Below are 120277 nucleotides of genomic sequence, written 5' to 3'. Positions count from 1 at the left end.
AAAAAAAAAAAAAAAAAAAAAAAAAATTACTGTTGTCGCATTATTGCATTTACATAAAATCAAGTACTTCTTCACAAGATGCTTCTCCGTAACTGCGGAGAGCTTTGCTTTATTTAGCTGTTAATATTCGATTGACGTTTAGTATATATTTTTGGGTTATGAATCATGATCCTTCAGTAAGCATGCGTCGAGTAGAAGTAGAGAATATTGTAGCCAGCAGCGCCATGGGAACCAGTGGCTAGTAGCTAAGTCAATCTATAATTGCAGAACTCTTCCAGGACATGTAGATTTAATAGAATTCTACAGATAATAAAAACCTGGAATTAAAAGAACGACTCATAAATGTATTACGCGGGAATGAGAGACAGTCGGTGACAGGAAGAGAATGTCGGTTGGATAATTTAACATTTTCTGTGTTACATTGAATCAATGTAAATTTTTGAACAAGTGCGAATCTATTTGGTATTAAGTGTTTTCGGATTATAGTTATTAAACAATGGAGAGTTGTCGATTGTGTTTTGTCAAAGATAAACTGTTGGATGTTTTTGATTCTCGTTTTCAAAATGGCGGAGAAGTTGTTCGAACTTACATACAATTATTTTCTGGAGTTGAGGTTAGTTGGTTGTTTTTATATTTATTGTCAACAGATTTATTTATATTTACTAAATTTTTCTGATATTTCCAAAAATTTTAAGCTAATTGACACAAATTGATTTAAGTACTGCTAAATCAACATGTTTGCCTGGGCAGAAAGACCTATGGTGAATAGGCCTTTGTATCAGTTGACTTTTTTTTTTGAAATTATTTATATTTATTTTGTTCTTTTTATTTCTGTATATGTTTTTTTTGTACAACTAATGCAATAAACATAATTATTGTTATTATCAACATGTTTATTTACACAGTAGTTATTTTTTTCATTTTATTGCAATAACAAAATTAAAACATAATATGAAATATAATATATTCATTACATACTTGAAATATAAACAGATATTAAGTCGGATGTGAATTTCAAATTTAATATTGTAATTAAATTATTGAAGTAAACTAATTTATAAATTTAATTTTATATTAATGTATATATATATATATTTCTTTTACAGATATTGGCATCAGATATTGTCACTAAAAAGATATGCCAACAATGTTTGGACCAAATCTTATATATGTTCAACTTCCGAACCAGAGCTGGATTAAATGACAGGAAACATAAAGTATAATAAACAAACTAAATTCAAATATTAATGTATATATGCTAATTTAGTTTCCTTTTTGTTTATAGAAAGATGCTGGGTTGGAAGTGGAGAAGATGAAACCCATTCCAGTAATAATAAAAAATAATTTTGATATGATTAAAAAAATTTCAAATACAATTATAAAAATGGAAGGAGTACCAGATATTATTATTGTTGATGATGAAGATTCTGAAATACATTCTGCTCCAGTACCAATTGAAGATTTACATCCAATTCAAGTAAATTATAATATTACAAATGATCAAGCACAAGAATTACCTGCTATAGTAGCATCTACCTCTACAACTAATGATAAGGAAATGATCACAAATGCATCAGATAAAATACAATCAATAATAGAACCAAGAGATGAAACAATATCAAATGGGGAATTAGGTGTAGTAAGTACAAGTTCACAAAATAATGGACTATCTGATACAGGAACAGAAGAAAATAGTAATAATGATCTGAGTAAAGATAATGCATTAACTTTACAGTCTAATAATATTTGTTATGATGAAATTGGTGAATCTCAGGTAAATGATTCTTCAGTACCTGAAAGCATTGGTCAACTGAATGATGAAGTAAGTCAGCTACAGTTGGGTACTTCAATTTGTGATGAAAGCAGTCCACAGAAAATAGATTCTATCTGTGATGATAATAAGACAAAAAATGTAGTTTGCAAATCGAAGAAAATTAATAATACCAAGAGGAAGAGTAGTAAATCCAGTGATGCAAGTAATCCCAAGCAACTGAATATTTCTGTCAGTGATAGCAATAAGACTAACAATACTGATAAAAGCTCCAAAATGATGAATAGTTCAATTGCTGATGGACAAGAGACGAAAAATGTTGGTGCCAGTCATGCAAATAATTCTAAAAATGATGACGCAATTACTCCTAATAAAAGGAAAGTTGTAATTTCTGATGGTAAAAAGCCCAATTGTACTGACAAAAATGGCTCCAAGCAAATGGATATTTCACTTAGTGGTGGTAAGAAGACCAAATCTGTTTCCAAAGATGCAAAAGGCAACAAGCAGCAAGATACTTCAGTAAAATCCACTAAATGTGATTCTGATCAGAATAAAACAATTGATAGCTGTGACAAAAGAATAGAATATTCTAAGAATAAAAAACGTGAAGCGTTAAGGGAATGGGTACCAAGCGAATCTGTTAACAATATATTAAAAAAGTATCCAAAGTTAATTATTTCTGAGGATATGTTGGACTTAAATATTAATCCTACAATACGTTTAAGAAGATGCGACGAAAAGTCAACTAAACGTAATGCTCGAAAACGTGTTAATAATAGTCCAGTAGCATTAACTAGAGCTCGAAAAAGATTAAGAGGTTCATTGCCAGCAGAATTGCCATTTAAAAGATTAGAGGCAAATTCTCATATTAATAATATGGATGAAAAGAAAGAAATGTTTGTATCATCTCTTGAATTGGTGAGCAAGGATAAAATTAATGACGGCGCAGAAGATATTGTTGAATCTAAATTGTATACATGCATCAAATGCTCAGAAAATTTTAAATCTAGCAACAGTTTAAAAATTCATAGACGCCATCAATATTGCAAATGGTGCAAAAAATGTATACAGTGTAGCACAGTGAAGCATAAACATGAAAGTCTTGAATGTAAATTTAAAAAAAAATTGGTTGTTCAAATTGAAAAAATGTGCGACGACGACCAAACAAGAATTCCTTCAAAACCAACTGAACCCCAAAAAGGTATTGATATTGATGTTGAAATTGCATTGAAAGAATATATTTTAAACAAGATGACAATAACCAAGGAGAAAATAATACAAACGGAAACTTTGAACACTGCACCGGAGCAACCGATTGTAGAAGGTACTAAAATTCGATATAAAGATTTGTATCGGGATATTGGTTCTAGTTACATGCCAGTTCATTTATGTTTGTCGACTAAAAATAAATCTAAAATCATAAGAACTAATCTGGAGCCATATGTTTCTGTTAAACAGCCAGTAACAGAGGTGAAAAAATCTAAGTACGAAAAGAAAACACTGCAACAGATTAATGATATACTTTTCCATAATTCTAAATCACCACGCAGTAAGCAGCAGAGTAGTAATAGTAGCTCTAATAAAAGTGCGGTTAGTGTTGCTGAACAACCGCTTCCATATGTAGTCAACAATCAACAGCAGATGAACACAGTTGTTAATAATCAATTAGTTAATAGATCTGCTGGAAATCAACAAAATACTATATTCATTAATAATCAAAAAATAAATGTTACAGTTAATAAACCTGCAGAAAATAAACAATTAACTGCAGTCATCAATAAGCCAAACGTAAATCTACCAGTTTATAAACTGATACAAAATCAACAATTAACTGCACTTATTAATAATCAACCAAAACATAATCTACCTGTGAGGCCTGTGGTAAATCAACAAATAACTATACCCATAAATAGTAATCAAATAAATTTACCTAGTATTAGACCTGCGGTAAATCAACAAATAACTATACCATTAAATAATCAACAAATAAATTTTAGACCTGCTGTTAGTCAGCATATTGCCATACCAGTAAATAATATTGTTGTAAGTCAGAATTTAACAATTCCTGTTAGTAATTCTGCTTTAAGTTTAGCATATACTAATCCTGGTCTAAATGCTCTATTATCTATGCCATATAATGCCACTGTAGCAAGTCGTCAGAATTTAACTTCAGGGCTACAAGGTGTTAATGCATCTAACACGGTTGTTAGTTTAAATAATATGCAGACTGCAAACGCGGGTTTCCGCGAAATATATACGAAAAGTGGTCCAAATATATTAAATACGAAAATTGCACAAACTAATAATATGCTGCAGACTCAGCACTTGAGTATTAAAGTTACGAAGAATGAAACTGCAAGCACATCTTCTAGGAAAACTGCAAGCACCGTCTCAGCAGCATCACACAAAACGGATGTCGTGAATTCAAGAACAGCGGGAACTATTAAAACGTCTTATATTGTTACCAATACCGTTCAGTCACCATCCAAGAAAATCTACAGGCAGACTGAGAAAAAAACACCTATTGAACATACGCAAACTAAAGACACAAATAGAGAGAATAGTAATGATAATCCTGTGATATTAAATGGCTCGAGATCAGTAACAAATAAAATATGGGTTAAAAATCCTATGGAAATTAATAAGTCGGCAAATATATAATATTTATAATATATTTTTGTTAAATGCTTATATTATTTTATGTAAATAACATTCTATTGTTAATAAACATACCTGCTAAAGAACAATTATGTTATTCCTTTATTTAAATTTATTTTTCCTGTCCCATTTAATAGTGTAGATTTTTTATATAAAACTCTCCACTCACATAGTGGTGGTAAGGAACTTAGCTCGCACCTTGTGCTATACAGCCAGTCAAGCGAAATATATCCATGGTTGCTATATAAAATAATATCAAACAAATATAGCACAAACATCATACAATAGAATAAATAAACAGAGAAGTTAAATATTTGTTCAAAGTGACTAACTAAAATGACTGATTAATAAATAGAATAACTCTTCACGAGCCGGGACCTAGCGACTCTTAACACATATGAAGAAGGTCTCGGTGGGGTGATTAAAATTTCGTAACAGTTAGACAAAGGTATACAGATAAAAACAAATTAAAAACAGATTGTTACCTTCTCACAAAATTTAAAATAGATCTATAAATCTCTTTAGTATGCCTATAAACATTGGAAATTCCACGTTTTGCGCTCTCGAGACCATCGGTGGTGGCTTGGATATTGTGGGGGCATTCGAAGAATATATGGTTAGTTGTTCCTTCCATACCACAAGTACAATCTGGAGACCTATATGTTCCTCTCTCTGAGCCGCTCTAAGATCATTTTAATTTTTAAAATGAGGATGTTTATTTTGTGAGCGTTTAATATAGCGGTAATTGCATCCGATGTGCTCTTAGAGTCTGAGAATACTACTACTCTGTGCCAATAGTACCCCTCTGTCAGACACAATCCTTATGCCACAGACCTTGGAGCTCGTCGGGCTGACCCATCCATATAGATTTTAATGTGGTGTTCTCACCGATTTAGTTTAAAAACTAGGAAATTCTGGGATATTTCCTGCAGAGGTATATGATTATACTTTTTATCGATGTAATCTGTTCCTTCGGGTCTCCTCCAACGGGCTTGCAATAGTCTCTTCCAGGATAGCTTGTCGTCTATTCTCACTCCTAAATATTTTATTTTTTCACCCTTTCTATATACTTTCCAAGTAAGGACACAGCTAACATTTCGCCTAGAAAAAGTCATTGTTTTGATTTATCTTATATTCTTAGGTAGTTTTATTGTAGATCTTAGTTAACATTATAGATATTACAATTTTTTGGCACTCTTGAGCAGCGTTTCTTAACTTATGGGTCTATAAATAACATCTGTTATCTTGTGACAAAGCAAGAAACTGGTGAAATGTTCTGAGCTTAAATATAAAGTTTCAACCTTTAGGCTATACTGTTGGATGAAATTAATGTTTTTACAATCGTTTCAAATATGGCAACCCTACTTAATCTGAAGAAGTAAACATATTATGAATATTCCTCCAGCCGGTGATTGGTCCGAGAGCATAAATGTACGTTCGTACGAATATTTGTATGTTAGTTTGGCAAGGGTATACCCTAAAGGTGCTAGAAAAAGGGCCAAGTGATTATTATATCAATAATTATTGATATAAATCTCTTAAAAAAACTTTTTGAGTTTACCTCAATGTATAGGAACGAGGAATTATCATTTAATTTGGTTGGTATGTCAAAGGATGAGTTCTCTGATTCAGTTGTCTAGACATTTTTTAAGTCTAGAAATTTACGAGCCCATGTGTGGTCCTAGTGGGACCTGCTATTCCGAATATTTCTCTGCTCTGCAAATGGGTAGAAAAGTACAAAGTTACTCATGTTACCAAAATAGAAGGAAGAGGTAAAAATAGAGTAGCAGTGATCTTTAAATCTAACATAACAGCGAATAGTTTCCTAAATTTTGCATTCTGGATGGTCGAAGGGCTTACATCCCATCTCATTTGATATCGTCGAAGGATATTGACAAGGAAATTACGGAAGAGGAAATTGTAGAAATATAGAAACGGATTATATTCGTCAAATTTTATCAGACTTAGTTGACAAAATCTTTCTGCGACTAACAAAATTGCAATCAGATTGATCCTGCGTGCATATTGATTATTGTCCTCTTGTCTGGATTCTTTGATGTTGTATCACTCCAGGAGAAAATCAGAAAAGGAATGCCCTTAGATGTCCAGATTAGATTGTGATCAAATTTTGCTGATGCTTCAGAATCCGTGTTCGAGTGCCTGACGGTGGACTCGCTTTGCATTTGATCATGTAACACTTTGTTAGCTCGGATCTTCTGATATTCAGAGGGATTATTCCAAGTTTGCGGAGCACTGACCTATCCAATACATATACAAGAGAAGCATATGAGTGTTTTTTTTTATTAACTTATGGAATATTTTTACAAACGGTTTAATCATGAAAAAAATCATATAACTATTTTATTAACACTATTAAGAGATAAATATTTCAAAACCAGCAACTAAAATAAATTGGTGTTTTGTAACAAAGCTGTTTTTTGGAGGTTTTGAGTAACTTATATGATACTTGCAATTAAAATATATGGTTTATACACGTCCTAATTATTTGATCAAATAATTCTTTATTTAGAATTATATAACTCTCATGTTGACACCAGCGATATTTAATATACAATAAAATAAAACAATTGGCAGATTTTTCCATTCACAGTGCAAACTGGATATCAGTATCGTATATTTTTTTTTCTAAAGAGGAGCGCATTATTCTTGTAGTCCACAAGCGCCACCTTCATGTGTATTTTCTTCTTAAGACAGTCCATAACTATTCAATTGGTACATTGTATATAAGTATTTGACTTGTGCAATTACTATCAAATGCGTAAACATCTTAAGGAAACAATATCTTGACATAATTTGATAGTAGTATAAAAATGCAAAATAGTAACATGCGATTGGCTGCATACCAATATTTAGTAAGAATAATATTTGGAAGATGATCAATAGGAGAGAGGATAGTGTTAAAGCTATTAACTTTTTGTATATTTTCTGATAATTTTATAAAAGGTAGCGAATGTAAATAAGTAGTATTTATATTATATTTTTTTTATGTCGTGTCATTTTATTTACAATCAGTTCATCAATGTGCAATTTTGAAGCCTTTGCAGCCTTTGACAACCAAAAAGACGATAGATTTGCTTTGGTTTCAAATTGAATACGTGCTTTAGTATTGGATCGAAGTTCAAGAATTGCGTCTGCCAAACTTGGAGGTTCTTCTGGTATGTTAGTAATTTCACATTTAAAAGGATCTACAACCCAATTCACAGTTTGTAAATCAAGATCTGGAAAGTAGTCAGAGAACCGCTCTCTGAGTTTGGTAAGATGAAATTACAAAAATTTCGATATTACCCACAAAAAAAACCATTTTTATCCCATTTGGGATAATTTACCCCGGTTCCCCGACCGCTGATATAGGTAATTTTTCCCGGTGGATAGTTACCATTGTGATGATTTGATTTTAATTTGTTGGTTGGCTGTAGTCTTGTAGGTTAACTGCTCTGCGATTCCCCTATTTCCCTTTGACTGTGAATCTTCTGCTATCCTTAAAAGTGTCAATGTCCATCGACTTGGTTGAAGGTCTACATGCTAAACGTTATTTATTTCACTGTCCATCTGTGTTTAATGATGGCCCTATTGCTGCAAGCATCGAGAGGGCTCACAAAGTGTCTAGCTTGACCAGGATTTGAACCTGTGACCACTGGCACATGGGTAGGGCAATTCAATTAAAAAGTTACATTATTTACAAACATAATTATTGACCATTTTACAATTTGCAAGGGTACAAGCATATATTTTATTATAAATCTTTCAACATAGTTGTTTTGGGTTTGCATCGGTTTATATTTCTTACACTTTTAACAATGTAATAAAGATAATTGCTGAAGCAATTATTTACATTTGAAGTGTTTAGGATACTTAAGATTAAAAAATTTAAACTATGGTTTTATATACAACTATTTCTATATTAGAGAAAAACCCTTTATTTTATCTAAAATGCTTTAAAAAATATATTAGACCTCTAGGGCCTTATCAATTGTTTATGTGGAAGAGGAGTGATGGTTTTGGATGTGAGAGAGTATTTACATGTGAAAGAGAGAGAGAGGTTTTGGTATGGGAGTTTATGTACAGAATCCGCATTATATTGACAGATGACGAGGTTTTAAGGCGCCATTAGACCCATAAGTGCTATAGCTCTGTAATTTATGAGACATAAGTCTCTTCGTTCTTCTATGGTTTCGGCTGCAGCGAGTTTGTCACGGAGTTTCCGCACTTTTTTGAGGGCCTCCTTGAACCCATCCATTTCGCGTATCTCCTGCCAGAAGTCACTTAATTCACTTTTGTATCGTTCCTTTGAATACGGCACTTGTCTCATTGTCGGGGTCGGTTGGGCCTCAGCTCGAGATTTATTCCTTAGATCCCATATGTTGAATTTTGGGGGTGGTACTTCCACAAAACTCTGTTTTCTTTGTATGCCAGCCTTTTGTGGCCTGTTCCGGTCGCCGACGTTTTTCCACGAATCGTCTGCAGAGGGGTTTTTATTTTGGCGATGTACTTTGGACATTCTATATTGTTGGCCGGGTTTGGTGCACGTGTACGTCTTGTGCGCTATAGTACATTTGAGACATTTGAACGGTAGTCTGCAATTTGATATTGCATGACCCCATTCCTGGCACCTATGACACTGAGTTATTTTTCTTTTTGATTGGTAGCGGCTCCATTTTACTGTTGCGAAGTTTATGTGCCGGACTTTCTTTTGCAGATACTTGAGGGTGATAGTGTTTTCCAAGAGCACGAAGAATGCTGGTGTGGTCCTCATCTTCGAGACCTTTTTGTGAAGAGTTTTGTGATCTTTCATACTTTGGGATCGGATAATTGTCTTTTTGAGGAGTCGGTTATATGTAACCAACACATCATTTTTTAATATTTGTTTTCAGGTCTTAATGAACTGCTGATGAGATCCGTCGCGATGCTCTCCAACGATGGGGACTTTTACTTGTTTTTTATTCTTTGTAGATTCTGTATCCATTTTTTCCATGGGTATTTCATCTTCTCTCATATCGAATAGTGGATCGTATCTATTTGATAAGGGGATTGACTGGTTTTCAGCCTGAACTTCGCTCGCTAATCTCTTCTGCATCTTACTTGGTGGTGGAGCCATTTCACAGAGATATTTTCCCAGGTGGTAATCCACCTGGGAAGGGATTTAATTGTTTGTCACTTAGAAAACTATTTCACTTCCATGAGTACGCGATTAAGTATGTTTAGCTCAGAGGTGAGAGAAACACGTCCGCTCTGCTCCACTGCACAGGGTGAACTTCCATGGGTAGGGCGACTTAACTTTTGCTATTAGTCGCCCTATATTATAATATAAGAATAAATAATTTGAAATTAAAAGTGATATCTAATCCTTATGCTTAATTGTGTAATATCTCAGATTGTTTTGTTATTATATTATTGGTAGTTATGTTACCTTTAATATCACAATTATTATCACAATTGTGTTAAAATAAAAAAAATCATAATTTACTAGTACAAATTCTACAGCATTGTTTTTCAATTTATTTTTTTTAAATATTTTGAGGCACATCCATGATATTTGTTACGTTTCAAATAAGTTATCAATATTTTTTTTATTTGTTAAATTACAAGGACTACAATTTATTAAAAATCATTTTCATCTCGACGAACCATCGACCGAAGGTATTGCACAGTAATCGCACAATTTTAAACTTTTGAATATAACCTATTACTTCCATTCGTTTTAAAGAAATTTGCTGACTTAAGGTATAATCCATTTGACAGTTGAAATTATGGTCACAATTATGAACAATATTCTTTAAGCAGTATTGGACCATCACTTTTTCATTTGGTATTGGAAACAGTATACTGAAACCTCTGCAGAACGCATCCAGCATACTATGATACTCCCACATGTTTTTACTTATATAACCAGCGCAATGCAAGGCGATTTCTCTCGATATAGAAGACACGACATCAACAGATTCTGTGGTACATGGGTTGAATCTAATAGATTTATAATTATTTAAAATATAAAATAAAATGATTTCGATGTTACTTACGAATCATCGGTACCCATAACATAAGACAGATTTCGCCACATGTGCAAGAATGCCTCCAAATCTTCTGTTTTTGCAGATGCCATGCCAAAAATTTCGAGATTCACAAGAATTGGACAAAGGAATCCCATGGTAGCCAATCCCAGATCTCTCTGATTGATCATCTTCGTTGATTTGTTGGCTTTAGCATGTTTGGATTGGACAACTTTTAACGATTTCCACACCGTCGAACTTTCAAAATCCTCCTCCATCCATATTAAAAGGTGCTTAACGACTAAGTAATATCTTTTGTAGGCGGTTTTTGGTTTACTCGAATTATTCGTATGTCTTAAAATGAAATTTAATTTAGGGTCGGACAATCCCATTGCTAAACCGACAATGTAATTTAAGCATATAGATGTAAAGTATTCTCTAAAGAAGGATTGTCCTCTGAAACATAATTATTAAATATATTTTAATTTAATATAATATATATATATACCTTTTGTATTTAATTCGATCATAGAATGGAGGAAGTTGCCTATGTTCATTAAAACTTATATTTTCACCCTCGGTGATCAGCCTGTTATAGTATAACTTAGCACTTTGTGAAGTCATGACTGAATAATACTGGCAGCCTGATCATTCAATATATATATTGAATAATATTATGACGATGATATAATAAATTCCATATTATGTATAAATGTGTAATTATGAGTTAATGGCTACATAAACTTTATTTCTCTGGTCAATAGTCCGTTTCAATTATTCATTATTTTCTTACTCAATTCATAATAATTTATAGTTCTCTCAATAATTAATGGATTTCACTATTATCTAATATATATATATCAGAATTGTGTTAAAATAAAAAAAATCATAATTTACTGGAACATATTCTTCAGCATTGTTTTTCAAACATTTTTTTTTAATATTTCGCGGCACATCCATGATATTCTCACGACTTTGTTACATTTTAAATAAGTCATCAGTATTTTTTTATTTGTTAAATTACAAGGACTACAGTTTATTAAAAATCATTTTCATCTCGACGAACCATCGACCGAAGGTATTGCACAGTAATCGCACAATTTTAAACTTTTGAATATAACCTATTACTTCCATTGGTTTTAAAGAAATTTCCGGACTTAAGGTATAGTCCATTTGACAGTTGAAATTATGGTCACAATTATGAACAATATTCTTTAAGCAGTATTGGACCATCACTTTTTTATTTGGTACTGGAAACAGTATACTGAAACCTCTGCAGAACGCATCCAGAATAGTATGGTACTCCCATATGTTTTTACTTATATAACCAGCACAATGCAAAGTGATTTCTCTCGATATAGAAGATACAACATCAACAGATTCTGTGGTACATGGGTTGAATCTAATAGATTTATAATTATTTAAAATATAAAATAAAATTATTTCGATGTTACTTACGAATCATCGGTACCCATAACATAAGACAGATTTCGCCACATATGCAGGAATGCCTCCAAATCTTCTGTTTTTGCAGATGTCATGTTAAAGATTTGGAGATTCACAAGAATTGGACAAATGAATCCCATGGTAGCCAATCCCAGATCTCTGCTTGATCATCTTCGTTGATTTGTTGACTTTAGCATGTTTGGATTGTACAACTTTTAACGATTTCCACACCGTCGAACTTTCAAAATCCTCCACCATCCATATTAAAAGGTGCTTAACGACTAAGTAATATCTTTTGTAGGCGGTTTTTGGTTTACTAGCTAAAGAGGGATTCTCCTCTAAAACATAATTATTAAATATATTTTAATTTAATATAATATATATACACCTTTTGTATTTAATTGGATAATCAACAAACATGATATAATTAAGCAGGTTATTTGAAATATATCTGAATTTATGATGTTTTTATATAGAATGATTTTATTTTAATACTTATATAATTTATTGAAAATTTATCTTATATTTTTCAGTTTATCTTAAAGTAATTATTAAATTGGTAACAGGTGAGTTTATTTAAATGTATAAAAAGTATGTTTTATTATGGAATCGCGGTAGGCAATGGTTTGTCATTTGAGAAAATGTCTAAGAAATGTCAATAGCTCAACCGTCTGAGTGAACAAAATTACCGTGCAATATGACCGACATTGAAAACAAATTGGACGAGGATTTCCTGTTTTATTTGGGCTTCACCAGTTCATTTTCAACGAAAGTTCGGGAGCCCGGCGATCAAAACTTAGTCCAAGTGCTCGTTCATCTGAACGAATTCGTTGTAAATACACTAACATGATGTAATTTGCAGCAATGGCTACAGAAACTATGCGGTCAGCCATGTCAAACTATGGAACAGAAACGGAACAGAAATATATTCCTGTCAAATCTTCTTCTCAATATGCAGGATGGAGCTTTGTCAGAGCCATTCACAGTCTCTCCAAATGAAATCGACTACTCCGACGCAACGAAATACTTTCAGAAAATAAAAGCGGAAATCGAGGTTTTAAATATACTTTTGCTTATTTATTATGATATGTTTATAAATTTTTTAGACACCTGCGTGGTTGGGAGATCTAGCTAATATGCCTGAAGAGGATGATGACACATCTAAGGCTGCGAGAGATGATGGAAGAACCTATGTTGCAACCAGAGCTATGCCCAATGGTGAGGGAGCCTTTGCATACGTAGCTATAAGCTTAGCAGAAGAAGAACCTGCTTGGTTGGGAGGTGGAGAAGGGTACTTTATACCACCTCTGCACTCCTCCATATAAAAGAAGTATGTAACTTGTGTTCCAGTCTCTTTGATCAAGTCATGGATAGGAAATACAAGGAGATGGTACCGGAACCGAACGAAATGGAAATCATTTTGGCTAGAAGAAAAGACACCAAGGAACGCCAGAGGGTACTCACGTTTTACGATGTTATGTTACAAAATATCGCAGATGAATTGGATGGTTAGAGTATACTTAATAGCATTATGATTTGGTATTAATTGAATCTTTAGGAAAGATAACGGCGGAAGAAAATCATGCAATTTCTGTTGTATTGGAACAACTGATTGCTGATTTACAGAGCAAAGATCAATACGAAGAATTTGACGAAATGAACGATGATGAGCGTAGAGTGGAATTACTATTAATGCTTTTTGATAGAACTAAATCTAGGCGTGATAAGGTAAAACTAATAGCATTTATAAATACTGTTACATAATAATTAATTCAGGTGGCAACAAGGGAAGAAATGTTGGATGATATTGAAGCAACATTGAAAGCTTCATTCTTTGATGCTTCTGAAGTGGAAGACGAGGATAAATATGAATTACCAGCTGCCATGTGGGAGTACGTTATAAATCGACCACCAAATAAGAAGAACATGGAAGCTATGCAAGTTATGTACCCGGTGTTTTTGGTAGAAAAGTAAGTCGATGATCTTATCAAAATTTGTTATTTAAACAATACTTTTTAGATTCATGGCGTTGCTATCTGATCAGAAAGAAAATATTGCCTTGAGGATGCAGGCAAGACATGAGAATATAGTAACGCAAATGAAAAAAGATCTTAGAAAAGAAGGAGAAAAATTGCGGAAATGGCTACAAGTATTATTACACTATCGCAATTATAAATTAGTAGAGTATGTTACAAGTGTTGTTTTAGGGTAGCAAACTTGCTTGCGATCAAGCTGTTGATGTTCTGAATGCCGTCAAGGCTGCTGCCGAGAAACAGAAGATAAGTTACGAGAAGAAGAATGCTAGGAAGAAGGGCGGAGAAACCGAGATGACGAAGTAAATCATTAGCGAGTTTTATATTTATATATCTATATTAATGCACGATTGTTTTCAGGATGTATAATGAAATGAAGAATGCACTGTTCGATACACAGAATGACGTCGAGGATGAAGCTGAGAGAGGCAGGATTTTGACTGAACAGATTAACGCTCTGAATGTGCAGTCCGAGGTTTACAGCCAGATTACGGAGTGCAGCATTATCAAGACGGAGGAGGCCAACATGGAGATAATGAAAAATATCAAGAGAATGAAGGCGGCTGTGACTCAGTACGAAAACAGGATCGCGCAGATGCGACTTATGAATGTCGGCAACAAAAAATCCGAACAGATGTTCATCTTCTAGAAGTCCAGAAGAACATGTTTATCTATGTTTTCCTTTTTATTTTTACTTTCATGATGAACATAATATATTTTTTAACGTCTTTTCTATTTCATTCACTAAATTAAATTATTTTGAAAATTCTTTAATCCACTTAAAATAAATGAAGATAAAGATATATGTCAGATAGAGAAGTTAAAATGATAATAGCAAATAGTCATTTTTATATTATAGAGTCAAGAGATGATCGGTTATATGTATCGGAGAGGGATATTCGAGGAGTATAAGGACATCACAGATAGTAAATAACATAGAGAGCAACATATTAAAAGTAGAGATCTTATAGTATATCGAGTACGAGACTCATGAGATAAGACAAGAAATACAGAGAACCTTACTGGATATTGAGACAAGAGAGAAAGAGTAAAAAGAGCAGGATTATAGATACGTTACACTTTATATACCCCAAAGAGGTAGTACCCTTATCGTACCGTACCGGGCTAGAAAGTGACGTCATATAAGCGAGCTAGAGTAGAACCACACTACGCCCGTTTTTTTTATTCCCTTCTCTTTTTGCTCTTGTTATCCTCGCATAATATCTGTTCAAGTCACAATTCCTAATAATTCAAGAATGTACATATTCTTATGCAAATAATATAAATAGATGTTTATGTTTACATATTTGTATTTCCTTCGACGCAGATGAAATTGTTATTAGATCAGAAAAAGTATTGCTTGTTAAATGGAATAAATATTAGTTACTATATAATATTTTACCAGGTTGTTCAAGGAATGACAATCTTTAATCACCGTAGAATATTTAGTTTCGTTGATGTCTCCACTAGTAAGTTTTATGGCAAAGGCAAATAGATATTTATGTTCTATTATATTCTATAGGTTGTTATGCAAAAGTTAAACTTGGACTATGACTTATTGAGTCTCAATATAAATATATAATGAAATAGATGCCTAGAACTATTTTATTTTAAGATAAGATATTGCATCAGATAAGAGTAAAAAAGTCAATACTCATAAAAATTCCACATACGGTTCCGTAATCATTTGTAACCCTGAGATAAAACAATAACCTTTTATTTTAAGATTATAAAGAATTTAAAACAATTATGTAACTATGAAATATTGTGCCACAGAATTTTTTTTAAAAGTATTTTTATATTATCTTATATCATTATTGTTAATTAATTCCTCGTTTTTCGATCTTTTATATAATTATGATAAATCTCATAAATGTTTGAAGTTCATTATTAAATAATAATGAATAGGATAAATTTATAGCCTAATAAATTGATTATGAATGAAGTAAATTCGAAAGATCGTCATTAAACATTATATATACATGGGGACAGGATATGTCACTACATTATTTTTTTTGGGGATGATTTTGCGCAGCAGACCCCTGTGGAAACGGCGGCTAAACTTCAGTATTTGCTCAACCCTCTCGTCGGAGCGCGACTTCCCTGTGTCGTGGCTTCGAACGCTCCGCGAGTTTTCCTTTTCAGTTGTCGGAAACGAAGAACTATTTACAGTATATACCCATATTTCACTGCGATTTCATTATTTCACTTATCTGTGTACTCGGTGCTTTGTGAATTCGTGTGAAATAAGTTCAAACTCAAACTATGCACAATTTAAAAATTAGTTATAAAAGTTCTTTAAATTCTTCACCTTGCATCAACGGTATGTTTGTTTTTAAAAAAAATTTAATAATTTTGGAAAGATTTCTTTTTACAACAGATTTATTTTATTAATTTAAAGTGCATTAAACATTGAAATTATAGAAACTAAAAGATTGTAAATGAAATATAACGTAATTTCCTGACTCGAAAATGCATCATTATTTTATACTAACTACATAGTAATGTACAATATTTAATTAAAAAAATATATAAAAAGTCATAGTTTTCACCAACATTATCTTTTTAACATGAAACTTCTCAGATTTTGATCATTTTCTGATACTAGCAATAAATTGAAAATATTATTAAAGTCAGTAAGAACTTTTTTCATGTTTTAAAAGTTTTCTTTTTATAACTAAAAATATTAAATACAAATCACTTATTTATCTCTATAGTTCTTAACGATTAATGTTTGTAAGAACAAAATTACGAAATAATTAGTAATAATTATTATTAAACACGAATGCATTTTAATGAGACAACTTTTGAAGTGTTTTTTTTTGACAAAATTGGTATTTTCAAATAGAAAGTAATAAAAGTATATGAGAACAGTAAACAAAGAAATTATTTTATTATCTTTCAATCTTAATTAATAAAAAACCGAGCTGTTACCAAATTTTTGATAAGAAGAAAACAACGAAATGTCTTTACATGACAGAAAATCGATAAGCTTTTATGTAGAAAATTTATTGTGTTAACTCAATAATGAGATTTATGTGGTGAGTACCACTATAATTTTGTTTGTTTCAATTAAATTAAAGTAAATAAAATATTAGAAAGAAAAATCAACAACTGTTATGATAAAAAATCGTAATTTTTAAACGATTTATTTTTATTAATTTTTGTATTGCTGGTGTTTCGAGCTGCATTACTTCGGTAGGATGTATGGTGTGCTTTTTCTGACTCTACTAATCACTGTCAGCTTTTGATTGAGTGGTCCATACGAGATCCCCTGTTGAATACGTAACTATTTTTTTGATATAGAAGCTTCCTACATATATTATCACAATTTATTTTGCCATTGTCATTTTATTTATTCTTTTTATTTATTGTTGTAATAATGTTTAAAAAAATATGGAAAATATAAAACTTAAGTTTGATAATGTTTTATTGAATAATAACATTTTTAACAATAAAATTAAGTTGCATTACATTTTCAAAACATCTAAAATCAATTCTATTTAAAGCAGATATAAACAAATCAATTATAGCAAAATTCCTAACAATTTTGTTTGCATATTATTAAATAAAGAAGATATTAATTCCTAAAAGGAATTTTATTATAGAACTAAATAATTGACAACAAACGAATTTCCGTAGGGAAAAGCAAATTATTATAGATTTTAACATTATTTTCGCATAATTGCACAAAAATTCATATCAACATTATATTTATACATGTTAAAACTAAAAGTGTTTTATAATTAATAACATTTAAAAACGTGTATTTTTTTCTTATTTTTCTTAAACTTATTATAAAATTAGAATTGTTTGAAAGTATAGAAAGTCATAACTTGAATGCAACTAAATTAGAAATATATTACATTCGTACAATTTTAATAAAATTAACGTATTTATTATACAATAAATTTTCTTATTTTTTCTTTTGCAACGTTTTGTTAAAATAAATTACGTAAATGAACGAAGTTGGTTTAGTTTAAAGCTCGGAAAATCTGCACTTTTGGTTGATATTAGAATGTCTTTGCGAGTTTAATAGTATGACAAGCGCAAGAATTAATTAATATCTATTCAACTGTGAAATCTTCTCGATTTAATTTATTTAAATACATTTCATTGTGTTAACTAAAAGGAAAATTTGTAATTTATTTTCCAAAAAGATAAGTATTAAATAAAAAACATACATCTATTGTTTCTCTTCTTCGAAGTTCGAAAATATATTAAAGAAGAATTTATACACAATTTTGTAATCTGTTCTCGTAGTTCAGATTCTTGATTTTTTAATTAAATATTAAAAAGGACGAATATCAAACAAATTTTTACTATAAGAATTAACACACACACCCTGCTCGAGGCTGAGCCGGTCAACAGACATTAGTTGATTCGCCGGCTACTTCAGTGGTCAAATGTTGACTTTTATGGCAAATATTCAACAAAAATTTCAACAAAAGTGCAGGATTAATATTAATAAGACATGGACAAATATTAGAGTCCCATTATCTATACAATTGTATGTAAAATATAATGAGAATTCATAACATCTTAAACAATATAACAACAGTAACACAATGTATTGCAATAACCATAAAATTATATAAAACTGTTTTTGTTTGTTTATTTAATTATAAAAATACGTTTTCTAATAGCCGCAATACATCGGTGCAAATATTTAACTACATTTTATCTGTACGTACGAAGAGTTGATGACGTAAGTAGAAGGAGGAAAAGGAGTTGTTCTGAATGTACTTGGTTTTTAGTTTGGGAATTGAATTTATGTTCGAGAAATGAAATTTTGTTCGGAAACCGAGGTACTTTTTTTTATTTTAAATTGGTATATGTTATATATTTACAAAAAAATAGTACAGAATATTATTATTTTTTATATTACATAAAAGATAGTTTTTCTTCTTTATTCACTTTTGTGTTCTTTATTCGTATGTGGTTTGAATTGGTCTCTTCAAACTGTCCGGGATATTGGCAAAACCGATTACCCGCACTTTGCGTATGTTTTGTATATTAAAACACTATAATTACATTATTCTAGACATAAAATTATCAAACGTAAGCTAACCAAATTAATTTCTACTAAAATAATTAATTTGTATAATTACGTTGAACTGCGTCTAATTAGTTCATAAACTAGCTTCAAACTTCCACCATACAATTATATTAAAATAATAAAAGTAGAAACATGTTTCGTTTTTAAGATTTATCAATATTTAATCATTTCTTTGTTTGATCAACTGATTTGATTTAAGTGCGAAGTAATTTAAATATGATTTTCCATCATTTCCATATTAGTAATTATTGACAAGTAACTTGTAAATGTCTTGAAATTGAAATAAAATTACTTTCAATTTATCTGTTCAACTGTTTCTATAGATTGTCTAATAAAATTAAACATGTCAAAACAGAACATAATAAAAAAATAGTGAAATCCAATTAATATTACATTAATTTATCAAATATTTCAAAATTAGTTTCACCAGTATCCCGGACTGTTAGAAACCGGACTATTTGAGGACTTACATTGAGACTGTAATATACATATAGAATGGAGTATTTTAGTATTTTAAGTTTAATTTGATTAATAAGAAGCAGTATTAATGAAATTCTGCGTGTTCGAATAAATGCAAGTTAATTTAGTAAATAAGTCAATCTGCGATTTATTTGTTTCACCTTGATTCATTTATTTACTTAATACATTTGAATAACTATTGAACACAAAATAATGTTTTAAAGCAATTACTTAGATACGGTTTCATAATGTAATTTACTTAGGTGAAAAATGTCAATAAACTAAAAGAAATGAAAGATGGATTATTTAATTACAGTTTACTTATGTATGCGAAGTAAACAGATTTATTAATATTTTCTAAAACGGGAACAACGGGGATGAAAAATAACATTAAAAACAACGTAGTTTTGTTTGTAGATGGATAATAAATCTTGATGAAATTCTCTTCGAGATTCCACGGATTAACTTTTTTTTATTACTGGAAAGCGCGGAATCAAGAATATTCTCTAAAAATATCTTCGAGTCAATAATGCTCATGTTTTGTGGATTTCGCAGGGTGCGTTTCGAAGCTTGTTTAATTAAAGTATTTATTGGGGTGTATGATTTAAATTCGATGGTGTGAGGATTCACTTGAAATTTGTGATTTATGCACATCCAGTCGAATCTTTACAATCTATTTTTATTTAAATTCTTTTGGTTATACGAGAAAAAAAACCATATGAATAAAATAATTTACGAGTAGTAAGTGTGATTTTAGAATTTGGATCACTTGATCTGTACAGGTTAATGAACATAATCTTTTTAAAATAACATAGACCGGGGCGAGCGGGGCCCTGCGATCTCTGATTAAGTGTGTTAATATTAAAATAAGGACTTTTGTGGCAGATTGTCAAATTAGTATTTCTGTTGGAGAGTCATTGTACACGTCATCTATATCATACATGAAGATATATAGTCTATTTCCTGATATCGGACATTGATGTCAACATGAGATTTTTTGATGAAACATCTCTTCAACGCTATCAACATTACGAGGATCGTTAAATCTGTTGATGTAGATATTAGCAATTGTATCGTGCAGCGTAACAGGTTTATTAAGCCGACCTTTTATTGAGTAACTGAATTTTGGTGTTGGGAATACCAGGAGTCAATTTAGTTGGTCTGCTCAGACACTTCATGCACCATTCAGTATGAAGCTCCGATCCTCAAGAATTACATCTTTCAGGAAGAACATTTTGAAGTATGATGTACAGTTGTGGGAATATGTTCAAAAGAGTGTTTTTTTTTATATAAATACTGCTAAAGGTGTGAGATGGGCACTCTCAAATACGGGTTAATGCAGATGTTTGTTCTTGTTATTACTCAAACTTTTAAATAGGTTTGGTGGTGGCTCTGGCAATAATACGTTTACAGTATATGTGCATAATTTCAACTTTATTGAGCAGTTCTGAATCCACCATAGATGGTGGTGTGATTTATACTTCTTCTAGATTATTAAGTACATAGATATTTTGTCACAAAGTCGCAAGATTTCAATAAACTGTACTGAATATTAACAAAAAGAAATCGCGATAAGACAGCTGCTCTAAGAAACATGTACACTATTTGGCGTGTGAAACTAGTCTAGTTTAATATTTTTAATATAAATTGGAGGATTATTTCAGAAGGAAATTATAATAACAAAGAGTTTCTAAAAATCCATATCAGGATAAGCTTAAGTGAAAATAATCATTTATTCTTTGTGTCTTTTCATGAAAGAACAAGACCAAACACTAAAAGATTACAGTGCATGAAATGTCACGCTTAATTCTGCATACTGCGCTGTTGTAAGTCAAAAGATCAACAAAATTCTTTTACATAAATTATACTTACGAAAAGTAAAATTAAGCCATCATATAAAATCTATTGCCTTGATTGGACTTATTGACGCATATTTTATATTCATTTTTTTTATATATCCTCAATTATATTTTGAAGGTATAAATTCTGTTTTCCACTTCATTTTACTTAAAATATTTCTTAGTTTTTTTTTCTAAATTAAAAGAATGTCCAAATTCCCATATTTATATAGTAATAATCCCGACAATCGAGGACTTTAAGACGTCAATAAAATGAACTAAACATAAAGAAACTTGACTGCATAAAGTAAAGAAAACCTATCATATTTGTGGGTACGCTACAAAATAATTTATTAATAAATAATGGAACATAACATAAATTTGATATATAGAAAAAAAATGCACAATACATATTGTTTAATCTTAATTATATCAATTATTGCAACAGTTACAAAATGTAATAATATATATAATAAAATAATAATCCTAATGAAAATATAAACTGACAAAGAGCTACTAACAATTTAAAATTATTTGTAGCAATTATTTGGTGAAATTAAAAAATATACTAGGTATTTTTCTATTCTCTAAAAATAAGAATAAAAACAATCGTATGAAAATCGTAAGCTGATTCAGATCTTTAATATACATTTAGTTGAAATTTGAAATTCAGGTCAGATTTCAGGACAAACCAGGTGCGAGATTATTGAATAACTTCGGAGTTTGTAACTCGATTTTAGCTCTTGTGGTAATGTTCGATATTAGATTTTTTCTTATTCTGGATATATCATTATAATTTCTATTTTAGAAGGGAATTGAACTTAATTAGCAATTTGCGGCAATTATTCAAACCATTGATTCTAAAAAAACACATTCAAGTCAACCGCATTAAGTAACATTATGCAATTTAGTAAATCTGTTACATTAACACCAAATAAAAAAAAGAATGTGAAATAGATGATTGAGGAATTGGGGAACTTTTGCAGCTTTCACAACTCGCGCTTTGGGATTTTCATGAATTTATGGTAGTTGTAAAGAGAAATCTTTATTAAAGTTCTAAGACTTTGGAAATTAGTTTTTTTTTTAAATTACATTGTCAATATTTATTGTTTTAAAATTTATATTTTATTTTTAAACAATGAATATTGATTATGTAATTTTTCCATCCATTATCAATATTCCATTCCATTATCATTATTCATTCACATGTAAATATATAAAACACGTGGGTGCTTCATGTACGAAAAAAAGAATATACAAAATCTTCTACGCCGACTGGGCGTGAGTCCCTGACGTGGGAAGGTTTAGGGCGCCACTTCCTTTTTCTGAGGGGAAGAACTCTTATAACTGCTTTCTCAGATTATCACACGTGACATGGGAAGGTCACGGACTCACGCCCAGTCGACAGAAGATTTTGTATATTCTTTTCCCGTACATGAAGCACCCACGTGTTACAATATTCGTCACTTTCCTCTTATTTATTATAACGCATATTTCACATATCCATAATACACAAATGGATACTTGTACTTGTTTATTTAGAATAGCATGTGGAATATTTGGAAGAACGGTTACACATTAAATCGTATATTTGTGACTATTTTATCAAGAACCGAAATAATACTCCCACGCAAATAGATACATTTTTGTATTATATAATTTAGTCTTAGTTGGAGAGTTGAAGGGAGAACATAGTCTTGGGGTTGTCCGGAAAGTTCGTGCCAATTTTCGCTAATGGCGATGCCTAAATATATCAGAATTGTGAAAAACAATGAAATAAAATTGGTTTGGATCATATGAAACTGACACATTTAGTAGTCTCGTACAGATGAAAGAAAAGAAGGTGCATTTTAGACTTTCATTTTTTTTCTATTACTGCTTCCGAAGAAGTAAAGCAACTTTAAATGAACTTTAAGTACATAATTCTCTAAATTTTGAGCTGATGATTTCAGCCTTAAAATTCTGCTACCAATAATGATGAAATCAAGACATTGATTGAGAATAACATTTTTTACGAAAAACCTACTAAATTCTGGGAGGATTTAATGTTTAAGTTGCGTAAAAGATAAAGAAAGATTTATAGATAAAAAATGGTGCATAAATAATTAAAACCATGCCAACCCAGTAGAATCAGAATATAATTAAAACAAAAATTGTAAATATATTCTGATTAGTTTGCGGACTAGTAAAGATTCTCTCGCGGACCACCGGTTGGCGACTGCTGGTTTATATGATGGTACATTTAATGATAGTTTTAAAAAATGGTCCCTTGAGAATTTGAGTATATTTTACGACGAGATCACGTCCAGAGTTCTTAATGCACGTGCGGACACTTATATAAAAAAAACTGTAGTCGCTGCGACGCGAAGGCCTCCAGCTACCGAACTTCGAGCCCTCGCAATCCCATAAATATATGAATAAGATATTTGTTTTATCCAGCAAACAACAAAGAAAACATATTAAATCTACTTTTAAACCAAATAAAATATGCTTACATTTATAAGAAATATTAAATAAACATCTATAAAATAACATATTTATTCGTATATAATGAATTTTACATGAATATTTTCATTTTAATTGCTGTAAGTATTGTTTGAATATACATTAATATTATTTATAGGGGATAAGTGAGTACGGTCAGTAACAACTGGATTCACTAAACACAAAACTGTAAAAAAGCCATCAAAGGAAAAAACCTCAAAACTTTTTACTCACCCAATATTATATAATAATAAAAAATAATTGAAGGAAAGTTAAATTTGATCTATATTTTATGTACTTATTATATTTATTTTATGTGATTTTTGATTGTTATTATTATAATATTGTTATGAAATCTAGGTCATGATCACGTCTACGTCACGACTTGTTAACGCGGGCACCTCTTTGGGAAACGAAAGAAGAAATATTTTTTCCTGATTTGGGAATAGAGTCTGATGGAGCTAAATCTGGTGAATGTTCAAGCAATTTATACTTCAATTCATTGCTTTTTATATGCTCAATATACTCTTGTGAGATGGTCTTTTTGCACCAACATTCTTTGATTACCTTTCCTGCTGTTTTAACAGTTTAAATGCTAAAATCCATCTATAGTCAGTTGGATATGTAGATGCAGATTGCCCATAAACATTCCAAATTAAAGCATTTTAACAGAGCGATACAAGTGTTTTTCCATTTTAGAAAACTGCACACACGTCTACTGTCAATTAGATAAAAAAACGGAGAAAATTTCGTTATGAGTGAGCATATTTTTTATAAAAATTTTTAATTATTGTTTGTTATTAAAATTAATTTTGTTAATTACAACTAGAATTATAATATTTACATTTTTATATATAATAATTATTATAATTGTATTTTTTTTACAAAGAATTATTAATGACGTAATATTAGTTATTTATAAACTTAATTTCCTAACCATTGATTAATGATCAATAATAATTCAATAAAAGGAAACAGGTGGTTTGCAATAATAAAAAAATAATTGAAGGAAATTTAAATTTCATCTATAATTTCATGTACTTATTATATTTTTTTATGTGATTTTTTATTGTTATTATTATAATAATGTTATGAAATCTACGTCACGATCACGTTTACGTCACGACCTGTTGCTGCTAATAAATTGTTAACGTTAAATCTTTCTACAATGCCACTTTCTGAGCAAAATTAAGATTAGTAAGTAAGACATTTTAATTAGTCATTATTATAGTCAATATATTTATTTGTATATGTACAATTTATCAATTGCCAAATGATAATTTAATAAAAAAATAATTAATTTTAATTTATAAAATACCCATTACCCAATAAAATAACACCTCACTCAATATGTTCGTAGGATGACATATTCTTGGAGCCTCTATCGACAAATCCATATGTTATTAAATATACCGGAAAACTGCGATCATGAATTTGTACAAGAATAGTGTGAAAAGTTTTGAAGACAAAAGAGAAAATACGAATTTTGTGGTTAAAAATGATTATAGCTTAATACATTTAGTCCAATGTTTTTCTAACAATTCTATACCATGTTTCTAAGCTTGCAAAATAACTGTCTATAGCATTAGTTCCCAATCTTTTTTGTGCCATGTCCCACCAACGTTTTTCTAAAATTATTATGTCCCTTATGTGAATATGTATATCATACGTCATACAGTTAAATTCAATTTTCGATTTGCCCCCCCTGTGGGGCGCGGGCTCCTCTTTGGTCTACAGCATCAATTGCTTCTTGATTGATCGAAAGAAGAAATATTTTTTTCTGATTTGGGAATAGAGTCTGATGGAGCTAAATCTGGTGAATGTTCAATCAATTCATAATTCAATTCATTGCTTTTTATATGCTCAATATACTCTTGTGAGATGGTCTTTTTTCACCAAAATTCCTTGGTTACCTTTCCTGCTGTTTTAACAGTTTAAATTCTAAAGTCCATCTGTAGTCAGTTGGAAATGTAGGAGCAGATTCCAATTCAAAGTATTTTATAACAGAGCGATACACGTGTTTTTTCATTCTAGAAAAATGCACACACGTCTCCTGTCAATTAGATAAAAAAACGGAGAAAATTTCGTTTTATTACGCTTTTAAAACTTTTCAAATTACCCACTTATGAGTGAGCATATTTTTTATAAATAGTGTTAATTATAGTTTGTTATTAAAATTAATTTTGTTAATTATAACTAGAATAATGATATTTACATTTCTATGACGAATATTAGTTATTTATAAACTAAATTTACTAACCATTGATTAATAATCAATAATAATTCAATAAAAGGAAACAGGTCGTTTGCATGCTATTGCTCACTCACTTAATTGATGCAGTATAAAGCATTGAGCCAATTTACAAATTAAATATTTATCGTGAACACTTTGAAAGTAATATGAATAAAAGCGATATTTAATTGTACAATGAGTTAGCTATAAATATTAAATATATACTTCTGTCCGAAGATGCAGGCAATAGTATTTATGGACTGTTAAAAACAATTGTTAATCCAAAAGAGAGTCTAATTATTTATCTTAAAAAAAAATGCGAATTTCAAAGGAAGTACGTTGTAATTTCGATTATGCCGAAGATTAATTTTCGAAATCCATTAGTGACGTAATTAAAAAAATAAGTTTTCTAATTAATACGGACTGAATAACGACAAATAATGAAGAAATAAATACAAAAAATGAACAACCGGTAAACGTAATATGAGTGAGGCATATGTTAATAGAAATTTATATTCGTAGGGACGTTGAAGCCGAGGAAGTGGAAATGGAATGAACTGAACAAAAGTAAAAAAAAACTGTCGCCATTGATATGCGCAGGTAAAAATTTGCCAGTTTTCAACGGACCCGCATTAATTGCAAATACATTCGAGTCTGATTCTGACGCATTCACTGCAAGAAGACAAAAAGCAAATGCAATTCTCTGTTCCATGTCTAATTGGAACTCTATTATGAGACGGGCGTAATTGAATCTCATGAAATATTCAATTGCATTTCGGGAAATCCAGAGAATGTCATGACATTGAAAAAGATTTATGTTTGTATCTTTTGATGAGTTACGACTGTTGCTCGGTTTATACCAGTTGTTCTGAACTGTGTTGTAGTAAATCTACAACACAGTTTTACAAAAAAATAAGAAATAGCATTGTTATAATATATTCATCCACTTCAAAAAGTTTAAAGGATATGAATTATGTCTTAAGAATGTGCGAATTGGAGTATATATACCTTCGGTTTATCTTGGTGATACAATTACTAATAGTTAATAAAACTAAAACGATGTAAAATATTTCGTTCTTAAAATATTATGATTCTATCGGGTTATATATAGCAATAATTATATATTATAAGACATAATTTATTTCTAAATTACGTAGATTTATTTTTCTATACGTTTGGATATAGAAGACTGTAATATTTTAGGGAAAATAAATGGTAGATGTAGATTTGAGATTAGTATATATCCGGAAACGAAACTCATGAAGCCTATGAATTAGTCGCATTACATAATTGTACTTTAAATTTCACCGTTAATAAAATTGCAATCATTATTCTTATTTTTATTACATTGTTAAAAAGATTAGGTATTATTAGGTAACTAAAAAAGTTCGTGCGGTTTTTGATTATAAAATATTAAAAAAAATAGTCTCGATCTGGTGAATTTATTATTTCCTTAACTGATGAAGGTGCAAACGAATGGTGTTTCATCACTCACATCGAACATTTCTACAAGCTCTAAGCACGTTGGGTTGGAATTTGTTAATGATCTTCGCTGTTAATGATCTTCGGTTTCCCAGATCGTGCCTCGTTGGTCAAGCTGAAATTTCCCGTAGAAAATATCTTGAACCATTACTGTGCTGTTCGATTACGTACATCAGGGTTTCCCAAACTTTTGCAACGGAACACTTTGTAAATCCAGAATTTTTCAGGAAACACACAATCAATAAAATAAAAATGAAAAAACATTATTTATTTATTTCATCCCAAGTTTTCACGGAACACGGTACACATTATGTTCTCATAGAGTAAACATGAACCAATATTAATTATTTATCAATTGGATTAATATTTGAAATAGAGAGTTTGAATGTCTTTTATGGGTCTTATCAATGTAATTTACTTTTTTTCGTTTTGAAAATAAAGTTGTACTGTTTTAAGGAAAATAACGACTCAGATTATTTTTTATCTAGAAACGAATTTACCGATAATTTGACGAAAAAATCAGTTAACCCAACTTAATTTTGTCAAAACTGTCAATTTTTTGGATAAATTAGATTACTTACTAATGAATGCATGATAAAAATTTTCTATTTTTGTTTAGTATTTGAAAAACATGTGGTTCCACTGCGGAATCACAGGGAAATAAAAAGATTGTAAATAATTAGTTTTTATATGGTCCCATGGTGAAAACACTGGTACACAAAGGGTTAACCGTTTATCGATAATGGAAGCCTAAATTGTACTATTTTAGGGAAAATAACGATCTCAGTCAGAAGTTGATGTGGGTCTGAGATTAGTTTATATCTGGAAACGGAACTCATAAATCGGTAGCATTACATAGCTTAAATGTCAACGTTGATAAAGTTAGCCGTTTCCGAAGCGAATTCAATTTCCATCACACAAAAGAATAAAAAATACACAATTAGATTACCATGTCGTTTCAATTGACAGTATTTTTCGGTTAACGATTCTCGTCCATCATAAACTCATTTTACGATCATTTCGACGCCTCATCTTCATCAACAAAATTTGTCTTCTAGACGAGGTTTCCAGCATATTAACGAATTATTTAAATGTATTCCCGGGTTTTCCTTATGACTAAACTGCTCAGCACTGTTCAACTGAAATTAAATTATTTATTCGTTCGTGGATGTTATTTGTATGTGTTGCACTGCAGGAGTCGCAATTTCATTTCAGATTTTCTTCCTTCTATTCCGCTCGTTCTCATTTAATTTTTGTTTTTTTAATCTCCGCCCTTTGGGGAAACTTTTTCGCGAATCTCTGGCAAATAGATAATTATCTTAACTTTTCCACGACTCGTTTATATTCCGGTTTCGTTTTCCATTATGACCATTGTAATTTCACGATACACGAATAAACAGGATTTCAAATAAGTCTCGAAAGAGAGGTAAATATATATGGAATGAGAGAAAGGAAGAGGAAAATAAAAAGAAGAGAAGTGAGAAGCAGCAACGAGGGAAAATCGCTTTTCTTTGATAAGTTTATTCAATTTATTTAGAATGGTATCAAAGAATTGCGGATTCTTATTGTCTGCTTTCTGGAAGCTAAGCGCATATAAAGCGAAAAAAGTAATACCTTCATTAATTGTATCAAACTCAATTATAGTAATTGTATCCTGATGAAATTGAGATTCTATTTTTGGATTTCGAAGATCAACACAAATTAATAGATTGTGTAATAAATTCCTGCGTTTTTTTGTTAAGTTTTCCGAATTAATTAAATTATATTGCATAATAAAAAGTATAACAGGCACATAAATGTTCGTTTGTTACTCGTGGGGTGTCTGTGAGACGAAAGTGGGTATATACCAACCATAACTTTTAAACCTGGAAAGGTGGGCAACCTCGACCTATGTACCTTCTTCATACTGACTGACGATTTGTAAATTTACATCACGACATTTTACGCGAGTAATGGTTTTATAATATTCCCATTTTGAAAAAGGGTAAGTTTTAGTGTTTAAAATTTAATTAAAATTAATTATCGATGTACAGAAAAAAAAGTTTTTGATTTAGAATATTAACCAGGTGCACAGATTTTATGAAAATTAGCAATGGAATCAGACTAAGACAAACAATCACAAACAAACGATAGTAGTGATGATGATGATATTTATTTTACATTTTTATAAAATAAACATGCTTAAATGATAATATCTCTATTTTTTCCCTTAATCTAATCAATTATATATTTATATAAATTAATTATTAACATTATATTTGACTGAGTTTCTTAGAAGATGAATATTCGTCATCTTTGGTGGTCTTTGTTTTGTTATTAAGTTAATGTTGACTAAGCTAAGGCAATTATGTTCGTTATCAGTGAGTAAGTCAGATTGTTGCGTAATGAAGTAATTTTTAATTAATCATGTTTCTTGATTAGCGTTAAAATATTAGTAAGAGAGAGGAAAGTCACGACACATGCGATTTAATTGTTTAGCGGAAGATTTAATGTGCAAAGTTCGAAGTGACATTAATTAGAAATTTGCTGGCATTTTCCGGAAGTAAAGTTTTGGAGAGGATGAGGCTCTGTTGTGAATACGGAATTCCTTTGGATAATTTAGAAACAGTAGATTTGCACAATGTGCATAGCATAAAATCGCTTCAAGGCGTTAGATAAGCGCACTTTGAAAATACTGTTCTGTACAAATTGCGTTGTTTGTTTGTGTTTTTCAGCGCAAACGGAGAAGATGCGGAGGATTTTTGATGGCATCGGAGCCAGGAACTAATAACAAGCTATGATGAGGATGTTGATGGATTTTGTTCGAGCAGCGGTTTTCGTGGCGATGCTTGATGTTCGGCTTGGCGCGACGGAAAATTGGGACTCGAATGCGACGGATTCGAATGACCTGATCCTGAAGTATCTCGACAAGGAGGAGGATTGGGGTTTGGATAATAATGGAACGGTTGCTGGTACTGTCAAGAGTGATCAACGATTGGGAAATGATACTGATCTGGTGTACTATGCTGACAGCAATTACACAGCTAATTGGACAACTGAAGAGGATTATTTGAATCAGATCCGCAACTTTATATTCCCGAAGACATGGACCTGGGTCTTAATTGTCATCCACTGTCTGGTATTTACTGTGGGAATCGTTGGCAATATGCTGGTGTGCATCGCTGTTTACAGGAATCATTCTATGAGGACTGTCACCAACTACTTTATCGTTAATTTGGCCATCGCAGATTTTCTTGTCATCCTGTTTTGCCTGGCTCCGACCGTCGTTTGGGACGTTACCTTGACCTGGTTTTTCGGCATCGCTCTATGCAAGATTGTCCTTTATATTCAGGTAAGTTATATATACTCAGTTTATTGTAAATTAGAAAAGGTTGATATTACTACCAGCAAATATCGACATGGAAAATAAACCTAACTTTTAAAAGTGTAAATTAGGAAGTAATTTCTATTGTATTTACTAATTTACGTTAGAAGTTATGTTTGGTTATATTATAGACATAATCATATTTCAATACAATTATATAATGTATGTTAAAGAAAAAGATTAATATAAGGAGCACAAAAGCAATTATATAAAATATATTCAAACTACAAATAAATACATATGTATTGTTGCTTTGATCTTCTTATAAACTACATATTTGATATATTTTTTATGACAATGATTGCGTGCGTACAAAAATTTTAAATTTCCAATATTTATTTTAGATTAATTATTTCCTAAGTATAAGTAGATTACATTATTCTTCTATAAGACGATAGATATGTTACTAGAAAATTTGTAAAACCGTGTTATATGAGAACAGGAGCAAGTACAAAACGTATTAAAAAGTATTTGTACTAATGTATACATAAGTACGTATTATGTGTAATTTAGATTCTTATACATATGCTAAATAGTAGAAATACAGTGGGTATATGGAAATTTCCGCAAATATATGATAGAGTTAGGCGAAAACGTGTTGTAGGTGGACGTGTTTTGAATTTTTTTGTTTAACGCGAAACCGTGATGTATATCATATTATACTGTAGACAGGTAAATGTTTGTTAATTGAATTGGACATTATTTAAATTTTCCTATATTTATTGATAATTGATACATCTTCTTGTCATTGTTGTGCCTGATGGATAATGAGAATTATTGCTATTTTAGCAGAGCGTTTGTTTAAAACGTTGATTGGCACGCAAGTTAAATACAACTCTCATGTATTGTAGGATTTGGCGTTACGCGAGATTTGTATGATTTCGTGGTAAATTTGGTTTTAATGCTGCGTGTTTTGTGGAGATCTCAAAGCAGTTTGTTAAAACATAGGGAGAAGGCAAACAAATACGGCGTCACAGACAATTTGTTATATTTAAGGGTATACTTTAATGGAACCTTTGCCAATTTCAGTCTGTATAATAATTTGGTGGATGCACCAGGCTCGAATAATGTTAAAGCTAATTATAATTTTAATAATATTCAATAATAGTATATTATTTAAATATAAAAATCAATAAATTTCGTTTTCATTTCTTACGTTTTTAACTACAATTAATATGTAATTATATAATTGTTAAAATAAATATTACGTTATTTATATTGTTACATAATTTTTTAATAAGTATATTCGCATGTTAATTAATTAACATAAGATTATATCTTCATAGTATTGACATTTATTTTTATCGTTTTTTTAATAATCTACATGCACAATTCTAAAAATAATTTATAGTCGATATAGTTGATAATGCAAAAAATATTCGCGATTGAGAAAAACACATAATTTTATAAAGAAAAGAAAAATGGGTAGTATTCATATAACACTTAACATGTTTATAAAGAAAACATCTGAAAGTACTTAAATACGTCTTTTTAACTTAATTAAGTATATTGAAAAATAAATATATTTAATATATTATTGATGAATAGATATTCTAAAATACAAATTTTGATGTATTTTTACGTCCATCTTCTTTTGAATGTTCCACATTTGCACACATAGACAGGAATCTATGCAAATTTTTAAATACAATACAAATAACAAAAAGATTACTTATAATAATTAAACTTTAAATAACATGTGCCTAATTATATACAATTAAATAAGCACAGTTTCATATGGTCATGATTTAAATCTTATCTAAATTTAGTGACTGAACACCAATAACTTAAAAATATAATTTAATATTATTTATGATCACATTTAGTTTTGTTTAATTTCAATTTATGTTTAACAATTTGGTGGATGCGCCAGGATTTCAATATTTTATTATTGAAAGTATGTATATAATACATATTTATTATTTTATATCAATATGATTGTTTCACATAGTCCGGTTCCGCAAAATATCCCAGACTATTCAAAACTGAACTTATCGAGGAATTAAATTAAACAGCACAAAAAGAGACTTGACTGTATAAAGGACAAAAAAACACGATATTCTTTATGTATAGAACAGAATTTTGTGAACAATTTCTATATAGATTATTTTCCTCAATTAAAAATCAATGAATCCGGACTGATTGAAGCTGAACTATGTGAGGTAGTAATATAGATGTAATATATTTAATTTGATATGTTTAATATTTAATTTCAGTTTATTGCTATTTTTTTTCTTACAAAAAATAATAGAAAAAAAATGTTTATTCTGAAAATAGGGGCTGTACGGAAAATGAAAAACGTGCAATTTCGGTTTTTGCACAGCACTTAAAAACGACAAACGAGGTTCCACTCCATTACAAACATTCGAGTTCGTTTTATTATTTGAAACTTTAAACTTATCCCATAACGTCACTTACAGACGTTCTGTTGACAAGTCACATTGGTTGGACATTAAACATTCCGTTTACGTGGATGCGTTTTATATATGCGCTTTAAATAGGTTTAACTGCGAAAATAAAAAAGAAGATTTTACCGACTAACTTTTGATTTGCGCCAGGAAAAGTACGTTGAATGGCTTTGCTCCATCTACAGTTATTACGTAACTAATTACCAACTGAGTTCGTTATGATGAAAAAGAAAAAAACAAAAAAAAAAAACCACGAAACATGGAAATTTCCCATTTGAAAATATACAGAAACGTAAATTGGTTTTATTTTTATTTCTATCTGGATAACGGCAAATTAATTGCTCAATTATCGAATCATTTTAATTCGCGTAAAGGATATGCGTATTAATTAATTGCACAAATGCAATTGTTTCATATTCCACTGGAAAATGTTCAAAATAATTGGATAAAATGATTCATTTGGTTTCATTTTATTTTAAATATATATTTTATATATATAAAATATTATAGATATCGAATTATTTCCGCGAATTGGGTCATTTGTACAAAACTGTGATTGCTACTTTATAATTATTTAATAAATTGTTGAATTTATATAGTTTTATCATAATTTTTATATTAGTAGATAACAAAAGAATATATAAAAAAAAGAATTACAATATAAAACAAATAAAAGAACCATCATCGAGACGTGGTTTGCTGATTTTAAACACGGTCGTACACGCACAAATGATGACGAAAGCGTTTATCGCCCAAATTCGGCAATTGTTGCAAAAAACATAAAAACGTCTACAAAATGGTTTTGGCTGATCGTAAATTGATGTTGCGTGAGATAGTTGACACCCTGAAAATATCAGAAGGTAATGTATTCACCATTTTGCATGAACATTTGATCATGAGATAGCGTTGTTTGAAATGGGTACCGCGTTCAAGCTGAAAGTGGACCAAAAACAACAACAAGTTGATGATTCCAAGCGCTGTTTGGAGCTGTTCAAGCGAAATAAAAAGGATTTCATGCGGTATGTAACAATGTTTGAAACCTGAATCCATCATTACATTCAAGAGTTAAATTGGTTGTCAGCTGAGTGGACAGCAAAGGGTGAAAGACGTATTTTGAGGCAAAATATCGTTCTACAAGAAAGGTATCGAAATGTTAGAGAAGCGTTGGTATGAATGTGTCACTCTTGAAGGAGACTATGTTCATGAATAAAGTCGAATATTGCTCAAAAGTTTTATTGGTCATCATACGAAGTTATTGAGTGAGGTGTTATAATCCGTTGTTGAAAATTAGATAAATTCGTATTTTAACCTTAGTAAGTACTATACAATTGTATAGAAAAATAAATATAATAATAAATGCAATAATAAATGCAATAGTCTTGAAATTAGAATAAATATATACGAAATTTTAACTTAAATTTATATGTACGTAAATTTGTTCCTGAAGAATCCGAGTAAAAATATATACAGTCTATATGAAGAATAAGATTATTGACATAGAAAAAAAAGTATAATTAATAAAGAAAAAGTTGCAATGGACTATGCATGATGTCAATTCACGATTAAACTGAGTAGCTTTTTCCAGCATGTGTAAGAAAATGATTTTCCAATTCGGTGGTTGAAACGAAACTTATAGATTTTCTTCCAGTAGATCAGAAGAGGCACATTCATCTTCTATTTTTCCATCATTCTAAATAGGTTTGTCAACTAACAATTCATCTAGATGGGCAATTGAACTATATCTATTTGTTATGATTTTCGCAAGTTGTGGCGATTTTTTTTCTGCAAATTTATCCGAAATTTCACTTTTTTAATAAAAAAAAAATGTATTTATAAATTTAGCTGTGAAATTGATGCATTATTTGTTTTGATTTTTTCTTTGAATCTTATCAAAATGTATACGTTAAATGTTTTCTTCTTGCATTTCAATGTGATTCTTAATACATATATTATCTAAAATAGTTTGGTCAAATTGAGGTAACTTATTAGAAGTGTATAGACTTCTAATATTAGTTTTGCAGTTTAATATATGTACCAGGGAAGCGTGAAATGATCGTTTTAAGTTTAAAACGCCTCGTCTTGTATAAAAAGTAAATAAAGAAGAGGAGAAAAGAGGGCGACAGGATTAAAATGGATTATGGTAATGGATTTTTTTGTTACAGTCTCCAAAGGTAGATATTTAAATTTGCATATTTATAAAATGTCAATTACAGTGCGACACATATAATTCTGTTTTAAGGTGGTACCAGCATTTACCAATTTCAATCGTACATTTGAATTAATTTTTACAATGTAAATTTTATAATATAAACGAATTTTTCATATTAAGATGTAGGTGCCAAATTTGGACTGTTGCCTGAATATGACTATTCTTATAATTTGATTTCTATATTGAAATTATTACCAAATAGATATCATGTAAATGTATTGATTATTGTTATTCATAAAGTTTTTGTACAAATATTATCAAGATTGTATCCAAATTATTAAATGAAAAAAGCGGTGAAGAAGAAAAATCAAGAACCTTAAGAAACATAATGTATGTCTATATAGAAGAAGTTAATCACTATTAATTTTAATACGCTGCAATTTTAATTTTCAATAAACTTAATTAGTTTAGAAAAGTTGTTAATAATAATTAAAAATAATTTCTTAGTTGATGTTAGGTAATTTCTGTAATCTTCGGTGCTGTCAAAATGCGTGTTGAGAAAATGGAGATTAATCCAAAGACGAACTTTAATTAAATTTAATTAAGCGCGCTCAGTCTTGACCGTCGTGTTAATTAAATAGTTGATTTCCTAGGAACTAATTATAATTGTATCTGACTGCCTGCGGTTGGCTCACGACTTGTTGCGTTATGCTAATCCAGTGAGATCACTCTCCGTTATTTGTGTGTAATTTGACGAACTGAATTTTTGTACTGAAAAATCATCCTTTATCCACATCGATATTTCTATTAAACGAGTGCACCAAAAGAAATGTCTGAGACTTGCGATGAACAGGTACTCGAGTATAAAGGATATGCACGATGAAGCGAACCTTCCATACATCAAAGACTACATCGGAAACATCTCGCACCTTTTATATGAGAACAAGATGGAATATCACCATAACCCAACTATATCTGCAATAGCCAATAGCGGAATTCCAGACAGTTAACATTCGCAAACCCATGAATCCTTTTTAGTCACTCGATACAAATAATCCTGAATAAATCCAATATACAAATCAAGTTCAGGTATTTCCTGACTTACGAACCCCGGACTTACGAACAAAATTATGAAAGGTCCAAATTGTGATAAAAACATTAAATGTCCAAACAAAAATTGATAATTTCTTTAATAAAATATAATATTTTTGGAAGATGTACGATCTGTTTTGTTACATTTGTTTCTTTTATCGTTTTTTTTTATTAAATAATTGTGATATGAGTATTTTGTTTATTTTAATCCATTTTTTCAAATGTGTGCAGTCAGTAGTACGGAATTTAACATATATAAAAGTAAAAATTTTTAAAACTCCCACAACTTATGAACAACCGTTTGGAACAGAACTAGTTCATAAGTCGGGGGATCCCTGTATACCACAACACACAAATAATGATTGTCCATTTTTACTTTTATGTCTATTTTATATTGATGAAATAAAGAATTCAATTAATTCTAATCTAATCTAAAGCCCAGAAAGGAACACACACAGATAATGATTATCCATTTTAACTTTTATATACTTTTTATATAGATCTCTATTAAAGCCACTATTAACAAACGTGTCAGCATTTTAATGTGGGTTTAATTGATCTATGTTTTATGTTCAAGTATGTGTATATAATATGAGTGGCGTGATTAAATTACAATATTCTCAAATTTGTTTTATTTTCTTTTGTATCCGTTTTTTTGGTCAATAAATATGATTATTATTATTAAATTCATAAGAAACAAGGTTTGATGGAAAAGCGTACGTTCGTTTGTACGATAAGTGTGAACAACGAAAACGTTTGTACCAAAAAAATAGTAAATAACATTCCCTACGTTTGTACATTTCTTTTATGTTTAATTAAATTATATTATAGAGCGCGGAAACAAAATATAAATATTCCTTCTCAAACAATTAAACTGTTTAGCACAAATTGGCAACAAGTGAGAATTTTGATGAGAAATTATTTTTTTTTTAATATTTTGACAAGTAAAAATAGGGATTATAATGTTACAGGCTTCCTAGACTTATAATGTTTTAAAAATAGTTATTTGCTCCATGAAGGTTGCTTTAAAGTAGTCACTTTAATATGTTAAATACTAGTTACAATTGCATCGAACTTGAAAATGGTGGAGAGGAAATCATCAAATCCCCCGAAATGCGATATTGACATTAATTGGAGCTTCCGGGGCGAACCTATCCGATTAGATCGGGTATTAGAATGTATACGTTCTAATTTCATTAGGGTCATGGGAACAAATTTATAATTGTCTCCATCTGAGAGTAACATTTTCCTTCTCCATCCCTTTTACATATATCTTCTAACCGTAGCAAATTATATTAATTTCATATCGCTTCGACGTTCCAATTATGAAATCGCGCCTTGCATAATATGTGAATTAATTCCATTGAATTAATGATATATTACTAATTAACAGCTATTATTCGAGCTTCCATCAGAACCCTATGATAGTCGTATGGTTTCTAAATATTTTTAATGTACAATTTACATATTTGTGTACTGCGGTTTACTGATTATGATATATTAATGAAATTATTGAAATATCAGCTTTACGAGAGTCAAATTGATTCCAAAAATAGTGAACAAACAATTCATATAATTATGATATATACATTAAAATATTGACAAATTGAATAAATGAGGAGCTTATGTATCTAGTTAGACAATAAATTTTATAGAACAAGTCTATTAAAGGTATTAATAATAATAAATGTGATTAATTTCAAGCTAATTTTGTAAGTGTTTGAATTTCAAATTGAATTTTAAGGGGATGGTGCTTTTTGTGTGAAAGAGCACAGAGTAAATATTTGTCAGCTTCTTTGCAAGTGAAAATCGGCATCCGACGTTAAAGTGGCGAGTCTATTTCGAGATGCGATGACAATTCAACATTGGAAATCGATTAAACGCCCTCCATTTAAAGTCGAACACATTTTAGTGACAAAGGAGAATCTCGCACGAGGGATGGAAAACGTAAATTCATGGAGCACACAATTACTTATAGTTTAGAATGATTAGGAAAGTTATGAACTCACGCACTTACTTCCATCCCCTAAAATATACTTAACCTACGTAATATAAGCAGCTTTAGTGCTGTTTATGCTGCAAAACTAATTTATTAATAGTTATGAAACACTTACATTACATGTTAATTACAAATTTTAATACTAGTTATAAAATATATTATTACAACTATAAATAGCACTTTACGTATTTTATTTATAATAAAAATAATTATGTAATAATTTTACTATAAGGCATTAATGATAATTGTTGGGGTTTTTGATTAATATTAATGCTCATATGTGCATTTGGAATGACCGACTCACACAAGGATTAATATGACATTTATTGTGTGCAACAGCCACACGTTCTGTTAATAATATTTTACACAATTCGCATTATATGTTCACACAAATCATGTTCATTAAAACAGGAAAATCATTGAACAATTCACATCAAAGTGTCCAGGAAATGTTTGCATTTTAATAAGCGGTTTATTCATTTGAAAATTGTTCTATATTAATGTTTTATATTGAAATATAAATACTTCAAGTATCAATTATAACAGCCTGCTTAAGTGAAATATTAGAGATATTATAATATTTCATTTTAACAGTTCTTTGTTTTTGTTTTTAAAGATCAGCCTTTTATTGATTATTTGTCAAATTGTCATTTGTTCCATACAGACAACTGGAATTGTTAGGCAAAGATGTGAGGAACGCAAAGTAAACTGTAAACGGATTCACCTCAAACCACGCGTGAATTAGCAGTAAGACGTTACTATTCCAACAATATTAAAAAAAAATCTATTCGACAATCGCAAGCAGAAAACACAATCCGAGACCTGGTTAATCGATTACGGATGTCTACTATTACCAAATAGACTAAATGATGAGGGATTAATTAGCCGAGATTGGTGAATAGATACAGGCCAATTCTCTTACAGGACAATGTTCTAGCATATGTCGCACAAATAACGTTGCTCAAACCTCCTGTAGTTTGGACTTGGAAACATATTTCCCAGACTTTGTAACAACTGACGACTATCATTTCTTCTAGACATTGGACCACTTCGTGCAAATAAATATATTTAATTCCCAACAGACTATATAAACGCGATATCGCTTTTCGCGATTTTATTCTGTATCTGTATTCTGTATCCAAGTTTTTTCTTTGCCAGCATTAACAAGCTAGGTGAAAAAATTGTATTAATAGTTTAGGCGCATACTTTCGTTAATTGTACTACTTCTTATAGTAACAATACATGGAGAGGAACAAATCCAAGTTTTTATTTAATCATCATTAAATTTCCGTCATTAGATCTATTGAACTACTAACTCGGCAATTTTAAATCTCTTTTAACATAAAAATAATTAAATGTTATTGTTATTGTAAACATGTAGTTCTTGGAAAGATGTCACTGAAAATATTTAAATGTAGTTTGGTTAAAAGTTATGAACACAAGATCTAGATGGCTTAATCAATAGGTTGAATTTATTGAATGATCTACATGATTAGTAGAAGATTTAGAAAATCTTGTTAGCAACAAAGGCAAAAAAAATGAAGATAAAATTAAAGAAGTCCTGATGAAAAAATATTGAAACCTACTTAAGGTGTTTAAATGATATTGAAAACAATGCATTTTGCTCGTTAAGCGAAATGCTCGTTATGCAAGGTGCTCGTTAAGCGAGGTTCCACCGTATTTGTATCTCTGAAAATGAAGAAGAAGGTTAACGAAGAAGGTATGATTTTATATTACTGTTACATATTAATTTAAATATAGATTAAGATCTCAGAAAGAGACTGTTCTCAAATACAGTAGAAAATATAGAAACTCCTTGGGGAATATAGGAGACAACAAAGGAAAGAGCACACAGTATATTTCTTATTAAATCCCTATTTACTTTAATGCAGTTCACGATGTTAACTGACTGGAAGTCGCTTTTGCTGCCCGAGCGTAATTTGCATAATCTCTTGGTCATGTATCATTCTATCTGAGACCTAGATCTATTTTCTTAGTAAACACCAACCGACCTAACGAAATTCCTTATTTGTTTCTTTATATAGGGTAATCAATTCTTACATAGGGGTTTTCCTACAATTTCCATAACTATTAATCACTTAATGAATTTCATCAATTATTTGTAAAAGCACAAACTTAATTGATGAAGTTATTTTCTTTTCAAATCTTATTTTTGACATTATACAAGGTGCCATAACAAAAGCGCGCAGTAAAACAACCACGTTAAATGCACGAGATTTGTATGTATTTTTTAAATACAAACTAAAGCACAGCAGTGAATGTGGACGTGTTTGTTTTACTGCGCGATTTTAATATTGCGCGCTTTTGTAATGCGCGTTTTTGTTACTGCACGCTTCTGCCTGAAGAATTTTGTTGGGTCTCTTATACATATATACGATAACTTACAGTGTGTTTTATATAAGATTTGTATAAGCTTTTTATCTATTCATCACATATGTGACATGCACCATCACCAACTACAGCAATACCTCGCATAGTACGGGTATTTGGTTCTGTTTGATACCAGACTAAACGAGGAACTAAATAGATACAAAAATTATCCAAACTTGATTATATAAAAGGAAAAACTTATTTCAGTTTCATCTTAAATTATGTTGTATAAATAGCGCTTGAAACAGTAGTTACTTTTTTTAAACAAACTTTATAAAATTCTTAATTAGTATTACGTTTTATGTTCGAAATGTATGCATTCGTCATATATTTATAAAGTATTTTATCGGAATATACTGATGTTATTATCAAACAAACATATGTTTGTGACATAAATGCAACACAATGGTTTAATTAGCGAACAAGCCAAGTTCTATTTCTCTTTCATCAAGCTTGGAAATACAAAGCTGCTCGCATAATGACCCCACAAACCAATTACAGTTTGATAAAATCCAGATGCTACGAATCGGGTGGTTGAACTCGAATTCGAGCGAATTATCATTATATTTAGCAGCAAATACGTTATCGATTTATCTTCAACATCAATCGAATATTAATTGTTTTGCTTCGCGTGTTATGAATTACACCGTGACATATTTTCTTTGTACGTAATAAATCACTAATTTATTTGTAAAAAAAAAACTGTTTGAATGTGTAATGCAGTTCAAAAAAAAGTCGTTCATGCATCAATTTACTATTATTAAATTATGTGAAAACAATAAAATACCATATAGATTATCATATACAAATTGATGTATTTTTATTTCACTAATTTGATGATATCTATCGTCAATGTTTTTTTCATAATAACTATTTAAAACTTTTCTTTTTACTTGTAGTAATAGAAATTTCTCGAAGTTTGTAGAAAAGAAGATTGTTTTAAAAGACAAATTGCATGTATTGAGAAATGTCACGTTTTTACGGCAATGAAACTGGATTAAGATCAATATTTCAAAAAGTATAAACTTTTCTTGAGCCTTATATAAAGAAGGAGAGTTTTTCTTTCATCAGAATAGCTTTTTAATGTATAGAAATACCTTGCATAATGCGACTTCGATCAGTAGTTATTTAAAATAATTCGGTTTTAAAATTTCAAGACAGAAAATTGTAATTAAAAATAACAAAAATCATATCTAAAAAAATAGTATACAAACTTATAATGTATTCATAAATGATCGACATTTTTTTTCTCAAGTGATGTATATTTTTATGCGGTTTTAAAATCCTCGATTTGTCCGATTTCAAACAGTGCAGGATATTGGCAATTACCAATTACGACGTACTGTTATATTTATTAAACGAGTTTCGATAATTGAAGTTAGGTTAAATTCAACAAATAAATAGTAATATCGTGAATATAATTCATATTTTATTTATAGAAACAACAAATTCGTTGCAACGAAACATGTTTTTTTGTACAATTAAATAAAGGATTTACAGTGTTAAGACTAGACTTTTCTGTAAAGTAATGTTTTTATATAAAGTAATATTTAAAAAAAATATGACTGCTGACTTAGGTAATATATTTTCATTGCAATTTCCCTGAAAGCAATTTCCTCACCGGAAACTATCCGCTAAAGGGATTTAAAAACCGTATGTTAGTTAGTTGAAAAATAATGTGCGAGAAAATCCAACGGATTTTGCGTGGATTTATTTTTTTTACAAGGTAAAGAAAATTAAATATGCTTAGTAAATTTAGCTAAACAGTGAATCAATATTAGGACGAAATTTGTTTTCAGAATTCTAGCATAATATGTAGTAGTACAGTCAAATGACACATTCTAAAAAGACATATTAAAAAATTTAAATTAAATTCGATTTACGAACAAAATTTTGTAAGTAATTTACGAGAGCATAAGTCGTCATCACTCAACTGTAGAGTTGTATTTAATTTATTAATTTGATATATTTTTGAGGTAGTTAGTTTTTTTTATTATTTTAATACACATACTAATTTTGAAACGAACAAATTTACTTGTTTTGTGTTTGATAAGTTTCTATGGTTTTTAATGATCCATTTATGATTAAATCTTATATAGGAAGCAGTTTATAGGCAGCATTTTATAAACAATTGTTTTACGAAAGAATTATGTTCGACAAGCAAGTTTCCACTGTTACTAGTGTGTTACTCAATTCGAGTTTTACGGAAAACTATTAACCGAGTTCACCCACTGACCATTCCGAATTACGAGTGAGGTGATTGATGCGCCCGTAAGGATTTAACACTTCTGGTCTGGGATAAACAGATAGGAGAGTCGGAGAGCCCATAACTTTTACTGCTCGATGGTTTCCTTGAACCCCACCGAGCGGATCTAAACTGATTTACGGTCCGTGGAAAATATATATGTATTTCCATGCTAATTTCCACAACAGAGTTCCGCCATGGCTCTGCATCTCGTAATTATAATAAATGCGACGTGTCTGCGGTATTTAAAGTAATTTATTTACCAAAAGTACGAATTATCAGCTACCGGTTTCTTTCATGGTGATTTATAGAACTGTTTAAAGCACACGCCATCTAGTGGCATTAATTTAATGCAATTTCCATGAAAATTGTTTTAAATAAATGATGGGAAAAATAATTATGATTGACTTTTTGAAAAAGTGTTAGAAATGAATTAACAAGTAAAACAAATAGATATCCTTTTTAGCAACTAAGATAACTAAAGTGAAGACAATATTAAAAAAGTTCCTGCCAAAATATGTTAACAACCAAAGATTTAACTCTTTAAGGGGAGGGCAGTAGTACACGCAATGAAGGTGGTACATGCATAGTGGAGCATTATTACAATTGTCTAGAAAATGTACATGAAAGATGAAATACTCTTTAATTTGGTTGGCATGTTAGGGATTAATTCGAAATGATGATATTTTTTATTGACAACTAACTAAATTGCATCTATTAATCAATGAATCTAATGGTTACTTGATATTTAACAGCTTTCGGAAGTTAAACAATGCGTAACATTGATTGTACTTTGATGAATGAACATTTTGAAAAACTATACATTTTGACATTTACATTCAATGAATATTATATTTATTTCCTAGGTAACATATTTTAGGATAACTATATAAATTTAATGAACCTTTTTCTTAGTTTTCTTATCTGTATTATAAATCATTATTATAGATAACCTGATGTATATAATATAACAAACATAACAATGAATTCTTATTAATTATTAATTTAACGTCATTTAAAACAGATTTTATTGCTACATGCAGTCTGTGAAAAAATTGAGCAAGTAGAACAAATTGGTTACATATGTTACAAAACGTTGCTTTTGGAAGTAGGAAACCCTTCATTAGTTTGTGTTTCAACAGAATCTTTTGGTTGCACATTCGATTATTCATTTATGGTTCAAACAACGCTCCTTCTATTTTTTTTATCAAAGAATTCTTGAATGGTGAGGATTCATATATAACTTGAGGTTAAGTGTATTTTTTGGTTGACATAAAATGTAACAATGTAATTTCAATATAATTATTTTTATTCACTTTTTTGTTAATAATAAAATTATGCATGTATATTATTTTTTCAGTTAGTATTATGATAAAAAAAGCATGTCTCCTTGCATCTGTACATCAATTTTTACCCATGTTACCAATTTATTTTAAAGCTCGCTCGGGAAATGCCCTACGTGGTCAAGGTACGTTTCGTGAAATCGTGCATATGATCTCGAAGGGACTAATACAAAGCTTGCATGCTTATGATTGTTACTGCTTTGCATCTGCAATTCTTATGTAAACCAATTCTTATATAAACACGCTCCACTTGAAAATAATTCAAAGATTTCAAAATATAAAACCGATTGGGCGAAAATGTATATGTTCAAAAATATTTTATTTAGTTTTGAAAATTACACCCTTTAAATAACCACAATTATATCCTTCACAATGACGAACTCTTTCTAAGGTGTCCATCCATCAATTATCGTAATGTTTCTTGGCTTATTCCTTCAATTTCTTCATGGATGTTGGCCTTCAATTACTGAATAGTTTGACGATTGTTATTTTTCAAATACCTTGACTGGATGAAGTCTGGAGCAGTTAAGTCAAGTGAGCGTCATGGCCAATTGATTTCAGAATTTCATGAAATTATCTTTCTTCTAAAAATTTTCATTAAGACTTCAAATGTCAGCCACAGCTCGGCTGTAGCAACTGTAGCAACATCTCATTGCCACTATTCCTCTGGTGTGTCCAAGACTGCAGAACACACACAATTTCTTAATACCATTCACGGTTAGTGTGTTTTCTGCCATATTTATCAAAAAAACTGTAATTTTATATAATAATTAGAGTATATTATTTTAAGTTTTAAAAATCATAGTTTGATTGAATTACCCAAAAGTTTAATTTAAAGTTTAAATATTAAATGTTATTTCAATGCTATCTTCATTGGAAAATGTATAATGAATAACAATAAACCTGGAATAAGTAAGTGTTTTGATCTTTGTAGAGATGTAGTGTTTAAAGTTGGATGAATGATGAACGCGCTATACATATGAAAAGGAGAAATTAATGATGATGGAAGACGTATAACAGATGAAACATTGCAACGCTTTTGTCTTATTTTTCCGTTGTTCTGTGTATATTTGCTAAAGTGCTGCAAAAAACGTTTCATTTACATTTGACACATTTGAAGTTCATTTTCATAATATTAATTGTAATATTATATACTATGATGTCAATTAAAAAGAGATACAATCATTAATTATTCAAAATACATAAAATGTATTTAATTAAACAGTATAAATCGATTGCTGTTAATTGTAATTATTTTTATAATAGTTGATTGAGTTACGCACTGTAAATAGAAACAAATTGATTTGCGCTGATGTTGCTGAATAAAAAAAAAACCCATTTGGTGCAAATCTTTTTTTGTTGGTTCTTCTATCGGGAACAGTCATTAATTTTGCAGGCCAACATTTTTCGTTCATTAAAGCCGAAACTCTGCGGTTGCCGGGTTCAGGGGTTTCGGTGGTCGGTAACAGGGTTACTCTTGATCTTTTTAATAAACGAGCCCGATCAAACATAGAACTTTCCCAAAAAAGAGAATTTATAAAAAAAAGAACATTTATATTGACGAGTTGAAACATCAAATCGTATACTTCGAATTGCATTTTTTTGTGATAATAAAGAAATACTTTTCTTTTATAATTGGACGGTTCGGTACACACACACACAAAATACATCTTATGGGTTTTGAAAAAAATAAATTAATTTTAGGAATTTGTGTTCAAAAACCGAGTTTACTCTGAATTTATTTGATTTTTAAGTAAAATATAATACAGCCTTTATTTTGAATGGTGTATTTGCGAAAAAAGCAATAAGAATTTTTTTCCTCGCATTATACGATTTCACTCAGTTTGAATCAGTTTTGAAAATTTTAAATCAAATTAGTATACAAAAATATGTTCTATACATAAATATTTGTTTTTTTCTTTTATATTATAGTCAAATCTCTTTATGTGCATTTGATTTTTGAATTTTTTTAAATCTTAATTAGTCCTGTTTCAAAGAGTCCCGGATATTGGCGGAAATGATTACCCGAACTATGGGAGATATTGTTAGATTTATAAAAAATAAAGCATAAGGAAGGGATGATAGCTGACATTATTAGAACAGCATTAGATGCTATTAAAAATATAGTTAAATTTGTATAAAAAACTCAAAGGAAGAGAAACATTACGCGGCTATAATTTATTTGTATATAGATAATTCATGATAGCATTAATTATAGAAGAATTAATTGTAATGGAATGAATTATAAATAATTTAGTGAGAAGTTTGGATACAAAAGTAATATCTGAAGAAGCAGGTATTATAGTTATATGGTGAGTTTATAAAGGATGTCCAAAAGGTTGAAGGTCTGGACCAGGATTTTCGAAAATAGTTTAAATTAAATATTCCGAGTGCATCTAATAGGTGGATGTAATATTAAGTAGATGCAAATGATGGTGTTATTTGGGCAAAATAAACATTAAGGTTGAGGATTAAGAGGATTTTGAGTGACACTCCAAATAATTTTATTCAGAATTGTGACACCCAGATTCCAAAATGTTTGACATTACTGGTATAAGGGAAAATGTTAATGAAAGATTAGGAAGAATAAATGATAAGACTAAATCAGTCAAATTCAAGTTTAATCTAGGGATTATGTTCTGTGAAAAATCCATATTAGATAAGGCAAGTATTGACTACAGATAAGATCACTTACTGCTGTTCCAATATATTGCTTTGAGAATACAAAATATATGGGAGTAAGAATTAACCATGACAGATGCAGAGTTAAGAAACAGAAAATTGTGCATATCGAATTTGCGCATACAAAACGTCCTCAACAGAAGTACTTTTGGTAATTTTGGAATTGTTGTCTGTAGATTTAAGTATGGAAGATTTATTTAATAAGTATAAGACACTTAATATGGAAGAAAGTAAAGGAATTACTATTTGCGGAAAAAAAAATAGGAGAACAAATTGATAAAAAAAAGTTGAAGGATCAGTCCAGTAGATAACTTTAGATTTTAGATTTTAAAGAAGAATACGAGTGTGCTAAGGAACCTAATGCCGAAACCGCAGAAAAGAAAAAACACAAATTAGATTATTGGATCCAAAATATCAATATAAAAATAAATAAAAATAAATATAAGATAATAAGACACTAAGAGTAAAAAAGAGTCTTTTTGAAATTAAACAGCAATTTTAAAAAGAATATTTTCGAACATAAATACGCATTTTATGGCTAAGTAAATGGGAAAATGCTTCGGTTATGCAACAGTTTTAGAAACGCATTATGTTCAGATACCGAATTGATATATCTGCTGATGTACATTTATATTTTGAATTTGCTAAATTGTATTAAAACTTTCATAAGCTGTAAAAGGAAACTTAGGTTAACAATTGCAGAGTTTATAAAAAAAATGGCGTTAATATAGTAATGTTTTTTTATTCTTTTAAGATAACAAATTTTATAACAATTGAATTCTATTTGTATCCTTTTTATTTGATTTATTTATCTTTAAATATAAAAAGCTAATTGTAAAAATAAAGTTGTGCAATGCGTAAATCCTGAATACTTTTTTTTCTCCGTGCTTTTGACGCGATATTGCCTTTCCTCCCCTATTTGTTTTGTATTTATTTGGCCAAGAGCCAACAATTCAAGCTTTGTAAAAATATGTTCCATCTATTACAAACTGAAGACAAGCTTTTACCGTAGAAACATTTTTTTCTATATAAATATAAATCTTATTTAACAAACGTAAAGAATTATATTATAATACCAACATTATTATTTGCTGGGATATTCATAAGAAAAAAATGTCTTTAACTTGTTATGTCGATCTAAATTCTACGATATTTACTAGACAGAAAAAAAAGTCAATGGATAATTTAATTTGATTTGGAGGAAATGGATCGGAAAGAGAGTGGAAACTGATTCGATTCGAAACTTAATGATAGAAAAATGCAGCTGGTGTCAGACCCTGCGTTTCCTAGCTTTTCATATTTGATCCAAGTCCACATACAATGGGGTGGCAAAATAGGGGATCATACCCTGTGCAAAGTGAAACCTCTGAGAGCTTTCGAAAAAGGAAACCCTAGTGGATTGAAAATCAGCCGTATAAATTGATTGAATAAATGTAATAGCCGAAATATGGAACATTCGTTTCCACGAATATTCTGTTTCGTGAAAATACTATGAGTTACGTATGATGTATGAAACGGGTAATTTTACTTGATATTCGTCATATTACCTTTTAAACATTTCGTGCACTTGCTACATTCAAATGACCTAGATTCCTAGAAGCAAATATCGATATCAATCTTGTGCTAAAGTTTTGCATAAAATACTTTATATTTTGATAATAATAACTAAAATTTATTGCACAGAGTTAAAAAAAATATACGAAAAACTATTGACATCTCTCTTACAACCTCCCATAATCCTAACTTGATAACTTGATGCGAGGTATTGTATACCCATTACACCAATATATACGCCGGCATTACACCATTATGACAGGTGGGCGTTGAATGAATACATAGAAATTAAATTACCCCCAAGAATTGTTGTTTAACTCACTTGGGGTATTTTGGCCCGCTTTGCCGACTCCTGCTTTGTATATAATAACTCACTTTTATTCAAAAAGTAAACAAAAAATATTGATGTCTAATTATCAAATCATGTTTCCATTCATTTAGAGTATATTTTCTACAATAAGTTAAAATTAATCATAAGAAATTTGAAATTAATAATTTCAAACATCAAAAGTGCTTCGTTTAACTTTCTCCCCTTTTGAAATTTGCCAATTTCTAAATATAGAAATTACTTATTAACGTTAATCATCTCGTTAATAATGATGAAGTATAATTAAGAATCTGATTAATCATCTTTTGTAGTATTAAACATTACATTTATTTTTCATTAACGAATAATAAATTAAATTGCTTCATTCCATAATAATTCCCGGTAGAAACACCAAGATCGATAACTCTTAAATAAAATATCGAAGTTAATGCAACAAATCGTTGTATTTTAGTCAATCAATTATTATTATTTATTTTTTTTAATAAAAAATAATAAGTATTTTTGCATTTTGCAAATTTATTTACAAATATTTTTGCGACAAATGAGCATAAATACGTTTATCCACACGAAACATGTTTTGTAAGTGACCCCTTAATAATGTTTGTGTTAGAATTTACTAGCATGAAATACTCAGTTGAGTGCACACAATAATTTAGTACGCTTTAATTACCTCACATAACAAACATAGATGTATATTGATATACAAATATACTAGAACTTCCGAGTTACAATTAACGCTAAAGTGTATAACTCCGTATTCTATAGAAAATAACATAATTATTCTTCAAAGTATACACAATAATGTGTATTGTATATATACATATCTAGTCGTTATACGGAATGCCTAAACATGGAAATTCATCGAATTTTTCAAAACTGAGAAATTAATGTTTGTAATTATTTTTATTTTGAAATTGCTAAACAATACATTTTACAAAAAACTTAATATGATTTTTTTAATATGTAAGGTTTATGTTTGCATTAGAAACATCAATTCTTTGAAACATTATTACGTAAGGATAACAAAATATTTTTTTTCTCTTCACTGCTTTACGCAATGTCTATTAATTTTTGCTATTGTGCAGAAACTTTGTCTATAATTTATATAACTTTTCATAATACTTAGAATATATCCATTATTTATTTTCATAATTATTGAAAATTTCTATAAGTTATGATTAATATATTGATTCAGTTTTAAATCTAATTAAACACATACGATTGATTGATTTAGCAAAAAGTATTCTTAGAAAAAAAAAATATATTTTTTTAAATTTTTATTTTGTTTTAATTGTTCAAATTCACGTACTAATAATTCTGCACTTTTTACTATGGTTATATGAAAATGTGTGCAATTTTATCTTGAATGTTATATAAGACATCGATTACATCAATTACAGCAATACCTCGCATAGTGCAGGTAATCGGATTCGCCAATATCCCGGAGTGTTTGAAAGTAAGTTATGTTTTTTTTTTAGATTAAATCCGGATTATGCGAGCTATTGCTGATCATAATATTAATTTGTTCATATTTAGGTTATTTTATGTCCAAAATATCTATCACATGTACAAACTTTCATTATGTGACAGTTTTCACATGACTAAAAGAAAACAAAGTATAAAATAAATAAGTAATTACATTTTATTGCCAGATAAAGATGATTTAATCATTTATTACAATTTTTATTTATTATTAATTGTGAATTCTCGTGCAATAGTTTTTTCACGTTTTATATATTCTTTTTTATATATTTTTTTTTTATTTTTACAAACTGTCAATTCTAAAATTTATGCAAAAAAGTAATTAAAATAGAAGTTTGATTTATTCCACTGTTTTATTTAGGAGATCCATACCGTTTGTGCAGCTTCCAGAAATATCTTAATTAATGAGCGAGACTAATGAATTTCAAATTAGTTTTATTTATCTTTGTTGTATTTCGTCGCGTTTTTTTTGTATGTGCAATGTTAAAGAAATGGATGGAGGAATTATCTTGATTAATTTCTTAATTAACACGGAACGGAAATGTCAGAGAGGGGAAAGAAAAGTTTGCACATTCCGGCTTTGCAAAGTGGACTAATGAGGCGGGAAATTCTCGTAGGGGAGGATCGTTTCTTCTCGCTCCCTTCACCATCTGCGTTAATTTTATACACATTCATACAAGCACTAATTAGCATAGTGTTTTATCAAAAATTGGGGTGAAATGGTTTGAAACCTACGAGTTATTAGGCTTCAATATCAGAGAATATATACGCATCATCCATCCATTGAAAAGATCTGTAATCTGTACATTGAAATGTGATGCAAAATTCGTGCCTTCACAACAAAAGACTCGGAAATTCTGGTAATTCCATACGCGAATTGGGGTATAAGTGCACAACACGGATAGAGCATTGCGAATCCGAGTATTTTTGCATGTACCTGCTGCGGAATAAATCAAATAGATATCTCTGAGAGTGCATTTTAACTAGAAGTAGTATTCACAAAATATTAATGTAAATACCATTGGTGAGTAAATGAAAGATTATCTTTATTTACATTTCTTGAAACAATTATAATCAAGAATTAAACAGAAAACATTTTTAAAACTTCATAATCTCAAAAGGTCGTTTCAAGGTCATTCCTTCAGCAATTAAGTATTAGCTGAGTAATTTGATTTTTTCTGTTGTCCAGCGCTTTTTAATGCTCTTTACAGTCATTATTACAATGATTTGTAAAAATATGTCAACACTTTTTAGAGCTTTCAGTTTCTGTTAAGCTACGACTTATAACATCTAAATATTTATCTTAAAATGTGTACACTAAAACCTCTCGAACGTTTCGGTTCCCTTAACAAAAATAGGAAATAAATAAAAACCTCGGTTTCCGAACAGTAGTATCATATATTGGTTTAGATTTATGTTTGAAAACAATTTTTTGTCATGGTTTTTATCATATAGTAGTCATTTTTTTTCAAGTAGATATGATTCTTTATATCAAATACTATTATAAATATTATATCATGACAATATTTTTTAAATTATAAAACTAGAGAGAAATTAACTCGTTTTGATAATTTCAAAAGCGATTAATTGCAAAGTAAACGATTCGAACATTTATAAATAAATAAATAAACCTTGTTTTTCGAACATAATTTAGTATTATATTTTGTTCTACATTTATTCTTGAATATAAATATAATTTTTCCTGAATAAAAATATGAATTATATAAAAACCTCGGTTTCAGAACAACGATTTTTATCAAATAATTGATGTAATAAACCATATTACTCAACGTATTATTTTATCAATAATAATTGTTTTCATAGTTGTCACTGAACAATTAAGTTCAAACATTTAATAGTCAATTAAAACATATAATTGACAATCTCAGAAATGAATTAACTTTACTAATTTCTAAGAACATTACATTTCGAGATAAATTTCTTCTCCGTTACGAAGCTACATTAATTATCTACGGAATTGCGTGCTTTCAATTGTGATTTAATTAGGGAAGTTGGGTAAGGAAATTTTTTGATTCAATAATGGGGCGAGTTTGAATTCAGGCTATAGAAGATCTTGAGTTTTCAAACAAGAAGCTCTTCTTAAGAATGATATTTTCCGGGTACTATTATACATTAAAATAAAATCGTTGCTCGAAATGTGAGTTAATATTTTCAACTTCAGAAATTGTTTGATATAAAGAAATAACTCGCACAATGAAATTTAGATCAGTCCGGATTCACTATAGTCCGGTTTAAACATTTCAAAATAAACTTAATGAGTTTAGTAAACACATTCTAAAAAAATATTACATAAAATTATTTTTGATCGGTTTCTATAGTAATGTCTCTTTTTGTGCGGTTTATAATTGTACGGGATATTGGCGGAACTGATTAAACGCACTATGTGAGATATTGTTTTACCTTACATTTTTCAATAGAAAAGAAGTTATAATTTAATGGTTTTATAATTGATCTTTAATATTAATTTATTATTTGAACTTGTCTTCGTTTTTTATTGTAATTTGCTTAATTTTGTTAAATTGTAAGATTTTATAAATTCAGTTTTATATTGATTAAAACATATGAATTGTTTTTTTCAGGCAAGATATCTTCTCAATTTAGGATAATTTCAGTTAGACAATTTACTGAGTGTGTTACATGTATACATATTCCAAAATGCAATAGAATGTAAACTCTGTTCCCGTACAATTCAGTTCATAAATAAATATGTATCTTATAATTAACTAAAATGATAGAATAAATAATTAATGTAATATTGTATTGTAATTTTTGTAAACATTCCATAACTTGATAAATTATCAAATTTGACAATTTAAAAATTGTACAAATTACAAAAAAAAATCTCGATGAATTTATAGTCTTGAGATATTCGTTCAATATGTACAACTTCAATTTAAGGAAACGTTTCCATCTGAAATTTACGCGAATTTAGGAACGGTAATCACGTATGCTGAATTGAATTTCTTTCGGATGTGAGAGAAAAAGAAAATAAGTTAGTGCGGTTAAACACCTCGATCGATTTTACCATATAAAGAATTTTATTCTTCCAAGCGGCTGACTTTGCACTCTTTTCTTCAGATTTTATTGATTTCATCCCATACACACGTATGCATTATGTGAAAAATGTTTGAGAAATATGCGACATTGAAACTTTGTGGCGTACACAAAAGCCTAACAACCTTTGCTTAGTTTTACTTTTTAAGTAAATACTATCATTTTTTTATAGCAAATTGTAATGTTATTAAGTTAGTATTTCATAATATTATTTTATAACTAATTAACCCCATAAAGCACCAATCAAAAATAAAAAAACTGGTTGTTTTTTCAGCAATTATTTTATTATTAACTATTCTTTTCAGAAAATTGCAAAAAAAGTTTCTTCTATAAAGACTTCTATATAAACTAAACTGCGTAATTATAGAAATTGTCCATTTTCAAGCAATAATCTTTCTTCAATAAATGTTTCATCAGTGATATGACAACTTGACATTCGAAGATTGCTAAACTCTATGGAGGACAGTGTTTTTGTATGTATAAATTATAAAAATATGCACATATCTTTTTCATTCACATAATAAAAATGTTTTATGCCAAATATGGATCTCTTCAAAGGAACATCCCAGGCGACGTTTGTAAAGTAACAGACTTTCATCAATAATCACTAATTTTTGTAGCGTCTTTAAATTTTCTCTTCAAATCTTGCAACTTTTCTCTGCTTAGTTGCAAGAACTGTCTAGCATCGGGGCATTCGAAATCCCGACAGTATCTTTCAATATTTGATATAGACTTATTCATAATAAACATTAATAATAAGAAATAATATAAAATACAATTAGTTTATTAATTGTTTTTATTTATACTCAAAAAATATTTTTAAAAAACTCACTTATAATTATTATTATAATAATATTCATTATTGGATTGGTATTATGTTTGTTGGGATTTCGATATCGACCCGTCTTGTTTGAAACCTATGCGTGAAAACTGAATTCCATTTGCGGAAAATATTTAATTTCTCGAAACCTATTTAATATTAGTTACATCAACTATATAATTACATACACAAAATTGTCCAATAAACACTTCACATAATTTCTCAGAAGAGATACTATTCTTCTCAGAATTATAATAATTATAATCAAAAAAACCAAATACCTTAAATCATTAGTGCAAATTATTTCAGGTTTTTTTTTCTTTTGATTATGATTATTATAAAACACAGAAATTTATAAATAAAATTGGGCGGAAAAAATCTGTTTGTAATAGTTACATAAAACTTGTAATTATTGATAACTATTATAAAGACGTAATAAAAAAAATCAAGTGGAAAATATTTTGTTAATATAGATGGAAATAATAATTGATTTTTTATAAAAATATAATTTTACTGCTCATAATATGAATATTTCATTAGGTTTTTAGGTGATATATCGTAAATTATTAAACTATTCATCATCAAAGTTGTATTCGTGTATGGTATATCATAAATTACGTAGCCTATGAATCAATGGTTGGATAACAATAAAACGCCTACACGGCCCTATTGACTATGAATGCATGTCATGCATTTTTATTTCTATTGATATATAAATTCAATGACATGCGTTTATTTTATATTTTATACGAACATTTGATTTAGGATAGCTGAAATTGTTTGATTAATGACATTATTTATAGTTTAACAATAATTAAAAATAATAATAATATTATGTAAATTAAATATACAAAAAAAAATCTAGAGATAGCGAAAAACCAGCTTTAAATTAATATTAACGACATTAATTAGTAAGTAAAACTATAGTAAACCTAACATTTGTCGTTAATAGTTTTCAATTCCATTTATAAATATTCAAAAATTAGCACAGAAAATTATTATTTTTTATAAATAAATCATCATTTATTTGTCTTTTTACATTCAAGTCTCTTTTAGTTTCAATTAGTTCGTTTCTGATTTCCCGGACTATTTCATGTTTTGCTGTATGTGTTTTAGGAAACTTTATTATAAGTAAGTTTCGATGTGATCATCAAAATGTTTATGTCAGACAATTGAAGATCTAAATGTTTGGTTTTATCCATTCGTAATTGGAATGAAACTATCAATTATATGTATTAAAGATTTAAATGTATAATTATTACAACGTATGAGAAAATACGTCTACAAATTCCGTAAAACTATGTATTTTATGTAAACTTCATTGATGTGATTTTGTTCGAAGCAGTTGGCAACATAATATCACAGTCGTTTTGCAACAGGTGTTTAGTAAATTCTCGCATCCTCCATTTACGTTTCATACATACAATTGAATATAAACGTGTTGCAAAAAGAAGACACGAAAAAAATAAGTTAATATTAAATAAGTATTATATAATAAGATTAGAATTTATTTTAATTTTTCTCAATTAAGTTTTTTTTTATTATCCAGGCTGATCGAAGAAGTACTATGAAAGGAATTGTTATATAAATAAAAGTTATTAATATTGATTACCATATATATATATAAGAAATTACCACCAACATTGCATTTATTTAATTTTGAAATTTATTAATAAAAGTGTTATTACTCATATTTATTAATTTAGTATAGTTCAATCAGATAGTTTGTATACAAAAAATATTGGTTTATTTATTTACTTGTGGACAAGGTATGTACAATATGCAAATTTCTTCTCTTGCATAATTTTTAAATCTAATAAAAATCATAATTTAATTCCGGTATTCTATAAAATAGCTACTTATTTCATAAAATACTGGAAATCTTCTGCTTGAGGCCAAGTATATGAGTTTTCGCCATTGGCGCCCCTACGTTTGAAGCACCTGATGTCGTTGCTTCATACGCACCACGCCTTGCTTCGACGTTGATTTAGGAGTCACATGTATAATATATTAATATTACATTAAAGCAAGCGGTGAGTTGCATATATTGCACTTCAAAGATATGATTAAGTCAGATCATATTCCATCACTTAGCACACCAACCACGAAGGTCTCCGAGGAGGAAATGCAGAATTTCATTAGGACTAACGAATATGTGGGTTCAAGGACTACACTCTAATCAAATTCTTGGATGATGGTCACTATTAAAAAAAATAATATATTTCTTAAAGCAGAAAATTATACTCTAATATTAATTTTCATATAAATTTATGTTTAAATGACAGTTAATTTATTATTTTAAAACCTATATTTCAAAGTTACTTGAAGATTTTGTAGTGATTTTAAAACTTTATAGCTATTTTCATTAACATTTTTCACTGATTTAAATATGATATACAGCAATACCTCGCATAAGCTCGTTTTTTTTTATAAATTGTAAAACTATCTAAATTTGTATTCAGGAAAATAAAAATAAATTTGTACATAATATTATTTTCTATACATAAACGATCTGTTTTTTCAACTTTCTCAACTAGTACGGTTTTTATCAGTCTTTTGACGGAATCCATTACCTGCGCTATGCGAGGTATTTCTGAATGAACTAGGTAAAGTTTGGATTGCTTTTAAAAAATGTATTTATTTATAATTTTGTGGAGGTTCATGACACTTTCTTTTATATTATTGAAGATTTTGTTGTAGAAATTCAACTTTTATTTATTATATCTCTTCAAAAGTATTAATAATTAATTGTCAAATTAATCTATTACAGCATGATTTATGAAAAATTCTCATTAATTTTTACAATTTTACGGAAAGTTAAGAATTTCTTATAAAAACATATTATAATATATAATATTTTGTAATGGTTCAATTAAATATTTTATATTTAATAGTCTCTTCGTCGAAGAACTCTTCTTCATCTCAGTTCAGTGTATACATCAGTTAACAGGCCATTATTGTGGAAATGCAAAAACGCATTCATCTTCAAAATACTCGCGTTACATCATGCCCATAATAAGCCCATTTGTTACATCAATAAATGTATCTGTAGACAAATGGTGATCATTATTTTTGCATGCATACAATAAAGTCAAACAATAACGACATACAATATTTTTACATGAGACATAAAAAAAATACACAATTTTTATTTATATATATTATTTTAGAGCCCTAAACTATATATATAATAGTTGATTAAAAAAATAGAAAAAAAATATGTTGTGAAATATATAAAAAAAAATTGGTATTGACTATATTAAATGAATTAGTGTAACAATGATTGACCTTACAGCTTATATTAATATAATATTATTAATGAAAATATTTGAATAATTGAGTACAGGCAATTATAAAAAAGCGGTACTTGTATTACACGAAATCTGGAATGACACGATCATTAATTGTAACAAGCCTCGTATAACATGGTTCATCAATTGTATGTTTTTTTTTAATATATACTTTTTCACAATTTTTAACAACATTGCAGAAAACAAAATAATCGAGGAAAAATGGAAAAATGTCTACTTTACTTAGAACTCATATATTAAATTGGAACTTAGATATGTATGTATGTAGAACTTATGAACTACATTAATGCAATAATGTTGCCTATTCAGGACGCAACGATTTAATTGGTAGCGATTACCGAAAAAGTCCAATTATATGATCGAATAACACGCTTTTGATTAGCACGGACCAAATTATCCGCGTTATTCAAGGGTTAGCTGTACATGCATTTTAATAAACTTAATTATACAAATTAAATTATAGAACATCATAAGTTAACTTATTAATTTTACCAAAATAAATTTTAGATGTAATCTAGTCTCCAGTTATTCATAAAATATGAACATGTTTGGAAATGGGAAATCCTAATTAGTAATTATCGATTATATTTCTCATATAATACAATTAATTAAATACACCTTGTTTACTTGTATACTAAAACTAGTAAAATTAGTTTGTCCTTCTGTGGTCCGATTGTAATTCATGACAATGGGTATTGTAAGGAACTTTTATTGAGTTTGTTTGTTTTGCTGCTGTCAGTAGTTTCTGCCATCCGGATCCAGATTTTGCCTTTCAATTATATTAGTTCTGCGGTAGTTATGCGGTGAATTTGTTTCGAACTTGTTAATCCAATATTTATATAACATCCAGTCTAAATATAGTGCAATGTTTGCACTTTTCCAGTTAGTTAATCAATTTTCATTATACAAGGTAATTTGTAAATGAAAACATAAAGTCAACATAAAATTAGATAACGCTTTGTTAGTTTTATTAATATTTTCTCAATAAAAATATTTGAATTTTATGATTTCTTAATTAAATGTTATTAAGTAGAGATAAGTACAAAAGAACTTGTAATTATGTATTTTCGTTCCAATTAATTTATGCATGTTTTCATGTTCTGAATGTTCACATTTAACTATTTTTAATTGATATGTAAATATCAACAAATTAATTCTTTATTTTTAAATGAAAATTATGTCATTACGTTACATTACCTCTGATAACGAAGTTCGTAATTTCAAGCTCAATTTAAAATACAAAATATTCCAATTTAAAGATAGGGCGACTAAAAGCCGAATGGTTAAGTCGCCCATCCCACGATTTTGTGGGCGCCGGTTCGAATCCTGGTCAAGCCAGGTATTTTCTGAGCTCTCTTGGTTCTTGCAGCAAAAGGGCCATCGTTCATCACAGATGGAAAGTGAAATGAATGAGGTTCAGCATATGGACCTTCAGTCAAGTTCAGACAATGACAGTATTAAGGATAGCAGCAGATTCACAGTGAAAGGAAATAGTGGAATCGCAGAGCATCAATATACTACTGAAGTCAACCTACAAGACGACAACCAACCAACAAATTAAAAAAAATCAAATCAACATAACGGTAACTATCCACCGGGAAAGATTATCCATATAATATCAACCGCGATCTTAATACTCAATGTTCACATTGATGAACAGATTGTGAATAAAATTATCCGAAATAATACTAGAAAAAGAAACTAATATCCTAGAAATTAGAAATTAAGCAAGTAAACAAATTGTGTTTCTTCTGATTATAAGTCGTTTCGTTTAAATAGACTTGCACACTTAAGAATGTTCATTTTTCTATAAATTAAATTTCTATGAAATAAATGAGTAGTAAATTTTTATAACTTAAAAAATATTTAAATTTTTGAAGAAAAACAAAGAAAAAGTATTTTTTTGTATATTTACTTATTGTTTCTTAATAATAATTTATTCATGCAATTTTGGTTGAAGGAATCATTTATTAAACTTTAATTTACTTAAAATAAATAAATAAAAAATTGAGTTTCTTTTAAATATATTATAATTGGATTAAATTGACATAAATGTGTATAAACTGCGAAAGAATTTTCGTATTTAAAATCGTTTCGTTGAAAGAAACCTACGCACGTTGAGGGTCTAACATTTGCATGATCGTGTGAAGAATATATAAGTAAAGAAAATCTGTCCAAGGTGCGAGATGCGTTGTATTTGAGTGGATTCGTATAGGAATCGTTGAATCCATATCTAATCGCCTATGAGTTATTTGATCATCTCAGGCAGCCTCAAAGGTATCAATCTTGGGATAACCATACTATACTACTTACATACACGCTGTTTCAGATTATTTCTATGTCATCCCTTTGATGAGGTAAATGCGATAGGGGATGAAACGCACAGGAGGGGCAGCTAATTCGAAAAGCATAAATATTCTCTCACAGAATCGATTTTGGGTACGCGACGAGTGAGAGCTCATTTCCTTTATGGCAATTTACGGTGTTCGCCTCACACGAAAATCGAATTTATTTTATAGGAAAGGTTCCCAACATAAAATCCCATTATCAAAAAGCCTTTTATCACCTTTATATATACATTATTTAAACATATTCTTTGACTCAATATTTGAAACACCTTTATAACTATATTATTTTTAGTTATAACTAATAATATTTATAGACTTTTATAAAATTAGAAAAACAATAAATACCGGTTGTGGATAAAAACAAATATTTATGTAACTAGCAAAATAAATTGATATGTAAATATTAGTTATTATAGAATGTTTTGATCTACAATAAGGAAATTTTGTTTTTTTATGATTGAAGTTGTGGTGCTCACTCCAGCCCGCTAATATGACGTCACCTACAAGCCCGTTACGGTGCGCCCCACTCCAGCCCGCAGCTGGTATTCCGGAAGGTCCGATAAGGGCTCTACCTGGTTAGGGTATATAAGCGGCGACAAATCTGTACCCGCTCTCTTCTCTTACTTCCTGTCTTCGCTTCCGCTACTCTTGTGTCGCGCCGCGTTAGCCAGTAAGGTTCTCGGTATCATGTCTTGTAAGTACCCTTTTGTATCCTGTAACTCTCTCTCTGTGTACCGTTACTTATCCGAATAAACATACTTGTGAACACCGCCATTGTGGAAGTAAATGTTCCACTCTACGAACATTCCTCTCCTACCATAATGACCTCATCTACGAACATTCCTCTCCTACTCATATAAATGAACTTCTCCAAATTGGTGACCCCGACGTGATCGAATTCTAAAACAAAATGGAGAACGCTCAAGTAGTAACAACCTTTTACGACATGGCAACACACTTCCTACGACATCATAACAACACACCGTCCACAAGACTTTCGACAACATCTTCACAAGCGAAACAACAACATAGACAAACTGGATCAACAAGCGATAAGACGATTAGCACGGTACGACTCCATATGGATCATACCCTGCTCTTGCGGAGAACTCCATCACGGCATTACGACGTGCCGATGTAACTGTCCAGCAGCGGCAAATCCCCTGGACAACTGGAACACAACAACCTTCTCCGCCTCAACCGTACCAATGTAGAACTCCATCACGGCATTACAGACGTGCCGATGTGACTGTCCAGCAGCGGCGAATCCCCTGGACATCCTTCTACATATGGCTCATTCTGTGCACCGAAATCAAGCGTTTCAGCTGGTGACCCTTACCCTTCGACAAGCTAGGCATCATCCGGAGTACAATTCGACGACGCTTCCGAATTCATTCGCTCCACGGATCAAATCACTAGCAAGGGGGTACTGTGGTGCTCACTCCAGCCCGCTAATATGACGTCACCTACAAGCCCGTTACGGTGCGCCCCACTCCAGCCCTCAGCTGGTATTCCAGGAAGGTCCGATAAGGGCTCTACCTGGTTAGGGTATATAAGCGGCGACAAATCTGTACCGCTCTCTTCTCTGACTTCCGTCTTCGCTTCCGCTACTCTTGTGTCGCGCCGCGTTAGCCAGTAAGGTTCTCGGTATCATGTCTTGTAAGTACCCTTTTGTATCCTGTACTCTCTCTCTGTGTACCGTTACTTATCCGAATAAACATACTTGTGAACACCGCCATTGTGGAAGTAAATGTTCCTACTCGAACTTCTCCAAAAAGTAAATAAAAAATATATTATATTGCATAGCTTCCTGAGAAAAACGTATAAAAGTGAAAACATGTAAATAAAGTAACGTGTAATAGATTATTGTCAACAATTATTTATAATTTACTTTTAAACCGTATAAAACTAAACCGTGTAAATCGAGTACCATATAAAACAAAGGATAGATGTATGTTGGTATAGCCAATATTGCAATATTGACTGTTCTCTTTTCGTCCATTAAATCATTTTTATTTAAGAATTTTTAAAATTAAAGTATATTTTTTTACAGATTTCAGTTGATGCAACTATTCATTTGATTTAGTTTGGATAACAATTAACTTTTTTCATTTGTATAGGTTATTTTCAACATTTATTTGTAATTTTTTAAACTGTGTAAACCGAGACCGTGTACAACGAGGGATAGGTGTATGTTGATATAGGCAATATTGACTGATAACTTTTTGTTTTTTAAATAATTTGTATTTAAAAATCAAAATTTCCTTTTTTAAACCGTGTAAAACAAAACCATGTAAATCGATTTCCATGTAAAACGAGGGATAGGTGTATGTGAATATAGGCAATATTACAATATAGACTGTTTACTTTTCGATCTTTAAATTAATTTTTATTTAAGTGTTTTTTAATTTAATTAAAATAAAAAAATATTTTTTTACAGATTTCAGTTATTGTAATTTTTCATTTAGTTTAGTTTAGTTTGGATTACAATTTACTTTTTTTATTTGTATAGGTTATTTTCAACATTCTTTTTTTTAACCGTGTAAAACGAAACCGTGCAAACCGAGTAAAACCGTGTTAAATGAGGGAAGAGTGTATGTGAATATACGCAATATTGCAGTATTAAAATTCAAATATTTTTTTACAGATTTCAGTTGTAGTTTTTTAATTTGGTTTAGTTTGGATCAAAGTTTTCTTTTTTCACTTGTATTGTCCCAGAATACAAAAAAATTATAAAATAATTCAGGGAATATATATATATATATATATTTTATGCAAAAGAAAAATTGAGAACCGGTATTTGATACTTTTTTTTAAATACCGGTTTTTTAAAACCATTTAACTAAATAATGATAATAGCAATTTATTATTAGAGCCAAACTTTAATAAATGAGCTTCAATAATGTTAAAATGTATTGCACATTTGTTATGTAAATTTTGCACTCGATTTACTGCGTAATTTGATCGACAAACACACAATTCACAGCTTGTTGTAGTTGAGATAATGAAATAAATTATGATTGTTATTAATATTATTGGCTCGTAAATGCAACGAAATGCAATCATCATCTTTCGTATCTCATTTATCGCCTCGAACCATCAATTTATATGGAACACTGTCGATGAGCATATTGGATTACAGCTCATTGACGATGATGATGGAACGCTGCCTACGTTCAGTTAGTTTTAGTTGGACTTTAATGCTTTGTGGACACACTGCGCCATGCGCTCGAAACGATTCCAAACGTTGATAATAGATACATTTTGGTGGGAAGTTCCTAAATCGATTTAATCGTTTTCCACTACAAAATGAAACTTAATACGTACTTCTCTTTACATCGAATACCCATCATCTTAGTGCCAAAGGTCGTGGAAGTTCTAATTCGTGTTGACTGGTTATCAATGGGATTCTATATTAGATCTTTGATGGAATTACTGTTAATTGATTTCACCTTTTCAACTATCATCAAACTTTGGCTTGAATGTAATTAATGTAAAAAAAGCATTGCACTGACACATGTAAATATATTCAGAAAGTAATTAATTATCTTAAAAATATCCATTACAATTGAAAAAAAAGTAACAAACCAAAATAACTTTAATACAATTTTATCTACTAATTGACTACTGTCAAAGTTTCATGACAATCTGACCATTAGTTCACAAATTACAGTGGTTTTAGTGATGCTACTTTTGTCATTTTCAAAAATATGGAAAATGCTGAATTTCCTGTGTTGATACAACATTGACTTATACATACATTATACATTTACTCCACGAATTGAGATGGTTTTCTGTAGCCGCATTTATATCAAATATTCTGCCAAAATATTTTTTTTTTAAATGCAATTATATAATACTTAATAATTTTTGTTTTTTATGGAGTGAAATTTTGAAAAGTACGTGAAAATTACGATAAGTACTAGAATTTAATTAAAAAATACTTTTACATTATGTTCATTACAAACTACCAAATTAATAAGAAATATTAAATAATATAGATTAATAGAAATATTATAAAACTTAACAAAACTACAAACTGATTTATTTATAAACAATTATCCTAAATCTGAACAAATTTTTGGAGTAAAATTTGCTTCAAAAAAATATAACACAAATGTATGAAACAATGAATAAAAAAATCAGTAAATAAAGAAATAATAGTCCTGAATATAAAATAAATCCAAACACAAATTAATCACGAAAATAAATATATAATTACGGATAAGAAAATAACATGGAACGTCGAACTGACAATACAAATAAATAATAAAATTATAGACCAATGAAGTGAAATAAATTAATTACGTAAAATACATTCGGTAAATTTAATTGGAACGTTTAAAAATAACAATTCTTAAGTTTTATTTAATACAACAAATTTAACTAGAGCGAAGAAATTAATTCCAAGCAAAGTATAATACAAATGTAAATTTTAACATCAAGGCTGTACGGAAATATATCACAATGGAATATTAACTCCCTGCAGAGATAAAAGAACTTATTAAGAAATATACTCATAAAGAAAATGCAAGAAATAAATGATATGAAATATTATAATTTGAAATGGAAATTTCTCTGAACAATTGCAAATTCTACTTGCAAAGTAATTGTCTTATTTAAAACGAACACAGATAATAAAGAAAAAAACCGTCACATTTAAATAAACTTGCCTGAAAATCGACGTTAATTATCATATGTTTAAGAACTTTTTCTTTTTTTTTGTATAGAGGAAACCTTACATAGGGACCACGGGTGGAGTCGTGGTACTGTGGGATTCTTACCGCACTAAAACCTCTCCTCTTCTTCGTCAGCATACAGGACCTGCCTGTATCACTGTACTACTCTGCGATTCTGATTGTCTTTGCCAGTTTGGAACTTCTCTTGAATCATGCTGGTGGTCTCCACTGCCACTGTCATCGTAGGCCATCTGTAGCCACCGCTCGTCTTTTTCTTTACTCAGTAACACATCTGTTATGCATGCTGCTACAATCTCCCAGCTCTCTGCAGAATTTCTCGTATTTTAAAAAGCGTGTGCTCAGGGCTATCGTCCTCCTGACAGTACCGGCACCTTTCGTCTTCCTTCTTTGCCATAAAGTGCAGGTGCAGCATCCATGACTAGACATGGCCTGGCTCAGGTAAAATGTTGTTTCTCCGTGCTTCCTGCTTATCCAAGGCTCTATTTGTGGGATTAGACGTAGAGTCCAGGCTCCTGTCTCCGACCTGTGCCATTTATCTTACCATTATTGCAGCAGTCTGGCTCTAGCATCCGCTTTGGTCGCGCCCATCTGCCTCTCATCTCTCTCCAAAACAAGGAGTTCTATCGGTGGCACACCAGCTATCACCTTCACTGGGTTTCCGGAGATTGTCCTGAACTCGCTGCATATCCTAATTACTTCTCTCCGTTGGACCGTTTCTAGCGCTTTCCCATGGCATATAATTAAGAACTACAACATGGCTTTATTTAAGTATTCTTAAGTAAAATTAACTCTAACAAACTATATTGACTGATGTATGAAATTTTATGCACTGTATGATTTCTGCTTCTTTACATTAAGAAACAATTTATGTTTATTTTATTATTTTTTTGTTAATGGTGCAAATAAAAATGGAAAAAAAGTCAAATGATTAAATTGATTTTGATGCAAAACATCTAATAGAAGAAGAAAATAACATCCTAGAAATTATAAATTAAATTATCAGATGGCTCAATCAATAGTTTTTTTGCACATGTCGATGAAAGGATGTTGTAAATTTATTGACGATAGATTTTTAGTGAAAAATGTATCTTCATTCTGGACATAGTCAGTTTTCCTCCAAAAACGAAAGATTCACTTTTGTGGAATGCATCCTATTCATTAATAAGTGTGACTGTATTCTTTTGCGCAATTACAAATATAGATTGTGAGTTTGAAATTTGTGAACCAAATAAAAGCAATCAAATATAATTCACGTAAATATAAATTGGGGGGGTTGAAACTTGATCATAAAATAACATTAATGTTAATGTTATGTGATATGTTGATCATTATGTAACAAGGAATAATTGCATTGAATATGTAACATTAGACCAACAGAATACAATCTAATAATGTACAATGGGAACAAACAAATGACTGACGACAGGATGATTGAATATCCTGGACCTCAAGGATACTGAAGCAGGTATTTTGGAAAGATAATAATACATATCTTTCCACAAAATAAAGGTACGATTCGGAGTGCGTGCGACAAAGAGAATTAACGATGATGCGTCTTTTCCGACCGCAAAACAATTAATTACAAAACCTCTGAAAATCGTTGTTTGCAGCGACTTCGGAATTTGCACCGTTCCATGGCTTTTATCCCAACCACTCGGTTTCATATTTATTTCCCCCGTTTCCATTGTTAATCAGTAACGGAAATGTTTTACAATCATGCTGAAATTAATTGAAAACATTTCCACGCAGACTTGTTTTTACGAACAGTAAAAAAAATGGCGAAAAGACATTACACCTTATCCCTCATCAAATTGGATCGGAATATTCATTAAGTGCTGTTTTTTTATCACCATTGTTCATGCACTGGTTTCATTTCGGTTATTGGTAGTGGAATGCAATTAACCATTCAATTCGATGAAAATCGTCTGCTAAATAAAAGTTTTCAAATCGAATTATGTCGCTTCCCGTCCAAAAAGGATTTCGCATCTATATTTGCTTTATCGCATTAAATCGAAGACGGCCAATTTACTTACTTCTTTCCATTCTCTTTTGTCTACCCTGAAAAAGAAAGACACCTTGGATGTGCTTAAATCCAGAGCTGTCCCTCACATTGATTTTTAATAATACAATTTAATATTAAGTAAATCAGACGTGTTTCTTACTAGGGGAGACAAAGAAATGAGTTTCGTGAGTTCAAGACAGGGGATTTTTTTATTAGTTTCGTAACTCTCTGCCGTGGAGTACCTTTTTTTTAAGTGCGACTCTTTGGAGCGCTTTTGTTGTGATGGAAATATGATTTATAAGTTGTAATATGCTCTATAATTTCGACGACGCAGTGCTGCTCTTCAATGCAATATATGTTTTTTTTCTTTCTTTTTACTTTTACAGACGGTTTCAGTAACAGTGTCTGTCCTGACGCTCACGTTCATCTCCATTGATAGATGGTACGCAATCTGTTATCCTCTGAAGTTCCGCTCTACAACTGGCAGAGCAAAAACCGCCATCGGAATCATATGGTTCCTTGCTCTTTTATTTGGTAAGTACACAGTTTTACACTTTTTATTAATACAAATATTACTACTAAAAATAATATTAGTAATTTTATAAAATAACTAGTCATTTTATGGAATAACTGTGACAAATTGTTAAAAAAATAAATAGGTTGATTAAACATAGACTAACTAGCTACAGTATCAAATAATAATATAACTAGATCTTTCATGAACTACCTGATTATTTTATTTACCAGTTAAGATTTATCTATGTCTTATCAGCAGGAAATATGAGTAAAAAATAATCGAACATGAAGCTTTTCCTATTTCGAACACAAAGAAATAAAATGAAATGTGCATCAAACATTAAAGATTTTGGACAATATTTACATTTGCGAAAGATTAAAAGATTTTATATTAACCTGTTTTTTTAGTACAAATTTAACGCATAAATAGTATTATTTGTTATTATATAAAATAACTAGTCATTTTATGGAATAACTATGACAAATAGTTAAAAAGAATAAATAGATTCATTAATATATATAGATTAACTAGCTAGAGTATCAAATAATAATATAACTAGATCTTTAATGAACTACAGGTTTTTCTATATACCAGTTAAGATAAAGAATAAGTTTTATTTGGTCTGAAAAATACACAAAGACATAATTTCCCAATATTTCAACAGCAGGAAATATGAGCAGGAATGAAATGAAATGTGCATCAAACATTAGAGACTTTGGACAATATTTATTTTAGCAAAAGATTAAAAGGTTTTATGTTAGACTGAATAAATAGAAATCAAAGTAAATATGAAATAGAAAAAAAACTGTATTTTTTTTAACAAAAACTAGGAGCAATTTTACGTTTTTTTTTTAATTAAATAATATTTTCTCGGAGGTAAGATATAACATTGATGGTTGCGCCCTCTGGGATGAAAGATTGGGGCAAAGATTCTAATAACTTTAATATTTATGGCAATAATAATATTGCAACATTTATATAGATAATTTCAGACACCAAAATTATGAAATAAAACTGTATGAAACATTATTAAATTGCTCGTTACGTCATAAAAGAATAATTATAGCTTTGACAAGTATAAATAATTTTCAAGTAATATAAACAAGTTGATGTAAGTTAAAGCTAAATACTTATTAAAACTTTGGAGTGATGATACACATGGAAGAGCAATGCAACTACTGACGTTGTGCGAGCATTAGAGGCAACTTTACGTCCTTTGAAGTGGAGTTAAGAAGTAATTAAAAATTAAGTTGATTATAATAATCCGATTTCAAACGGAATCGCGTGTGCTTCATGTGAGTTGCAATGAAACAGAAATATTTTATTTTTGTTAATATTCTAGAATTAATTGAATCAATGAATTGCATATAAAATAAATATGCGGATTCCAATATACGCGAATATCCTCGGAACAAATCAAATTAATTTTCATACGTCGAGTGGTTTTAATAAAATACGTTAATTGTAATATTATATGAGTTCAAAATTGTTGAAGATTAAATAGGACCGTTCAATTATGCGCTATTTAATATTCTGTAATTAAATTATAACAGTATGAATGTGTACATATGAATATACTGATCACATAGAAATGTATATATTGTCGAATGTGATGACAGGCGATTTTGTTTTAAATATAGTCAAATCTTGTTTGTCAAATATAATTTGGTTGGAAAATTGTATTGTTAAAAATCAAAATTAATTTTCCCTTTAAAAATATATAAAATAGTATACGTTTTCAAAGTAATGATGATTGCTTATTAAACTTTTATAGCAGTAATTTCTGAAAAAAAATAACTTGAAAGTTGATGGCATAAGTGATCCAGATCCAGTTTTTACGGAGATTTAGACTTGTTGGAGTAAATTTAAGATCGCGGTTGACATTAGGTAGGTAATTTTTCCCGGTGGATAGTTACCATTATGATGATTTTTAATTTCCTTTGACTGTAAATCTGCTGCTATCCTTAACACTGTCATTGTCCATCGACTTGGCTGAAGGTCCATATGCTGAACCTCATTCATATGACTGTACATCTGTGCTGAACGATGGCCCTATTGCTGCAAACACAGAGAGGGGTCACAAAAAAACTATCCGAAAATTTTGTACGGCACTGATATTAAATGAATTCTGATTTTAATTCCCTTCTTAGAGTAGTATTTTACGCAGAAAATGTATGGATAATATTGGTATTAAGTAATGTATAATTAAGTGGACTTAATGTTTATACAGACAATTGTATAGGGAGCAATGTATATATTATCATGTTAATAATATTAATTTGATATTCTGAAAACGAAATTTCAATATGTATAAATCTTATTGATTTATAAGATTGTCACATTATTTCAATTGAAAGAATAGTTCCAATAGGCTGTATATCGTTATGTTATCCAATATCAAAGTGATTCCTTTTTAGATTCATTTTGGCCGTACTATTGAAGAACTTTTTGTGAAATTATCATTATTTCTTATAAAAATTGGAACCCCTAATTGGGGTATAGAAATTATAGTCGGAAACTGATCTTTTAATAATGGTGATTTCACGTATTCCAATTTTATTTTTTGGGCAGAAAAACTGATAAAAAATGTAGTTTTTCTTTAGAATATCTCGTTTGTCGAACATTATTCGGTTGAAAAATCGTGTTGCACGTACTACCTATGAGTCAAAATAACCCGCTTATTAAAAATATTTTGAAACTAGATTTATTGCATATGTTACAAACCGTCGCTCATGCTTATACAAATACAACAACTCTTCCTTTGGATGTTGAAATGTATTCATTAGGTTGTATTTCAACAGGCATTTCACCCTGCATAATATTTACAACGAAAATTCTAAGATTTTGGGGAATCTTTTGGTCGTGCATGTATGGTTCACACAATACACGTCCTACTTGTTTTATCAAAGAATACAAAGGGCTATTCTTTCTCAATGGCGAGGATTCAGATAAAATTCTACTATTGACACTAGCGATATTTAATACACAATGTATACCATTATAGAAATGTATGAAATCAAGTTTTTTTTATCTTTTCATTAATAGTATTTATCTGAGATCAACAGTGGTTATGAAAGGTGGCAAGACCGTACTTTATGAATTTGGCGAGCTCGAAAAAGTTAAGCATGGATAGTATTAAATTAACGTATAGTGAAGAGTGTTGTAAGTAGGAAATAAATGTTATCTTGAATCCCCAAAAACGATCTCTTCCATTCACCAGCGCAACTTAGTCCTTCATTCTTTTAGTGTGGTTCATACTGGATATCAAAATTAAAGATTTTCATTATTTTGGTACATATGAAACCAAAGTTATTCCATTTTAAAATCCAAATATTGATCATATTTTTGCAAGAACTTATTTGCTATAGACGGGTCAATTTGACCTGAAATACACTGTATATTAAATTGCCGCGACTGCTTTGCTTCTACTGGAAAGTGCACTACAAAATACTGGAATAGCTAGGACAACCCACACAATGAAATCACAATAGAATGCGAATGAAAGCAAATATCTGTTCAAAATAGTAAAATCTCGAATAATTCGATTGGAAAATCGTGTGTTCAAAAACAGAATTTATGTAAAATCATATAATCTCTTCTCCTGGTGATTGATTATGATACATTTATAGCAGTAATTAACTTTAAAACAATATCTTCAGAGTTGATGTCCTAGGTAAGGAAGGTCAAGAACTTATGCTGTCTTAGTATGAGTGTTAGGGAATGTACTTTATTTTCAGAAATTTAATGACTGTGATTCCATGTTTCTTTTTAAATATTTTTATAATTGTTGATATAAGTGGAAGGCGGGAAGGAAAGTAGACAATAATACGGTCTATTTCCAGCAGGAAATGATTTCTTATATGTATAATTAAGAGCAATAGGAATATAAATATACAATGAAATAAAAAGAAAATACAATTTTATTAATTATATAAATGCATATAGAAAAGTGTTTTAGCAAATAATGCTTAAACGAAAAAAATAATTATAATGTAATTATGCAGTCCATAGTCCATCTGTGCACGAAATTTGGAGTTTGATTTTTTTAGTTATTAAAGCAATTAAATTATTCCGATTCCTCTCATCGCAGTCTGGCGAAACGTTGGGATTTACTGGCAGATGTGAAAAAAGAATATTGAGGGTGAACATAAAAAGTCAGATCACAAAAAAAATAAGGTCAGAAAGAAGTTAAGAAGTTTGAAATTGGTTTGTCGCTTGTCAATACAATTGATTTTTTTCTCTAATTTCTTATATATAAGTTGAGATTTACGTTATATCAAGGAGTTTAAAGGACCAAACAAAAGTAAAACATATACAACGGCGGAATTCTATTTTTTTATATCTCTGCGGTATAAAAGATAGGACGAGAAGATGACGTAGTGGGCGTGCATTAACGTCAATATGTCAACAAGATTTCCAATGAGAGAAAAAAAAACTTGACGGAATCATCGATTTCTTACGGAAAACCTGATTTATATTCAATGCAACATAAGCCAATTTCCATAACAATATCCATGCGTTACTTCTACTCTGTTTTCTGTCTGTTTATAAACCAACGAAATGAAAGTATTATTGTCGAAATATAATTGACAAACGAACGAACGAAAGAAAAAGAGGAATACTCTCTTTACTTATATTTTTTTGACGTCAATTCGAAATGACAGTTCTTGTTTGTTGGAGGTGTGTTTGAGGCAGTCCCGAAGCGCGAGGCACATCTCTCGCTATTAGATCGATCGAGAACAATTTTCCTTTAAAATAAAAATTTTCCTATTTTCCCTGAACGAGGACAAACATTTATACAAAAAAAAAACGAGAAGAGCCATAGATAGAAGAGAAGCGGAGTATACGATCTTTCGTCGTATGTCAAATAAATAAGTTCATGTTTAATGAAACGAAAATACTGAGAGCACTCCGTAGGATACGTCTCTTCGAGTCCTTTTCTTATATTTTTTTATTTACGAATCACAGAAGAAAATTCATGCAATTATATTAATTGCTTATGTATAAAGTATAAATCCGATGACAGTTAATTAAGATTTTGTTAGAGTGGACTCAAGATTTTTAAACAATTAATATTTTAATTACGATAATTAATTAAATCTTTCATACAGCTTCATAGTTCTATTTGATTTTAACATTACTTAAAAATCACACAAAAACAGTAATTATGAGTTAACTCTTTGAGCAGTTATTTCTTATCGAATCCTCCTTCTTTACACAATTTACACGTCTGATTATCTGATATCAACAACAACACAAACTACAATTGCAACTTATGCTGATGATTCCGCAATTTTATCATCAAATATGGTCCAGGTGGTTGCAACTCTAGAGCGTCATGACTACATGAATCAAATTGCAAATGTCTTTAACAATGGCCAATGAAGTAACATTTATCCTGAAAAAGAAACCTTAACTCTTTGAGGAGCGGTGGTATACGCAATGTACCACATTTTGAACAGGCCTAGTAGAACGTTATTATCATTTTCTAGAAAATGTACAGGAAAGAGGTATTACCATTTAATTTAGTTGGTATGTCAAGGGATGAATCTTGCTAAGCCATACCATCCGATGTTGATTCAGTTGTCTAAAATTAATAATATAATCCTAAAAGCTCATGATGCCAATTACCTAGGTATAATTTTAGATCGCGGACTATCGTGGAAGAAGTACATTATAACCAACTGGGAATCAAATTACTTAGAAAATAAATTACCGATCTACAAGGTAGTGCTGAACCCTGTATAGACCGAAAGCATCCAAGTTTGGAGAACAGCAAACAATTCAAATATTGACATTTTACAAGATTTACACAAACTTATTGGAAAATCACCCCAATGTTCTAGCCATAAACTTAATATAGAATGGTAAAACCCCATAACACCCTTGATCTCTCATTTATATTGAAAAATAGATTGAAAAGTTCCCATTTGAAATCACTTGTTTAGTTTAATTTCAATAATTTTTTTATTCGGCAATCAAAAAATATTTCCCATAATTGTATAATTAGTATATAATTAAACCGAATTTAGAATTATACTAAACATTTAAAAAAATATTTTCTTTACTTGCATATTTTCACGAAATTGAAGTTTCCTAAACTTAATTTTAAGTTGTACGTTTAAACTTTTCACATTTAAACTATTGAAATGAAGTCTCAACCATTTGTGGACGTAATCTCTTTTATTGTCGAGAAAACTGTGTTCGGTATACGTAATTTCGATTGTTATCTATGACTATGTTCATTGTCTATGCATAATTCATTCATCGCATTTGTCTATTAACTGATGCATGTAAAATGATTATGCGATATTAAATTTAGAATCGCTGCATGAATCGATGTAGAAATATATGAACAGTTGATTTGCATTCATAGGACTGAAGTTACCGGAAATAAATGGAATTCAAGAAACGATCGTTTATTATGATTAATCGATGCACGAAATGGAAATAATACATGGGAATTCCATTCGAACATATGCATTCAATTCCTGTTCAAAGAAAAATTACCCTTTTTCTAACTCATTTACATCGGTACACAGACATAAATATTATTCAATTCAATAAAAGGTTTGAGCTAGAATAAAAAAAAATGTAATAAACTGTATTTATTTTAAATAATCGAATGGAGTTAATTTGCTGATAGTAAGATATTAAGTTTACGGTTTACATATAATAATTAGAATAATAAATTGCTCAAAAATTAATTCAATAATACCAATATTTTTTTATATTCGTGGCAATCGAAATCCCAAGAACCGAATAATCCAGACAGTACCAAAATCCAGTGAATACTGCAGTTTTCATCAGACAGTGCACATTCCTGTTTCCACGTATTCGGGTCTTCACTAAACTCCATTAACTCCAAGAACTGAAAGATGAAGAAAGGTGTATAGATTAAAATGGTGTATACATTATGTTGTTATATAGTAGATAAAAGTTTTGATTTTTATAAGATGATACATTTTCTATCAATCCTATCTAAACTTATACTGGAGATCAGGTATCTAATAAATTATGAACATTCTCTAAGTGAAATGCAAATAGAGGCAATTTTTAGCCATGAGTTTCTTCATATAGATTCAACGATGGTCACTACTAACATCAAGTTATATGTCGAATCGTTATGTTACTGTTTGTGTGGAGAAGTCCCAAAAAATAAAGTGATGTTAATAATACATTTTCTCAATTTATTGTGTTTATTTAATTAATTATTATATTGTTTAAACTCATTATTTGTATATATAATGTAAGAATTACTTTTTTTTTAAATTTAAATAAGCGATTATTTTTTGTATGTTCGACAATTGGAGTTTTTCATATTGATTTGTTTTATATAATGCCCAAGCAGCTAAAAACCGCACAGAAGCTATACCCGTACACGATGTTCAGCCAAAAAAAAAAAAAAAAAAAAAAAAAAAAAATATATTTCATAAAATGTGTTTTCTCGTAGGAAAAAGATTAAATTTGAAACTGTGAAAAATATTAAATGTAAGCACGTGTAGAGCGATTCTGTTATAAAGCGAGCGAAGTGCCAAGACAAGAGTGGAACAAACTTCTGCTTTGAATCCAGAAAGTAGATGGGTCTTAAATGTATTGCGGGTAAATAACGTCCTTCATTGAAGAACGAGCAAGTCTTTCATCATTTCGTGGATGCCTGGATGAGCGTGTGTGTAGGAGACAGACGGAGATCATGTAATTGAGAACGTTGAAAATAAATCCGAGAAATCTTCGAAGCTCCACTTCCACTCAATAATAATCTTTTCCTTACCAACATGCACCATTCCAATTTCAAATATATACTGATTTGTATCGTTGATAAGTGTTTTTCAAAAGAAACGTCAATTTCTATAATAGATCATCTGATTCAACTGAAATGGATATATTTCATTTAAATGTTTTATTTTCTTGTTTATTGGAATTCTAAGTAAATTTGATCATGATTGATTTTATTTGATTACTTATCTTTGTTATATCATTATAGATTTTTAGTTAATATTGTATTGTATTTAAAGTTATTTTTTTAAATCTTTTATTACTTATTCACAACCTGTCAACCTTTTGGCAATAAGTGGAATTTTTTTGACCATAGATAAAAAAAAATGAAAATAAAAACAGAAAAACAAAATAACAAGCGTGAAGCGGAACGTTTTCCCATCGGAAACCTTCTAACAAACAAACTCAAATTTAATGTGATAACAAAACAGCCCAATTAAAATTAATTTTGAAGACACTAAATAATAACTTCAAAGATATTCACTGTAATGCACGAATAAAACGAACTTTAGTTTCTAAAGGGAAGGTCGAGGGTGTTGTGTCTCTTTAGTCTATGGGGGGTGTCACTATTGTCTAGTAGGGATAACGCGAAACTGCTGGGGTGGTTTTCCAGTCTGTTCTGGTAATGGGCACTGAACATGGGTGTTCATGTGGTGGTCATTGTGTATCGTGTCGTTCGTGACGTACTAGGGAGCTTGCACCAGGGTCCGCAGGCAATTGGACTGGAAACGTTGTAGGATCTCTATGTTGGAATTGCTGGCTGTTTCCCAAAGCTGAATGTCGTACGTCCACACCGACTTCAGCACTTGTAGATTAATAATTTGTTGTCGAGGGATAGTGGAGATCTTCTGCCGATCAGCCAGTATAATTTTGCGAACTTGATGCCCAGTTGGTTCCTTTTAGTTGCGATGTGCTTCTTCCACGTGAGTCGGCGATCCAAGAACAAGCCCAAGTATTTACCATCGTCAGCTTGCGGGAAGGTTTTGCTGTTCAGTGTGACCGGGGGCAAGTTCCCTTTCTAAGGGTGAAAGTGACGTGGCTAGATTTGGTTTCGTTGACTTCTGATGCGCTACTTAAAGTTAGTAAGCTCAAAATATCAATACAGTAAACTACCAATTTATATCAAAAAAATAACTGAAATATAGTTTGAAAAATAATGTGTTTTTAGGTTTTACTATATGTTTAAATTTATTTTTACAGCTGTAATTTAGCTTTATAGAATTTTATTTAAATTTTCATAAATTAATAAATTTCGAAATTTTTGAATATTTTGAACATGTTATGCATGCTTGATAGATAAGGAAAGTTCAAGAAAGTGTCCTATAATTGTAAAAATATTTAATTAAATTATGAGAATTTTATGTGTTTATTATTTTCGCTGATTTTTATATAATAGATTATTTCTAGAATAACAGATATTTTTATTGGAAATTATTAAACAATTATTATCCACTGAAACAAACAAAGTTATAAAAAAATAGTTATACAGATTTAGAAGATACAGAAATAATTATAATTGAATTAACAAATAATTTAGTACACATTTACTTTTATTTTGACATACATTTGTTTAATAAAATTTCAGAATTATATAAGCATTATTAACCAATTAGTAAATATGTAGAAATGTGGTAAGTAATTAGAAAATTTATTGCATTTTTTTAAAATTATTATGCTATTAAAAAAATCTGGTCTGTCTATGCTAGAAACGAAATTGTATTTCAATACATTCAACATGTTTACCATTGATATTATGAATAAAATAATATAGACAACTAGCTGCAATAATATAATAAATTTATAGAAAATTGGTTATGAATAATTAACAGAAATATTGCATAAAATAATTATATTTATTATGAAACGACTTATACGGTTTACAATGAATTCGCACGTAAAAATCCATTACGTTAAATTTTCAATGCGGGATCCAATTAAAACTGCCTACACACAGGCATGTATTTTAAATACTAATTGCGTTTTAGTAAAAAAATATGCAACGAGTTTTAATGAATCCATTATTTCATCGCATTTAATTCAAATGCTCCAATCTAATTCAGATTATTGCATTACAACACTGTAATAGGAATTTTTATAATTGATTTATTTTTACCTCGTTCACGGTGCAGATTTACTGGCAATCCGTTTTTATTTTCATTGTTACAAAGGCAGAAACTGCAATTTTAACCGAAACAACAAAATATGCTATAATACAAAGTTTTTATTGAAACAGAAATATTAGTTGTTTTATTTGAATCTTAATTGCTTAATAGACAATAAATATTACAATTTACGTTATTTACCTCTGGTTTCGATCAGTCCGGATTCTGGACTATAGTAGTTTGAAAATATTGAAACAAAAAAAAGTTAATTGAACAAAAAAAAAACTAAATAATTAATACACATTGATATTTTTTTTCTTTTATCATGTCTCTTTTTGTACTGTTATTATTATATCAACGCATTAATTAGTGAAAATATTGTAATTACCACTTTGGAAATTCATGAATAATCTAAATTACTTTTATTCTTATTTATTAATTAGATTAATGGGATTTTTTTTTACTAGAAAAGTGTAATGAAAATTTACGCAGCTTAAATGTTACTAAAGATTTCATTCACTTAAGAAGTTGCGTATCATTTTTGATGATAAGTTATCTTTTCAAGATAGAATCAGTCATTTTAACACCGAAGACATTTGGTTTTATGGCAAAAATCAGCACACTTTTTTTTATTACAAGATTAAATTTTTATATTTTGAATTTAATATCATAAAAAAGAATATGTGTTTGATTTATCTACTGCAAATATGTTATTTGTAGCTTTTACTGGCTCAAAAACAATACACATATTTTATAAAAATAAATATGTTTGCCACTTTTCATTGCACGTATGCAATAAAGTATTTTTATGTATAAATAAAAATATATATTTATTACACCAATTATACAATTACATATGAAAACACCCATAAACAAATGCAACTAGTTATTTTTATGATCGTTTCAGGAATGTTTAACAATCATAAATTTTCAATTAAAATTAGTGCGAACGTTCCCAATTTTTTCTACAATAATAAAATGTGATAATTATTTCTGTTTTATATTTTTTTTCATTCAATTTGATATTATGATAACAATTATTTTGGGAATAATTGGCTCTTCAAGGAAGAATACGTTCTCTAACGTTGCTCTAACAAATTGTTGTTTCGTTTGTCACCTTATCTGATGATTTATCTGCCACGTGTCGGCTTTCTCTTGAATTGTTTTCATCTAGTTCTTATTTTTTTCAGATATACCGGAATTAGTTGTATACACGACGAAGCAGAATGAAATGTTGCCCATAGACACGATATATTTCACGCAATGCGAACCGACTTGGTCTCAGGCGACGGACACGTTTTGGACTGCACTGAAAATGCTGCTACTCTATATCATCCCCTTGATATTTATGACTGTAACGTATTATCAGATCATTGGGGTTTTATGGAGGTCCGGGAACGCTAATCAACATACTTTGGGTAAGTGCTTTTCGTAATACACTTGAAACGAATATCGTTTGCTTCATCACCAACAGACAAAGAGATACATAGAATTTCTGTTAACGTTTGGATTCGGATGCTTTCTATAAATCTAATTATTTTGTTTACTTCTTTAATATTTTGAGATATATCAAATTAATATAAAGAATTATATGAATTTTATATCAAATTTATAATAATAATAACATTTATTGCAACAAATCAACATACTACGAACTCAACAAAATATAATAATAAGAAAATAAAAATAAATTGATCTGCTGCAAAGGTCCCCAATTTATAGTTTATAAAATTATTTAAATTAAAAAAAAAATATTTATCTTTTCACTTTATGGATTTTATACAATTATTTATACAATATCGATGAATATCATTTTAAAACAAAAAATGGTATTTATTTCTTGCTTTATTGTGTAGAATAACGTTATTTTACAGAATATCTAGTTAGTATATATCAGGGGTGGCCAATTTGTGTAGCAAGAGCCATAGTTTCCTACCGGACCTAAAGTTGTTGGTATGAAAATTTAAAAATTCTGAATCTTAAGGTGTATTTACAAGTATCAGATAGTTAAAAAATTAACAAATTTATTAGTTGAGCCACAATAAAACTCTTTGAGAGCCGCATGCAGCTCGTGAGCCATCCACTGATTTATTGGGTGAAGTAAAAAGTTTTGAGCAAAAAAATGTGTTATTTATGGACCTAATGCAGTATCGAATATGGGACAAAACGCTCAGAACTTTTTACTTTACCCAAAATAAATAAGATCTTTGATCTGAGACTGCGTGTATGCTTGTAACAAGATGATACTGGTATATCATTATGTGCAGCTTTTTACAAGTTCAAAATGTATTGCAACCACAAAGCGAATGCCTACATCCTACAACTTACACTTTTATAAATACTGTATATGTCTTTATATTATAAGATAGTATAATGTAAGTAAATAGGTATGGAACCATTTCATGGACTCCCAAATTTTTTTTTCGCTGACGTAGATCCCTTGCAGATTGTCATAGACCCCGGGGGGTCGATATAGACCACTTTGGGAATCACTCTTTGGTCTAAACTATGACCAAAATTATATGATTTATTCATACCCTTTGATTCAGTGTTTCTTAGTTAATTTCCCTAAAATTGTTGGATATAAAAATAAAGATGCACATTCTATCAACCACTTATTTATATAATACTAGATTATAAAATTATTAATTTATGGACCTAATAATGAAAAATTTTCAAGTAGTATTTTAAATTACAGAAATATAAAATTGAAATTGCATACTTTTTTATGTATTGTACGTGTCAATAAAAATAGTATTATATTACGTCAGACGTTTTATTTTATTCAATCTACACTGTACACACTGTACGAGTTCTACAATTGTTTTATTTTATTTTTGAAGAAAAAAAAATAATGGTCTATAATCCGATGATTTGATGATAATACAGAAGATTATTATTACATAATTATAATTTACAATTTACAACAAGAAATATGATTAACCTAATCCAGATAATAATTTGTTATAAATTTTTTTATAAATTGACATAATCATAATAACCTTTGACCTAATCATATGAAAATTATAGTCGATGATGAAATTAGTTATTTAGATTTTTGGGTCAACATTACTACTATAATGTCCAAGCCTTAAGGATTAATTTCATCCACGGATACTTTGTCAATAGGGTTAATTGGGTTTGCGTATCGCTCGGTAATCCGACTGAAAGGGACGAAAGGGAGAATAAGCGAATTTCAACGGTGACAGCGTTAATTATCCAAATCAGGAAAGCATAATTTATTCCAGTGCAATATACACTTGGGAACCTTGTGTGTTCGTACGGATTCAACCTTGCAGGCTTAATGCATTGTTTTTGTTTATACACATAATCAACAACTTATTCTTAGAACTAGCTCATGAAACTCTTTGATGTATTCTTGTTGAGAACAGAATGGTCGTATTCTTTACAACCTAAAATTCAATATATTTATTCATATGTTGCTATGAAAATATCACAGCGCAATATATGAAATACTCCGAATTTCATTAAAATCATAGTAATATATCAAGTGTTTTCATTCGAAGAAATTTAATCAAAACTTTGCCGTGTGATACCTGACTTCAAACCAATGCAAAACTAATAAATTCTTTTAAAAGTTCGAACTATAATCCCGTATAAAGTTTAATCCGTACTTCTACACGCACGAACGTAGAATAATAAGCTTTGTACAAATAATACTGAAAATAATTGTTTAACATGTGATCTTATATAAAAAAAATCTGTTTCTCACTTTTTTAATTGGAATTATAATTATTGACGTCTGTGCGATTGATTTATTTTAACAATTATTTGTCTCATTATTTGATTTTCATTCTTTTGATTTTCTTTGTTCCAGAGGTGCCTGGCAGACAGAACACGATTTCCGTGAACACAAACACAAACATCGAGAGCCAACTGAGATCCAGGATCAAGGCTGCCAAAATGCTTGTCGCCGTGGTGATCATGTTTGGCGTTTGCTATTTTCCAGTCCACTTGCTCTCGTTGCTAAGGTACGATTTTGAATTGATCTGTAAGCGTTAATTAATTGATTATTAATTGTTCTCTACTGCGGATGCATTGATACAAAATCGATATGTGTGACTGATAGAATAATTTACAGTTTTAAACACATAAATGATTTTGTATGTGTATTTAATTAAACTGCAATAATTTAAGCATACTATTATTAAATAGTAGATATAATTTTGAGGGTCAAGGATTTTTTCAGTATGCGTTTGATAAAATTATTGAGAGGTGAAAAGTGATTTTCGAATAAAGAATAGTTGTATGAACTGTCATCTTATTAATTCCTAAATCAATATTATTTTAACTAAAATAAAAAGTTTTCAATATTATTTAAACACAATCTATGATTTTCAATTTCTTTTTTTGAGGAACTTTTTTTAATTTAATTTGTATTTTTTTGGTTTTCATTGCTAATATTTTTTTCTAAATCTCCCATTTAAAATTATTTTTGGCTTTAAATGGGAATATTATTGGGTTTTCCAGAAAGTTCGTGTTGATTTTTCACTAAAATTAAAAATCAAAATTTTTATATATAGATATATATTTTTTAATTATGTATGCACCATTTTTAATCTATAAACCTTACTTCATCTTTCACACAACTTAAACATTGCAGCCTCCCAGAATTTAAAAGGTTTTTCTTGAAAAACTTCTTCATGTGATCAACTAAAATTTAATCGTTCTTGCAATTAATGGAATTTTGCTGGATTTAAATTTTTGTTTTGCAAAAAGTGCATTGTCTGGTGAATACTACGAATGGAGAAATACAACTCTGCCCTACTCCAACAAGAAATATAAGAGCTGATATTGTCGTGATTTTTGTCCGTTAAATTGTGCAAAACTCGTATATCTTAACGGTTTATGAAAGCAAGCTTTAAAAACGTTCGTCGATAGTTGTTTTTAATATTTTTAGTATCTCTCATTCACGTATCGTGTAGTGCAGTTTATTCTCGATCAATGTCTTGATTTCCTCATTAGTACAAGCAGAAATTTAAGACTGAAATCATCAGCTCTAAATTTAGAGAATTGTGTTCTTAAAGTTAATTTAGCTAAAGCAACTTCGTTAGCTGAATATATCTTAGTTATTGCACACAATTTTCTTCCATCTTCAAAAGGGCACTAAACTGACATAAATCATTTGATCCATACCAAAATGTAATCTAAAGAGGGTTGAAATTTCACCTTTTTGAATTTGTACACAAATTAATTATTTTTTTAACAATTCTTATATATTTATGTATCGACAACTTTATTTAGCGAAAATCGGCACGAACTTTCCAAACAACCCGATAGTTATGTTAAATGGGACTTCTAATTGAGAACTTCTATATATCGAAACTTTCTTATCAGAGGTAAAGTTAACCTAAGTATGACTTTATTCATATTCTGAATATGTCATTAGCTAAATTATTATTTCATATATTGTGTAAAGGCATCATTATATTATAATAACATTATTGATTGCAGTAATTCAAAAAATACATATATAAAGTTTGAAACATGAATTGTCGCTACATAATTATGAAAATATATTAAAAAAATAATTATAAATTAAATATGAAAAATTACTAAAAACCTTTTGTTCTCAATTGTTATTTTTATTAATTCAAAATCGTATTCACATTAATACAATGTGTATTTACACAAAATATTATTATTATTAATTCAAAAACTTTTATGGCAGAAATATCTTTTTCATGGTAAAAAAATAATGTTTAATATATTTTAGTTTTAATCAAAAAATAGAACATTGAAATCTTCAAATAGTAATAAAGTTAAATGTGAAGTTATTGTTATAAGTATTTCAGAATTTCATTTTCCAAAATATAGGTCATCTTAACAAAATTGTTTATACTTAAATGAAGTGTTACACGCGAGGTGTACAATAGGTATAGTTCCTTATGTAGTAATTTGTACTTACTCAGACTTGTCTTGAATATAGAATACAACAGCTGCAATGCTCTCATATCATATAAACGCACCAGTTACCTCAGATAAGAAAACAACTTTGAATACAGCTGCACAGAAAATTTTTATTTACAAAATACTAAAGAATAAAACTTGAAATTAATATGTGTTTATAATGCACTCAATTATGGAAAACTCTCAATTGTACGTACATTTTTATTTTTCAAAGAATATTAATAAAAAAAATAAAATCAACTATAAAAAAGAAAGTTTATTTTTGAATTTTTACTTTAGTACGTGTTAAAAATAATAATTATTAATGTGTAGAATTGTAAATAGAAAATATAATAATGATTAGTGGTTCAAGCAAAAGATCTGAAGTAATATTAAAAAAATGTATGTAAAACCTTTGATTTCAAATCAAATTCGTCACAAATTAGGGAATAATGTTTTTGAAATGATAGCAGAGAAATACTTATATGTAATCTCAAGCACCGAAAGCAAATTTCAGTATAAATGATGGAAGGCAGGTGAAATAGGAGAAGAGGATTTATGCAAAGCAAGCAAGATTATATTGATGGTATGCATGTATACACACAAAGCGGATTTATGCAGTCATGTGAGATGTGAGCAAAATGAGTCAAATTCAACTGTCTCCCTAATTTATACAATAAAATAGTCATTTTTATACTTTATCCATTTATTAATTACATATTTTTAAATAGGTTAAAAAAGGATTAATTTAATTGATTTAAAATATTGCGAGAATACTTTTTTCTTAAATTATTTGTGGTGCCAACAATATTCGACGGAAATTTCTCTCCGGTAATTTTTCATCCAGAAATACATCTGGTGATTCTTTACTTGGAAAGTTCAACTCAAGAACTCATTTTTCTCTTTTACTGTTCTTTCATTCCTACGAGTCGACGTTTTTCTTCCTTACTCATCCTCTTACTATCCCTTTTATAACCATTTTCTATAACATTCATCCCCTTACTCATGTCTTGATTATGATTAATCTATTTCTTAATATATAATTTATTTAAAAAATGAAAAAACTATAATTTAATTAAATAATAACAATGTTTATTGCATCAGTCGTACAAAAAAACATATACGGAAATAAAAAAAGAAAATGTATATAAATTCAAAAAAAGTCAAAGAAATATAATTATTATTTTCGTTTCAAAAACTTATACTATTTTGTATTACTTAAAAAATGACAATATTTTCATTTATTTTATTACTAATAACCGAATAGTTAAATTGCCCTACCAATGATTTCGATTTTTTAAATTAACGATTAATTTAATCTATTATTGCATTAAAGCAAATATTTTTATTATAACTGTTTCGTAAATTAAATAAAAAAAACCTAATAGTGAAAACAATACAAAGTGAAATTACATTTTCAAATGTGCATTTAACACTGATGGCTTAAGAATAACACTTATTCATAACTAAAGATTATTTTCACCATAAAAAATAAAACTTTTCAATATTTATTTATTTTTTACATTGAATATTGATCGAATTGTAAATATAACTTTTATCTTGAAGGAAATAATGTTATTTAAAATGATTTAATATAATGCAACTGAAAAATAGGACATAAAAATAAATAACGATGGCATTATCAAATTTTATGTGAAATTTCACACCTGGGCTATTGATGTACGGCGCCAGTATTTATAGTATCACAATGTAACGAAAATTGCGCGTTTACTTTTACAAAGTAATGCAAAAGTAAATATATATAAGTCTGATTTATGACAAGACCAGATGTCATTTTCATGAAATATTGCACGACAGCTTTAAACCATGAAAACTATTAGGCTTTTTATGCTATATATTTTAGTAATACCGTATACGGAAATAAATAACATGGTGTTAGATGCATTAATTATTTTATGTTATTTTTAATAATTAAAGTACTTTTATGTAATTACAAAGTGAAATATTACAGATATTAGTCTACTCAGACGTTTCATATCTTATATTTTGTTGCAATCACATTTTATAATTAATTTTCATATAATATTATTTAATTCGTAGAACTGCTTTATTTTGCATTATTATATATAATAAAAATATGTAAATTGTTTATTTACATTATTATAATTGTAAAAAACATATAAAGAATGGAGATAAATCTAGCCAAAGAATTATCGATCTTAGTCTTTCCAACCTATATATTTTATAAAAAATATATCTAAAATTTTGATTTATTTACAAATCTTAACTGTTTCTATTAAAACCAAAAGGCTAAAGTCATTAAATTATTTATTATTATGTTTTGGCCACTATTCTTTCCATTGTTGTATGAATCCATATTTATATTTGTTATATATTTCTATAACTACTAGGTACTTTTCCATCGAAAGATTCTACAACTAATCAATATGTAATGTCTATTCTTAATCACTAATTCTATTAATGACTACGAATATGTACATAAAAATTAGAGAAAGTTAAGTTCAATTGCACAAATATTCCCATACCAAATATTGTAATCCCACTATGTTAATTCCTTACTATAAAATAAGATGCTTAAGTAATACAAAGTTCTAGTCCCAAGTTCTAGTTAATTCTCTTGAGTAGTCTTGAATTCCAGTTATACTCATAAGAACCCTAGTAACAAACCTAGATTTTTTAGAAAATTGGTGTATTTTTACATCAGCGCGAGTAGTTAAAAATTAAAAAAAACTCCACTAAGACTTCACAACGATATAACAACATAACTTTGTGAAATTTCACGTAATCATCATCAGCGAAAGTTTTACCATTCCAGGAGTTTTGGTGACTTCCAAATCAAGCTTCAATACTTTTTCAAGAGTTACCAAAATTGTGCGAGGTCTTGCCTTGAGTTTTTGATTTGTCCTTTTTCTTTGATTGCTTCAGTTTCAGTAAATATCTAAATTGATCGTTTGATTCCTTGGATCTCAAAATACAATTACTTTTATAATCCCACAAAATTATAATTTGAATTGCTTTCGATGTGGTTTTCGATTGATGTATTTGTAGAGTATACATTTTGCATCACCAGTGATAATTCATTACAAAAAAGAGATGATTACAAAAATGGATTAGTTGTGTTAAGTGATTATCTCTCAATTCATGCGGAACCCCAATATCCATCCGATTCAATTGTAACTTTGATTTGATCATCGTCAACCTCGTTGGTCATCTTTAAGTAAACATATATCCGGAACGTAATTTTTAAACCAATTCTGACAGCTTTGTTCTTTGTTAGCCTGAGCAGCTTTCTTGCCTTTACGGAAATTAAAAAAAAACAAACTAAATTTTGCGAAAATGTTCACGCAATTTTCTTCAAAAGTAGAGCTTATTATCAGTTTTTCTTTATTTTTGCTTTGTAGGTAGATTGATTTATAAAATAATAATAATAATAAAGTAAGCTAAAATGAGATCTATCAAATCTCAGAAGGAAATAAAGCTAACTCAATAAACAATATTAATTTGTACTCATTGTAATATTACTGATTATAGTCGAGTTTAAAATTGAAATTGATCATTTCTACCTAAAATATTTTATATAGAATTTCGGGAAAATTGTATCCCCGTGAATTGCCTTCATTTATTCACCCTCGCTTAATCTGCGTATTTAAATAAATATAGAGTGCAATGCAAATTGTATCAATTATCATATATATAAACCGCAAATACATATCCAATTTACATCCGAGAATGAAAAGAAAGTGATTATAAAATAGTCCATTACAAACAACAAAAAAGATGTATTATATTCATATCACTATTATATTAATTTCTTTACAATTTAAGTTATTTGTAATTATATTGAAATTGAATTTCTTTACGCAGAAATATTCTATTATTTCAAAAACTAATTTCCCTAATTTAAGTAATTATTAAGTATTTAACATATTGTTTGAAATTTCTTCGTATATTTAAAATTAAATTATCGTACATAATTTGTTTTGAAAAACTTTTCGAAAACCGAAACGTTTTTCTCATAAACACTAATGTAGTTGAAAAAAATGCAATGATAAATCATATTACAAAAAAAATCATATTTCCTATTGTTATTTTTAATTATTGAAACCAACTTTCCCTTATTATAGGAAATGATGAAAAAGTATTATTAAATATAGAAGCTGATAAATTAAATAAAATTAGTTTTAGAAGAGTTAATTTTTATTTTGTTTTAAATTTTTAAACCGGACTACAGTAAAAGTATCATGCAATAGTAGTGATATTCGGTTCCGTCAATTTCCCAAATTATTTCGGACTAATCGAGGACTTTAAAACCGCATAAAAATAAATCATACAAAAAGGGACTTGTATAAAGTGAAGAACCTATCTTTTTTTGTGTACTATTATTTTTAGTATTAATTTTTATTTAGTTCAATTGAATCTTATTTGTTTAGACATTTTTAAACCGGATTATAGTAAATCCTCATATAGTCTGATATTTGGTTCCGTCAATTTCCAAAATTGTTTGAAACCGTACTAATCGCGGGCTTTAAAACCGTAGAAAAAAGACTTTATATAAAGTAAAAACCGATAATTTTTGTGCATTATTTTTTTTTAAACTAATTTTTATTTTGCTTAATTGAAACTTAGTTTGCTTTGAAATTTTTAAACCGGACTATAACAAATACTCGCATAGTATTGGTATTCGGTTATGCCAATTTCCCAAATTGTTTGAAATCGTACTAATCGAAGACTTTAAAACCACATAAAAATAAACCGAACAAAAAGACTTTATATAAAGGGAAAAACCGATCATTTTTGTGTACTTTTTTTAGAATTAATTTTTATTTTGTTATGAAAATTTTAAACCGAACTATAGTAAATCTCAACTAATCTATAGCTGTATAAATCTTCTTAAAAATTGGGATCAAATGTATGTATGGAAATACTAATAACAAAAATTATGTAGTGCACTGAATTATTAAACATCTCGTTATGTGAATTTGTGAACAAGTTCAGTTATTTTTGCATCTAACGAAATGCACGAAATGAATACTTCCAAATATAGTTACTTTCAATAAAGCAATTTTATGGCTCGCCATAAAGGACGTGGATGAAAAATGGGAGGCGGAAACAATGAAAAATGTATTAAACCGAAGCGCCAACTTTACAGATTAACTCGAAAATATTTTTAGCTTTCCGCTGGGAAAATGGCGGATGCCGAAAAAATAACCGTGGGTAAAAATCAAACGAAATAAAAAAATAATAATAGCAGGATTGATTTCGTCCTGTTAATATACCACCTGTTCGAAAATGGAGCACGAAATATTGCGGAATCGACAAAACCCATAAAATTCGAACCATATGCCGTTTTTCGCACAGCTAATGTCTGCTTTTCAGCTGCCAAAAATAATATGAATAAATACCGTTACAAAAGTGAGAGGAAATTTTGTACAGAATTATTTTTAATTAACAGTATAAACAAGAGAGGAGGCATTAATTATGTAGTTTTAATTTAGTTACAAATTTGTTTTATTGTTTTATAATATTCATTTTCATGCAAACATAATTTTTGTATTACTAAATTAAATCTTTTATAAAAATTACCAGGGATCTAATTATGTTTTTTTAAGTACAGTAATACCTTGCATAATGCGGTTCCATTAATATTCCGCACCACTTGAAACCAGCACTTTAAAATTAAACAGCATAAAAAGAAACTTGACTGTATAAAGAGGTAAACACGATCATTTTCAATCATTTTTTTTTAGAAATTATTTATATTTCGCTGAATTAAAATTTAGTATATTTCAATCCCCAGATTTGTATAAAATTAAGGTCAATTGATAAAAGCTTTAACACGTGACTACTACGGACAAATTAATAAGACACAAGTAGTTTTTACTTATGTAAAAATGACTTCCTTTGACTGTCAATCTGCAGCTATCCTTAACACTGTCATTGTCCATCGAATTGGCCGGAGGTCCATATGCTGAACCTCATTCATTTCACTGTCCATCTGTGATGAACGATAGCTCTATTGCTGCAAGCACCGAGAGGGCTCACAAAGGGCTTGACCAGGATTTGAACCTGCGCCCACTAGTTCGTGTGTAGGGCGACTTAACCATTCGGCTATTAGTCGCCCAACATCATTTTAAACTGACTTTATTGCTTAAAACAAACAGTCTGGCCATTTTTTATGTTGTGTTACAAAATGTTGCTGTTTTCTTATCGCTCTTGGTATGTTTTCCAAGTAAATTTTGTTTACCCTTAATATTTGCTTTTTCAAATTAATTCTTAGTTTACACATTTTATTATATTTCTGTATAAATTTGATAATACTTATTACATAATTAGAGCGATTAAATAAAATTGCTAATTATTTTCTGCTAAATGTATTTACTACAAATGTTAATTTTTGGAAAATTTATTTAATGCATTTTGTCTAATATATTTACGCAACATATATTTGATACCAGAACTGTTTAATGAAAACGAAATGGAGATAAATTCCGACCAACTTAAAACTATTTAATTAATTGAAACAAATATTTGTAAATTATGATTTATTCATTCAGATTATTTAAAAATAGGTACTTGCAATAATGAATCTAAAGTGTGCTATAAATGTATAATAATTTTAAGTAATGGAGACTTTAATTAGAACAGACAGAAGGTCTATGTTGCTATTATGAAGGAGTAATAACGTTTCATTATTGCGGTCGGTATATAAATTGAAATAGATTAATTTCGTTGAAGTGTTTGTGGATTTGTTAAAATAAATAGATTTCGTTTTGGCCATACGAAAAGCAAGTGCAGACATTACTTGCTCCCCGCTCGGAACATCTGTTCCCACGGGTTCAACAATTTAGTTCCCAAGTTTCATCGGTCGATACTACACTAATAATGAGAAAGGGAAAAGCAGGGTGAATCCTGTATACATGAAAAACATTTATTTCCAAACAAAATTATCATAAATTAGGATGGAAATATCTACGGTCAACAGCACTTTGCGATGATTTATGTAGTTTTTTATTTTACACAACCTATTCAAATACGATAATTGCTAACCGAATTGTACGTAAACCAATCATCGATTTAAACCTCCGTTACTCGAGCGGTATTCCGTAATATAGTTAATCGCGTGGCGTCTGAGAAAGTTCGTTAGTAATTTAAATAAATAAGCCATTATTTATATGCCATTATTCTAAGCATGTTTATTATATAAAATGTTCAGAAAATATCTTCACGTGCTAAGAATACTTTGCTGTTAATCCGAGATGTGCATTTTCAAATCTTCATTCAGTATGAAAAAGGTACATAGGTCGGGATTGCCTCACCTTTCTAGCTTTAAAAGTTATGGTTGGTTTATACCAGAGGCTCCCAAACTTGTATGTGTCGTAGACCCCTTGCCATGTTTTTCGGTTTTGGGTAGACCCCCCAATTACCTGATATTGATTTTTAGTAAATTTCTAACTGTAGTGAAGTTTAGTGTTAAAAACTTAAAGTAAAAACACAAGTTAAGTTTTATACATTTATTAATTTAATTTAAATTAAAACTACTCAAAATAAAATTTTGTATCTGTTATATAAAATATACGTAACATAAAATAAACTAAGCAAAAAGTAATTTTTTTTAGTGAGAAGGATGAACCTGATGCTTTAATAATAAATTATCGACATTTGGTATCAATTTTGTAAGGTTTAATCTTAAATCTACTAGGCTAATGATGTCCAGTCTGTTTCTTTTTTTCGTTAGGAGATTGGTAACAGCGCTGAACCCTATTTCCACTAGGTATGACGATGGAAAGGAAATTAAAAATTTTCTTCGCTTATTCCAGGTTTTTACAAGTTCAAAACGTATTGCGACCACAAAGCGAATGCCTACAACTTACACAATTTTATAAACATATATAATAATTATTTTACTTCATAGGTACTTTTATACATAATGTATATGTCTTTATATTATAAAATAGTATAATGTAAGTAAATAGGTACTATCAGTGTATGTTGAGATCCACTATAGTGGACCCCCATTTTCATTTCACGGACCCCCAAATTTTTTTTCGCTGACGTATACCCCTTGTAGGCTATCATAGACCCCTGGGGGTCGATATAGACCACTTTGGGAATCACTGGTTTATACCCACTGGCGCGTCACAGACGCCGCGCGATTATTGGAGGATTAAGAAGTAGCTATTAGCTTTCAAAAGTAAGGTGACTTAATCTCCATATAATCACTAGTAACTGCACCCAAGCGTGTATGTGTATGTTGTTCGAACATAGAAATGTTTCGCAAAAGTGTTAATAAACTTATTATATTTATCAAATTTTGTCTTAAATATTAGTAATATTACCATGTACTAATTTAGAAGATTTTTAATGTACAAACAATTTAATTTTAGAAAAACTAGAATAAGGATATTTTACTATGTCCTAACAATTTGTTATATAATAACGATGTCTATAGTCTTTCTTAGGTTAATATCTTACTTCATATCATGAATACAATTTATATTTACTTCTTTTTCATTAATAATACATTTTTATTGAAGTACTTAAATTAAGAATGAAATTCATAAATAATTGATGCAGCATGGCGAGGGAAGTAGCAAACAAATGGATATGGAAGTAAACTGACGTCGGTATTTTTAAGCAGTAATCGATTCCGGCTCCGAGGTCTCATCAATCAGACTTGAAATAAAGTTTAAACGCTGTCAAATGGAAGGCGATTCGAGATTTTCCCCATAAAGAGAAAAACGCGGATAAGTCGACGAAGAGAGAACGAGAACAAAGAAAATTTACAGAGATATATACTTTTTTCCCTTCTTTTTTTACTCCCCAATCGTTCGCCAAAAACTCGATTTAATCTTGTAATCAATTAAGTTAAATAAACCGCGCTCAACTTTCCTTATATAAATTGCGTATAAGTTTGTGATCCTGAATTTTCCCACGATTTTCACATCGTCGGCTTGGCTCTTCCACAGTAATTTACACCTATAATGTTACTAACTTTAAACTCAAGACTGTGCATTTCCTATATAATAATATTTTCTAGGAGTTGTTTTAGTTCATAGTTTACGTACTATTAACGTGCTGCGCATTTAACTTTTAAAAGTATTTATCTTTATGAAATAAAAAACAGGTATTCCTCGCGTAGTGAGTTTTCTTGGATTCGCTATAGTCCGGTTTTATAATTTTTATATAAATTGATAAAATTAAATCACAACTATTTACAGAATTTACACCTGTCAGCGCTTTAACTATACAATATAAACTAAATAAATAAAACTAATATATTCGTACAAATTGCCAAACTATCCTGACAAGTAAAATATTAAGTAGTCATGACTGCATTTTTTCTACATACAAAAAGTGTATCCTTATTTTAAATACTGACACTTTATTTTAACAGTAACACAATATAAAACTACGTGCACTTAAATATAGTCATACCTCGATTAACGAACAATTTGCTTTCCCTAAAATTACATCGTTTTCAAAGGTAAAAATACTTTGAAAAAAATAGGGAAAAATTCATTCGTAATAAAAATGAAAAACTTTATTTGAACAAAGCAAAGTTTGTTTTTTATTTTTTTTAAACTTAGTTTGTTATTCTTTAATTTTATCTTCATTTCCTTTAACTTTGTTGCTAACAAGGTTTAATCTTTCACTATAAAACTGAAATTGCAGGCCTTATGTTCAAAGCTTCGCTATCAGAGGTAACGTTAACGGATGTATAACTTTTTATGTCTTTAAGAAATATAATGAAAAGCTAAATAAATAACACCAAAATCATATTATAAAAAACTTTTCAATTATTACTGAATACCTACCTATACTTGACGTTATACTTTTCAAGCAGTATAATATGTATTCACATTAAAGCTTCGATAAAAAAAATCTCATCGTACGATTGAAAATATTTTGATGGAATTCGAGTTATGAGCTTGTGGTCATCAAACAGTCCAATAAATAACATGCCATAAATCAAATGCCTTTGACCCTAAAGCCATAAATAAATTGATGAGATATCACTCGTAAAATATTATCAGTAAATTATTATTTTCTATATACTACACCCAATCTTTTTACACATAATATTTATAGCAAAAACTATAAATATTTACAAAAAAAATATTTTGAAATTATTTCAATTGGATACAAAATTTGACTATAAATAATCCTACTTATGTTACTAATTAGTTTCTTTTAAATTTATATTAGATCGTTTTCTTTTTTTGCTAATTAAGTTTTTGATGGTCGAGTCGGGAACTTAATTAAAATTCTGGAAAACCGGTGATTAAAACTTTTCAGAGAATATCTTCTGTCTGTACCATACATAGAATATTTCCAATTTGTACTGCTGCTTCCTACTATTACTATTTTTTATTAATATTGTACTATCAAAGGACTTATATGCGGTATATTAACGATTGCCATTTATTTGATTTTTGCAGATTGACCAGCGAATTGAAAAACACGGACACGAACAGAGCCTTTGCTTTGATGTCGCATTGGCTTTGTTATGCCAATAGCGCTGTGAATCCGCTAATCTATAACTTCATGAGTGGTGAGTATCTTTAGTCATATAATATTTCAAAAATCTCAATATAAAACAATAATAATTTCTTCATATAGAAAAATCTAGTATTTATCTTGTATGACATTACTCTTAATTGAAGTATGAAAATATAAAATTATTCTTTATAATTTTTTATAATTCTTTTAAATTTATTTTTATATTCTTTATAAGTTTCTGATTAGAATCTTTTAATATACCTCACAATACCTTTAAATACTTCACAACTCAATTCTTTTGGTCCACGGCAATCTGTTATTCTTGTTATGCCTTACACTCATATTTACAAGACAATACGAAATTATTTTGTTCTTTATCAATGAATGAATTGAAGTAACTACATGTAGTTTGCGTTTACAATACAAAATTACAAAAGTAGCATCACTGAAACTTTTGAATTAAACGTAAGATTGCCATGGAATTTTGACAGGCGTCGTCTGAAGGTTGGTACTTCCTAAATATCATATGGATTTGTGGACTAAACTATTGTGCGAGGGGTTAAATATATCATTCAACTCAAGTATACTCACTTGCATTACATTTATAATTATACTTCGATTAACGTTACCTCTGAAATCGAAGTCCTTTCATCAAACATTCAAGAAATTAAATAATGGCTGATTTTGAACAACCAGAAAAAGATTCTGTAGATATTTCAGTAAAGTCATAATTTGTTTATCCCTCCGTTGTCCAAGTGAGACCAATGAGAGATAACTTCTAATTCTAATGTTAGAATATTTGTTTCTTCCCATCGCTCACCCATATTAAGATTAATTAATGATTTTTAACACATATTTTTATCTTTCTCTACACATTTTAAATATTTTTTTGGTGCCATTTTCAATTTTGAAAATAGAACGATAATTTCCAGTTTTATGACTATATTTTGGAAATTTGTTCCGGGTTTCCGGTTCAGCAACATTTTCTATAAAATGTAGAAATATATTTTCGTGTATTTATTTTAATTAAGTCACATTTGTATTGTCTAAGCCAACGCTTATTCATACGTGGAAAAACAATGTATTCAGCTCATAAATGAAAGATAAATGGTGGCTCAGTGCATCAAATTGAATTATTGAAGATGCGAAATGTAACATCTTGAAGCATCTGTCGACGTGAAGTATTTAAAATGTAAAATTTATCGACTAGCGTGTAACAGGCATTCGAACCGCCCCATTCGAAATTTATACCTTATTACCAGTCAACTGTCATCTCCATCTTATAAACCTCGCGGCACCCTTCCAGAATCTTTCATATGGATCATCGATTGAAACGCTCCGAGTATATTTATTTATGAAAACTTTGTTTGTAGACACGTACTTCGTTATTAGATGCTATCAATAAATGAGCGGCAGTCAAAGATTTACAACGAAAAAATGGAATGGTGGAATCTGCGCTACGATTTGATGGAAAATTAATGCTCGTAACGTTTTCTGAACGACCGAGGGAGAAAGAAACTGTGTCATTACAGAAATTCCCCGACGGAATATTTCATATTTGGAATGTGTTAGCTGGTCCAAATACCTTCATAACCTTTTGTTCCACGGCAATCTGTTATTCTTGTTTGCTCTTACACTCATATTTCCAAGAAAATACAAAATTATTATATAATATCCAATAAACATACATAAAAAAATAATATATATTATTCTAAATTATTTGTTAAAATAAATTATACGTAAAAATAATTCAATTGAACAATAGGAAAAAATATCAATTTTGAAGCAAATTAATTTTACATTTTAATTTTTATACAAAATGGATAAGTTAACTAAAAATAATATTTTATTGGGCGAAAAGACCATTGTCAAAATAAATATGTTACATGTTTTGACTTTTTTTAAAACAAAAATTATAAAAGTTTCTTAAACAAAATATTGCTGAATTTGATATAAATTTTCATAAAAATACGAATACTACAAAATATAAAATTTATTAATTAATAAAGTCAACTTTCAGTAAATGAAAATTTTAGCGTCTTTTGCAAAGAATATTGTGTTAAATAATTAATGACCTTCTTTAATTATTCCCGACCTTCTTATTGTGTTTATATATATTTTTTTCGGTTTTACATATTGTATTTTGTTGAGTAATAAAGGGGTGGAAAGCTGAAAGGCGAGACGACGGAGATTGAATTATTATATTTTTAATTACAACATTCATTCTCTCTATAATTTGGTTACTAATGAAACATAAATATATTTAATGTCGTCGCACGGTATAATGTTACAGTTCCAAATATATGTTTCGCAACAAAATTAATAAGGTATTGTTATTAAAATAATTTTAATATACAGTGAATTTTAAAAGGAGACTTGATTGCGTTTCCACTTACACAACTGACAGCACTAATTCTTGACAACATCGCTATTATTTCTTAAAATATGTATACAAACATTTTTTCAGTATTTGCATGAAAATTAAAATTATGAGAAAAATAAGTAACATATTAAACAGGTTTTCATACAAACGCGGAAAAACACTAGTTTGTAATATTATTTTTTAAGTATCAGACTTGAGATGATATTCTAAACGACAAACTTACCCGAGTATATTCCACTTTGGAATAAGTCCGAAACAAAAATTGGTATACGAAGAAAGTTCGAATTCGATTTGCTTATGTCAAGTGGTGTGCCTTATGTCCTTGATCGATTAATTTGAGTAGAAGGTAGAGGCAAAGTTCATTAGACAGACATTTAGTAAACGTCAAAGCTGATGTTTTTCAAAATAGGTCCAAGTAAGGAAAGAGAAAATAAAGTTTGTTTTTTATTTATTTCATCTAATTTATTTTTATTTAAGAATTTTAGTATTACGTTTATTATGAAAAAAAATCTTTTGTATACGTCCTGTCCTATATAAGTCTAAGAATCTGGAACGGATTATGGAAATATTAGAAAAGGTTTTTAAAGTCATTTTAACTACTACTACTAACTAACATTATATGATAAAAAAGGTACTTCTTGTTTTTTTTGTGAACATTAAATAAAACTTATAGCAGTTGACATTTGTTTTTTTTTGGTAAACTTTCCCAATGGAAGTTTTACCATTCTTTTCTTCGTTTTTTAATAAATTAGTTGGTTGGTTATAGGCTTAACTTCAGTAGTAATTGATGCACTATGATTATACAATTTTCTTTCTCTGTGAATCTATAGCTGTCCTTAACACAGTCATTGCCCATCATCATGACTGGAGGTCCATATAGTAAACCTCATTTAAGTGACTGTTTATACATTCATGAACGTTGATCCTATTACTGCGAGCACTGAGGGAGCTCACAAATGCAACTTAACGTTTGCCTAAAAAATCTTTTAAAATCTTATATAATTATTTAAACTTCACATCTATGTCATAATTCTGCTGCAAATTAACAGTAAACTTGAACCCCAATTATTCTATGGACATTTAAAATATGTTTTGTTATAAAATGAAGATATTTGTGTAACAAATTATATATTTATACGTTTCTAGACAGACAATTTCAAATAATAATATATTTAGCAAACCCACAGGAATTCATTTAGAAATTTCTCAATAATTATCAAGAAAAGGGACATTTTTTATATTAATGCATATTGCTTGTTGAAGAAAATTGATTATACTTGTGTCTCGTTACAGATATATGTTTTTGTACTTAAATTGTTTTAATTAATTAATTATTGTAGTTTTATTCCGCGATAATCGACAAAATTATTAATGTCCATGAGCAATTACGATCTACAATTGCAATAACTCATTACTGACAGTATTGCTCTTTTGTCAATATGCATATCATTAGGTCGCTATATATTGAATAATTTCCAAACGGTTTAATTAACTCTGATTGTGTATTAAGCCTGATTGCATTTGAATTGGTCTTCAATCTACAGAAACCACATGTACACATTTGCATTATTTTCTTTATACATTTTTATAATTCACGAATAAATATATATATGTATTATTAATTATCTAATAAAATTTAAATGTAATACAAAAATTCGTATAAAATATATCAAAGAATAAAACATTTATTTACTTTCGACTTCTTCAATGATTTAAAAAAAAACAATTTTCTGTAAAATATTTGGAATTATATCAAATTTCAAGTAAACAACCGGTTTGAAAACTAAAATTATATATATTATATATTGCAAGTTCTTTCAATTGTTGAGTTAATTTTGTTGTATTAATTTATAGTTATAATTCATAGATATATACAGAATAACATTTTATCATATCATATTTCTTAACAAAGCAAAATGTAGTTAACATCCATATATGAATCTAATACCTTTATTAATAAATTAACTCCAGTTTTATACCTGAGCGATCGAGGTTTTTAAGACCGCACAAAAAGAGATTTGACTGAAGCCGGACTATGTGAAGTTAAGTGTATTTAAATTTGAGTGAATAAAATATGATTTTTTATGATTATGTGATAATATTTTAAAGCAAGTTATGCATATATTTGTTTGGATTTTCACAGAATTCATTGAGAATATGACTTATTGTGTAGAATCTGGTAAAGCATCATAGCGTATATTCGAACCACGTTGCTATTATTAAGTTTATTGCATCATAAATCACTACAAATCCGTCTACTTAGGAAATTAGTACATACTTATGTGCATTGCTCACTTTATCATCATACTGAAATTAATAGTACCAGCGCATCCACCAAAAAAAAACATTTTCTTGAATATAAAAGATAATAAGCAAAATTTGTTTTTCTTTTCATATTGGCATCAGGAAAACAAATCACACGATGCTCGTATAATGGTTTTGACAGAAAAATATCCCTACTATAATAATAAAGAGTAACGATTTTGTTTATACATTTCTATTAATATATATACATATTTAATTTCATTGACTAATTATTTTTTTTTAATAAGTTGATATAAATAAAACTTAAACTATTGAGAGTGAATCCTTAAAAAAAAACTATAATTTAATTAAAAGGAAAAATGTATTGTAAGTAAAATTTAATTATACGTACTTGAAAGTAATTGTCGATAAATATTGAAAATAATAAAAATTTTAACAGACAGCACAAACAATACGATAACGTCGCTCCGTAATTAGTTTTGCATAACTAACCAATATGCAAGGAAAATATGGTTGAAATGTAATTGGAAAGTTATAAAGTTTACATTAACAAGTTTTGATACTCCGGTCATTGATTTTAATTAATATTTAATGAACCCTTTCATGGCAGAATTAACAGTTTCAAGTTATATTTTTTTTTATAAAATATACTTATAAGGGACTAAACATTATCAAAATTAAGTTAGAGTTTAATTTAATTTTATACTTTATATAAAATAAATTGTTATATGGTCTATCTGTTCTAGATCTAATTAACTGTATGTACGGCCTAAAAATATAAAAAATATAACATAGATTTTTTTCTGAACATTACGTTCGAAGAACGAAGATTATTACTACATATTATATATCTCACACTTCTATACTAGAACTATACTCAACTAATACTATTTAACTAATAATGTTCTTTGCCATGCTTAACTCCTCCGAGCTAAGATTCCTCGACAACTGCATGGTGTACACTGTTGCCACCTTCCACAACCAATAAAAATAATACATTTGATTTGCAACTTCTTCCTTTCAATTCCACACAATTTTAGTCATTTTTTTAGTGAATTATTTTTGACAAACTATTTTCATGCGATTTGTTTATTAATTACATATCAACAACTTATTTAGAAATAAAAAAAAATTCTATTACTTTCGTTAATCTTTTCTTAATCTATACCATATTATCGGACATTGGACGCAATATTTTTTGTAACAATATAATTTAAGACTAATATTTAACTTTTGTTAAAATTACAATATTATTTTCAGTAAATAAAACTTTAGAGTAAATTTTTTTGCGGTTTGTGTATATAACTTTTCTTTAATATATTTGTCAATGGAAAAAGAAGTAAAGACGCAAGAAAAAATATTATACTAAACAAAATGAACTTTCTCAATAAATATCCTATTAATAAGTGTAAAAAATGTGACAAAACAATACATCATATATGGAGACTTTCGTTCATGCAGTTTCATACAGTGTGTGATATTGGCTGAACTGATTAGCTGAGGTATACAAGGTACCTATTTTAAGATTACTTCATAACATATAATAAAGTTTTGAAGTTAATACATTATGAACCATCTTTCAGACATATGAATATTTAGCTAAATTTATTGAAAATTCCTCAAGTTCTAAGATTTTTAGGATGTAATAAAACATTGATATATTTTGTGATTCCTATTAATTGATACAAGCCATCTCCCTTTTCACATAAATCTGCTGTACGTTGAAAATACTTTGCTATAAAAGTTCAGAACGTTAAACGTTATAGCCCATCCGCGACAATACTTTTGTTACAAAGGTTTATATCAGAGATATTTTCTAACGGGTTATTCAAATATTTCAATGCGATACGGGCGTCGGAACAGAGTAGTCATAAATCGCTTTCATCATTTTTCTCTCGCCCTCAAGAAGAACAGGCGTCATCCACTCGAGCAGTTCCGGAATTGGAGACCAGTTTCGTAACGCTTCCAATGCACACCCGAATTAATTCACCAACATGATTTTAGTATTTAAAATTCCCGTTTCGTCGCATTCATCTTCTCCCCTTCACACAAAAAAAAAGAATCCACTTCCTCCCGGGCAAGAACCGAAAATAAAACGAAGAGGAGAAAAAAAACGAGAATCGATTACTCATTCATTCAAGTCCGTGCTTATTTACACTTTGAGTCACTTCCGAGAGGTCCATTGTTAAAGCAGACAATTTTGTTGCAGGGAAATTCAGGAAGGAGTTCCGTCGTGCCATCGATTGCTGCTCTTCCTCGGACGGTCAGAGGTCCTACGAAATGAACAGCTTCTACTACAAGAGCCGCGGGGATTCCTCGATGATGGTGAGAAGTTCACGAAAGAGGGACGCAGAAATGCGCAAATTAAACAATTCCGATACGGAATTTATGATCCAGAGGCGAGGAACCAGGACGAGCGTCGTCAAAATCGAACTATAAATAAAAAAAAACAATGAAAGAGAAAGAGAAAATGAGGAAAACTCTCCTTAATTATTATAGAAAGGTATTTCATCGATGCACATATTCCACTCCGCTCAATCCCTTGACTATTGTTACCTTTGTACTCAACCGGGCGCAGTATTCGCAATTAAATTAACTAAATCAACCTGAATTTGAAGTTGATTCAATACAATTAAGTATGATGTATCGATCTGCTTGTTTGTCGCGCAAATTAATGGTTTCATTGACACGATCAATATTTCAAACTTAATTAATTTCCTAAAATTAATGAACGCAATTATTTCGTACTTAATCAATAATTAATATTAAGAAAAAAATACAGTTGTCGAATATAATTTATTCCCAAAGACTGTTCGATCAACAAAACCCTAATTTTCCCAAATAAATATAAATAAATATATTTATACATAAAATCGTATACATAAACAATAAAAATTTATAAAACTTAATACAATATATTAACAATAACAAATTTTAGTGCAATTACCACAAACATTGATTAAATAAACACATTAAATGGATTAAACAACAAATTAAATTCTATTTGTATGTATGAAATAGAGTTGATGGAACTGTTGAGAAATGGGAGATATTTACTTTACGTACATCTCACGTGCTTGTTTGACAATTTACTGGTTGAAGAACCGGCATTTTGTGTTGGAAGCAAAATTATGTTCGCATACCGAGTTTTCACATGCGTTCATCTTACACCCTTGTTTCACATGCGAAATTATGTACGGATACCGAGTTTACGAACATCTCACGTGCTTCTCTGGCTATTTACCTGTATGAGATCAGAAATGTTGTTCCAGGAGTTGTTTTCTCTCGTTATAAATCTCACTTGCTTATTTCGAAGTTAACCTGTTGAAGAACTGAAATTTAGTTTCAATGAGAATTTAAATTATGTTCATATATCGAATATCCCCCCGTGCTTATTGAGAACCGAAATATTGTTCGGATACCCAATTTTCAATGTCATTTACTCTCGCTGTATATTTCACATGCTTGCTTGATACTTTACCTCTTGGTGAACCGAAATGTAGTTTGAGAAGCGAAATGCGGATACCGATTTTTTCATTAATTTTTGGATTTATGTTCGGAAATTGAGGCATTCGTTTTTCCACTGTGTATCTATTTTCTACCTATTTAAATACAAGTAACATTAAGATAATATTCATATCTTTCCGCTTTTCATTTGTGCAAATTACTTTGTACAACAATGCCCGATCAGCAATAAAACGAGCATTCGGGCAAATTTACTGTTCGAAGGGGAGAAAAATACGCTTATCAAACGAAAACGTTAAATGTCGAATTATCGTGTACTGACAAAAAAAAGGCAACCATTTATAAAAATATAATCCAGCCTTTTTTTCTTTATGCACAAGATTAGAAAGTATAAAGTAGATACGTACTGTGATTTCACTGTGCTTGGCTCTAAATTACGAGATGTATAAATAAATTTCGGGAAACGAAAATACGCTTGTATTTTGTATATCGTTCAGATTTTTGTATATTTTTTTAATTGTATATCTTCAAAGTAATTCTTAATTACCGGATGTAATCTGCAGAGGCGTATCAACGTGTTTGTTGTACTGCGGAAGGACGATGGCTTTGCTAGATACTAAAGATTCTCCCTAATTCTTGCACAAAGGGCGTCTCCTAAATTGTATATTATGCAAATACATTCTCGAATTATTTCGTGTTTGTTTAAGACTGGCTTTGGAAGATTAGAATCTTTTAATTGTTTTTTTAATAAAAAGGTTTAATTAGATTTAGCTAAAGCTATGTTTAGATCTGATTGTGCTAAAATGCATTGCTTCGGCTCTTATCGTTCTTAGCTATTTAAATAGACCAGGTGTTTGCACGATTTATACTACCATTGAATACAAGTAATGAGACAAATAGTTGGAATTAAGTGTAAAACTGTAAGAAATTAGATAAAGGTTAACATATAAAATAGCAACGACCCTGTTTAATTATACCAGTTAAGCATGAATAAGTCAGACATTTTTATTGTAAATATTTAATTAAATTTATAATATATAAATTATATTTAAATATTTCTAAATCTATGTATTATAGTATAATCTTCCACTTGGGCCCAAATAAAATGGTAACTGATTTAATTTGAATTATTTGAATAAATACTTATTAAAAAATACATATTATTTCATAATTTTATAAATAATTTAATTGTCTAACATATTCAAATCATTTAGAATCGTAGAATTTATTCATTAATATTTACTTTACTTTAAATATACATTTTTTATTTTATGTTAGAATTTACTTTTTTTTTCTTATGTATTAATGTTTGGCCAATAAATTATTATTATTATTATTAATTTTTAAAATAAAAATTTGAAAATATAATCATTGCTATATGATAAATAAATTATTGTCCTACATAAAATGCTCAATCTTTACATAGGGCTTCTTGTTGAGAAACAAATGATTATATATCAATAATTATTTTATTGCATAGATTTGCACTACACATCAAGGAAAGATATCATTTCTGTTATAGGTTGTATAGTTTTTATTTATTAATAATATTGGGTGATGTAAAAAGTTCTGAAAGTTTTGTCCCATACATCGAGCTTCTTCTTGAGACCAGCCTTATGCAAATGTTCCATACGGTTTACTTGCTAATCTTCAATTCCTGGGCAATAGAATTAGTGCTCGCAAGCTAACTAGACGATTTCCATGATTTTATCAACATTTTCAACCAGAGAGTGTCTCATCTTCGACGATCATATTACCAGAATGGAATCAACGCTGTTGCATTCGATACTGTATTGGGTCTATAAAGAACACATTTTTTTTGGCTGCCTGCTCCTCTTTTCCCTTTGGTCGTAGTGGTACTGAGGAATGTATAAAATTTTCTCTTTTTTACCTCAATTTTTGGAACGCTCTAATACACAATTGGATTCAGTAATTACAAAACTCTCAAAAAAACTTTATTAAAGCATTATGACTCCTTTAATTTGCAGTATAGAATGACAAGATGCAACGTATACATCGTGAGATATGGTTCACTAAAGCCATCTAACGAAAAACGCTAAAAACTTTTTACTTTACCCAATATTTCAAATTTTATTAATTTAAATTAAATTGTTCTGTCACAAAATAATTAAAATGATATAAATAATATTTTATACATAATACTTCTTAATTAGAGCAATATAATCGTTATAATCAATCAATTATAAATAGTAATATAATCAATAGTAAATAAAAATATTTTTCAATTATTAATAATCTTGAAGTAATTATTGTAATTAATATAAATAGTTTTAAATCAAAATTATTATTATTATTAATTGAATTTGGTGCACATATACTTCCTAATTTAATAGAAATAAATTGTAAATAAACAAATTTAATAAATACACGTAATATACTAAATTAAATAATGTAAATATGCCTAAAAAAATGAAATAACTTTAGACAAATTAAATTCAAATATAATTTATGAAAATTAGTTAGATTTCAGCTGTAAACATTTACAGTTACTAATCGAGTTGTAACTGTAAATACACAACGAATAGGACGAGTTCCACAAAATTACATTGTTAAACGAAACTTCTTATGCCCAGTACCTTTGTCAAGTAAATGAAAAGATTTTTTTTTATCGAACAAAGAAAAGTTTTTATTAAATAATCAGTCAATTTACATACAAAGTGAAAATACATTTTAAAATATCAGTATAAAGTTGTTTCTTCTCTCTTTCATTTCAAAATTTCTTAAGCAGAGTTATAGCCTTTAACACTACTTAGTAATAAACCTTAAAAGAAAAAACGTTTTTATTATTATTTAAACACTTATTTAAATCATTGTTTGTTAACATTTTTGGCACAGAAATTTCTTTAATTTTGTCATCATTGTCTTTCTAACAAGATTTTCTAAATCTTCAACTAAAAACAATCATCTGCATTCAATAAATTTCTAAAATCTGGATATATATATTTAATTCTTTGTAGGATAATTATCGGGCTTTGGCTTTAAATTGGATTCTTTTTTTTAGTTAAATGAGGTTTTCAATTGCGGACTTCGTTATATCGAAGCTTTGTTATCAGAGATAACGATTAACGAGATTATCGAACGAGATTAACGAAATGATTGTAATTGTTATTGTAAGATTAATATTTTAGATTTATCATTTCTGAAAACAAATCAAATCCATAATCAATGGCATCATTAGGTTCTTTTCCTTTCAGTAATTAGTGCAAAAACAAATTTCGAACTCTTCATTATAAAGGTTCTTTTAATAAAAATAAAAATTAAATGAAAACTTTTCTTTATACTTGGGAAATGAGGGCAATTTTTCAATATGAACTCTTCGACGTTTTAATTTGTTATTTTTTTTACTTCCTGTCACGTTATTGTGACTCATACTAACGAGGTACATTTGCTTCAATATAAGCAATAATATTTCGTCAAAAATTTCAAGTAAATTATTAATTTATGTATCTCAAATATAGAATAGATTTATTCCTCAATAGAGACAATGTACTGTACTTTTGGACCATAAAATACATCGGAAGATAAGACGCACCCCAAATTTATGGAACGATTATTACAAAAAAACAGTACATTTGAACCATAAGACGCAATCCAATTTTTAATTGATTTGTTTGTCTTATAGTTCGAAAAATACGGTAATTTATATAACTTTACTTAAATTTCTTTGAATTATACTATTGACAATTAATAAATAAACAATTGTTTATAATAAATATATTTGTGTGTAAAAATTAAGTAAAATAATTGATAGAAAGTAAAAGAATTTAATATAATTAATTAGAATTATTAATTCAATTGCGAATATGTCAAGAAATGTAAACAATTTGAAAAATGTAAAGTTAAAAAGTACAATGGTTAACTTAAACTTTGGGATCGATATGCACTGAAATGGGTCTGAAAAAAGGGAAACATACAACAAACTTATATTTGCAAATACATGATAATTGAAACATATAGAAATACCTCGGATAGTGCCGCTTCGATCAGTCCAGATTCACTATAGGCCGTAGTGAACATTTCAAAACAAATTTTAAATATAAGCAAGGTAGATATTTTGTTTATATACATAAATAATTAAATTGTTATATAGTATAATTCTCTTTTGATGCTGTTTATTTCTATGTTATTTTATTCCTCTATTAGTTCAGTTTTAAACAGTCCGGGATTGGTGAATTACCGTCACTATGCAAGGTTTTTCTGTGTATAATCTGTGTACATATTTGAATAATTAAATAATCCATTTTGCACTCAATATTATAATCAACATAATTATCATTAACCATTCAACGGTTTTGGTTTATTATTAATATAAATGGAATTGTAGCGAGAAGTAGTTATTACATGGAATTTGTTGGAACGTCGTAAAAGATAGCAAAGAAAATCCCGGTATCATTTCGTGGACCTAATATATATAAGAGAGGGAACAAATGCGGGGCCAATCCTATTTCAGGATGCGGTCTCTGGGCATTACCTCATCTCATTCAGTATACTGTTTCCCGATTATTTATGGTTTCTTTTGTGTCCGAAGAGCATCCATATTTATTATGTGACCAAAAGCGAAAATGGCATGAAAAAAGAACAGTTAAATTGTCACTACAAACATAGATGATGTTATTACATAAGTAACTTAAATTTATAATAAAACTCAAGTTTTATTACAAATTTAATTTAATTTCTTTGTACTGAAGTATTATTTAATTTAATAAACTCATTTATTTTGTATATATGTGTAAATAAATATATTATGTAAATGATTCAGATAAGAACGAATTGTAGTTATTAATGCTTAGAGAGTTATATAAGAATGGGGTCTCAGAGTCTCCAGATTATGTTGATGGAAAATAATCGTCCCTTGTCGGATGTTAAATACTCTCTCTATTCTCAAAGTCATATCTTCAGATCATCATACAAAATTCCTAGTTTTATATTTTATTTCTTTTGTAACTCTATACACTTTCATAAACTGGATTTTTTTTTCTTTGGTAATTGTCACAGCTCCGGGAATTACAACTGAAAAGAAAAGTTTAGCTTTCTGTAATTAAGTTTCTCGGAATGTGATAATTTTATTTATTTGAAGGCAGAAAATACAACACGAAATATAATCATTTCTTTACGTAAAAATTGAGATATTTAATATATTTTATTAGATATATTTGGTCTCCGTTTAATTAGTTAAAAATCTCAACATCTCAAGATTTAGTAATTAATATTAGTGACAGATTATGATGATAATTCAAAATAATAAATACAACAATACTTCACTAGAGCACGATTTGAAAGCAACACGGACTATGCGAGGTATTATTGTATACTATTATTTTTGTATGTAATTATTTAATAATTTGTAGTTAACTTAATTATAAATTTGAAAAAAGCTATACTTTTCAATTATTACATATAAATACATATATTTATTGTTTTTTTTTTGTATGAAATTCTGCTTTAGACAATTTTAACTTATATACGAAGTTCACAAACGTGTTTTAATCTTTTACCATATAAAATCAGTAAACTTGTAAAGAATTTTATGGGACTTTATAACTGTATTTTTTTTGTATAGAAAGTATATTGTATTTTCTGCTCTATTTTTTATGGATATTTTATAAACAAAATAAAGAGAAGGGCTAAAAGCTATTGATTTTGCGTTAAGTTATATTAGGAAGAAAAGAGAAAATATTGATTCATTTGAGGATTACGATGAGAGTAGAGTATTTATCATCGCCGCGGGCCGCATCCATTTAGATACTTTGGCTTATAGAGCTTAGAGATCCCTGAAAATGCTGTATTTCAGATTTGTAAATATTATTTTTTCGAAATGCTCAATGGATGTACACTAATTGCTACATGAAAGCAGTCCAGAGGTACAATAATTACTACTCATATCCATTTGGGCTTAACGTCACCACTAGCTGATTTACGTGCATTTCATGAATTCCATTCCGGTAATGTGTCTGTTAGATAACCTGGACTTAATTAAATGCAACACATTTTATTTACGATATGAAATTCAACTTTTTTGTAATATTTTAGTGTACTTTTAGATAACACGAATACAGGGTATACTTATGGTAATCATATTTTTTTAATTAGCTCAACGACACTTTATTTTAGTATAATAAAATCCAAATTATGTAACACTTAAATGAAATATAAGTATGAATAGAATATTTGTGGAATTATTATTATTTTATTCTACCCTACACCAAATTTTTTTTTTTTTAGATATTATAACTACAAAGGTAAGCAATTGATAATTTAATTTTAATTTTTATTAATAGTCGAGTATACATTTTGTCAATTTTTCTTCATTATTAATTTTCATTTATTGTATAATTATATAATATTGCTTGAGGCAGGCTGACGCTGTCAAATTCAAAGGATTGTGTATGGTTTAAATAGACGGTAGCGCGTCTCATCTAAATTGGTTAGTGAGGGGTTTCTGAACATGAGTAGAAGACGATTGCATGCAGCCCGGTTTTACCTCGGGATACTCTCGCTGGGAGATCCTCCGTGCATGGTCTGAATGTGCGGAGTCGTAGCCTTTTAACAACTCCCATGCATAACATGGAGGTCTTCAAGCTGAGCTTTACATACTGTGTCGTCGGTGGCATTAACACCGCTACCTTGGCGTCACGGTGCGTAATATAAACAGCAAGTATACTTTAGAGCCAGCAGTAGTGTCCATGTCGTGTGGTCTCGGTCATTGGTTTGTCAAACCTGTATGAAGTTTTTTTTTTGTATTCCATTTTTGTTTGTTTGCTTGGTTATTTGTTAGTTTCTCAATTCTCGATGATTTAATGCAGCTGGTATTCTTTTATATATTTAATATTTTTGTGATTATATATTTTTCTATATATTTATATAAGTTTTACCGTGTTTATTTATTATAATTTCATTTACTTTTTATTTATGAGCTAATTGTGCATGCTCAGAGAAATTGTGTACTTTTTATTCGAGACCGAAGGAAGATGGATTGATGTTTATTATTTTTGAATTGGAAAAACTGATTCGATTCTTTTTGGCAAAAGTACTTATTGTTAATTTGTTTTATTTTCTTTTGTATTCCGTTTTTTGGCCAATAAATTTGATTATTATTATATTAAGTTTATAACTTTACTAACTGTATATGTTTATTGACTAATAGTTAAAGCAATTGGCGGCAAATAAAAAAAAATCAGATTTTTTAGGCGTAGGAGATAGGCCATTGGTAGATTCGCGGTACTTCTTCAAGCTGTGCCACTTTATCTGCAGTCTGTCTTTAACACTCGCTTTTTCTCTCGACTCTGCTTCACACCTCACTCACCATATCAAGGAACTCTATTATTTGCACGCCAGCTATTGCACTGCGTCTCAGGAGATTGTCCTATATGCGCTGCGACCTTCCAAATATGAACAAAGTACAATATTTGATGACTTTCTTTGGCTTCATTTCTGTGCTTGAAATTTGTTGCTTTCAGTTTCCTCCTCCTAGTCATTAATACCGATGCAGGATGTTGACGGTGTCACATTTGCTCTTTCAGTTTTCCACGCTGTTGAGCAACCTGAACTATTAAAAGGTAAGAATGTATTTGTCGAATCGTCATGTTTACTTTTGAGGGCGGCGGTTGAGAAGTCATTGTTACAATAAACCACCAACAATATTCCAATAATATATCCAGTAATCTCAGGGCTAGTAATAGAAGTCAGCTTTGTTTCACAGCGATGGCGATCCAGTTCTCTCCATCTCTTAAACTCAATGCTCTCCATCTGAATGCTGAATTCTGAATACCAATCAATCCCCACTGATCAACTGGCTGAAGTGTTCCACTCCCACTCGTCCGGCGAATGCCCTAAAGTCCCCGAAGATGTGCTGACCCGGTCATACAAAGATATTGGTCCTCGTTCTCCAAAGTTCTGACAATCATATTTGACCAGATGTGGTTGAATCTCTGCACATGTCGACTACTTTCTTTGGTCAGCTGCTCTTGTTTTACGTACTCCGACATATTTTTATGAACACCCATGTCGATCAAATAACAAAAAAATACCAATAAAACTAAAATTATGTAATGCTAACATAAACAGGATTTAATACATTAATTAATATCGACATAAAATGAATTATATAATAATATTCTAGTGTATAAAGTTAACATCTCTGTGATATTTTTATTTAAGAATTATAAAAATTGTGTACAGGTATATGTGTAAAATGTAATCACAAAAAGATTAACTTTTTGTTTTCTCATACTTCGTTCCTCCATATTTACTTTGCAATTTGCTAGGAAAGGTAATAATTAAATTTTAATTCTAATTAAGATAAATGTTTGCACAATGTATACTTACTCGTAGTGTTCAACAAATATTATTTAAGTGGTAATAAATTTCATATTAGGTAATTGTTTTATGAAACAAATTAATTAAGATATAAAGTGTATATATTTATATTATATTTATTTGTAGAATTGCAAAATTAACACAGAATGTTTGAAATAAATTTAGAAAAAATAGATAAATACACAAAAATATCCATGAAAATAAATTAAAAAAAAATATAATTAAATTATATACATAATTAATAAGTTCTAAAAGAATCCAAATAATTATTTTTTCTATTATATTGTAATAATAAATCTTTACATAATTGAAGTAATATTTAAATATCATAATAATAAAATTCTTATGTAATTTTTCTCTATTATTCACATATAAATCTCGAGTAAGAAAGGTAAGATATTATGAGATTTTTTTAAAATTATTCATTATCATAAATGCGTCTATAACAAATATATAGTAAAACCATTTCAAGTCATTGTCCTCATCCACTAACAAATTGCTATTAAATGCACTTCGTTGTCTCTCTATTATGAAGCTCCGCTTCAGCCGACAAGCATTAACTGGATTCGCAATATTGAATTGCGACTGTTCCCTTTGCTCTGTTCGTCTCTCCAACTTTGGTTTACAATTATTTCGCTTCTCGGGAGAAAAAGGAAAATTCCAGTAAGTAATATCTCCAGTTGGACTTGAAATTCAATTAAGCGCTTCAGAGAATATCAATTATATATACATACAAAAAAAACCTATTTCTTTTGTTATCGACATTATGTCAAGGCTTGGCAAAGTTGCGAACGCTTAAAAAAAAGAAATTATAGCATAGTAATAATAACGATTAAACGGTAAAGTTATTTCGCTTTACAACTCTGTTTTAGTTCATATGACATAACTGAGTGCGACGAATGGAAATATTATCTATGTTATAATGTAAAACATGGAATTTCGCGGAATGACGTATATTAAAAAAGGGTTCGAAATTCCGACGAAATTATTACATGAACACGTCAATTAACTTTTTGTTTTCATTCTTTCTTTCGTGTGAAATTTGCTCATTCACATCGGCATTGTTGAATGCAGGATTCATTCAACAATATATTAAATGACACACGTTTTTTTTACCACATATCCATATCTATTTTAGTTGACAAATTGTTATAGTAAAACACTTTATACATAGTTTAATATCTGCCTTAATAAATAAAACTGTGATGCGACATCATTTCCCAAGCTACAAAAGACGCGTAAGGCTTTGCATTCTCTTGATGGAATACGATTTCTTTGGGATTTGACAAATTTTTTCGTTTTTCTTTGATTGATTTCTCCAGTTTTATGAGTTGTTGACAGTAAACATCTGAATTGATCATTGTGTTCCTTAGAAGCAGCACCTTTGAAATTTTACCAAATTGAGAACATGATATTTTTTTGATAAAATTCAGTTTTCGATGTTTATTCGTTTTGTTATTTCAATTTCAATTCACGCGGAATCAAAATTTACATCAATGACATTTTAAGTCATTTTGTGTTATTCATTTAACATTTCTGTAATTTCTCGCACAATTAAATGACGATCCGATTCAATTATGACTTTGATTTGATCAACTTCAGTAGGTTTACCAGAACGATAGTAAAGTTTGAGTGAAAAAATCTTCAGAATGGAATTTAAACTAATTATGTGCGTTATGTTAATCAATTATCACCATACACTTTGTAAGCCTCAGAGGCATTTGTAGTTGGGAATGATCTTCTCCTTCATCAAGTTGTTATTCTTCCAAACAAAGACAAGATAATAAGTAGAATTTATGTTTTCTATATTCTGTAACTTATTAATATTTTGTCATAATATATTATATACATATAAATATAAAAACTTTAGGATTAATATTATATTACAATTATTTAATTACAAAGATTGAAATATATTATTGTTTTCGAAAGCTGAGGTATAAACTTTTTCGATACTTTAACAGCATCAGTGAATGGTGAACTAAAGCACATTGAAATGTGTAACACGTAGATGTGCTAATACCCAGGAATTACTATCGATTTTCATATTTGCTATATGTTTTTTTAACACGCATATGAGGTCTGTTCCGCATTGAAGATAAACATAAAAATAGAATTATTTTTGTACATCGTACAGTGCGAATAATGGGTTTTATCAATATCCCTGTTTGAAAGCGGACTAAGCGAGGAACTAAATACATAAAAAAAGAATAAACCACACAAAAAGAGATTTGTATAAAGGAAAAGGCTATTATTTATGATATTAATATTTTGCTTAATTAAAATTGGTTTATTTTGAAATTTTAAAACCGGACTATAATGAATCTAGACTGATCGAAGTATCCAAAACACCGAATAAATAGCAATTTTTTCAAACACTTTAATGTGAAACTACTGCACTTCTTGTCAAGCCCTTACGATCTTGTTAAACCGAGAACTAATTAAATATGTGTTTAATTTTGTAGCTGTAACACTGAGGGTATGTAGTACTTGTGATATAGTTAAGGCAACTTGTGATATACTATAATAATTCAGATGTTTACTGAAATCTCCGTGGCGTGTATTCGTCCTCGGGCTTTCGAGGGGACAAGTTGGAATCCAGCGGGGGATCGTGCAATTGAATAAGCAAACTGCTCCCCATCCAGTTGGGGCATGTGCTTAGGGTGTTGTAGCATTTTCTTTGGCCGTTTAAGCGCAAGATAAACTTCAAGTACACCGGAATCCTAATTGGAATTATTACTGGGGAACGGTTAAATAACGTTTCAATCAATATATGACGATTAGGATCGATGTACGCGTTCACAACATACCCTATTTTTCTTTATTTCCGCTTTGAAAACGTTTCAAAGGCATGCGAAAATTGAATCTGTAATGCAGCAAGATTCCGCATATCCGCATCTCTTTTTGTGGCGGCCCACGTTTACAGAATTTGAATACCAAATATATCCGCATGAAATATGAAATATCGGGGTCTTCGATGGAGTCCCATTGTTGCCGCTCTCAGTCAACTTTCATTGCATATTCATGTTCAGAGTCCTTAAGGTCTACACCTTTTACAGTAAAACAGTACAAGGATTTGAGCATATTTTCCATTATTACTAGCACCTAAAACTTATGCAACTACAGAATAATATTTAGTTTATACAAATTTACCTACAAAACATGAATTCCATCTAAGTCATAGGAATCGACTCTTTTATTAATGAAAAAAATATTAAAAAAAAATCAATGGAAATTTAAATAAATGGACAGAAAGAACTTTGGCACAAATTAAATCCAATATAAATAAAAATAATTCATGTTTGACTAATTTAACACTACCTCCGATAACGAAGCTTTGATATAGTAATTTCGTGGACAGCATTTAAATCGTTAATCGAGGTATGATTCTATATTGTAAAAAAATATTTGAAAATTATATGATTTTAATTTAATAATACAAATTTTCATCGAATATGTTTTACTAGCAATATTATTTCTTTTTATTGCCGATAATAAAATTGTGCATCGTCGCTGATGTATGATTTGAAACGTTTACGTCTTTATTATATTGTGAGAAATCGTAAAAAGTAAATCAAAACTGATCAGAGAGAGAAATGTTTAAAGGAAATTACGACGACTATAAAAGAAACGTTTTACTTTGCTCGGCCCTGAAAGTAATGCCACACAGCAAATTGCCCCTTGAAATTTCATTTGGAAGGTTGCACGATCCAATACATTGAGGAAACCTGTTTTTCTGTGTATAGAATTATACTTTAATTCAATTAGCGTAAAGGAATTTCATATTTCCAATGTAAAGAATATATTATTTTGTAATATATTATTTAGAATGATTACTTGAAAATGATAATTCTTGTATTAAGAAATTTAAGACATTGAATTTACAAATAATATGCTTATATTTCCATTATTCACTTTGTGTGTGTTATCTTTAACACTGTCATTGTCCATCGACTTGGCTGAAGTCCATATGCTAAACTAAACTATTTAAGTGGATTAAAACTCTTTTATAACAAAATAAATATTCGGGGGACGTATACAATTGCACCGGGGGTCGAATGTGGCACGCGGGCCGTAGGATTGATTGTTTTTAGATATAAATTAAAAATGGACATCTGATAACATTTTCATCTGATTTCGAGGTTATCATTAATTTTGTAGATTCTCAAGGCGAATAGATCAGATGTATAGCAACATCTGAAATTTTATTATAAAAAATTTGTTAAGGAAACTTAATCTATTCAGAATTGGACTGAACTGAATTGAATGTTAGATGAAGAAAAAAAAATGTGTAATTTAAATATGTAAAGTAACACTTACCTAAACTTGTTCTAACTAAAAACTTTGAGAGTGAAGATCGAACAAGAAAATCAGAGCAGAATAATTGTTCTAATGGAATGATATTTTTTATGTCGTGTAACTTTATATACCATCTGTTCGTCAATGTAAACATTGAGTAAATTTGAATCTATGACCGCTGGTACGTGGGTAAGGGATAGGTAAAGGAATGATTTAAATAAAACTTTGTTTTATTACATTCGTGTGTCTACAGTCACACCTCGAAGAACGTTTCCTCAGATAACGAAGCTTCAATTTAAAGAAATACGTAATTTGAAACTACATTTAGCTTAACTAATATTGAAGTGTAAAGCTTTTGTTTTTTTTTTTATAAATTTCTACAAATTACATTTGAAATAATTAATATTGTAAAACCTGGATTCTCAAACATAGTACGTTCGAAAATTGAAATAATTTTCCAAAAAAAAAAATAAATATTGTAAAACCTGGATTCTCAAACATAGTACGTTCGAAAATTGAAAAAATTTTCCCAAAAAAATAAATAAATCTTGAAGCCATGTCGATTGTTTATTAAAACCTCTGTAATAGTAATACCTATTAAACAAAACAATAAAATCTTCAATTATGAAACAAAAATAATAACATTTATTGCAACAACTCTAAAATTACATCAATATACACAACAAATAGATAAATCATAGACAAAAATGTAACTTCACTTTTTGTATATGAAAGATAGTTGATGTCATAAGTGAAGGTAAGTTAACATTTGAAGAACCGAAATTGTGTTCGGAAACGCGTTTTGTTTTGAATTTGTATACGAGAAGCAGTGTTTTACCACATTTTATCAAATAACTATAGCAATACTTCTCTTAGTAAGGGTATTCGTTGCATATCCCGGTCTGTTTGAAAGTGAATTCATCGTGGACTTTAATACCGCATAAAGATATATTGCACAATACAATTTTGTTAACTAAACGAAGCCGCACTATGCGAGGTAATACTACATTAAGAAACGATATTTCAGGAAATGTATACATATAATATTTCTATTATAATCGTTAACAAAACATATAATTGACAGTAATTATAACACAATCATTCTAGTGGCATACATTATTTAAGTTTTTTTTAGAACAATACTGATCTGTAATAAAAATATAAAAAAACACTGATTTTATTATATCATTCTTAAGTTTTTTATTATTTTATATGATTCAATTTCAAACTCCTTAATTAATAGTATTATTATGAATACTTATTACTTATTATTTTCTAGATCGAAATTTCCAACATAAAAAAGTAATGTTACTAACAAAAAAATATTGTACTAGTTTTACAAAATACTTCAAAAGAAAATAAATACATTAAGTTATTGACCTACCTAAAATTTTATTATTGTTTTCCATAATTTTATAACAAATATAGATTTAAACATAACTAGACTGTATTAAATAAATGTATATGTAACTTACGTTATGATTCATTGTGCATATAAAATAAACTGTATGTTTGCATAATTGAAGCTACATGTTCATCCATGGATAATGGAAATGATTGGCTGCACACCTGTAACGAATTGATGACCACGAAAAATGGCGTTAAGCCCAAAACCCCTTCGATTCAAATACGAAGACTCATAAATAATACATAACGTTTTATCCAATCGAACGACCGAATTATGGACAATAATGTGTTCCCAGGAAACCCATTGGAATACAGCCAAAATCTGGATCGTTGCGATTTTTAAATAAAGTAACTCACGTTACGCGCACTTTAACTACCATAATTTTGTTCACGTAGGGTCAATTTAAAATGAGATTATCCAGTCCGTAGCTACATTTAAATATAAATCAACATACTGACTGACCTTTTCTAATTCAATTTACACACCGATTAACAAGTGCAAACTCCAGAATTAAGCTTACCTCAAAAAAAAATATCTTTTTTTCTTCCTACAATAATGTATTAACATTACGGTATTGTTGATGAGTTGCGAATCGACGGCTATAAAAACATTTATATTTTTTTCCGTTTTTAATTAAAACAATTCCTGCGCTATTGTTCCAATTCCTATTTGGGAATCGCCCTTTAATAATGGACGCACGTATAATTTAATTTGCAAAACGGCACGGCCCGTAACGAAACAAGGCGCACCATCAATTGTTTCTGTATTTTTTAGCGCTTTTGTTTCCATGCTGATTGAATCTGTTATTTTTATTTTATATCTGTTTTTTTTGTTGTTGTCGGAGTGACGGATGAAATAATAAAAGAAAAATTAAGGGGTTTCCATTATGCGACGCAAGGTTAAAAGGGCGATCGAAATAAACAAAAAAAAATGTTTTGAAGTGAGAAAAATTCGATTTGGGCAGCTGCTCAAATAATGCATTCAAATGTAGAGGATTAATAGGTTTTCAAAAAAACGTTGTTTTGTGCGTAGGTCTGTTTTTTTTGTAGATACATTTGTTGTTGTCTGTTCATTTGAATAGCACGCATGGCTAGAATTTTATCAAATATATACGTATGGACATATAATCAGGGTGAATCCTATTTGCGTCGTTTTTATTTATATGTATCTGCTCATGACTGATTGAAGGGTGTTTTTGATTAATTAAATAATTTATATATAACATATTTTATTTGATGGTGGCACGGGTTGCACACGGTGATTATCTAAAGGATTAAATCAACTAGTAGGGATTGGGTGCATGCATGCGTTTTGGATGGAGGGTCGGGTTATTTGTAGCATTCGATGGGCATTTGTTGCATTCGATTGAAGTCGTCGCATTCAGTGTTTGATTTCCGTCTCTAGTATAGTCCTCGTCGTGTCCAATTCACTTTTACCGGAAGTTCTGGTCCAGTGGAATCCCTTTCCGGCTTTCGCTGTGATTCTGTACATCCTGCGTACGTTCGTGTTCTCCGGTTTCCTCGAACAGCAATTAATTGATTTACGAAATTCTGTGCGAAATTTACCTGGAAATAGAACAAAGAAACATAAAAAGAAAAATAACATTTTAACTAGATTCTAATTCTAGAAACTGAGAAATAAATGAACACGCAATAGAAATAGTATATAGTTGTAAATTAAATTGGTAAATAACGAGGGCATCCTGTATTATACGCAATACATTTAATAACTGCGAACAGTAAACAAATATTTGTATTTGTACGAAAATTTATAATACAAACCAAACGATTTACGTACTTACACTAAAAGTAGAAAGAAACAGCTTTAATTATAATAAATAATTATATAAATCATAAAGGCAAAAACTTTAGTATTTGTTGAATTTTTGGATTAATTATAAAAAAATGTAGTTGATATTTTTCTTGAATGTCAAATTTAGTAATGATTTTAATAAAATAATTTCATAACTAGAAGTATGAATTAAAAAAACAGTTGTAATTAAAGTTGTTTTTTAAATAAAGTAAATATAATATTGTAATATATTGATTATTTTATTTGAAAATCGTTTAACGTAATTATTACCAATATATTACTAATATGAAAACTAATACATAAATGATAATATAAAGTTTTAATCCTATAATTATGCCAGATATAAAAATAGACAAAATCTTTAATTTTCAACAAAAAAATAAAATTGTAATAAGTGCGTAAAAAGTATTGCATAAGTGTCCTTTTCATAGCTAAAGTGAAGTTAAATTTAAGTTAATTATTTATATAAAGTTCTTGGAACAGTTACAAAAAATACATATTTTTAATTTAAATCATAACGAAAATTATATAAACCACTTCAAATGTTTACTGCCTATAGTTTTTTAAACCTGGTATTTTGAAAATATGAACTTGAACGGTATTTTATCCCATTAAAAAGAAATGTTTTATAAACACACGAAATGATTGAACATGTTTTGAAAATTACAAAAGTAGCAAAAGTAAACAGTGATTTTAGACTGTAACTTGTAAACTAAACGTTAGATTTCCACTAAATTTTGACAGGCGCCGTTCGAAGGTTGTTACCACCTAAAAATTATAAGATGTTGATTAACTTTGTTAAGAGTGAAATCCCCAAGTTCAGTGCCAGTTACCAGAACAGACTGGAAAACCATCTCAACAGTCTCGCGTTATCCCTATGTAACATAAAGAGAGAGCACCTTCAAGCAACGACCTGACCTGTTGGACTTTGCTATTGTAAAAGGGATCTCTACCAACTATTTTCGTATCAACTCGTGTTTGGATCTGTCATCGGATCATTCTCCCATTATATTGACTCTAATGGCGTCAATCCAGTCGCGAACTAAACCACCATCGCTCTTTAATAAGCACACTAACTGGGAACACTTTAGAGATAATTTAGATTCAAATCTACAATCTAATATCAGTTTGAAAACAGAGCTACAACTGGAAAGTGCAGTAGAAAATTTAATTACCCGATTCAATCAGCTGCTACGAGTGCTACACATACTATCCCTACAAGGCAAGTGACTTATAACTGCACAGCGAGTGTTGCCAATCTAATTAAGAAGAAAAGGAGATTAAGAAAGATCTGGCAACGGACTCACGATCCGTCCGACAAAACTCTTCTGAAGAGATCGACAAAAGAACTGAAGTATGCATTGGAAAGACAGAAGAACGAAGCTCTACATGACTACCTCAAGAGCCTAACACCAACAGAAGCAACTGACTATTCGCTATGGAGAGCCACTAAACAACTAAAACAACCTAAGCAGAGAGTACCACCAATTTGCAAACCAGATGGCACTTGGGCAAGAAGCAATAGGGATAAGGCGGAATTATTCGCCGACCTAGTTAAGGTCTTCCGACCGTTTCCATCACAACTGTCTGATGATGAAGAACGCAAAATAACGCGTTTCTTGGAGTCTCCGTTCCAAATGACGCTTCCAATAAAGCCATTTAAAGTCAGGGAGGTTGAATTGATGATACGGTATGGCTTGAAATATAAAAAATCGCCAGGTTATGATTTAATTACATCAGAGGTTCTGAGGCAGCTGTCAACTGCTGGCCTGAAGAATGTTACACTTATTTTGAATGCCATCCTAAGACTTGGCATTTTTCCGGTACAGTGGAAGGTTGCACAGATTATCCTCATTCCAAAACCTGGAAAACCAACGGATGCTGTCACTTCCTACAGACCAATCAGTCTCCTTCCGGTCTTGTCAAAACTTTTTGAGAAGCTACTGCTACGCAGATTACGATACTGGCTGCTGGAAAACCATGTCATACCTGACCACCAGTTCGGGTTCCGTGAACGTCAGGTACATCGTGTAGTGGACGAGATTAGCAGAAGTCTTGAGGAGAGGAGATACTGCTCCGCTGCTTTCCTGGACATATCTCAGGCTTTCGATAGGGTGTGGCATGAAGGGCTGCTATACAAAATTAAGAAGTGCCTACCCCACGTATACTACTCCATCTTTAAATCATACCCAACGGGGAGGTTCTTTCAGGTCAAACAAAAAGACGAAATGACCACTCTACGACCGATCAGCTCTGGAGTCCCTCAGGAAAGCGTTTTGGGCCCCTTGCTATATCTCCTTTTCACGGCGGACTTGCCTACACCTCAACAAGTCACTGTGGCCACGTTTGCTGGTGACACTGCAATCCTGGCTTCGCACACTGACCCAACAACTGCTTCACAAATTCTCCAAGCTAGCCTTATTAACATCGAAAACTGACTAAAAAAGTGGAGAATTATAGCCAACGAGGCTAAGTCGGTGCATGTGACGTTTACTATGCGTCGACAGACCTGTCCTCCAGTCCTATTAAACGGATCCACTCTGCCTCAGGCAAATGAGGCCAAGTACCTTGGCATGCACCTAGATCGACGCCTTACTTGGAAAACACACATAGCAACCAAGAGAAAATGTCTGAATCTGAGGGCTAGGAAGCTGGAGTGGCTAATAGAAAGACACTGTTGTATATCAACAGAAAGCAAAGTGCTTATCTATAAAGCAATTTTAAAACCGATATGGACCTACGGCATTCAACTCTGGG

At 29.5% G+C, this 120277-nt stretch overlaps 4 protein-coding genes across 5 annotated transcripts; 3 read left to right on the top strand and 1 right to left on the bottom strand.

Moving 5' to 3' along the window:
• Positions 1–352: 352 nt before the first annotated feature.
• On the top strand, positions 353–4453 carry LOC108565701. 2 transcript variants are annotated; one of them, XM_017925292.1, is made up of 4 exons: positions 353–431; positions 487–613; positions 1107–1217; positions 1286–4453. In XM_017925292.1, the coding sequence occupies exons 2-4, from the start codon at positions 497–499 to the stop codon at positions 4430–4432; spliced, it is 3375 nt and encodes a 1124-aa protein (XP_017780781.1). In that variant the 5' UTR covers positions 353–431; positions 487–496; the 3' UTR covers positions 4433–4453. The 2 variants fall into 2 exon arrangements, with proteins under 2 accessions (XP_017780781.1, XP_017780773.1); XM_017925284.1 differs by having other exon boundaries at positions 359–613.
• A 5520-nt stretch (positions 4454–9973) lies between these two features.
• LOC108565690 lies at positions 9974–11061 on the bottom strand. Its single transcript, XM_017925272.1, has 3 exons — positions 10946–11061; positions 10468–10893; positions 9974–10411 (listed from the first exon to the last, which is right to left on the bottom strand). The coding sequence occupies exons 1-3, from the start codon at positions 11059–11061 to the stop codon at positions 10039–10041; spliced, it is 915 nt and encodes a 304-aa protein (XP_017780761.1). The 3' UTR covers positions 9974–10038.
• Positions 11062–12580: 1519 nt separating this feature from the next.
• LOC108565682 lies at positions 12581–14565 on the top strand. The gene is made up of 9 exons (XM_017925261.1): positions 12581–12688; positions 12746–12937; positions 12990–13174; positions 13234–13391; positions 13442–13611; positions 13660–13853; positions 13903–14032; positions 14091–14218; positions 14277–14565. Exons 1-9 carry the CDS (start codon positions 12581–12583, stop codon positions 14563–14565), a joined length of 1554 nt encoding a protein of 517 aa, XP_017780750.1.
• Positions 14566–16005: 1440 nt separating this feature from the next.
• On the top strand, positions 16006–100928 carry LOC108565713 (orexin receptor type 2-like). The gene is made up of 7 exons (XM_017925302.1): positions 16006–16239; positions 30186–30802; positions 67151–67298; positions 78350–78577; positions 80998–81151; positions 93491–93603; positions 100409–100928. The coding sequence occupies exons 2-7, from the start codon at positions 30248–30250 to the stop codon at positions 100636–100638; spliced, it is 1428 nt and encodes a 475-aa protein (XP_017780791.1). The 5' UTR covers positions 16006–16239; positions 30186–30247; the 3' UTR covers positions 100639–100928.
• Positions 100929–120277: the final 19349 nt, after the last annotated feature.

This window comes from Nicrophorus vespilloides, unplaced genomic scaffold (genome assembly GCF_001412225.1).
Source record: "Nicrophorus vespilloides isolate i.1.1-1 unplaced genomic scaffold, Nicve_v1.0, whole genome shotgun sequence".
Classification (NCBI taxonomy): domain Eukaryota; kingdom Metazoa; phylum Arthropoda; class Insecta; order Coleoptera; family Silphidae; genus Nicrophorus; species Nicrophorus vespilloides.
This window is presented reverse-complemented; position numbering and strand designations above follow the sequence as displayed.

Excerpts from the sequence above, each read along its gene's own strand:
- LOC108565701 (XM_017925292.1), top strand. The coding sequence starts at position 497 with ATGGAGAGTTGTCGATTGTGTTTTGTCAAAGATAAACTGTTGGATGTT. Across the intron at positions 614-1,106 it reads AATTATTTTCTGGAGTTGAG|ATATTGGCATCAGATATTGT; the intron begins GTTAGTTGGTTG and ends TTTCTTTTACAG. Across the intron at positions 1,218-1,285 it reads TAAATGACAGGAAACATAAA|AAAGATGCTGGGTTGGAAGT; the intron begins GTATAATAAACA and ends TTTTGTTTATAG.
- LOC108565690 (XM_017925272.1), bottom strand. The coding sequence starts at position 11,061 with ATGACTTCACAAAGTGCTAAGTTATACTATAACAGGCTGATCACCGAG. Across the intron at positions 10,894-10,945 it reads GATCGAATTAAATACAAAAG|AGGACAATCCTTCTTTAGAG; the intron begins GTATATATATAT and ends ATTATGTTTCAG. Across the intron at positions 10,412-10,467 it reads GTTATGGGTACCGATGATTC|ATTCAACCCATGTACCACAG; the intron begins GTAAGTAACATC and ends TAAATCTATTAG.
- LOC108565682 (XM_017925261.1), top strand. The coding sequence starts at position 12,581 with ATGACCGACATTGAAAACAAATTGGACGAGGATTTCCTGTTTTATTTG. Across the intron at positions 12,938-12,989 it reads AAATAAAAGCGGAAATCGAG|ACACCTGCGTGGTTGGGAGA; the intron begins GTTTTAAATATA and ends TAAATTTTTTAG. Across the intron at positions 14,219-14,276 it reads GGAGAAACCGAGATGACGAA|GATGTATAATGAAATGAAGA; the intron begins GTAAATCATTAG and ends GATTGTTTTCAG.
- LOC108565713 (XM_017925302.1), top strand. The coding sequence starts at position 30,248 with ATGATGAGGATGTTGATGGATTTTGTTCGAGCAGCGGTTTTCGTGGCG. Across the intron at positions 30,803-67,150 it reads AGATTGTCCTTTATATTCAG|ACGGTTTCAGTAACAGTGTC; the intron begins GTAAGTTATATA and ends TTACTTTTACAG. Across the intron at positions 81,152-93,490 it reads CACTTGCTCTCGTTGCTAAG|ATTGACCAGCGAATTGAAAA; the intron begins GTACGATTTTGA and ends TGATTTTTGCAG.